At 38.7% G+C, this 144,179-nt stretch overlaps 1 protein-coding gene across 2 annotated transcripts; it reads left to right on the top strand.

Annotated features, from left to right (window-relative positions):
- The first annotated feature begins 74,439 nt into the window (after positions 1–74,439).
- On the top strand, positions 74,440–143,763 carry ARSJ (arylsulfatase family member J). 2 transcript variants are annotated; one of them, XM_058549761.1, is made up of 3 exons: positions 140,228–140,268; positions 141,606–141,614; positions 142,297–143,763. In XM_058549761.1, the coding sequence occupies exons 1-3, from the start codon at positions 140,228–140,230 to the stop codon at positions 143,693–143,695; spliced, it is 1,449 nt and encodes a 482-aa protein (XP_058405744.1). In that variant the 3' UTR covers positions 143,696–143,763. The 2 variants fall into 2 exon arrangements, with proteins under 2 accessions (XP_058405742.1, XP_058405744.1); XM_058549759.1 differs by lacking the exons at positions 140,228–140,268; positions 141,606–141,614 and adding an exon at positions 74,440–74,837.
- The last annotated feature ends 416 nt before the right edge of the window (positions 143,764–144,179 follow it).

Below are 144,179 nucleotides of genomic sequence, written 5' to 3'. Positions count from 1 at the left end.
ATTAACTACTAATGAAATGTGAAAATATATGGAGAGCCCTGGAAACAGAAGAAAAATAAAAACTGGGCAGATTCCCCTAAAGGAATGAAGAAAATACGAAAAGTGCACTCCAGAGGATTATGTGAATAAAATATTACATAGTATAATATGAAACAAGTGGTTTATGGCAAAATTGAATAATATTCGATGGAATTTAGACCACTGCAAAATAGGAAATGCTTTTTTTTACAAAGGATTTTTTTCTCATTCTTTCTTACTTTTTCACTGTTCCTTCATTTATAAAGCAACAAAAAAATCATCACAAGCACTGCCTAGTGATTGAAGATGACCTGGGGAGCTGCTGAGTTCGCTGTGAGCTAGAAAAGAGCCAGGAGAGGGTTACAGGGAGGAGAGCAAGTCAGATGCGTGTAAGTGGTTAAAAGACAACATGGCTATTTGCAGCAAACCACAACTCTCAAAAGTTAAGTATTGAAAAATTAGGCAATCTCTGAGGGACGTTCCCAAACATTTCTCCAAAATGTTTAAGTTTAAAGAAATTATTTAATAAGAAAGTTGTCAGAATCTCCATTGGGTCCAATGAGCTCTTTTTTGATCTCAACTCTAAAATGCTATTTTACGTTTAAAAACTCCCTCTTCTATTATTTCATTGATTATGCTTCTTGTTCTGTATGTTTTACAATAGAATCCTGACAAATGATCACTCTTTTCAGATTTTTAGAAAAAAATTTGAATAGTTACATATCAGTGAAAAAAAACCACAGCTAGTTTAAAATAATTCTTATACACAGATTTCTTTTTCATTAATATTTCTGGAAAACTAAGGGAGTGTACATCGATAAGCAAAGACTGGCTTTTGAGAACAATTTTTTAAAATTTTTCTAACACTTTCCCCTAGATAAAAGCAATACATATTTATTGATTCAATACAGAAAAATGGATCTTGTATTTTCTAGCCGTGTGACACTGTATAACTCATTTAACCCAATTTCTTATCTGTAAACTAGAAGTAATCATATTTATTTTACTTGATTTCATGAGGACTTAGTGTGGGAGCCTGTGTAAAGGGCTCCACACACATTAAAGGTCAATGAGATTTTGTGTCCTTGCCTGTCTACACCAGGAAAGGCACTGTGCATCCCTCCCAAGTACTCTTTGTTGACTATGGAGATTGTGTGAAGAGCTGTTAAATTAGCCATTACAAAAAAGGAAAAAATTCAACACATTCTAAATGAGTGATCTCAGTGCCATTAAAGACATATTCTTATTGAACGTGGTGTTTCAAATATAGGATTAATGGTTCCATGTGACTTTATCGAGTTAAAAGAACATAGAATCTGAGATTTTAGGATGTTACAAACTGGTCATTAACAGTACATTTGAACTACGGCCAATATTAATAACCAGATAATGTTTCAGTAGTTTTCTCAGAATAAATATTTTAAAAGAAATTTAAATTCATTAATTATCTGCTCACATGAGTTTCCTTTTGAAAACTGCCATTTTCCAGGAGGCTTCAGACCAATATAGCGGCATAGGAGACCCCAGCCTCGGTCTCCACACAAAGATCAACACATAGACAGCTATCCAGCGAGAAAACAGCTCTAGGAGAGGTCTGGAGTCCACTTAAACAACTTCAGCAACATAGTGGAACAAAAAACCTGAGACTAACCACAGAGAAAGAGAAGGAAGACAGCTTCCTTTTGCCCCATCACCCAACCCCCAAGCCAGCTGTGCTCAGCGCCGAGAGGGCGCCCCAGCTACCAAGAGGCCTCCCTGGGAGCCGAGGAGCCAGCGAGCAGGGAGAGCAAACAGCTTCCCCAGCCTTTCAGGGCCCCAAGGTCCCGCTTGGATTTCACTCCACCCAGACTAGCCAAGCTGAGCCCTAGAGAGAGGCTAGGAACAAGGAAGAAACACAGGGACTACTTGTAGCAGCCACACAGCAGGAGCCATGGGGGTTCATAGTGAACTGCTCTACAGGTAACTCCAGCAGCCTTCACGCTGAAGAAGGAACTCAGGGCCAGCACAGCTGCTGCAGGCCCCTGCAGATTTCACCAGCTTTCGCCCCACAGGCGTTCAGTTTCACTGACACCAGCCACCTGAGCCCCTCTCTGTTGCCCTCGGCCCCTCCAGAGACCAGGAACCGGCTGCCAACTCAGGCCTCTGCAGCTTTGCAAGTGCAAACACCAGTCTAGAGCCCTGTGGCTGACCCTGCACACGCTCAGGTCTATCCCCTCCGGCTGTGCACTTGCATGCTACCGGCCTGACCCCAGACACAGGCATTCACTGCCATGCCCACACCCAGGGGGAGACCATACAGCCATAGGAGAGCACAGCTGACAGCCAGGGCATCTGCAGCTGCTTGTGGGCCCCTATCAGGCGCTGTTTTCTGTCACTGGCCTTCACCACTGTGCTCGCCTGTAGCTAGGCCCTCCAGCTGTGCATCTGCGTGCAAACAACCCCACCCCCTTCACCAGTCTTCACTGTTGTGCGCCCATGGCAAGACCTACCCAGCTGCCACAGTGGCACACACCAACAGCCAGAATGCCCACGGCTATCAGTGCACCCATAGTTAGCCTTGGCCCTCAGTGCCTGCCCTGGCCCACACCACTATGCGTGTGTCTGCAACCAGTTCCTGCCACTCCACAGGCATCTGCAGCTGATCCCCGCAGCCACCTGTGTGCACACCATCAGCTCTGGCTACCACCACTGCCTGCCCTGGTCCCCAGCCACTGGACCTGGAAATGCCACTAAAGACCTCAACAACCTTGCAACCACTGTGGACCCTGTGTATTGCTCACCAAGGACCACAAAGTTGTTGATGCTGTGGACCCCAACGGCCCGAGTCAAAGAGACATCATGTCCTCCAGACCTGGTGGCCCTGTACTTGGTGCCTTGCACCACTCGACCCAGGGTCTCAGCACATTCCAGCATGCCATTACCCATATAAGTCTTCTCATACCAAAGTCAGTCCATAAAGTCTGGAAAAGAAGACTGCTTCTTATATCTGATAGGGGGTTCAAATCCAGGATATATAAAGAACTCGTTCAACTCAATAGCAAAAAAACAATCTGATTAAAAAATAAGCAGAGGGAGGGCTGGCCCGGTGGCTGGGTGGTTAAGTTCACGCACTCTGCCTTGGTCCCGGGTTTTGCAGGCCAGGATCCTGGGCATGGACCAATGCACCGCTCATTAAGCCGTGCTGTGGCAGCGTTCCATATACAAAATAGCAGAAGATGGGCACAGAAGTTAGCTCAGGGACAATCTTCCTTAGCAAAAAGAGGAAGATTGGCAACAAATGTTAGCTCATGGCCAATCTCCCTCACCAAAAAAAAAAAAAAAAAAAAGGGGGCAGAGGAACTGAATAAACATTTTTCCAAAGAAGACATACAATGGCCAACAGGTACATAAAAAGGTGCTCAACATCACAATCATCAGGGAAATGCAAATCAAAACCACATGACATATCACCTAACATCTGTTAGAATGGCTGTCATCAAAAAGATAAGAGGTTACAAGTGTTCGAGAGGATGTGGAGAAAAGGGAACCTTTGTGCACTGTTGATGAGAACATAAATTGGTGCAGCCACTATGTAAAATAGTATGGAGTTCCTCAAAAAATTAAAAATAGAGCTAACATATGATCCAGAAATTCCATTTCTGGGTGTATAACCAAAGAAATGAAAACAGGATCTTGAAGAAACATCTGCACTCCCATGTCCATTGCAGCATTATTCACAACAGCCAAGATAGGGAAACAACCTATGTGTTCAGCAACGGATGAATGGATAGAACAAACGTGGTACATATACATACAATAGAATATTATTCAGCCATGAGAAAAGAAGGAAATCCTGCCATTTGTGACAACATGGATGGCCCTTAAGGGCATTATGCTAAATGAAATAAGTCAGACAGAGAAAGACAGATACTATATGATCTCACTTATATGTGGAATCTAAAAAAGCCAAACTTAGAGAGTAGAATGGTGATTACCAGATTACCCTCTGGGTAGTGGGGGTAGTGGGGAGATGTTGGTCAAAAGGTAAAAACTTCCAGTTATAAGATGAATAAGTTCTGGGGATCTAATGTACACTTGGTGACATGATGCAGGTGTTAGCTAAGCCTATGGTGGTAATCATTTTGCAATATATAAGTGTATCGAATCAACATATTGTACACCTTAAACTTACACAGTGTTATGTGTCAATTACATTTCCATAAAGGTTGGGGAAAAAAAGCAAAGTTCCATTTTCTGAATTCGTTGTATGTGAGATGGAATAAAGGACACAATGATTTAAGAAACAAAGAAACTACGAAGTGAATTTAAAATCTAATTATTTCTGTTGCTTGCTTTCTTCTTTTCATCTTTTTCCTGTTTTTGACTGGCGACACTGACGTTAATCCCTCCAACTCATAAAAGAAAAAAACCAAATAACATATTAATTTCATCTTACACCAGAGGAATTATCATAATATTGATTACAATCAATGTTTTCATACACACACATGAGCGTTAGGAAGAGGGAAAACCTCAGTTTTACACGCTAGTATATGTCAGTTTTCCCCATCTAAGACAAAGCACCATGTCTAGCACATTCATTCATTCAACACTCAGTAAATTTTATTGGGTACCAACTACGTGCAAGGAACTCTTCTCAGTACTGGACGCACATTTATGAACAAGGCAGAGTCACTGCCCTAGTGGAAATTACATTCTACTGAGGGGACACTGAAAAAAAACACAACAAGTAAATATATAATATGTTAGTGGTGATAAGTGGTAAGAGAAAACTGAAAGAGAGAGAAGACAGAGTGCTTGTGGTGTGAGAGGCAAGGGCGTTCTCTTTGAAAGGTGACATTTGAGCAGGCACCTGAATAAAAGGAGTAAGCTACTTGTATCTGGAAAGTAAGCTATGGATATCTGGAAGCAGAACATTCCAAGGCAAGGGAATAGTAAGTGATCTGAGCACAAACATGTTTGGTGTGTTTACAGAAGGCAAGTGTAGCTAAGCAGTGTGAGGGAGAATGTGTTAGTTTGCTAGACTTGCCATAACCAAGTACCACAGACTGGGTGGCTCAAACAACAGAAATTTATTTTCTCACAATTCTGCAGGCTGTAATTCTGAGATCAGGGTGTCAGCACGGTTAGTTTCTTCCGAGGACCTCTCTCCTTGGCTTGTAGATGGACATCTTCTCACTGTGTCCTCACATAGTCTTTCCTCTGTGTGTGTCTGTGTCCTAATCTCCTCTTCTTATAAGGACACCAGTCATAAGTCATATTGGATTAGTGCCCACCCTAATACCTCGTTAAACTTAATTACCCATATAAAGGCCCTATCTCCAAAAATAGTCACGTTCTGAGGTACTGGGGAGTAGAACTTGAACATGCAATTTTGGGGGAGATAAAATTCAGCCCCATAACAGAGAGGGAGATGATGGGAGAGGAGAAGAGTTGCTTTTGTTTGTTTGTGGCTTTGTTCTATGCGTGTGTGTGTGTGTGTGTGTGTGTGTGTGTTGGTTTTTGTTTTCAAGTGATTACAGTGAGCTCGAGAGACAATGGAAGAAGTGACAGAATGAGTTTGGACAAGTCTTTCATGGAGTTTTGCTGCAAAGTGGATCAGTAAAAGGGGACAGTGACCTAGGAGCACACGACAAAAGGGGAGGGCATTTTTAAGCTGAAAGATTGTATATCATATTTCTATTCTGATGGATAAAAGAGAAGAGATAATTGTGGAGAAAAAGACTTTTTTACACAAAGTGGGTATGGGATCCACGGCATTCATGAAGTGTTGGGACTTAAATAGGAAGATAGGCAAGTGACACCTTCTCTGTTACTTCATTCTTGGGCTTCTCCATCTGTGTAAATGTATCTTTATCTTCTATTCTCTCATGTTTTAAAATGTTTAAAAAAACAAATAATTTTAAAAAATTAAACAAAAAAATACAAAGAAGGAAGGAACACAGGAAGGGACACAGGTTTTTTTTATTGACTTATGAAATAGAATTTTTGTCTTAATAGTTGACCTAGTGATTCTTAGAAAGGGAACTGTCTTTATTTGGAAACTACCTGTAGGAGGAAGCAGAGCTGGGATTCTGAAGACCAGAACCAGCTAGAACCAAGGAGTTAGAGAAAAGGAGCAACCACTGTGAGAAAACAAAAGAAGAAGGTCTTTGCAGAGGAGAAGAGCAGGAACTGGCCACACAAAGGTGGGAAGACTAAGCCATAGAACCTTCAGTGGCAAGGGAGCCAGAGAGCAACTTTTGAAGAACAGAGAACAGGTAATACAAGATTTAAGCTGTCTTTTTACTTCTTCTGGCCAAGATAGATTAACAGGGACCAGATTTACCCTGCTGCCAGAAACAATGAAAGAACTGGACAAAATATAAGAAACAAAGATATTTTAGGCAGTGCAGGACAGCGATTCATGAAAAAGAAGCAGCAAATGAAATCAGCCCTTAAGATTACCCCTGCTATTGACCGCAGAGGCTTCAAGGTGGCAGCCCGGGGAGTGGGAATCCAGGGAGACCTCTAAGACCCCCAAGAGGAAAAGACAGAGTCGAGAGTCCAGAAAGGCCGAGCCAGCATCTGCAAGGCAGAGTACTGGAGAAGAGAGAGCTCCAGCGAGAGAGAGAGAGAGAGCTCCAAAGGATCCTCTGAAGGGCATATGCTCACGAGGAAAGCACCCACAGCCGGGGAAAGAACCATCAAAAAGAACAATCCCTAGAGCTTATACAGGGCCAGGAATGGTTTGTATTCTCACCAGTCAGATTGGAAAAGCCTCATAATTCACAGGGCACCCGGTAAAGCACCTAAATGGTGCAGCAACATTAGCTTTAGACTAGGTTGCTCTTGGTCTCACTTTCAAAAAAAAAGGAAGAAAGAAACCCTGAAAAAGATCAAACTGTTGCCACCTAACTTAACTACATCCCAGATCAAAGCTCAAAACATCCAACAGACAAAATTCTCAGTGTCTGCCATCCAATCAAAAATTACCAGCCATGCAGAGAATCGGGAAAATACAACCCTGAATGAAGAGGAAACAAATCTATTAATAGACACACACTCAAAAACAACAGAGATGATAGATAGGTGATAGTAGATTAGTACCTTAAATGAGTTATTATAACTTTTCCAGATTTCAAGTAAAAAAAGGTAAAACTAGAGCATGTGAACTAAAGACAAGGAAGATATAAAAAAAGATCCAAATCAAATTCGTAGAAACGAGAAAGACGATACCTGAGAGAAAAGTACACTGCATGGGATTAATAGGGGATTAATAGCAGATTAGAAACTGCAGAAGAAATGATTACTAAACTTTAAGGCATAGCGGTAGAAACTGTATTCAAAAATGAAACAGAGAAAACAAGACTGAAAAAACATGAAAAGAGCAGTGAACTGTGGGACAACTTCAAGTGGCCTAATGTCCACGTAATTCAAGTCTCCAAAGGAAGCCAGAGGGTGGAGATAATATGGACCAAAATATACTAAGAAGTTAGCTGAATATTTTTTAAATAAATGAAAGCATAATCCACAGATTTTAAGAAGCCCAATAAATCTCAAGCACAAGATGTAAAGAAAACTATACCAAGGCACATCAAAATCAAATCGCTTAAAAACAGAAATAAAAGAAATCTTAAAAGCAGCCAGGGGGAAAAAAAGACACATCATTTACAGAGGAACAAATAACCAAAGATTTTATGTCAGAACAGAGCAAGGCAGAAACACAGGAGAGCAAAATCTTTAAACTATTGAAAGATCCAAAAAAGTAACAAAAATTCTATACTTGGTAAAACTAATTTCCAAAAAAGGTGAAATAAAGACTTTTCCAGATATACTGAAGCTTAATAGACCTGCACTATAAAATTATATATACTATATAATTTTATTTTATAATAAATAATATTATACAATATATTATTTTATAACTTAATAATTTTACTATTTTATGTTATATTTTATATTTATATAAATTTATATATAAAATATAATATATATATATATATATATAAAATATACATATAAAGTCCTTCAGGCAGAAGGAAGATGATGATAGATGAAAGTCTGGATGCCAGGAATGTAGAGCAGCAGAAATGGTAAAAATATGGGTAAATATAAAAGACTTTTAAACTTATTTTTATTGCCTTTTAAAAAATAATTAAAGTTTTAAAAAATAATAATAACAATGTATTAGGGGTTTATAACCATATGTAGAAGTAAAATATACAGTTTTACAAAAAAGCCAGTTGTGACCTTCTGGTCTCCTGCATAACCTGGTTTACCTTCTGAATCTTTGTTGCACTCTTCTTTCTAATATTTGTCAAAAAATTCAATAAAAAGGAAAAAGTAAGTATTCATACAAAGTCATTTTACACATATTTAACTTTATTGAAAAGCTAGGGGTGAGTGAGTGGGGTTTGAGATATGTGGTCCAACAGGATACTCACAAACAGCAAAAGAGGTTTCATTTCTTTTTCCTTTATAGTTTTATTGAGGTATAATTGACATACAAAAACTGCACATATGTAAAGTATACAGTTTTATGAGTTTTGACACGAGTATATTCCCACAAAACCATCCCCACAATCAAGACAAGGAACACATTCAGAGAATAGATCAGGCTGTGCAGGAGTCCAGAAGGCAGTTGATCTAGAAATGTGCAGAAAACAGAAGGGAGAATTAGGAGTCCTTAACAAATTTTCCCAGATATTAAGGGAAATGTGGCCTCCAATTGACCAACAGATTATTTGAAATAGACTTCAATTTTTTCCTCTGTTTTTCTTTTCAATAAGAAAGAGAATTTTCCTCCAGTTGTCAAATATTGTGAAGGGTCTGAGAGTTTACCCATCTTGTAAGCTAAGTCAGGCTGCTGCAGTGTCAAGGATGCTGGCAGAAGACATAAGCCTTCTGGGTAAGTGACGAAGACTTGACTGCTCAAGGCATTGCCAGCAGCATGAGCATCGGCATATTTCACAGCAGTCGGTAGAGTCCCAATTTCCAGAGGGGGACACGAATGCTGAATAACACCTGCACACACTGTGGGTTGCAATACAAGCAAGAAACTCTGAGCTTAGGGAACTCAAACCGTTTATTATGAGTAGTAAGCAAGCCTGCCTTCTCCTCCAGAGGAGACACTATCTCTGTCTTCCGAGGCTGTTCCTACACAAACATCCTAGTAGACCTAAAACAATGGTCAGTCAGTGCCTCTGCTCACAAGATGTTCAGAACCATGAGACAACCATATCATCCCTCAACAACATCCACCCCTCACTTCTACATTGTCCTGATTTCTGGTGAAATTTTTCACGAGTACACCATTCCACTGGCCAATCGGATTAATCCGACCCACAGGGGCTGGAACCAAATCCATTAATTTGTTCCACACAACATATAATTAGAGCTTCTATTGCAAGGTGAGAACAATCAAGTGCCTTAACCAGGCCTCTGGAGTCCGGAACCCAAACAGCTTAGAAAATTCCATAAATTCATAGAGTCTATCTAGAAAGCGTATGAGTCACTGAGGGCTGCCAAAACAAAATACCACGGACTGGATAGCTTAAACAACAGAAATTTATTTTCTCATAGTTCTGGAGGCTGGAAGTCCAAGAACAAGGTGTCAGCAGGTTTAGTTTCTTCTGAGGCCTCTCTCCTTGGCTGGCACCTTCTCACTGTGTCCTCACATGGCCTTTCCTCTGTGCATGTGCATCCTTGGTGTCTCTCCCTCTTCTTATAAGGACACCACTTGTATTGGATTAGGGCCCCACTCTAATGGCCTCATTTTAACTTAATCATCTCTTTAAATAGCTCATTTTGAAATATAATCGTATTCTGAGGTACTGGGGGTTATGACTTCAACCTATGAATGGTGGGGGTGGACACAATTCAGTCCATAACAGAAACTAAGGTGGCTTTCTCCTTAACTTTCTGTATTGACCTTTCCACTCGTCCCAAGGCATTAATCCAGGTACAGCAGGATATATTAGTGATCATAGACTGTGTTGGCCCACAGGGATGATTCTGCCATCTATAGCAGTTCTGGCCAATGAGGTGAGGCTAACCTGAACGCCTCCCAAAGCTTCAACTAAAGTCAGGGACAAATTTCTTAGCACTTTTTCTTTTCTTTTTCCCCCAGCTTTATTGAGATATAATTGACATATAACATTGTGTAAGTTTAAGATGTACAATTTGTTGATTTGATACTTACATATTGCAAAATGATTACCACTATAGGGTTACTTAACACCTCCATCATGTCGAGTAATTACTATTTCTTTTATTGTGATGAGAACTTTAAAGATTTACTCTCTAGCAACTTTCAAGTGTATAATACATTATTGTTAACTATAATCACCATGTGGTACACTAGAACCCCAGAACCTATTCATATTGTAACTGGAAGTTTGTACCTTTTGACTGACATCTCCCAATTTCCCCCACCACCCAGCCCCTGGCAACAACCACTCTACTCTTTGTTTCTAAAGACAAGAAATAACAAGTGTTAGCAAGGATGTGTAGAAAGAGGAACACTTGTGCACTGTTGGTGGGAATGTAAATTGGTGCAGCCACTATGTAAAACAGTATGGATGTTCCTCAAAAAATTAAAAATAGAACTAACATATGATTCAGCAATCCCACTTCTGAATATATATCCAAAAGAAATGATTTTGAAGAGATATCTGCACTCCCATGTTCTTTGCAGCATTATTCACAATAGCCAAGATATAGAACAATGTGTCTGTCAACAGATGAATGGATAAAGAAAATGTGGTGTGTGTGTGTGTATATATATACACCATAGAATATTATTCATTCATGAGAAAGAAGAAAATCCTGCCATTTGCCACAACATGGATGGACCTTGAAGGCATCATGCTAAGTGAAATGTCAGACAGAGAAAGACATATACTGTATGACCTCACTTATATGTGGAATCTCAGTACTTTTTCTAACTGGATGACTCACATCACAGGGATAACTGCCAACAGGATATGTGTAAAATAATGAGTCAGTCAACCCTCCAGGAAGCTTCCCAGAGAAAGTGACAGAAGCCTCATTTTGGAGAGAACCCCACAGTCATCTGAGGACTACCTGATCTACTGATGGTGTTTCCTTAAACACTGGAAGGTCTCAGATGACAACCTCAAAGGTAAAACTAGCTATGTTTCCAGGAAGGAGGCAAATTCGTACCTAACTTCCACAGAAGAAGTTCAGTCCCAGAGACACATGTGGTGCCTTTGGAAAGAAAATGTCCGTGACTCTTGGACTCCCCCTCCTTGGGGGAGCACAGGTTGATAATGCCTCTAATGTGACCTCATAGCCAGCTGATGGACCTCAGGTTTCCCAGTTCAGTTCACATAACTGAATCCAGTCCTTTTTTTGGAGGAGTTGTGTGAGGACAGTCGGTCCAATCAATCATTTTTCCCCTCACCACCAGCTGGATGGAGTTCATGTGCCCCATAGAATGACTGAGCAAGTGCTATGGGAGCAAGGCTGGAGCAGATATCCCGAGGCAGTGGTAGATGTTTTGCATGGAAAGCCTAGGAACTGGGACCATACCCTGCTATTTCCAATAAGCTTCTTAGTAAGATTAAGGGGAATGGTGATCAGATTGTAGTCAGAGCTGTCTGGCAGAGGATAGCAGACCTACCAGTAAGTTAAACATCATTGCAACCATTTGGGAGAAACACACCAGGTCATTTCTCCCTTGTGAGAAAGGCTCCAGTGCCAATTCTGAAAGAGAAAAGATCATCAGTGCCCTGTCCTCTCCTGGACCATCTGGGGTCTGAGGAATTCCATTTCCAGGTGCCAAGGCTGTTGTTCTACCTCCACTGCCACAAAATCGATGCGTCCCATTCCCGTAGCTATAACTTTACCTTTTTCCAATCATTCACTTATCATGCCTAGACCTGTCACCTACAAGAGTCCCCACGAGGGATAAGAGCATTCCTATAGAACTTACAGTGACCCTGTTACGTCCCCTGTTTTGGCCCTCATGGGCCTCCGGAGAAGAACTCAGCCAGCAGGAATACTCAACCAAGTGTCACTCTTTTTATGACTGAGGACAATGTCAGTCCCACAGGAGAATGCAGATGGCTGACCCAGCATTAAGTGTGAATACACTAGCCCCCTTTTGGCCAAGCTATATCTGGAAATTGTACCAATCAGGCCAACCTGGTGCTGTAATTAAGGGAGAAGGAAGCATCACGTCCAGGAAAGGTCAGGTTGGAATCCCAAATTTTCCAAATTGGTTTCTAGAATCCTCCACCCTTCGTTCTGATCATCACCCAGTGTGTTAGTTTGCTAAGGCTACCATACAAGTGATCACAAACTTGGTGGTTTAAAACAGCAGAAATTTATTTTCCCACAGTTCTGGAGGCTGAAAGCCTAAAGTCAAGATGTCAGCAGGGTCACGCTCCCTCTGAAGGACCTAGGGAAAAATCCCTCCTTGCCTCTTCCAGCTTCTGTGGGCTCCTGGCACTTCTTGGCTTGTGGCAGCATAGCTCCAATCTCTGCCTCCATCTTCACATGGCTGTCTTCCCTGTGTGCGTCTCTGTGTCCAAATCTCCCTCTCCTTTCTCTTATAAAGATACCAGTCACCGAATGTAGGGCTCGTTCTAAATTCAGGATGATTTCATCTCAAGATCCATAATTATATCTGCACAGACCCATTTTTCTAATAAGGTCATATTCTGAGGTTCCAGATAGACATGAATTTTTAGGGGACACAATTCAACCGAGTGTACCCAGGAAGTGTGCAAGAGAAGATAACACCTTTCTAGGGATAGCCACATTCAGTGACCAAACTGCCTTACAGATGTCTGGACCAAGAGGAGGTAAGAGGTAAAATCAGAATACTTTTTAAGCCAATTTTTGAAGAGATCAGTTAAATAATACCACTTTAACTTACCCATTGGTGAGTCAGGCTCAGGCATTTAGGGGAACCTCTGTGAATTGAGGGCCCCATTGATCCAGCGACTTTGCTTCAAGAGTCCGAGTAAGAGTTAGGTTTCTCCTAAAGGGATAGTTGTCACCTTTTAAGACAAAGCTGAGATGCCCCTGGAGCCAGGCCAGCTGTGTTCTTGGCTATTCCGTTTCCATTTGGCAAGAGAGGTGTAGCGGGTCCTTCCCACCTTGCTAGTCAGAGTCTAGTTTACACATCCCAAAGTGAGACATCAGACCAGAGAGTCACAAGGCCTCCGTGGATCAGACATTCAATTTCTATAAGACCACAGGAGCAAGCTAATAACTGCTTTTTGAAAGAGGTTCACCTGGTAGCCATGTCATGAAGGTGACAAATACAAAACCCCGAAGGATGCCTCTGGATGAAGGCTACCTCCCATTGCCAGGGGCAAATTAGCATAATAATCAGTCACAGAAACAGGTAGCTCACAGGGATCACTCAGTCGTGGGGTCCCAAAGGTATTAACATTTCTCTGCATGCAGCTCTTACTGACTGGGGGACTCCTCTCGGGCACTCATGGAACAGGGATCTACAAGCGCATAGCACATTAATCACTACTATACATTCAGATAGGCATCTACAGCAACAGAACACTGAGTTGGCCCAATAGGACAAGTCCCATGAGGTCACATTAGCTTCCTGTCACTACTGTGGAACTGGTCCAGACCCCATCACTTGAATTGGATGCCCCTCCTGACATGGGACAGGATAGGATGGAGACTTGATTGTCTGTCTCCAACCAATCTATAAAAGTTGGAGTCCCTTCCGTTTGTGAAGCTCCCCAGCATACTCAGACAGGTGCATATCGCCTCTGAAACCCTTGAGGGACAGGGAGACCTCGGATCATCTTTCTCCCTAGGTAGCTGAGGTCAGGTAAAGGAGAAGGCCAGGGATCGGGGGATGTGGAGGAAGAAAGTGGCTCCGCACAAACAAGCAAGGCATATTTGTGTTCATTTTCATGCAGGGCAGCGGCTGCTCACAGATCCACCAAAAAGACTTCTAATGTTTTCATTCCCTGTTCTCAAAGCCCTGCATCGGGCAGCCAGGTCACCAGCTATTTCAGGTTTGAGGACTCTTGACTGAGCAGGCACAGCCACTCAGTTCTGGCTGAGGCCGCTGGTGTGTGCCCTGTGGCTGACTTGGCCTTTACTCAAACAGCATCAACTCTTGTCAAGGAGTCCACTTAAACCAGGGCTTTTGCTGCCACATTGTTGTGATGACATCTCTTGAGTTTTCACTGCTTTTAACATAAGGGATAAGGGAAGTTTGTAGGGCAGCAGGTCTGACCTCAAGAATTTATCTAGATTCTTTTGGATCAGGTACTCACTTTCCAGCAGCTTTGTAAGCCCGATTCAAGGAAGTAAGAGCCCAAATGCTACTCAACGCCCCATTTATGATTTCCCATTTCTATCTTATAGGAATCTTACTGAGAACACTAAACCTCCCTTATAACAGCCACAACATACTGCAAAAATATTCTGAGAACTTTTACTCTTGTCTCTGATTGGATCTAAATTTGGCAGGATACACTGTGTCACAACACAGCCCAGCTCTTGCCGTTCTTCCTTGACAAGAATTAAATGCCTGCTCCTTGTCTCCCAGATGAATCAACCAAAGTTATAATGATTTGCCAGGCTTTTGACATCACAAATTTCCCTCTTGTTGCATTCAATGTAGGTGCATGTCTGCTAACTTGTCTGAAAGGGGCAGTATTTGTCAGAGTTCTCCAGAGAAACTGAACCAATAAGTGTGTGTACATATATTTACATATATATCATGTCTCTCTCTCTCTCTCCCCCTTTCTTTCGGGGAGAGATTTATTTTAAGGAATTGGCTCATGGGATTGTGGGGATAGCAAGTCTGAAATCTGCAGAGCAGATCAGCAGGCTAGAAACCCAGGGAAGAGATCATGTTGCAGTCTCGAGTCCAAAGGCATCTGTAGGCAGAATTCCTTCTTCCTTGGGGGACCTTAGTCTTTTCTCTTAAGGCCTTCAACTGATTGGATGAGGCCCATCCATGTTATAGAGGGTAATCTGCTTTACTCAAAGTCTACTGATTTAAATGTTAATCACATCTGAAAAATACCTTTAGGGCTGGCCCCATGGTGTAGCGGTTAAGTGTGCATGCTCCACTGCTGGTGGCCTGAGTTTGGATCCCAGGCATGCACTGATGCACTGTTTGTCAGGCCATGCTGTGGCGGCATCCCATATAAAGCAGAGGAAGATGGGCACAGATGTTAGCCCAGCGCCAGTCTTCCTCAGCAAAAAGAGGAGGATTGGCATGGATCTTAGCTCAGGGCTGATCTTCCTCACCAAAAAAAAAAAAAAAAATACCTTCACAGCAACATCTGGACTGGTAATTGATCAAAAACTGGGTACCATGGCCTAACTAAGTTGACACACAAAACTAACCACCACAGGGGCAGAACCTTCTGCCTATTCATGAAGAATCTTTGAACTGGTTGTTATAATAGGGCAGAACTGAGGCTGTCCACCGGGTGGACGCAGAAGTCTTTCCACCCAGAGCAGAATTAACAACCACAAAGATACAATTTGGTCTGCAATCAACTTCCCCAAGTCTTCCTTATTAACAGCCAATAAAGTAGAGGATCATTTATTGCCCAGTTGACCATACAACTTGGCGAAGACATTTGCTACTGATTCCTATGGATTTCTCTCAAATCTTATTAATTGGCCCACATGGCCCTCATCCTTCTTGTTCCAGAAAGCCACGTCCCTATCAACGTCCCATCTTCATCATCAAAATTGTCAAAAACTCTGAAGGCCATGAGATTTTATTCTACTTGCAAGTTTTTAAGTTAGCTTGCTACAGTTTGAGGAAAAAGGGACTTTATTATTCATGGCACAGTGTCTTAGTCCATTCAGGCTGCTATAACAAAATACCACAGATGGGGAGGCTTATAAACAACAGAAATTTATTTCTTACAGTTCTGGATATTGAGAACTTCAAGATCAAGGCAGATTTAGTGACTGGTGAGGGGTCCCTTCCTGTTTCAAGTCCATCTTCTCGCTGTGTCCTCACATGCTGGAAGGAGCAAGAGAGCTCTCTGAGGTCACTTTATAAGGGCACTTATCCTATTCATGAGGGCTCCACTCTCATGACCTAATCACCTCCCAAAGGCCTTACCTCCAAATACCATCGCACTGAGGATTAGGTTTCAACACATGGATTTTAGGGGGACACAACATTCAGTCTATAGCACACAAGTAGGCAGCATATAAACATATTTGTGCAGCTTCCTTGAGCCCCAGTTCCTACAAGGTAATGAGAGTAGGGGCAGGTGACATCTGCATATGCAGTGGCTTGCGTTGTAGGAGCGAAAACTGTAGTTCAGAGAACCTGAATATTTTATAATGAGCAGTAAACACACCTACCTTTTGCTCAAGAGGGAGACACAATCTCTATCTTCCAAGACTCACAAAACATGCAAAAAGCACAAGAGACCCATAGAGAATTGTCTTCCAGCACTGACAACCAACCTGGACTTTATTTCTTCCCAAAGGTGGACTATTTTTTCATGACTTTTTCTTTTTAAAGTAAATGGATTTGTAAGTCATCTTGGGAAAGAGCACCCATCATGGGCAAAAATGATGGATTTTCTTCCATTGAGTCTACAGTGTGCTAAGGATATGTGCATAGTATAGTGGGTCAAATCGGAAACTGATTTTTTTTATCAGACAATATGAATCAAGAGCAAGTGAGTGGAGCTCAAGCACAGGGGAGGAAAGGAGTGTGTGAGGCAGATTAACAAGCAAACAATAGACAGTAAAACTTCATGAGGGAGTGAAGATCTGGACCCAAATGTGGCAGAAATTATAGAATTTAAGCCACGGCACATAGGTTGGGAAAGGAACTCTAGCAAACAGATGAGGAAAAATAACATGTATTTACCATTAGTCATTTGAAAGAAAGATCGATTATTTCTTTTCTAAAAACGGAGCTTGTTTTCTACAGCTAAATGATGCTTGACCTCTGAACTTGGTTGTAATAAGACGGTTTATGAAATACTTCGGCAGCTCAATCCTGGCTTGAGTTTCATATTGTTATTTTAAAATCTAATACATCTGCTGAACCAATAAATAAGAATGAGATACCAAAATATCCTCTCTTGTTCCACTAAAGTTTCTTTTTTAAACACAGACATTAAACTCACACTTTAATATACACGTTCTTTGTATAATTTACAATACTAAGAAAGAACATGAATTAAAGTTAATTTATATTTTATTAATGTAAAATAGTAATGAAATACAAATGAATATTAATGACACATTGGAAGAGGGTCTATCATTTTGTTTTCGAAGAAGATTGGCCCTGAGCTAACATCTGTTGCCAATCTTCCTCTTTTTCTTTTTTCTCCCCAAATCTCCAGTACATAGTTGTATATCCTAGTTGTAGGTCCTTCTAGTTCTTCTATGTGGGACACCGCCTCAGCATGGCTTGATGAGCAGAGAGTAGGTCCACGCCCAGGATCCAAATGGGTGAACCCTAGGCTGCCAAGGCGGAATGCGAAGACTTAACCACTGCACCACTGGGCTGGCCCCGAGGAGCTATCATTTTTTTGCCTTTGATCCTTCCTTCCACCTTCTAAGGCTGATAGAGTAAATACTATTTCTTTGAGATAATGAAACTGAGATCCAGAGTTGCTAACCAGGTCCAATTTCCCTAATAGTTAATCCAATGTTCCAATCACTATATATATAATAGGATCCTGGAAAATCAGTTGATAATCTCACCAGTTTTTGAGTATAAATTACTAAACATTAATATAGACATCAAATGATTACATCACTAATCACATATGGATACACGATTATTGCATTAGCCCCATGACAGCTGTGTCAAATGTACAAGGACTGTTAAAAATCTGTTTTACATTAGCGCTTTATGGACCATGAAAATGCAAACATAAATATATTTTAAGGCATGAATAGCTCATAGCAACTTCAGCAGCCCACATATAAAACATTTTTTTGTAGTTAAACATTTACTTTTATATTATATAAACTAGTAAACATCTTTGCCTTATGAGGTAGAATTTTCTCAAGAATTTCAGAATGAATGTTTTCTATATATTTTTGAGATTTTATAAAACACGCAAACAGTAACTGTAAATCTGTGATCTGATTTTTTTTTAATTCCATGCTTAAAACATTTACTTTCAATTATTATTTCACTAATCATGTTTCTCAAGACTATTTTGTGTCAACTCTGATTGGGTAAAAATCTAAAGAAATAATTACAAATCTTAAGTTAAGCTGAATTTACTTTAATTTTTTATTTTTTAAAGAGGACAATTGGCAACAGATGTTACCTCAGGGCCAATCCTCCTCTTTTTGCTTGAGGAAGGTTGTCCCTGAGCTAACATCTGTGCCAATCTTCCTCTATTTTTTGTGTGGGACGCTGCCACAGCATGGCTTGATGAACAGTGTGTAGGTCCTCTGTGCCCAGGATCCAACCCTATGAACCCTGGGCCCCTGAAGCAGAGTGTGTGAACTTAACCACTTTGCCACTGGGCCAGCCCCCTGATTAACCCTTATTTTGTAGAGTCAGTACCCTATTGTCTTAGAGAGATCATTATGTCTTCTAAATTCATTACTGATACTGATGCCACCTTAACTTCTTTAGATCGTACTTTTGGACATCCTACTGCCCAGCTCTTAAACTTTGAATGGTCCATAGTCATACACACACACACACACACTTTTTGTTTTTGTTTTGTTTTGTAGTTTTTTTTTTTATAACACCTTGCTCACTCATGTGGTTCATTAAGAATCACTTCAGCAAAGATGGATGACAATGTTTTAGGTCAAAGGATTGTTGCCCTGTGTGACTTATCAGTCTTCATGGTGGGCTCTTGCCTCAGTGTACAGGTTTGCTTAAAGACTTTTAACCGGAAAACTGCTCCTCCCACTCCTTGATATCAGTTTTATTCCAGTGGGACAGTACTTCATAGAATTAGGCACAGCCCCTCCCCAACCCATTATTAATAAAAGAGAAAAAGCAAAAGAAGAAGTAGAAAGTAGACAAGGAGAATGAAAGGGATGCCTGATACATTGTTAATATATCTTAAAGGCATTGAACCAAGGTAATATGAAAATGCCTTCTTAAAAGTTCAAAGCTGATGGAAGACCCCAGGAAGGAAGGCTCCTCCAACGTTTGGTTAAGGAACCTCTCCTGTTTTGCAGGGCTGCAGGGCTGCAAAGATGCAGTTGCATTGACTTTGAAGAAGGCAGTTACTATATTTTCCATGAAGTGCCATTAGAAGATGCTAAAATTGAGTGAGCATTTCTGCAGTACATCATGAATGCAATGGGTCATATCAATTTAGCAGAGCATAGGAAATATCAGCTAAATGAAAGACCAAACGTAACCCAATTTAATTACATAAAAACATCTATGCCATATTTAATCTGTTAACAATTACCTATAAAAATTATTCCAACAAAAAAGTGTCTATTTTTGTGGTAATGTAGCTTTGTTTTGTTTTGTTTCTTTTATGATGTTACCATCTAGCCAATTTTAGCCCAAGGTACTTTTTTATTTCACAGCATACTACCAACTATTATACATAATTGTTCAAAGATTTTTCTTAAAATTAATATGTATATAGTAGATGTTTGGAGGGGCACTGAGCTGGTCATTCATTTTAATAACAAAAGAAACTCTTTGAAATATAGTTTCTCTAGTTCTTCTATGTGGGACACCACCTCAGCATGGCTTGATGAGCAGAGAGTAGGTTGACTCTACTACACTGTCAAATCCTTTTAACCTCTGGTTTCACTGAATTCACATTTATGTTAAATGCATTTCAAACATTTAAAACTCTTTGTTTTGAGATCATAAAATAATCTTCATATTTCCTTGACAAGATATTTAGAATATTTACAACATCTTTAGCATATATTATATACTATTTGTTTATACATATTTATACAAATACACATAGAAGAAGCAGGTTAGTTAGGAACAGACATAGATAATAATGATATACTTTCCAAGTCTATTAGCTCCTCTCTAAGAAGATGACACATTTGGGCCGGCCTGGTGGTGTAGCAGTTAAGTTCATGCATTCCGCTTCAGTGGCCCAGGATTCACTGGTTCAGATCCTGGGCACGGAGCTACTCACCACACATCAAGCCATGCTGAGGCAGCGCCCCATATAGAAGAGCTACAACTCTACAACTATGATATACAACTATGTACTGGGGCTTTTGGGAGAAAAAAGAAAAAAGGAAACCATCAAAAGAAAAAAGAATATGACACATTTTGGAATGCATTAATGTAAAAATACAGTAGTTTTGTTCTGCATATTTTTTTTTTTTTTTTTTTTGCTTAAGGAAGATTGGCCCTGAGCTAACTTCTGTGCCAGTCTTCCTCTATTTTGTATGTGGGTCACCACCACAGCATGGCTGACGAGTGGTGTAGCTCTGCACCCAGGATCTGAAACCACAAACCCTGGCCACCAAGCAGAGCATGCGAACTTAATCTCTACAACACTGGGCTGGCCCCTTGTTCTGCATATTTGAAGAGTTGAGTTTTTAAGTAATCAAGATATTTTTAAATGATATGCAATCTAACATTAGAGTACTTCAGTCTACCGCTTCTCAGTCAACAACATCGAGTTCATCAGTGCTAAAGTGGTGAATGTAGAAATAACAGATGAATATTTGCGACCTGAAAAAATACAAAGGTAGGGGAAGACATATGGAAGTGGCGTACACTGTGATTTTTTTTTAAATGGCACTTTGAGTTTCTTTTTTTTTTTTTAATGCTGTAACACATCAAGTGGTTACTTGGTCACCTGGAAAGAGTTAAGTCAGAGTGAAATCAACGCTCTGTCAAAATCTACAATATACAGTGTTTGTGGATATTCGGATGTATTTATCTCCATCCAATCATCAGTCCCTAGTCCAAGAAAAGCTCAGATTATCAGTTTTTCACAGATGGAACCACCCTTCCTTTTTGGCGTTCTGTACCTGAATGAATAAGCATCCTACATTGGAAATAGAGCAGTAAAATAAACAGAAATAGTGATGTAATTTGCCTTCTGTCCTCAACATCAATACTTATTAGGAAATGGCTCAGTAGCCAAAAGAAATCTTTGTTTAATTTTAATTTGGTCTTGGTATGAGATTGAGTAAGAAAAGTGGGTGTATTTGATCAAAAGAATACAAACCAAGTTTTTAAGTGTGAGGCTGTGTAGCTTGTCAGTTCCCCTAGGTTAGGACAAATGGCAAACTATGTAAACTCACAGAAGAATTGGTTCAGACTAGGCATTAGAATAAATGTCTTGGTTACGAGAGTTGTTGAATAGAAAATTGAGGCACAGAGGAAATCATGGAAATGTCACTATCCTAATGAGATCAGCCAAAGGCACAAATGAGAATTAAGTGAAGTCTATCTGTGCACCATACATGCATTTCCTCTCCATGACCCTTACTTTCCTGTCCCTACAACTTGTGTTTCTCCATGGCTTCCCCATCAGACACCACCCAGCACCGTACAGCTAAATTACACTGACAGAACCCATGTCCCCAATCCATGGGATGCTATTCTCCAATCAAATTTAACACCTTGTGAACCATCCCCTAATCTTACTCTCCAATTAGAGTGGGCGAATCAGAAAAATACGCTAATGAGTGCTGATTGCTTCACATATTTTTTGAACAGTTCAACTATGGAAAGAAAAAAAGACAAACTTCTTTCCTTTGATAAGTGTTCAAGTCTCACTTTAGATACTTTGATTCGCATAAAAATCCTGTCGTCTGATTTAAATTATCCATACTAAACCGCAAAAGACTCAGTTTTGAATGAGATGTTGCTTGTGTGCTGGTTGGACTGCTAAAACAACAAACTCTCTTGGTAGTAAGATATTTTCTACCCACTGAATAAATAGCAGCAAAATTCAGCATTCTTTATGTATGTCCAGGGACTATAACAGGATATAAGATTTGATAAAACACACATGTGTTAAAACAGAAAGAAATTAGGAAAATACTTGGCAAAATTTTAAGTTATTTTGCTTTATTGGGTGATGCTATTAAAAAAATTATGATTTTCATTGTGGAATTAGAAAATGTTCAAAAGGGATCCGATTTTCGTAGTTACAGACAATTTGAAGGCATAAATTAGGCCAAAGAGATTATTTCCCATAAGCATTTTCATAGAAAAAAATAGAGAGAAAAATAATGTTTAAAAAGGCAAGGAGATTTCTATAACAGAAACATAAAACTTTACTTATTATCTCATTTTATCTTCAAAGGAATAAAAGTAAATTGAATAAAAAGTAGAATAAAATATATTGAATAAAAGTAGATTGGTACGCGCATGTCAGAGCTTGAGGCAAGCCCAATTTATTGGAACCTTAGTTCCTGCCCTGGAATAAAAATCTCAGTGAAGATTCCACACAAGCACAGGAGTTGGCTTCCACATGTTTCTAAATTACTAAGAAGTTGCACCACCACCTGACATCTACATAAAGAATTTATGCAAAAACAAAGAGGCAATAATAGAAGTCCAAAATTCTTTTAGTTAGCATTTTTAAAAAATACATGGGAGAGAAATCAAAGTGGATCTCTGATCTTGATCTTAGCTTCTGCCTCTCTCTTCTCTCCCCTCCGTATTTGGATGTGTCTTTTCCTTCAGAATTGGTCACTTCATCAACTCTTCTTTACCCACAATTCTACCGCAAGAGTATCTGGCCCCTAGGACAAAGCAGAACAGTGCTCTAGCCCTGAGTGTCAGCCTGTCTGGGATGTCTAGCTCACAGAGCTGTTGGATTTCAGGATTTGGTTGCACACTGCCCACTCCAGATTGCCTCTCTCTGAGAGCTGGTTTTTCCAACTGTTAATGTTTCCACCTCCTTTTGTAGGTTTAAGCATCTGCGCTTCTCAACCATTTCCCTAAGCTCTGTTACTTCTGATAGAGATTTTTCGCCACAGCTGAAGTTTCAATCTCATGATGGCCTCAAAGTCTGAACAGAATGGTTCTTCCCATGTGTGCCCAAGGATACCAGAGTCTGAGGAGGAAGAGAGAGGATCCAACATCTGTGGTGACCTACTACTTTCCAGGAGCAGACCTAGGCTCTTCATATGGCTTTCACTCAAAGCAACATGGTGAGTTATGATTATTATTCCAACTTTTCAATTTAAGAAATCAGGACTCAAAAAAATAAAATTTGTAGCCAGCCCTTGTGGTCTAGTGGTTAAAGTTCAGTGTGCTCCACTTCGGCAGCCCGGTTTGGTTCCAGGGTGCGGAACCACACCACTCATCTGTCGGAAGCCATGCTGTGGTGGCAGCTCACATAGAAGAGCTAGAAGGACTTACAACTAAGTACACAACTACGTACTGGGGGTTTGGGGAGGAAAAGAAAAGAGAGAGAGAGAGGAAGATTAGCAACAGATGTTAGCTCAGAGCAAACCTTTCCCAAACAAAATAAAAAATAAAAAAAAATAATAAAGTTTGCATACTTTATTCTGCTAAACCATCAATTGCAAGACAGTGGTTCTACTTTTGTTTCTGCCACTGGGTGACTTTGGTCAACTCATTTAACTTCTTTAGTCCTCAACAGCCACATCTGTAAAATACTGTCATCATATTGGGCTGCTATCTTGGACACCTCATAGCTCTCAAATTTTCTGGAACTATGATAGAAAAAAATTATTCTGTTCTCAAGATTGTTAAAGCTTGATGATGAGTAATGATATTTCATTATACTGTTCTCTCCTTTTTTATATAATTAAAATTTGCCATAATAAAAAGATTTTTTAATGCCTTATTATCTAAGGAATAATACACCAGCTGCTCTTCACTAAAACACATAAATTAATTATAATTTGGAAATTATCTTCATCTTCATATTTATTTTTCACATGAAATAGATATGCAAAAACTGCTACTGATGGTAATTGAATTTTTCCATCTGTTCTACATTTTGTAAACCAAAATCCTTACATAATAAAATCAAACAAGAATATTCTTTTTCATTTAAAAACAGCCTCAAATTTTGTCTTCAATGTTGCAGTTTCCCCTGAGGGGATAAGCAAGCATTTAATTCCTGTGGGAGCCCATTCTGGCGTAACTAAACTCTGTGTTTTATTTAAAATTCTGCCAAACCTTGCCCAAATTCCTTTCTTCAAGGGGTGCACTTACTTGACAAGAGTTCTATGTTCCAACAGAAGCTTTCACCCTGGGTATGGTTGAATAGAATTTGAGTCACTGAGAGCTAGAAAATCCACTCTGTAAACCACATCATTTCTGTGAGGGTAAGCAATGCTCACCAAAAATGCTTAAGCAAGTTAACTGAATGACAAACAACATTTTCCTACATTACTAGGCACACAACAATGCAATGTTCTCTTTTGAAAGATCAGCATTATGAACAGTAACAACTATCCCACTTAAATATTATTCATTCAAATACAGAAACCTGGAATGCCTAAAATATAAAGAACTAGCAAAACTCAACCAGATGTTTTACCATGGGTGATTTCATTCTTTTTTTACAGTCCAAAGTCCCTGAACCAACATAGGAGGAAATAAATGTTTTAAGTTTTAAAATGTTTCCTTTAAATTTTCATTTGGTTGTTAAACTCTTAAATTACCATACGTAAATTCAGAAAAGAATGAGTCTTGCCAATCTTAGGACTATCTTTCTTCTGGAACGTCAATTCCCCTACACAGAATTCAATGCGAGGCAAACAACATTTGATTGGTGAGGGGCTTTCTTTGAAATGGAAAAGTAAAGAGGTACTGCTTTATTATGTCTTAAAATATTTGGAATTTCAAATCATTTTATTATTTACAGCTTATTTCTGATTCAGAAATAATTGTACATTAAATTTCCAATATATGATTTTACTATTTCAAAATGTATTAGCTTAAAACCCCGTAAACAGAACAAGAATGACACCTCCATTCCACAGCCACTTGGTCAGCACCAGCTCCCTCCAACACGTAAATGTAAAACACACATCTTTGGACAGAAAAAAAAGTCAGAAGTACTCTATTGTAGAAGCAAGTCAATGGCTTCAAGAGCAGCTGTTGTTGCTGCGAGGAAGGTAAATATTTGATTACGTGACACAGAAAATAATAACAAGCAAATACAGTTCTTTTAAGAAATGGCTGGGATGGGCATAAGGTACTTCCGAGTGGCATCCCCAAATATATTCATCCCACCAAAGGAGGGACAAATAATCTCTAGTCAATACTTAAAAGACAGATAGGGGCAGTTTTTAATGGAGAAGAGTTTCGGAGGAATGGTGTTTACCCACACAATAAGGTCTTAGAAATGAGAGCATTATTTTATTTATTTATTTATTTTTGCATCTTTAGACCTAGATGCTGTAAAAAGTAGCCGTTTTGTAGGAAGGGGTTCAGCTTTAAACAAAGAGTTAGAAAGATGGAAGAGGTGACCCCAACTAACAGGAATTCAAAACTGGGGACAGAAGTTTAACTGAGCGTCCAGTGACATGTAAGAATAGAGGCAGTAAAATGGAGACCAAGATCCACATTTGAAAGAAATTTGTAAGATGCTGTAAACTTTATAATTTTGGTTCATTGCCCTCTCTCAACTAGAAGCAATGTACTTAAATTGTTAAAGGCCTGTGTTTTGGCTATTTTTGTTAATCAATCTCCCCACCCGTCATACTCTCCATCCTTATTTATTCTGCTTGTCCTCCAGGAGGCTGATCTCTATGGCCTCCACCCATAGCTGCCACCTACTCTGGTTTCTGGTTGGTTTGGCCAATGGGAGGCACCAGCACATTTGGGAGGATGGAGAAGGATGAGTTCAGGGCATTTATATATTCTCCCAGGTCCCTCCCTGCTGGACCCTAGGAGTTGAAGGTCACAGCTTCTGTCAGGTGGTCCTCTCTACACAGCTCCTCTCTCTGCTTTCAGTAAGGCTGCCCCTCTTCTCACTCCTTTTCCCTCCACCCTCCTCAATACACAGCAATCCAAAAGTGACACCACATGCCTGGGTGAATTGAAAAAATTAACTCCATGTCTAAAGATTTTTAAAATGCAGGGGAAGTTGATTCGTACCACATGTCCATTTAAATAGCCTGTTTGGTTGGTGTACAAGCTTGATAGGTCTTGGAGTGAGCATGACCAATGACTGAGCATTATTGAAAACTTAATCTGCAGTTCCGGATGAGGAAAAATTACTACAGTCCCCAGCAGCTAGAACACAGCTATCGACTTAACTCATTTTTAAAAAATCTAACAAAGACAATCAGAAGCAGTTAGCTTCACAGAGACAAAAGTGCATCTTTACCACTTTGCCTCAGGCCCTCTGTCATCACATAGCCCTTTATAGTCTTTATATGCCATAGAACATTATGCTTGTTCATTATATTAACTATGTTATACTAAACGCATCTGGTGATGAGGAAAAAAGAACCTGGATGCCTTCGTAAGACCCATGCATGTCAGAGGGTGGAAGCTAAACCTGAGACATTTCAGAGGTCTGCCACATTGGTGAATTTCTAAAAGTCCAGCGTCTAGGAAATGTCAAGATATTGCTTAGAAAGTGAGAGAAGTTTGCTATACTTTCTATCACCTACCACAAAGAAAGAGATACAATGCTTGGTGGGTATTTTGGATTTGGGGGAAAAATATACCAGGTTTGAGTTGTCAGTTCAGAGTGGATTCCAAGAAATGGCTCGCAGCAGGTCCAGATAACTTTCCCTCACAGGGTTGTTTTGAGAATTAAATGTAATAATCTGTGAAAATCACCTAGTATAATACCTGGCACATAGTAACCACTCATTAAATGATTGTTTGTAAGGAAGTCCCCTAAAGAATTGCATTAGGGATGGGGAGAGAGTTGAGGGCAGGGCAGGAAGTCATGGTGGTTCACAAGCGTAGACTTTTCATAACTCAACTTACCCAATGCCCTCAGTTTCCTGTGTTCTAAGCAGGCTTATCTATATGTTGCATTTTTAAAAGTTCTTCCAAATGCCAGATGTTTAGCTTTGAATTCAAAAACATGAGTTAGCACAGCCAAGAAATTAATTACCTGTCACCCTGCATGCAAAAATCAAACTCTTCTAGTACAAATATTTTCATTTACTGTACAAGCTTCCAACCAAATCTCTTTCTCCTACAGTTTTCAACCCAGATGGTTTACTCCACTCCTCTTGTTTTTATGTATTATCTAATGGAGAAATGCTTCAATGAAGTACAGAATACATTTTTGTCAAATTGTTATCACCACTTATTTTATAAAAGGAACTTGATTATGAGAAAAGATTAGACTATTTAAGAATTGTAGTTCACTCTATTGCTAATAGTAAAACAAATACCACTCTTTTTTTATTTTTTGGTGGAGTCAAGTGTCCTGTAAGTGGAGAATCACATCAAGATTGATGCTATCTGCCCCTGTCATCCCCTATGCAGTTCTTTACAGCTTCCCACCAAAGGTACTGTGTGAAGAAACACTATTTTGGAGTCTGTAGATATTACACTTCTGCCAATATTATCATTGGGTATGCTCGTGACCCCGGGAAAGTCATTCACCTCATTTCACCTCTGCAGGGCGTGGGTGGAAGGGACTCATCCATAGCAACTCTTCCCTTCCTAGAACCTGCATCATGTACCAGATGCTTCTCCTGTGTGTACCACAGGAGGTGTGTACCATGCCTACATGCAGGCCACAGAACATTGACTTCATTTATGTTGAGCAAAGAAGATGTGAGACAATTTCAAATATGAGAAGAAATAGATAAATAACACTTCAAATGCACCAAATGACTTACTAAGAATATTCTTTTCATTCTAGCAACAATATTCAGAATGTAACAGATTCCATGTGGAAAGCAAATGACTTAGTCCATTTGGACTGCTATAACAGAAGTACTATAGACTGAATGGTTTATAAACAACAGAAGTTTATTTCTCACAGTTCTGGAGGCTGATGGTCTGAGATCAGGGAGCCAGCATGGTTGAGTTCTAGCGAGGGCCCTCTTCCGGGTTGCAGGCTGTCAATCTCCACTGTATCCTCACACAACTGAAGAGCAGAAGGAGGAAGCAAGCTTTCTCATGACTCTTATAAAGGCACTAATCGCTTTCATGAGGACTCTACCCTCAGGACCTCATCTAATCCTAATTACCTCCCAGAGGCCCCACCCGCTAATATCTTCACAGGAGGAGGGAGGGTAGGGTTTCAACATATGAATTTTGGGAGGACACAAACAGCCCATAACAGCAAATACATTTTCCCAAGAGACCATCTTGAAAATAATTTTAGGACTGCCCGTTAGATGTTTGCATACAACCTGGAGCTCATCTTTTGGCTGGCCAGAGGGCAAACATACACTAGCCTAGAAAAGTAATGGCAATAAAGCAGGAGACCTTTGTAATGTAGTCCAGTAAAAGAAAATATGGGCATTCTCTAAAAACCAATCTTCTAACAATGGTTGTTTTGAATTCACTGCTACTAATGTTCCTACACAGGGTAGGCATCCACCTTTATACAAAATTTGCAGGGTTAGAAATCCCAGAAAACTCCTCTAGCAGTATAAAAGCATCTCTGTTCCACGTATAAAATGTTTTGTCCCTGGTGAGCTGAGCTAATGACACTGTCAATAGCACAGAGGTGGTAAAGAGACACGTGCATGGGCATTACATCCCAAAGGGAGAAAGTGGATACAGTTTTTCCCTTCATTTACTGCTTATCTATGGCCAAGAAAATGTAAATTCACCTGAGAAGAGAACTTGGATTTATTGCTTATCCATGTCCATCTAAAACCCTTAATAGGGGAGTGGCTCAGACATAAGTATTACTATGCAAATGTTCAAGGATGACAAATGATGTTAATGAGTGACTGATAGGATGTGATGCACTCAAGGTCAAAGTACAAAAAAAAAATTTGCTAGTTTTGGGATTTGCGTTTATCTTTAGAGAAGAGGAGGATTTAACAATAGCCTTTCTGTAATAGGATTAGAGTTGGTTCCTTCCTCCTGGTCCCCTCTTTTCACACAAACAAAATTTGAATCCTCAAGGAGACACTTCAGAATTCTCAGCTCTAAGTAAAAAGATAGCTTTCAAAAATTCTTCCCTATGTGATTGTAGGGAATTCTCTGAGGAGTAGAAAGTTCTAGAAATTACCAAGTGAGAATAAAATCAAAGTTCATAGAGTAGCATAAATGAAGGATTTCCCATTAAAGTAAAAAGGAGTTAAAGTATTTTTTTAGCTAATTAAAAAATATTACATAAATTGATTATGCTTTTTAAAAATATAATCATGTACAGCTAACCATGTTTTTTCAGTTTCCCCCTTGAGTGATTTGCATGCATATATATTTTAAAGGGATTTTAATAGAATTAGAAAACACACATTTCTGGCTAAATATAGAGAATTGCCTAACAATTATTGCTGACTAAAATTGGAATAGCTTCTTTTATGAGGTACCCTCATAAGACTCACACTGAGTATACTTAACCAGTGTTCAGAATGGTGCAGTGAGTGGCAGTTTAGGCATAAATAATCTTTAAAGAACATTCCATTCATAGCAGCACTTCATAGTAGGCAAATGTTGGAAACAACCCAAGTGTCCGTCAACTGATGAATAGATAAACAAATGTGGTATAGCCACACAGTGGAATATTATTCAGCCATAAAAAGGAATGAAATATTGACATATGCTACAATGTGGATGAACCTTGAAAACATGTTAAGTGAAAGAAGCCAGACACAAAATTCACATATTGTATGATTCCATTTATATAAAATATTCAGAATAGGTAAATCCATAGCGGCAGAAAGCAAATTGGTGATTCCAGGGTCTAGGTAGAGTAAACAATGGGGACTGACTGATTAATGGGTGTGAGGTTTTCTTTTAGGGTGATGAAAATGTTTTGGAGCTAGACAGAGGTAGTGGTTGCACAACATTGTAATTGTACAAGGTGGCTGAATCGTAAGTGCTAAAATTATTAATTTTATGTTATGTTAATTTCCTCTCAATTTTTTAAAATACAAAAGTTATAATGATTAGGACAGTTTGGTATTACTGGAGCAGACACAAGCAGTTATCCAATTGTAACAGCTAGATCTTAAGTTAGCATGAGGGAAGCCAACTTAGGGGAAGGAAGCAACACTGTAACTATGATCCTGACTCACTAGTCTCTGTCACTACATTCTAGCCTGCATCTAGCCTAGAGGATTAAGCACCCCATGCTTTTGCAAAATACATGATCTGCTAGTTCTATGACTCTTGCTTACATATATCTCCCAGCTGTGATAAGACGATAACTTTGTTCTCTGAGTTCTCAAGGAACGTGATGACCTCCAGAAAGAAAAACTCTCTGCTGGTATCCGTCACAAATGACAGAAGAAAGAGATAATGTGGCTCCTTGAAGTTTATCGCACCAGATGATCAACATCCCTAAACCCCCTCCTTCCCTGCCCATTTCCCCTATATAACTACTTCAAGATTCTGTATGATTTTAAGATGGTTCTTTAGGACACTAGTCTGCCATCTTCCAATTATGCTGGCTAATCGTATAAATTTTCCTTTCTCAACCACCAGCTTGTTTGCAATTGATTGGCACTGGCTTGCAGTGAGCAGAATGAGCCCCTTTGGCTTGATTACACAACAAAACAGAATAGAAAACACAGAAAAATTCATATTCATATATGAAAAAAATCTATATGAAAAATATTTCATTTCTATGATTGCATGATACACTTGCAAATTAAATTTAAATTCCTAATTATATTTGCAACTATTGTTGTCATGTTATGTATAACTAACAGAAGAAATTAAGTAAATTATATATAAAATTACTCTATTGATTCGAAACAGAATAACTCACATCTCCAAGGTTTTGACAAAGTACTAGTGATGTAAGCATGAGATATGTCCAATATATCTTTCAAATGAGAATTACATATTTATATGCATTTCTTAAATGTATTGAGGGTCACAAAGGCGAGTTGATGAGCCAGTTGTCCCTGACAAAGGAGTTATAGCAAATGACTTGAATGAGTTGATAATACAAAAATGAGTCACTTTTTGCTTTCAAAATTGTTATGATTATTTTCAGGATCTTTAACTCTGTTCTAAAATGTGTTTCCATTGCTTTATTGTGGGATGACTCAGATGCTAGCTTGGAAGCAAGAGAAAAACAACTTAGAGAAGCAAACTTACCATTAAAGATCAAAGAGATGCCTGTAATTATTTCATTCGTGCAGGCCATTCCCTTGCCATGTCACCTACTATGCACATATCTCTAATTCTTGCACAGAATTTAAGTGTTTAAATCTATAAACCAGTGGTTCCTAAGACTCTCTCCACCTTTGTCTGCTTCAGAGTAAAGTTTAATTCTTCATTTCTATTCATACAATAAATAATTATTAATTGCTAACTATGACACAGGCATTCTTCTACATGACAGGGATATAGCAATGAAAAAAACAGATGAAAATCCTTGCCCTCATGAGTTTACATTGCAGGGGAATGCATGCTGATCTCATCAATGACCTCTATTCATCAGAATGTTTCCACTGAGAACTCTGCACCCTACCGAGTGGTGGGGCTTCAGCACCAGAGAAAGTTTCTGATACAGTGGAATGGGCTCCTCCTTCAGAGTCCAGCACCTGAGCTGGAGTCCCAGCCCCATAATTATAACTTGTGGGACCTGAGGAGATTGTCTATTCCGTGTGAGTCTCCATTCCTACAACAGGGATTAACAAGACTAAACTCACAAAATAGTCAAAGGGATTAAATTTGATGATACAAATAAAAAAAGAACTTACAAATTTTAAAATTGTGTATATAATTATATATAAATTATATATAAAATTGTATTTATATATATAAAACTTACAGTTCTATATACACACAACTGTTACAGAAATGTTACATTGTCTTTGGGACCATTTTACGTCCCCATGCCTCTCATGGTATCTAGAAAATAGAAGGTATTCATTAAGGTTTGAATGAATGAATGAATAAATAATTCACAAACAACATCAAAAACTATGTGAATTATATCTTCAAAATATCCAGCAGTACCTTTATTCTCTACATAGTTCCACAGTTTCCTACCATTATGTTTTCAAAAAGGGGATTTTTAGCCGTCAGGAATAGTTGCATTTACTTTTAAAGAGAAACAACCACACAATTAAAAAAGTATGTAAAGATGCTACTTACAGAGTACCAAAAAACACCAAATACTTAAAATAAATGTACAAAATATGTGCAACATCTCCACAGAGAAAATTATAAATCTTAATGGAAAGAAATTTTAAAAGAACTACATAAAGGAAAGAAAACACAGTGATTATATCTTAAAGGAGTTAATATTATAAAGAAGTTAATTTTCCCCAAATTGATTTATAAAGTCAATGCAATTGCAATCAAAATCTCAACAGATTTTTTTGTTTTCGGTTTTTGTGGAGCTAGACAAACTGATTCTCAAGCTCATATGGAAATGCAAAGGGTCAAGAACAGCCAAAGCTCAAATAACCAGATTAAAAATTGGGCCAAAGACCTTAACAGACACCTCACCAGAGAAGATACACAGATGGCAAATAAGTATATGAAATCAGAGAAATGCAAATTAAAATAACGAGATACCACTACACACCTATTAGAATGGCCAAAATCCAGAACACTGACACCACCAAATGCTGGGGAGGATGTGGAGCAACAGGAACTCTCATTCGTTGCTGGTGAGAATGCAAAATGGTACTCCACTTTGGAAGACAGTCTGGAGGTTTCTTTCAAAGCTAAACATACTCTTACCATACCATCCAGAGGTCTTTCTCCTCGGTATTTACCCAAAGGAGTCAAAAACTTGTGTCACACAAAAACCTGCACACAGATGTTTATGGCAGCTTTACTTACAATTGCTAAAACTTAGAAGCAACTGAGATGTCCTTCAGTCAGTGAATGGATGAATAAACTCTGGTACATCCAGATAATGCAATATTATTCAGCACTAAAAAGAAATGTGCTATCAAGCCATAAAAAGACATGGAGGAACCACTAATACATATTACTAAGTGAAAGAAGCCAATCTGAGAAGGCTATATACTGTACCAATTATATGACATTCTGGAAAAAGCAAAACTATGGAGACAATAAAAAGATCAGTGGTTGCTAGAGGTGGGAGGGGAGGAAAAGATGTATAGGCAGAGCACAGAGAATTTTTAAGGCAGTGAAAATACTCTGCATGATATTATAATGATGAATATACGTCACTACACATTTGGTTAAACCTATACAATGCACAACACCCAGAATGAAGTCTAAAGTAAAGTATGGACTTTGGATGATTATGATGAGTCACTATAAGTTCATCTTTAGTAAAAAATTTACCACTCTGGTAAGTGATGTTGATAACGGGGGAGCCTATGCATGTGTAGGGGCAGGGGATATATGAGAAATCTTGGTATTTTCTTCTCAATTTCATTGTAAACCTAAAACTGATCTAAAAACATAAAGTCTTAAAAAAAAAGAAAAAAAGAATAGCCAAAGCACTCTTGAAGGAAAAGGAGGTGGGATTTGTTTTTCTGAAATCAAGACATTATAGAGCCACAATAATTAAGGCAGTGTTGTATTGGCACAAGGATAGAAAAATAGACCAACGTAACAGAACAGAGAGACCATAAATAGACCCACGTGATTTATGCCAAAGTGACCCCACAACACAATAGGGAAAGAATGGACTTTTCCATAAATGGTGCTGGTTTAATTGGGTACCCATATGGGAAAAATTGAATCTTGACCTCTACCTCATACCACACACAAAAAGACAATTCCAGATAGAGTGTAGATCTAAATGTGAAAAGGAAAGTAATACAGTTTGATAATACAAGATCATATATTTACAACCTTGAGTTAGGTAAAGATTTATTAAACAAGAAGCAAAAAGTCCTAACAATAAACAAAAAAAATGATAAATTAAACCACTTTAATACGTAGAAATGTGTTCATCAATAGATGGTATTAAGAAAGTGAAAAAACAAGTCACAGAATGAGCAAATATATTTGCTACACATATAACTAAGAAGGGGCTTATAATCAGAATAAATAAAATACACGTTCAGAAATCAATGAGGAAAAACACACAATCCAAAGGAAAAATAGGCAAGAGACTTGTATCCAAATAACCCGCAAATCTGTCAAAGTGTGGAACAGTAATCAGGAAAATTAAAACACATGAAATACTACTGCATACCCATTAGAATGGCTAAAAACAAAAACACTCACATTACCAAAAGATGGCAAGGATGTGGAGCAACTGGAATTCTCATATTCTGTTGGTCAATGTTTAAACTGATACAAAGCATTTGGAAATCTATTAAGCAACATCCTCTAAAACTGAACATATACATTCCCTATAAGATAGCACTTCCATTACTAGGATATTCCCAACAGAAATGCTTGTGCATGTTTCTCAAGAGATATGTAGAAGAATTTTTAGCATTCTTCATAAGAGCCAAAAACTGGAAACAGCCCCAATTTCCATCAACAGTGAAATAGATAGATAAATTGTGATATCTCTGTCCAGTGTAATAAAAACAGCAATGACAAAGAATGAAATACTGCTATTCATAACAACGTGAATAAATCTTAGAAGCATAATGTTGTAAAAAGAAGCCAGGCATAAAAAAATACATATCTTATGATTTCACTTATATGAATTTTAAATCAGACCACACTATAGTGGAGGGGAGAAAGAACAGAAATTGGGATAGCTCTTCTGTAGTGCTGGTAATTTTCTGTTTCTTGATCTGGAAAGTACATAATCAGTGATCTCCACATTCATATTTTATGTACTTTGTGATGAACAGATTATGTCTTAAATAAAAACTTCAAAAATATAATAAATAATATTTTTTGTAGAAAAGTTTGACAACCATAAAACACCATAGGGACAGAGATGAGTTAAGTGCAGGCAGGCATAAAAGGTAGGATTACTAAGCAATTAGATAAAATCTTATCTGCGGAGGAATATATTCCTGGTTTAGCAGAGGGGGAAAAAACCATGTCTGACTAATCTAAGCTATTTGAACTTCAAAAAACCACTGAAAATTTTCCACATCAAAGACTGAACAAAATTTCTGCCAACATAACTAGGGATTGCGGAACATTTGTCATGGGTAAGAAATTGGCTCAGAACAAGGGGGAAAAAATAAAGGGAAAAAACAAATTGTACTCTCTGGATGAGTTAATATAAGAAACTGTGCAATTTGGCATTTTTACAAACAATCTTAATGGGATAAACAACAGACTCTTTATGTTTACTTTCACTAAACTTTGTTTATTGAAGTCTGCCGTCTTCCCTCATCTTTTCCTCAGAAATCTTTCGATATTGCTCTTTTTGTTCATTTACTTATTTGTCCATTTATTTCATAAATATTTACTTGGGATTATTGTATAGGATTAGGGTGTACAGACACTGTGCTGGGCTCTAAAGTCTCAGTGGTAAACCAGTCAGAAGATGCCCGCACTGATTTTGTATTCTGCTAGACATATTCAAGCAAACAAATAAGTGAGCAAGATAATTGCAGATTGTGAAAACTACTATGAAGGAAATTAAAATGGTATGGGATACCATTAAAACGGTGAGAGATAGAGTGTAATTTAATCCGGGGTAGGAGCTATCTCAGAAACAGTACTTAGGAAAGGCCCATCTGAAGAGGGGAAATTTCAGCAAAGATCTTAGGGCTGAAGTGTATTCATGTATTTAATTCAGCAAATGCGTATTGAACACTTACTCTGACAGGAACCACTCTAGGTGCTGGGAAATCAATGAATGAGAAAGACAAAAGATGCAACCTTCACGGCATTGACATTGAAGCCTATAAAAACTCTTTCATTGATGCAACAATGACTGCAAATAATCTGGCTGGGAAAAACCTTGATTAGCTTATGAAACTTTTTAAGAGGCTGGAGTGTCAATAACATCGTGAACTACTGGGAGAGTGGCCTGCAGTGGATTTGAAGAGGTAGGCAGGGAGCAGAGCATGCGTGACTCTATAGGTCATGGAAAGAAGTCTGCTTTGTATTCTTAGCACAATTAGAAGCCATTCGTGGGTTTTAAGCTGAGGTATGGCATGATTAGATTTAATTTAAAATCATACTTGCTGCTTTGTGGGAAATGTTTTGAAGAGAACAACAGTAGAATAAAGAAACAAGTTAGTAAACTATATTCCAGGCAAGAAAGGATAGTGATCTGAACTGAGATAGGAAAGTGGAGATGGAGAGAAGTAGACAGATTTGGAGAAAAAAATGGGGATACAATCAATAGAATTTACTGAGGGATTGGTATCATAGGGAAAAGAAAGAAATAACAAATTACTCTTTTGCTTCCAGAAGAAATAACTGAGTGGATTTTGATGCCATTTGCTAAGGTGGCAAAAAGAGAGAGGAGTTTAAGGAGGAGATTTAAGGTGGAAAATTATGAATTTCTGCTTTTTAATACATTATGTTTGAGAGGTATATGACATTTCCGATTGTGGTATCAGATAAGCAATCTGAAATACAAGTCAAGATTCCAGGGATAAATATAAACATTTGAGAGTCATCAGAATAAATATTGAATTCATATCTATGTCAATTGATGAGATCACCTAGAAAAAGCATGTCGAAACAAACATCTAGGACCTAGAATTAAGGAACCTGGAAATTTAAAGGTCTAGTAGAAGAGTAGCCAGAAGAGGAAACAAAGAAGATATTACCATTAAGTTAAAGAAAATCAGTAGGGTCATGAAGCAGAAGTCAAAGAAGAAAATAAGCAAAAAAAATTATCTACTGTCTTGCATAATGATAAGAAGTTGAGCAAGATGTAGACAGTGGACTGTTAACGCTGACCCAGCTAAGAAGGTTTTCAGAGAAGTGCTGGGCGTGGAGTGGTGGGCACAGACATCCGATCCCAGTGGGTTGAAGTGAAAGTGGAAAGGGAAGAAATGAAACAGCACAATGGTCAACTGAGAGTGAGAGAGAAGGTGAAGTTACAGGTGCTTTATGGAAGAGAAGGTATGGAAGTTTCATTTTGAAAGTGGAAACATGATCTCATTAGAAGAAAATGACAAGGATCAATGAGTAGTATCGAGTGGAAAGTTTGAGATTTTAGATCACGGAGTTATGTGATCTTTCTCTAACAAAGTTTCCCAAGTGGCATTCAGTCACAAAGGCAAATGGCAGCATTTGCAAAGTGATTAAAATGGAAGAAGAGAGGGACAAGGGATTGAAGGATATTTCCAACAAACTAACTATTAATGATGAACAGAGAGGGTAGGCTGAACACACACAAAAATGAACGCTGCAGTTGACTGCTAAAAAGATGTGAGTAGGGATTGGAGTCTTGATGTATTTGAAGTATTGCGGCAGGAATGTTCCAGAAAAATACATAGGGTAAAAGTGGTTGGCCAAGAGAAATGAAAAGAAATGTGAAGATGAGAAGACCAAAGATCCAAAAAGCCACCATTTTGGATGATTTATTTATGTAGATGCTGAAGTCACAAAGAAATACAGAGGATTTAGGAATCTATATTCTTGAATAAAAGGGCTTTAATAAGAAACAAAATACTGGAAACAGTGAAGGTAATTTGTTTTCATATGGAATGTGTGTACATGTCACAGTATGTGACTCAACTACTATTGAGTGGTCAGCAAAACTTTTTCTCAATAAACTACCACCTTCGTGATATTACAATGTTATTAACTGAGAAAAGAATCTGCCAGCCAAAACATGTATAAAAGTGGTAGGCCCCATGTATGATCCTTTAAAAATGATAAACTAAAAATTTAGGAGCTGTCTAAATTATGATAGTTACATTTAAAATTGTTATTATTCATTTACTCACCCAACAAACACTACTACAGTTCTAATATGAACTAAGAACCTAGATCATTTTTTTGTGTGTGTGAGGAAGATCAGCCCTGAGCTAACATCCATGCTAATCCTCCTCTTTTTTTGCTGAGGAAGACTGGCTCTGAGCTAACATCTATTGCCAATCCTCCTCCTTTTTTTTTCCCCAAAGCCCCAGTAGATAGCTGTATGTCATAGCTGCACATCCTTCTAGTTGCTGTAACGCGGCCTCAGCATGGCCGGAGAAGCGGTGCGTCAGTGCGCACCCAGGATCTGAACCTGGGCCGCCAGTAGCGGAGGGCACACACTTAACCGCTAAGCCACGGGGCTGGCCCTAGAAGATCTTAAAATAGTTATTTATACTGATTTATATTTCCAAGTAGCTTATACTAATCCAAAAACAAAAAATTCAAATGTTTCTTCTGCTATTTAACATACAAAAATTATTCTCCCACCCAGATGTATAAGCAACAGTAGCTGATTTTAAAATAATGAATATGCAGGGGTAGAGGAAAAAAATGAATTTAAAGGCTTGTCAAAATTTATTTAAAAAATACACAGCAAAGACAACACAAAATTATCACAATTTTAGTAGTACTAGAATATTCTATGAAAGACATCTGTTCCTTGGTTTAAATGATGTAATTTTGAGATTAAACACGTGTTTTAACAAACATTAAAAAACTAGTAGACCATGGAAAAAAACTAGAAGAACCATGAAGAAACTAACAGTAATCAAAACAAGCAGGTTACAAAGTATGCCTTATTCAGTTAAAGTTCAGATAAACTAGCGCACACACGCTGCAAATTTAAGATGTCCCTAGGCATTAGTAACTTGTATAACTAAACCTTACATAGTCGATTTTTGTTAGGAACTCGAGCATCACCACAGCCTGTATTCAATATGCCTTTGAATGAACCTTCTCAATTCTTGCTCTTTGCTCTTAGGTAAGTGAGCCAAGATATTAGTTAAGTAACCGCCCAAAAAATAGCTTACAAATGGTAATCATACTTGGTCTTTAAAGGAAAAGATTGACACTGAAAGCAACATGTAGGTTGGTACCCAAAACTTTAGATATGTGTGACCTCATTGAAAGAATTCTCATTTTAATTAATTTTCTAACGGTTAATCATTACCTAATCTGTATCTATGTCCTAAGTTAAATGGATATGATAGAAAATAGATCATAGATAGATAGATAAACATACGGTATATGTTACCTCTAATATGTAATTGATAATACACATATACATGCATGTATAATATATAGACACATACAGAAATCTTAACCAATAGAAATCTTAATGTCATTCTTAGAGCATCATAATACTATTGCTTATTTATTTAGTGGTTCCCCCAATTTTTGACTTAGACTAAATTCGCATTTTGAATTGTGATTCAGACTTCTTCCTGCTTGCTAAGAAAGAAAGAATAAACATCTCCATACACACCAGAATAGAGAAATTTATATTAAAATGTGAGGAAGTAAAACTGACTATACTTATACTTGAAGAGTGAGCAAAAGGTGGTAAATCTTCCAAGTTGGGCCAACATGAATGATGCCTTGCAAAAACACAGTAAACAGATATATACTATGGAATGGATTTTCATTTCCATTCACTCCTCACTCAAAATATCGCAATACTTGAAAGAAAAGAAAAATCTGAACCACCACTGTGTATTTGTTTCCATAATGAGAATGGTGAATAAAACTTTAATAAAATATGCAGATTTTATTTGATAATTAAGTAGATTCCATCCAGAAGTAAGTAACATAACAAAGACAAACTGTGAAGAACTCTGTGAGTTACTGACAGAGATGGTTTCCCTTTGTTCTTGCAATAAAATATCGATACGAGAAATTGCCTAAGCTACAGGTGGTCTCCTGGGGAGTTAAAGGCAAAGGTGGGAGAGTGCTCCTTCAGCATCCTCCTCCATCCTCTAAATTCATTCAGCAACTCTCCCAAGAAATAGTACTAATTATAAAAACTATTAGTGAGTTCTCAATCCATGTTAGTTATTGTATTAGTATGCTAGGGTTGCCATAACAAAATACCAGATTAGGTGTTTTAAGCAACAGAAATGTATTTCTCACAGTTCTGGAGGCTGGAAGTCCAAGATCAAGGTGTTCGCAGGTGTGGTTTCTTCTGAGGCCTCTCTCCTTGGTTTGCAGGTGGCCATCTTCTCTCGGTGTCCTCACATGGCCTTTCCTCTGTGCTGGAGCATGCTTGGGGTCTCTCCACTGTGTCCAAATTTCTTTTTTATAAGGACACCAGTCAGACAGAATTAGGGCCTACCCTAATGGCCTCATTTTAACTTAATCCTCTCTTTAAAGGCCCCATCTCCAAATACAGTCATGTTCTAAGGTACTGGGGATTAGGGCTTCAAAATACAAATTTTGAGGGGCACACAATTCAGCCCATAACAGTTATTATTAGTCTTATTATCATGATTATTTTATTAGTCTAAGAACATTATTTTACTTAATCTTCATAGCTACACTGAAAGATAGGTATTTTCATCTCCATTTAACAAAGGGTTCTAAGACCTTGATTAAGGCTTCTTAAACAAGAAAGTGGAGAAACTAGAATGCCTTCTCTGAAATTGTTTCTTCTGGACATTAAGTATCAAGAAAAGTTCCAATGTGGACTTACATTCCCAGTCATCACTCTTGTCAGTCTACTGCTAGAAAATTCCAACTTGCAGCCAGAGGGAATGCTCCCTTTAGCCAGGCAGAGCACCCACACACAAATAAACAACCATAAATTATTGGTCTAGCAGAATTCCACAATTCTTGGTTTCAAATTCTTTCCCTTCTGCTCAGAAGAATTCAAAGTTCCGATCCTGGGTAGTCGGGGAGCATTGTTCTTCATCACAGGACCTTTTGCATCAGGGTTTGGGCTTGAATGTTTGGGAAGGAAAAGCCACCATGTTGAAAATGGCCAAAAGAGTATCAAGTACATGAGACTGAAAAACTCACGCTTGCTTGGAAGGGAAGTGTGGTTTCCACGGCCGCAGCTTAGGGAAGGAGAGCAGCAGCTACAGATTGTTTTAACTGTGGTTTTTTTTTTTTTTAACATGAGCCAGATATTCAAATATACCACAAGCTATTCAACTAAGCTCAACAAACACACTTTGGGACCCTACTCTGTGGCCTCTATCTTTAGGAATGTCTTTATTTTACTTAGACTAAGCTCTTCTCAGGAGTTCCAGCACTGTCTCAAGTCCATGGGGACCTCTCTACAGGCCTCTATGTCAAGTTATTCTATCAAACCACACAGATGTCTTTTTTCTTGCTTCTCTTTGCACTCTTTATTTCATTCCTTTCTCTCTTCTCTAAGGAATTAAAAAAAAAAACTTTCTTGCACATGCTCAGGCAGAAATCAAATGAGTTATTTTGTTCCTATTTAGAAGCACTTAGATGTAACCAAAAGCTGCTAAAGAAATATATGGAAAGCTGTGACTAAAATGGTGTATTTCATCCTCTATATATTTGTGTTTCTTTGTCAGGAATAAAAACACCGTGTAAGAATCTCTAATGAGGGGCCAGCCAGGTGGCGCAGCGTTTAAGTGTGCGCCCTCTACTGCCCTGGCCCGGAGATCACAGGTTCGGATCCCTGGCGTGCACTGATGCACTGCTTGTCAAACTATGCTGTGGCGGTGTCCCATATAAAGTAGAGGAAGATGGGCATGGGTGTTAGCTCAAGGCCAATCTTCCTCAGCAAAAAAGAAGAGGATTGGCATCAGATGATAGGTCAGGGCTGATCTTCCTCACCAAAAAAAAAAAAAAAAAGAGGAAGATTGGCAACAGACGCTAGCTCAGGGCCAATCTTTCTCACCAAAAAAAAAAAAAAAGAATCTCTAATGACATAAGCTGGTTAGATATGTTTGATTGTTTTGTCGCATGATGCTTTTGCAAATTCAAGAACTGTTAAAATTTTATTGTTCTCTTGCTCCTAAATTCCATATAATAGAATAAGATTTTGAATTAATGCCTCTTACTGGTATATCTAGATGATATCTATGGTATATTTTCTATATTTTTCCAAATGGATGACATCTCAGCAGATAATATTATTTCTTTTCAAAACAACATAACAACAACAACAACTAATTACAGAAAAACAAATTCCATTTCAAAATTAAAATCAGTTCCACTATGTAATAACAATTTAGGACATTTATGCCCATTTTACCCATTCTATACTTTCACCATTTTATAAACCATATCTTTTTACTTGACTATAAAAAGAGGGCAATGTTGTAACCCAAGGGGACTTTCCGAATCTGCCCTGCACCATGTAATGGGTGTCCCTGTGGTCTCTTCCCGTGAACTCTTGTTTTCCCACCTCTGCCCAAGTGACAACTCTAAGGCAGTTCTCAGGCTCAGGCGTGGCACGATGCCTTTCAACATGATTGATTTTAAACAGCATATTTGCTGGTTGAAAAGGAAAAGTAGATGAGATTAGATCTGGCATATAAAATTTATATATATGTTGGGGTTTATTATGTTTATAAGTTTCCTTCATACTGGAAAATACTTCGCAAAGGAACCAGTTAATTTGTAACAAAATTTTATTAGCAACTCTGTGAAATGGAAGCCATTCTTTTGCTACTTATATATTGAGTTTAAAGCTGACCTTAACCTCAATAATATATGCAAAGATGTCAACTTTGACGAGGTTATTTTTAATACAAAAACCCATATGCCAACCTTTTAAATTTTTTCAGTTTGTCAGAACATAAGAAGTCAGCAGTAAGTTCTTAAATATTGCACAATCAATCTATTGGTAACATGTTTTCATGATTTCTGCCAGCTGGCACCAACAAAGGAACTTTACTCGCAAAAACTTTCTACATCTATGCCAATCTTCCTCTATTTTTTTTGTATGTGGGACGCCACCACGGTGTGGCTTGATGAGTGGTGCGTAGGTCCGCGCCTGGGATCTGAACCTGTGAACCCCGGGCAGCCAAAGTGGAGCATGTGAACCTAACCACTATGCCACTGGGCTGGCCCCTTTCACAACAGCTTTTATGTAAAAGTTTAGCAAACTAATTAAAAAAAAAAAAGGAGGTGGCTCGAATTTGAAGGAATTAATCTATAAACTCTAAGTAGAAGTCACCACACTGATGCTGAGGATAAAATGAGGCCTAAAAAGGGAAGCCGTGCCTTCAGGAAGTTTAGAAGATACTTTAGGGAAGAAGCCGCATAAATGTAAAATATACCAACCCAAAAAAACTAATCACTAAATTCTATTATTTTGAGAAGTGGGATATTTGATGGATCAACAAACATTCTCTTGTTCTCTTTTATAATGCATGTTAAGACATATTTTTTCTAAGAGGTTTTCCTACACATGTAAAATAATCCTCACTCCTAGACCAATTGTTTTTCCATAAATCTTTAAAAGCACTGCATTTGGGCTTGCCAGAGTTTCAAGACTTTTTTAAAAAAATTATTGGCTCAAAAATGTGAAAAGAAAATTATAAATTGAAATTATTATTAACTGACAATAAAATTTTTGCAAACTAGTACATTATATCAACCATTCAACTGCATTGAAACTCAGTTTATTTAATTACGTGTAAATGTTTAATGTGAGATGTGGGAGCATCTTAAGATATTTGATATAACAGAAAGTCGACCTTCAAAAGTTCCTAGATTCTCCGAAGGCTCTTAAATGGTCATGCCCCAACCAAAGTATTCAAATGATGTTGCCATGTTGCCAAACATTTTGAGTAAACAACATTCAAACAAGAAATTAATCTTTAGTTCTGTCTAGTACTTATACAATTAAATAGCAGGATTAAAACCACATGAACAATTTCATGAACCTCAGAGGAAATAGAATGTCTTTACTGAAATAAAATAGAAAGAAAGAATACACAAATGTTATTTTTTAATTTATAATAATGCTAATGGTCTGGACTAGGTAGTGAAATTTCAGCAAATGCAACACCCAAATCAATGTAGCAGTAATATCCTAATTGTTCTATTTTCAATCGTTACCTCCACCTCCAATGCACCAGTCACTCTATTGGTTGACTGGTTTTCTCTCTCTGAAATGACAGCCTCCTTCTTACCTCCAGGTCTCAGTTCATGTTTTCCTCACAGGGAAAGTCTTTGCCTTTCCCTCTTAGATCACCAAAGCCACCCAATTTTTCTATCTTTGCATTGAGAGAAAAACATCTATGCTAATTAATAAAAATGTAGTGTCATATTATTGTCATGAAAGACACATGTTTCTTCAATTTCTTTTCAAATCTGAGAAGAATTTCAACTGCCTTGGTCTTTGGATCAGTTTCTTCAGATCCACAGCATGGAAAGCAAACGAGGAAAACCAAACCATCACCTCAGACACCGTGGTCTGGAACTGCCGATGCTCACCCAGAATCCATAATTATGTGCTCCGCATTGCCGGCCCCCATCCCCTAAATCTAGGAGCGCTGCTCAACCGTAATGTAGTGCTGGGCTATGTGCCACCCTCTCATGGTGCTGGTCCACTTTCCTGGGTTCTCAACTCTGCTGTCCGGGCTCTCTGCATTGCTTCTTGATCTAGGGTTCAGGGACTTTCTCCTTGTGTTCTGGATTGGTTCCCTCTCCAGTGTGACACTTCAACACTATTTGACAACCTGGCCTTCACTCTCTCCATGGTCTGACCTCACTGCGTATTCATGCCTACCCCATTACTCAGAATTGCTCATCCACTTCCTCATGCACCATTTTCCTTTTTTATTATATTATTTCCCTCAGCTTCTGAAATCTTCTCTAGTCCTACTTGACAAATCTTGTTTTCCTGGTCGAAGTTCTTCATCTTGAATTACAACATTTATCATCAATTTTAAAATAGTGGTTATCCTCTAACAATTTTTTGACAAGTGTTTTACGTACTATTTCCTCTAATCTTGCAGCCCTCTACAAAGCAGGTGTCATTTCCCCCTATTTAATGATGAGAAAAGCGGGACTTGGCAAACTCAGACCCCGGTTTCTCTGACTTCAAGTCTACTCTCTGGCCATCACGACGGTAGCTCCTATACTAGAGAGCTTTGAAAAATAGCATTCTCAGGACGTACCCCAGAACTTCTGGTGCCAGCACTTGCAGAGGCCGCCCCAAGGGGTTCCAACAATGAGCCAGAGCTGGGAGCCAATCTACTGCTCGTGTTGCCACTACCCTATTGCAGCCTCTTTTGTGGGGCACTCCACCCTTGAATCGAAACCAGGATCATTTTTAACTGGCAGCGTGTTCTTACAGATTCACGAGGAGTAATTTTGCTCAGGGAAGTTCCATGTACTACTCTGCTTACATCAAGAGTATGTTACACATTCTAGATTATATGCTACCCACATTCTCCCTCCTCTGTCTTTTTACCCAGACCTCAAATTTGAATAGCAGTTAGTTAACACCAGAGGTCTTAGAATGGGAATTTTTCTCTGTAGTTCTAGCAGTACTACATAAGAACCAAAATTATAACCATGAGGTCATAATCATATGGACATCTCAAAGTTTCCATTATGTGTTGGAAAGAAATAGTAATAATAGTGTGACAGCATGCTCTTCTATAGTTATTGCAACAAAAAAGAGGTATATGTAATTGTATTGCTCATATAAACAGATCAAACTTTAACCTAAGTATTCTAAAATAAATCTTTCTACTAGAAAATAACCATGAATACTTTTCATAATTTGAGGATATATTTTACTGTATCATATGTTCCAACTAAAAACGTGTCTTGACATGAGTACAGCCATGTTTGGCCGTTCCATTAACCTACAGCCACCAGCACAAAAAGAAATATAAAAGCTGCTTTCTGCGTTGTGGAAACTGGCCCTTCTCCCACGGAGATAGTTGCAATGTGTAATAATTTCAAGGCCCTTTGGGCGCCGCAGCCTGGAGCAGACTGGCCATCTGTGCCAGGCTGGGACGATAACCAGGGTAAACAATGCACGTACACAACTGCCAGGCTGGGACGATAGCCAGGAGGCTCAGTACACGTATGCCACTGATAACCATCTGTGCCTGGGAACACTGGATGCTTGCTCTGAAAAAAACTCTGTAACTGCTTACTCTGAAAATTATTGATGCTATAAAAAACTGCCGGAGACTGAGGCCCGGTGAGAGTTCCACCTGCGGAAGGGACGCCTTGCCCAGGACGTGTGATTCCCGTCCAGCCCTGTCCATTAAAAGGACTCTTCTGGCAGTGGGGCGTGGATATTGTGAGTAATTGATTTGTTGTAAAGTAATTGATTTGTTATAAATAATTGATTTGATGTGTTCTCTTTTCAGTCAACCTGATGTTCCTCTTTCTGGTTGATTTGTGTCATTTCCCTTCAGTCGATGTGGATGTTTTCCCTTTCCAGTCAAGCTGATGTTTTTCCCTCTTAATATTTGACCTATTCAGATCTGTTTGCCTTTACCATCCTTTATATAATAAAATATACCTTCAGTCCATTTGTTTGAAGTGAAAAGTTTCTTTTACGTCTCCAATCAAACCCCCAAACCTCTCATAACAAAACAAAAGGCAAAAAATCATTAATTCTTTCTTCTGAGACCTTCTGGGTGCTTTGCAGCTTGAAGTCAAGAATTAATTTTTAAGAATGCAAATTGAGGTACATAGGATAGTTGCAATTATTTTTGCTACTTGTACCCTTTACATCAAATGTATCAGTAAAACACTCAGAGGATTTAGAGGAGTAGTGAGTAAATCTTCAGACTGATGGATTAAAAAAATAAGAACAAAGCAGCTTGAAAGTTATTTCACCAAACATGGTAGTGACTATAATTTTTTCCACATTTTTACAAGAGATGGAAATGCGGTATGGAGATATTCAGTAATTCTCTGAATCAATTAAGGATTTACTGGAAGATACAGGGAGAAAACCTAGGATGTATGACTAAAGATTGTTCACTGGACACAGCAGTGCCTCACGACGTTGACGCTACTGTGTTTGCAATGTTTTTCCATTGTTGCAGAATCCTCTTAGAAGTCAGCACTATCAATGGTGTTTTTCCTATAAGTTAATAAAATAATTTAAAAACTGATGTTTAAAGTTCAAAGTAAAGAAGACCAAAGGAGGTATGTTGCTTCTGTCTGGTTATTTTATCTGTGGTAGAGTGAAAAGTAAATGGATCTGGGCCTTGGTTGGTCAAGACTTCACATAAAAGGTCTGAGTTGAACACAGTTGATTTTGGAATAAGTCCAAAGAAGGAAGAGGGGTCTACTTCTGAGATGGCAACCCAAGAAGGCACTATGCCAGGAAAGAGTTTAAAAAGCCAGGAAGGAAATGAATCAGAATGGTTGTGAATGGAGGGAGTCAAACACATCACTAAATCAGGAGGACTGGGCAGACAGAAAACCAGAAAAATGTACGCAGCTTTGGAAAATGCCCATTACAAATGAGACTGAGGCCAAATGAGCTGATGTTTTCCTGGTTTATTCATTCACCCCGTTGTTCCTTTTATCTGTAACATGCTGGGCCAGGTTAATTTCTATAAAGCAGGACTCTCTTTATGTTGTTCCTTTAATAGAGAAACCACGGTGTCAAAATTCTGACCTGTTGTCTGGTATTGTGGCTTTCGTGAACTCCAAAAAATAGGCTATGAGGGAGATCTCAAGATTTAATATAAATGGCATCTTTTTACAAAGATGGAAATTTGGCATATAAGCTAGTGTTGAATTTCTGACAATTATTCATTCACATCTCCAACTCATGTATTTTTACTCTTGACAAAGCAGGATGGTGCTAAGTGCTAGAGACTCTGAACATATTACCAAATGGCCGCAGCCTTGGGATTTAGTAACGTGAATTTAAAAGGAACAAGAATTTCTCTAGTTCTCCACTCATAATCACATTGCTCAGAACAAGCTATTAGATATAAATCTCAGAGATAAAAGAAAGACCAATTAATCTGTTTATGCCTCGGAGAGCTAAGCAAAATGAGAATTTTTCTAATTTATTTTGTTTTGACCAATCTCCATGGGTTTTATGCCTTGTCAAAAGATCGCCTTCTTTGTATAACAACTTGATAGATGGTTTTATAAATCTTACATTTATAATTTGACATTTGGACAAGGCATTTCTAAGAGGTATTTCAGGATTCTTACCAATTATTTCATGGATCATAAAATTAGTATTTAGTGACTTGCTTAAGGTTTCTCTGCAAATCAGTAGTTAGAATCAAATCCTCACCTTACTGAATACTATTTTCCTATACCGTAAAAATTTTCCAGTTATAAAAAGTACACTCACTATTTTATCTGTTGTGTTTTCTCTACTGCAGGCTGCGGTATCGATGGTGCTGGGGGAATGGGGACAGAGGATGTCCAAGCTCTGCTTCACAAAGCCTTAGGAAAGGGGTCCATAGGTGGAAAAACATTCCATTGAGATACCAATGAAACCCAAACCAAATTAAGTCCTGGCATTAGGAGGTTTGTTATTGTTTCTTTTTATTTAACAGGTAGTCGTTGATAAAGTAATACTTCTAAATCTTTGAAAGCCAAAAATGTGTTTGCTTCTCCTCTAGCGAAAAGGTGGGGAGATCTGAAAAGTGAGTTTCTCTCTCCGTATTTGTGGATGTTTGAGGTGTGTTTCATTTTTTACTTCATAACTTTTCCTTTATAGTTTCATTTCACTGCTTTTTATAATACTAAGTGATATAAAGTGCTTAGGATATATATATATTTAAAATCCTCACAATAACCCTATGAGACAATGAATCATTATCCTTATTTTATGGGTTAAGAAACTGAAGCCCCAAAAACGCAAATAACTTGCCATGAACCTTATTGCCTTATATTTCAGCAATATATGAAACTCACTCATATACATTGTTCAAATATCACAGGTAAACTATTTCTTGAAAGGTTTTCAGGTAATATAAAATAACAGCAATGGAAAATTCTCTCCCAATTACTGATTTTTTTTTTGAGTTAAAATATAATTCCTGATTTAATATATTCTGCTTGCTTGAGGTTGAACAACCAGATACAACATGCATATGACTTTAGGATCAAATCTAAGCTAGGCGTTTTCATTAGAAATTAACAGATTCAAATTTAAGTCATTATCTGAGAATTTTTCACCTTATTTGCAGAGATTTTTGTATGAAGTAAAAAAGATACAGGTGTCCATCTTTTTCTTTCCTCTTTTCTCTCTAGACATTGATTTTTCCTTTTTCCAAATGTAAGTATTTTTTAAATTAAATTCATTGACTTATCTTCTGTATCGAATCCAAAAAGTATTGAGTTGGTACCTGTGAAAACTTGTGTAACAGCAACTTCTTGTTGTTAGAGTGATCACTCTTAACAACTATTACACAATCAGATATGGTCTAGGCAAGTCTTTCCTTTGTCAGTTTTAAAATAACACAGTCCTACTCAGGATGTTAGTAAGAGCGCACACCTCCACCCAGGTGTGGGGGGTAGAACATGATTATTTCCTGGGAGAGAGCTTAGAGCCTATTCTTTCCAGGTGCTTCAGTATTTTTTTGGCAGTCTTTTCTATTTGCTTTTTCCACAGGTAACAGCAGAATTCCAAGCATCTCACTCATAATTTTCAAGGTAGATCTTCTCATCGTTTGCAAAAAAATATTGTGATTTTAAAAAGCTACTTCCAAAAGTTTTAGAATATTTCCCCAGAGCCCAGTGTGAATCACAGGAAATCATTTTGTAGCCAAAGGCTCACTAATAATCTAGGTTAGTAGGTCATTGAAATTCTTTCCACTTTAAGCCAATCTTTTCCGGGGGGAAAAATGCCATAACCAAATGTAAGACAGAATCAGTTTTTCTATAGTTTTTACTGACTAGCGAGAGAAAAGTGACAAGTCTGTGAATTACATTTTCAAGCTTAAAAAGAATCACCTGCTTTGCCCATCTCTCTCTGGGATGCTAGCTATGGTAGTGTGACAGATGCTCTTTTCTGCCTGAGTCCTCCTAACTTACTCTCATCGCTGGACCAGGGTACGACATAGACGAACATATAGTCTCTGCTTTGATTTTATCATGATAATGGTGAAAACTCCTTAATTTTTCCCCTGTTGCTTCTATGTCCTGTATTTTTTGGCTCTGAGACTTGTGTGCACTTGGTTTTTCTGCTCACACAATTCCATTATGATCAACTGATCCTATCTGTTCATTTCAATTATTATTCATCTTCCATTTAAAAAATTTTCTGTGAAGTAAAAATTCTTATGCTCCTTTCATTTTCAATTAAAAGATAGAATTATTTATTGAACACCAAAGGAAAGTCAGCAAAATGTGGTAGAAATCACACTGGACCAGAGAGTAAGGGACCTGAGTCTAAAACGCAATTCATTCATTCAGACATTGTCACAATAATTGTTTCTAGATCTCAAATTCTGTGCCCTATACTGAAATAATAGGTGCAGAAAACATTCATTGTCCCTACTCCCATGACACAATCTGGTGAGGAAGGCAAGAGGTAATCAGATAATCACACAAATAAAATGTAATTACAATACCTGATAAACACATTAGGATGTAGGAGAACTTGACTGCCCCAGGAGGTTAAAGAAGGCTTCCTGGGGGAAGGGATATCTGACCTAGATGTGAAATGCACGGTGGGCAGAGAGAAGACTGGTCCAGACAGAGCAAAGGGTTTAAGGGAAGGCCCCAAGGCAGCAGAGTACTTTATTTATTTATTCATTTTTTGTGAGGAAGATCGGCCCAGAGCTAACATCTGCCAATCCTCCTCTTTATTTGCTGAGGAAGACTGGCCCTGAGCTAACATCCATACCCATGCTCCTCCACTTTATATGAGACACCGCCACAGCATGGCTTGCCAAGCAGTGCGTCAGTGCGCCTGGGATCCGAACCGGCGGACCCCGGACTGCTACTGCGGAGCACGCGCACTTAACTGCTCGCGCCACGGGGCTGGCCGGGGCAAGACAGTACTTTAAATAAGGAACTCTAGGCCTGTAAGTAAGGAAAGAGAGGTTCCACATGTGACAGGAGAAGCCAGATCTTGCTGGATCTAGCAGGACTTATTAGCAATTTTGGTCTCAATGTTGATAGCAACTGTGAAAAAATTGAATTGATTTGCATTTTAAAAAGAATGACTGTGGCTAATATGTAGGGAATGGATTAGAAAGATGTAAGAGCAGAATTAGGGAAGTGACCAATACAGGAATCCAGAATGTAGATTGTGGTCATTTGGACGAGAGAGGTGTTTGGTAGGAAGAGAGGAAAGTAAACAGATTCAAAATATCCTTAATTTGAGAGTAAAATCAACAGGATTTCATGATAGGCTGTACATAATGGATGAGAGTGTCAGCAGGGACTGTGGGTGTGGGGCCTGCATGTTACTACTGACTGAAATGGAATGTGTTTGCAAGGGAAGATCACGAGTTTGGTTTTAGACTGTGTTTGGGATATCTTTGCACCACAGCTTTCACACACTGAGGCTTGTAGGGGCTGTCTACAAAATGAGAGAGTAAATCATCTCTAAGATTCCCTTTTAGCTATATACTTTAATTTTATTCTGTGACCTTTACATCTTATCTATCGGAAAAGGTGGGAAATTGAATGTCCTTGTTCCAATAAGTTGTCTGATTATAATCATAAAATTTTAGAATTGGGAAAGAAGCAACTTTACCCTAATCTTGACTAAGTGTATTTTCAAAGAGTATTTTGGAGGAAAAGATCTTTGGGGTTCAAACTGTCAACTATAGTTTATGGTTTTGTGCTCTAAACTGAATACAGCATTACGTTCCCTATCCAGTTTCTTCGCCAGTGGTTCTCAAACATTTTAACAGGTCTCTTTTCCATTGGGGTGGGGAGGGGACAGTGATAACAAAGAACTGGTAAAAACAAAATGCTGCTAAAAATAGAAAGGCAGTAAATACACAAAAATAAAAGGTCAATAAAAGTAAATTTTAAGGTCAAGTCTACAAATGTATTAAATAGTGCATACATTTCAGCAAGTGTAAATCACGATTAGCTCAAAGCAACCATTTGCGCGATAACATAGAGTCCTTCCTGAAAATGACAGTAATTCCACCTATTACCTGGGCATGTCAGAATCAGGAATTCAGCAACATGGGAGACAGGCTCTAAGATGCCCCCAATGATCCCCACCTCCTGGCATTCACACGCTTGAATGAAAGCTGGTCCTTCTGGACTACATTCCATACTTCACTCCATACCTAACTAAAAGCCAAGAGTCCATCAGAAAAATCTTACTCACTTATAGCATACGCATAGCAGATCATTCACTTTTTAGTTGTTCTCTGAAAGATTCAGCTATCAGTAGGAAGCAGTGCAAACTTCAGCTACAACCCAAGACATGTAATTTCCTACCCAATAAACATTATACACCCTAAATATACCTGCATGTTTTCTTATGAGAGTATCATTCACCTGCGCATGAACTGCATCTCCCCACCTGAACTTTGAAAAATCTTGGGAGGAGAGAACTAACATGTTAACAGTAATCACAAATTGAAGTTCCTGTGATACGCTGATGGTTTCATACAATCTGCACAACAACTTTATAAGGGACATTAGCCCATTCATAAAGAACCTGGGACACTTGGACAAGTTAAGCACATTATTCAAGGTCTTCTCTAGCAATTGATAGAGCGGGGCCAGTATGTCTATCTATCTGACTCTGAACTGCCCTATTCCCACCTCAAAGATATGCTTGAAGAAGCAACACCCAACTTCCCAAGGAGTCTACATTCAGGTCCTTTTAGATGTCACCAGCTGTCATAAATCCTTGTTTCCTCACAGGATCTGTAGCAGATTTCCTTGCATCTTTCAGGGTTGGGAATGTTTCTTGTCGTTTTGGAGTTCTCCAAAAAGTTTAGATTGTCTTTTCAAAGGATGAATCCCTCCAAAGGATGTCTTTCCAGTGGTACAGAATGACTTTTCTTTGTATCGTCTGTCAATTTCTTCTCTCTCTGTCTCTCTCCCTCCCCCCTATTGTCAGATGTGTATTCCTTTCATATTACTGAAGTCTTCACATTCTGTTCTCCTATTACTGAAGTCTTCACATTCTGTTCTCCTTTGGTTTCACTTCCTCCATCAACCCCAGCAACTCTTCCATCTCTAGACCTGTAGAGTGTCTGGAGAAGTGCTCCTTCAGCCTTTCCCTCTCTCAAGCATGCTGTATGGTCTGCTTATGATGCTGGTGTTCACCTTTGGCAGGAAGAAGAACTCACCCTCCAACCTTCCAGCTTCCATCCTCTTAGCTAGGGGTAGCATTCCTAAAGTAATGCTTTGTCTTTTAGGGCACAGCTCTTAACAACTTGCTTGGCTAACTGTGCAAGAGGAAGTAGATACATTGTCTTCTACCTAAGTTGATTTGAGCAGCACTTCATTTTGAGTTTCCACAGGGGGATGGAGGGTAGGGATGGGCTCCATACTCCTAAAGAGGAAAAAAACCTCTGCTCAGTCAGCTAAATTGCACATTAATTCTTCAATCCACTCTTTCTGGAAAGGTAACACAGACGTCTCAGGTGAGAGAGCCCTCAAGCAAGGAAATTAGCCTGTGAGCCAATGGGCCATTACTTTCTGCTGCCATGTTGTCAGTTGTGAAAGAAGACTTGGCTAAATAGTCAAAACTCTGTTACCCTCTACTCTAATGTTTGGCGTAATACACTTCTCAAATATTTGTTGAATGGAAATGGAAGAGTAAATAATGAATATGAGAATTAAGTTATCTCAGTGTGCCTACGAAAGGCAACAGCAATTTTTTCAGCCAGACATTAAATGGAATTTACCAGCATCAAGAGCTTCCCAATCAACTTCTTAGTTCCCATGGCAGTCGGGGGGAGTTTACTGAGGCACTTATAGAAGCTAAGAAGTAAGATCAAACATCCTAGGACTTTCATATTCACTGAAGATAATTAGACACAATGTAGGAAGGACATTTATTATGTGCAACGTAAATTTCATGGCCCTCCTCTCTTTGGCTAATATTTATTAAGTACTTGTTATGGAACATCACTGTGCTAAGCTCTGGGCCTAGAACAGTGAAGAAAATCTGACATAGTCCCTACTCCAGTGGGGAGGTTGACATCAACCAAATACTCACACTATCTTTATAAAGTGAAATGGACACTCTGGACAAAAGGAATATGGGTTAGATGAAGACAGGACTGCTGCGTGATCAGATCCGTGATTTTTTTTTTTAAACATAATTACTGAATATAGAAAGTCAATTGGAGGAAAGCCAAGTAATTCCTCGGTAGTAAAATATTCTGATGTCACTTTGCAAGGGAACTGACTTTTTATATTAGGTTAATAAAAATATACATAGATGAAACTTCATTTTCTTCTATGTATGTTTGTATACCAAACCACTTTGAAAAAGTCTATGTGCTACGTGGGAAAACATGTAAGCTGGGCAATGTTCGGGCAAAGTTACTCCATGTTCATGGTACTTATGACGTTTTGTGTATTCTTTTCATGCATGTTTTAAGTGGAGTAAGGTCTGAGTGGGTGGCAGGTAAGTACACTTTACTAATATTTGCTCTAATCATTTGCTTTATAAAGCTTCAGAATATGGTTACTGGTGGGACTAGATTCACCTAGTTGTTTGTTATTTCTGAATAAAAAGATTAGGTCAACAACATGGATCCTTAAAAGAAATCACAATACAAAATATACCTTGGCATAATAGATTTTTCTAGTTATTTCCAGAAAATAACATTGACTTAATAAACTCAGCTAACATGACACAGAAACTTTAGAATAGTATGGGAAAATGATACCTTTTTATTTAAAGTGATTTAAATAAAATATATTTCAAAATGTGTAATGAGACAACTTTCCCATTTGCATCTTTCCACCTTTGTATAATATATATTTGTATATGCATTATCTCTAAAAAGTCCATTATTCTTCCATTATTCCTCTACAATCTTTTCCTGTTTAACCTCAAATTATTTGAAACACCACTATTTGCTTACCACGCCCTATACAGTCTAAAATTCAGGAGGTTTTTTAACATTATAAAGTATTTACTTCCTTCTCTTGCATTTTGACCTTTCCTACTTCACAAGGTATGAACTAGAAATTCTCTCATTACAAATGTCATCAAAGTTTATAGCAGTTGGGAGAGAATGCTTAACCAAAATCAGAATTATTTTCTACCACTCAATTTATGAATTCAAAAAGCTCCCATCACACTAGCTGTACACATATAACTACTGGTATTTTATGTTGAATTCAAATACATGTAAATTAATTGGATTGTTCCACAAAGAGATACTATATGATTAAATGTATATTTGCATGCAAATCATTTTTTGCTAAAACTATTAATATATCATCATAAAGGAAGTATAGATTCCTTAAATTAATTCGTACCAAAAGAAATTTATGCAAGTTACAAAACTAGTTTCCATGTGATATTAAACTAAAAGAAAGAAAATAAATTCATTTATTTCCAAAAGTTTTTAAGGTGGATATTTTTTATAAACTACCGTCAGAATTTATGGCTCCAAATTCTCAATATACTAATAGAAACATCTACAGATAATCTGGGTTTTTTTATTAACTATGGCAAGTAAACACAAGATAGCCACGAGGGAAAACTTGTCCTATAAAATCTTATTTTCATGAGCCAACTTCGATATCAAAAGAAAATTATATCAATCACAGTAATATTTAAAGCAATGAAGTAACTTTCTCAAGGGATTATTTTACTATGAAAATCTGACAAATAACATTTTAAAAATGAAATGAAGTTTTAAACACGAAAATGACATTAAAAAAAAAAAAATTTTATCGGGCGGCCCGGTGGGGCAAGCGGTTAAGTGCGTGCACTCCGCTGCGGAGGCCTGGAGTTCGCGGGTTCGGATCCTGGGAGCGCACTGATGTACTGCTTGGCAAGACGTGCTGGGGTGGCATCCCATATAAAGTGGTGGAAGATGGGCATGGACATTAGCCCAGGGCCAGGCTTCCTCAGCAAAAAAAGAGGAGGATTGGCAGATATTAGCTCAGGGCTGATCGCCTCACCAAAAAAAAAAAAAAAAATCTTATCAGCAAAACTAATGTTCCCCATTCTGGACAAGAAAAATTGAAAGACATCTGCATTTGTTTTAGTGTTGCCAAAAGATGGTATTATTGCTTCAGTTGACCCAGTCATTTAAAATCAAATGCTTCCTAAGAGGCTGGGGTGGGGGGCTAAGCAGGGAAGAGAAGGAGGGGTGCTCCTCGAGACTTCCGTCATAATATAAGAACACATTCATTGCCAATTCCACTTATTTTCACTTATTTTCCGAAAATTAAATTCCTTCTGAATAACTGAGTGCAAGAATTAACCTCATTAATAACATTCTTATAGAATGCTATATTTTAAAATTTTTTCTAAATTAAAATCTTTTGGCATTTAAGTTATAAACAAGAAGGAAGACACCTACTTTAACAAATAAAGTAAGGCCTGCACCTGATTGATGAGGCCCCAAAGCAGCTGGCTTTGAAAACCAGTGGGGCTCGCATCCAGAGACGCCGAGGGCTGTCGGAACTGAGACGGGGCTCTTACAGGGCTGGCGCAGACGCCCGCGGCTCAGGGCCCAGCCTCAAGCCGCAGCGTGAAGAGGCCACGCTATGTGTGAGGAGAGTCATTTGCTCATCTCCACCAGAGGGGCGGGGGGCTGGTAGGACACTTTCCGGGAAGGAGGCACTGCGGCGCGGTTGTCACGCTCTCCCTCCACCTGGCCAGAGCCGCCAGGCCCCGTTCATTTTCCTCCTTCCATCCTCGGGCTCGCCCTCTGCCACTCTGCACCACGCCAGTATCTCCCAGAGGGGAGCTTCCACACACGTCTGGTGCCCTGGTTTTTGGTTTTGCACGTTTTGCAGCCCTGGTGAGCTGCAGCCCAGGAGACACCCCCTGATCGCCTGTCCCTGGAGGCCAGAGGGCTTGTGTTCCTGCATCCCAGGAGACTGTGATAATCAGAGAGACAGTTGTTGGCTGGCTATCACCCCCAAGGCCCTGCACAGACAGCAGACTGAATCACACCCCCAGTCTTTCTGAGAAAGAGGCCCATTTGCTTGCCCGGGAGCTTTGGCTTGAGGAGCAGGCTTCTGGGCTGGCGCTCTTCTAGGGACCTACAGAGATGCTGTCAGGGAATGGAGGACGGAGGTGCTGCCAGCTAACGGAGGATGGCGGCCGCATTCCTTGCCCACCTGCCTTGCTCCAGCTTGCTGGCATCGCCCAGGAAAGAGCTTACACCCTTGTCTTGTGCTCTGACTTTTGTGGCTGCTGCCAGGGCACACCTCTGCATCCTCTGGCCCTGGAGTCCAGGGGGGCTTACACTCATGGGTCCCACAGGACTGCAACCAATGGAGAAAGAGTTCTTAAACAGCTACCACACTCAGGGCACGGCAACAGACCCAGGAGCTCAGACTGTCTGTGAAAGAGGCCCGTAAGCTTATCATCATAGCTGCGGTCTGAGGGGCAGGCTTCTGATTAAACACACATCTAAGGGCTGACTGTAATCTTTCCAGAGACCTGGGAAGGCAAGCGCTAGTTTCACACTCTCCTTCCACGGCACTCCAGAGCACCAGACGGGAACTCTTACACGTGTCTGGTGCCCCGGTTTTTGCGGCCACCACCCAGGGGACATCCATGGATCACCTAGCTCTGGTGGCCCAGGGGGGCTGGCATTCCTGGGCCCCAGGGGACTGTAACCATCGAAGAGACAGTTCTTGCTAGGCTAGGCTACCACTTCCAAGGCACTGCATAGACAGCAGACTGAAACAACCCCCCTCACCACCACCACTGTCTTACTCTTAAAGAGGCTTATTTACTTGTCCTGGAGCTTCAGCCGGAGGGGCAGGCTTCAGGTTTGCCATACATCTACCCAGGTGCTCTCAGGAAACATGGGCCGGGGGCCACCATCTTTGCACTCTCCCTCTGCCTCGCCCAACTTGCTGGTATCTCTGAGAAAGGAGGTTATACACTCATCTGGAGCCCCAATTCTTGCAACTGTCACCCAGGGGACACCCCCGGATCACCTGGTCTGGAGGCCAGCAGAGTTTCCCATTACAGTCCCACAGGATGTATACATTTGCATACTTTAAAAGCTGCTGCCTGAGGGTCTGGCTTCCAATCAGCCTGAAACTAGGTGCTGACTGAGATCCCTCCCTTTGGGACACTGACGGGTCTTGGCACACCATCAACAACTTGGAGCTATTAAAAATAAACTAGGCTGCTTGGACAATCAAAAAGGTTCCAGAGACAACCAAGAGCTAGGGCAGAGTTGAATGACAAGGTTCATCACCTACACAAGGCCGCTCCTTCAAGACTGGGAGAGGTGGAATATATAGAAACAAATACAGAGAGTCAAGCAAAATGAGAAAACAAAGGAATATGTTGCAAACGAAAGAACAATATAAAACCTCAGAAAAACACCTTAAGGAAATGGAGATAAGTACTTTATCTGATAAAGAGTTCAAAGTAATGGTCATAAAGATGCTCACTGAATTCGGGCGAAGAATGGATGAACATAGAACTTCCACAAAGAGACAGAAAACATAAGAAAGTACCAAACAGAAGTCACAGAGCTGAAGAATACAATAACTCAACTGAAGAAGACACTAGAGGAGTTCAATGGCTTACTAGATGAAACAGAAGAAAGGGTGGCGCAGGCAGCTCAGGTGAGAGTGTTCGGAGAAAGGCTGGGTGCCCTGGGAGTCAGGCCCTCTTCCAGAACCAGGAGCAGAGAGGGCAGAAATGGGAAGGGGGAGAAAAAGAGAGAAAGGAGGGGCAAGAAACTAGCACATTTTGTGCACCTGCTGTAAAATGCAGATAGCGATAGTACCTCGGAGAGAAATTATGAAAGTTAGAGAACTTGACTCTTATTGGAAAAATCCTAGCAAAATTCCTGAAATAAGAAAGTGCTAAAAAAAAATTGTGGTTTTACAGAGGTGTCTTGGGAGCCAGAGTAACCAGGATCAAATTTCTGTTCCAATATATTAGCTGCATAACTAATTACTTAACTTCCCTCTATTTCAGTTTCCTTAATTATAAAATGGAGGTAAAGATACTACCCACTCACAGGGCTGATGCAAGAATTAAATGTGTTAATACATGCACAGCACAAAGACAGTGCTGGCACCACTCAGCCGTTCAATGAATGTTAGTTATAGTGAGCATATCACATCCTGCCAGCTACTATGCATGATGTTCTCATAGCATCGTCTCATTCTCTATGGCCAATTAATGTTCTCTGGGGCAAAAATAACGGCTACTTGGTAATTGGTACTCTCTTGAAGCAAAATATCCCGAGGATGGTGTTATGTTTGTGACCCAAAAAAATCTGACATCAAATAATTTTTTAAAAGTGCATAGCACTGAACAGTGTGCTATTATTAATCTTGAAATATCCTAATGAAAAAACCTCCATTGAATTCACTTCTTTTCCGCAAATATTTACTGATGTGTGCCAGAAATATGTTAAAATTCTGTATGCATAACATTGAAGGAATTTCTTTCAAAAAGGCCTTTTTATTATATGACAAAAGTTAAATTCACAAAAACTTTCTACCACATATATTATGTTCATAAATTTTATTCCCAGGAGATTTTTCCCTCTTCTTTTGCATCTCCTTTTGAAGAAGCCATCAACTCTCCATTCTCTCCTCACTTTGATCCCTGGAAGCAGTCCTTGTGGGTGTTTCCTTTCTCACTTTAGGATGCTTCTCCTTTAGGAAGAGCCTCTGTTGATCCTGGCCCTGTGTTGTCAGGCCTTGTATCATGGCCTGGGTACAGGCAGAGCCAAATTAACCACAAGAGGAGCACTGTTGCTATATAACAAACCACGCAGACTAGCTCAAAACAACAGCCACTTTGTTTGCTCATGGTTCTGCGGGTAAGCTGGGCAATTCTTCTGGTCCGGGCCAGCTTGACCATCTCTGTGGTCAGCTGGTAACTCAGCAGGGGCTGAGTCTAGGATGGTCTCACTCACAGCTAGTTAGTTCCAGGGGCCTGATCCCTGGAACAAGGGACAACTCGCCTCTGCTTCATACAGTTTCCCATCCTCCAGTAGGCTAGCCTTGGTTTCTACCCACAGGAATCTCAAGGTTCTGAAAAGCAGAAAGAGAAAAGGCAAGTCTTCAAGTACAAGCACTTCTGAAGCCTCTGCTTACATCAGGTTTGCTTGTATCCCGTTTGCCAAAGCAAGTCATGTTGTCAAGACCAGATTCAAGGAGGAGAAAAATAGATGCCTCCTCTTGATGAGAGGAACCTTGCAAAGGGGCAGCGTGCAGATATGGGAAGAATTTATGACCAGTTTGTACAAGAGGGAAAGCATTAAAAAAAGGCAAGACAAGACATTATAAACATCCGGGGGAAAATGAAAGTTTTGATATTTGACATTTCAAAAAAGCATTAAAGTGGTTATAATGGAAAAATCAGTACTAAGTTGGATTTCCTTACACTTATAATGATATAGGATCTTGATATTTCAAATTTAATTTTTTAAAGTTAAAAATTATATGTGGAGCAAAGATGGGCATCAACTTCTTTTCATTACTTACTGTCTTAGTCCATTTGGGCTGCTATGACAAAATGACACAGACTGGGTAGCTTACAAGCAACTTAAATTTATTTCTCACAGTTCTGGAGGGTGCGAGTCCAAGATCAAAGCACCAGCATAGTTGTGTTCTGGTGACAACCCTCTTCCTGCTTCTTATCTGGTGCCTTTTTGCTGTGTCCTCACGTGGTGGAAGGGGCTAGGGATCTCTCTGGAGCCTCTTTTATAAGGCACTAATCCCATTTATGAGGACTCTACCCTCATGACTTCAGCTCCTCCCAAAGGCCCCACCTCCTAATACCACCACCTTTAGGGATTAGGATTTCAACATATGCGTTTTGGAGAGAGACAAACTTTCAGACCATAGCACTTAGAAACCCTAGGGGTCTTCTTTCAGTCCCCCTATTTCTCCTCTCTCTTAGTATCCATGCTTGATACAGTTTTAGAAGAAGCAGTTTCAGAGGTAAACCCAAAACTTAACAGCTCATGCTAGTTTTATGAGGTCAGTGATACTAACATGGGTTCAGGATACATTCTCAGCGTTGCAGGTTCAGAAACTCTAGCTCTATTATATTATTTCATCCAAGTGTAAACAGATAAGTAGTTAATGTGTGAGCAATTTACACTATCTGACACTATAAGAAAGTGATCCAAAAATCAGAATGCCAATTTATTATTTTGAAATGAACATATCTTTTCAGTAGCCAGACAGGTTGCATTTGCTAGTGAATGTAACTGCTCTCTGTTTTCCTCTTAATGTGAATACAACTAATTAAGTTCAAGCAGTAAGAAGCAAATCAAGGCAAATAGATATAATGATTCCTAGAAGACTTTTCATCCAGGCATAGATAGAAGCTGAGAGTATCAAGGCTCCAATATGAAGTGAAAACCTACGTCTGTCATGTTTTCTCTATTAAATTTAGCTGTATCCTTCTGGCATAAGATCACATATAGGTGACAATTACACCACAGCCTATTTTACACTGATTGCATTTTAGCCTTCCTTTACTCCATCCAAGAGCTCTGGGAGAGAACCTTCAAAATCCTTAAAAAGATAACTAAACAGTAAGGAAGACCCAGCTGAGATGGAATAGCATGAAATTAAGCAATACTTAGCAGCATGGAAGCCAAAGTAAAGAAAATAAATAGAACTATTTACCTAAAGTTGGGGTGTCATTGCTCCCACACTGGGTTAAGACTCTCATAGAACTAGAGACATCACCTTCATAACGCTCATCACGATTGTACTAATCACTCATTATCACTTCTCCCAGTAAACTGCCACCTCTGTGAAGGCATGGACCGTGCTTGTGTTATGCCCTGCTGTGTCCGTCCAGTGACTGGCTAATAGTGGACCCTCAGTAGGCGATAGTTGAGTGAATGTCAAGGCAGGAGGAAGGAAAGAACAAAAGGTAAAGATACAGCATATCTTTGAAATTGGTTGAGAGGATGTGAGCTGAGTGAAGGAATAAATGGTAGAGGAGCCTGCCTGCACAAGTCCATGGAGGAAATGATCGTCCACTGAGAGAGTGACAACAAATAAAGATATATTTGGTAGGAATGAAAGTAGAAGAGGGGCATGAGCAAACATTTCCCATTTTGAAGGATTAAGAGGCCCAAAGTGCAACTGAGCCTAAAGTGGAGGTAAATAGGAGATTGAGCAATTAAAGAGGTGGATCAATCAAAAAGCCAAAGGAATACTGTAGACCTGGGCAAGACGGGCACCTGCCCAGGGTCCCACATGTAAAAGGGCTGCTCTCTGGCTCTCCTCCTCTCCTTCACAGAGGGCAGGGAGCCCACCCAGAGTCCACACAGCCCCTTTTAGATCACATCTGGAATATCTGGGACCCCAAAATTCCATGCAAAGATCCCTTCTGCAGGTCTGTCCTTCTGAGGGTGGACCACACAGCTATAGGATGCTCCCTGGAACAAGGGGAGAGCAAGATAGAGCCGTTTTAGAGGGATGTGGACAGTTTGGTCTTGTGGTCTAGCGTGGTATCTAGATACACGCTTGTATCTAAGGGCCTTGTGGTGCAGTAGCAGAGACAGAAAGAGAAAGGAGTGAGCATGGGCTGGGGACCAAACCCCCAACAAATGACATGGAACTCTGACAAGTTCAGGAATTCTAATCTTGAATCAAGCTTCCAGATCATTTTGAAGGTAAATTTACCTTCCAGCTCTCAAATTATATCTTTGTTTCCTGTGTATGTTCCTTTGCTCTCCCTATAATAAAAGAGAATACAGGATTTCTAGGGGAGGAACAAATGGACACCAGTTAAATTGATGAAGTCAGAGATTTCAAATCGAAGCCAACTAGAGGAATTCATTGTAGGTAGGAGAATAGAGACTATTTTATCTAACAGTTTATTAGCTTGACTTGTAACTATTAAGTGTTTAAATATATGACACATAGGCCTCCATTTTTAATCTTGACAGCAACCCTGCAATGTTAGGGGCAGGCCTAGCCAGGACGTTTGCCTCATACTGACAGCTGTGATTCTGAAATGGTCTTTCACTACAGGTTGATCTTGGCTGGTTGTAGACTTCGTAGTACCCATAACTCTTATTTTCATGTGGAAAGTTAACAGTCTATTCCACAAACGCTGGCTTAGGTCTAGAGTTCCACCCACTCTTTTCAGATGGGCACTGAGTCATTCATTTGCTCAGGAGTCCCCTGAGGCAAGGGTTTTCTGAAGTCAGAGAAATGAAGAAAATGGAGGAGAGAGGAAGAACCTACAGATGTATGGTGCTTGATAGTTCCAAAACACTTTCATGAATACTTTCTCAATGTGGCTCTTAGAACCACCCTGTAAAAGTAGATAAGGAAGGTATTAGTTTCCTTCTCGACGGTTGAGAAATCTGAAACTCAAAGAGCTTGCACCACGTTGGAGAGCAGAACTAGAACTTGAACCTAGTCTTCAAATATCGTTTTATTTTTCAAGTAAGGAAAGAAGTGACATATTTACAAAACTTGAGGGTTGTTTTTTAAACAAGATATATAAACCTACAATTAATATATGTATGTAATTTTACCATGAGAAGATGGTGTAGTACTCTTTGAAAAGACATAAATTCCTCTAGTTGGCTTCTGTTTGAAATCTCTCTGACTTCATCAATTTAGCTGGTGTCCAACTGGTTTATGCCCTAGAAATCCTGCACTTTCTTTTATTAAGGAGAGAGAAAAGGAGTATAAAAGGGAAACAAAGGATATAATTTTAGGACTATATTTCACCTAACTCTTAATTTTTACTTGAGGTCACTGATGCTCAGAAAAGCTAAGTGAATTGCCCTAAATCACAAACAGATAGAAGAGCGAGCTTGACTGTGAAACCGCATCTGATTCAGAACTCTGAGGCTTCCTTTCTCTCTATGTCCTGTGAAATGTCTTCAGTCTCTCCAGTTAATTTTATTCTTTCTTCTTTAATTTCTTGTCACTCTCTATTCTTTTTAACATGGTCTCTGCCCAGTTATTCAAACTTTCTAGTTTGAAACTATATATAATATATACATATATATGTCTTATATAGTTAAAATATATATTTTATATATGGTTGTAGTTCCGGTGTGCAAAATATTTCACATTCTTATTTTCACTATGCATTACATTATATGCATATTTTATGTTCTTTATTTATGCTTATCACTCCTAGTGGTCATAGCATTGCATCAAGTTGATGACTGAAAATTTATTTAACCCATTTATTTATTATTAACATTAAGTCTATTTCAATGTTTTCTATTATGGATCATGCTCCTGTGACCATTTTTATTAATATACTGCTTTTATTCTACTGAATTATTTTCTTAGGATAAATGTCAAATGATGGTATAACTGAGCTAATATGTAGAGATATATGTATGGATTGTGATACGATATTGTGATATGTATTGCCATGTTGTTTTTTTAAAAGGGATATATCAAACCAATGCTCTCATCAGAGTTCCATTTCCACTCCAGTATTACGTGTCATATACCCTTGTTTTTACTAACTTAATCGGTACAAAAACGTACGATAGTTTGCTTTACTTTCTATTCCTTTCATTAAAAATAAGATAAATATTTTTACTTTTTTTTTGATCCATTTCTATTTGCCTTAATTGTTTGTCCAAATGCTTTACATATTTTTTATTGGGGGTCAAGATTATTTTCTTAAAAATTTGAATGATCTTAATATGAAATACATGTGAACTCTTTATCTAGCTATATTGCTAGAAATATTTTTCCAGTTTACTTTTCTTTTTGGGTTTAGTTTGTAATTAATTTTCATACAATTAAAATTTTATATCTAACCGTTACATTGAACCAGCACAGCCAGTGGATTCACCCAACTTTGTTTTTATTTCTCAGTGTCCCTTTAAATTCTGTGGGCCTAACTTCTCTTGCCCCCCAGATTTCTGAAGTCACTCCTAAATAACAGATAATCTTGTGGTCACTGTGCATCACAAAACCTGAAATCAGTTCAGAACTAGGATGCCCAATAATATGTAATTATGAAAACTCCGAACTTCATTTAAAGCAAATCTTTTGTCCCTTCCCCAGATTAGTACTATTTCAGCCTGGAAGCCTGGTGTATTTCTCTAGTTCCCTGTTTCCTGCCTAGTATTTCTACTGCTCCTTCCCTAGCTGATTAGCCTCACTTCTACTCCTCCAGGATCAGTGTGCAGCCTTTGAGAATCTCTTATCTGCAGTTCCCTTGACATGGGAACAGGCAGCTCTAGGCATAACCTGGAGCGTCAGCCCCTCAGACTGGACAGCTACCTCTTGATTCTCTTCATGAAAGTCTGGTTGAGCCTGCAGCAGGCCTTCCTGAACATCGGACCAGGTCTGCCTTCCTTCACATGTGGTCCACATCTGGCTCCCAGAAGACACTCCAGCATCCTGTTCCCTGACAAACATAGGGAGAGCTGGCCAGTCCCTCGAGGCCCCTCTCTACCTCTGGTTCCTCAGCAGCCAGTCCTGGGGCTTTCTCAGCAGCGGCCAGACACCTGAACCCCTGAATCTCAGGAGGTCAGCACCGCCCACCTCAGGCCCATGGAGGCAGGTTTAGATGTTCTCAGGACACAAGAGTAACTTTATAAAAATGTCTCTTCACACCTAGTCTCCAGTCTCCACACAGTCTGACCCTTTTATTACCTCTGCATGGGTAAGAATGTTAAGAGTTGTTGAACTGGTTTTTGATAATCTGCTTTGAAAATTGGCATCTTGTTCTGGCACACCTCTTTGGAAAATCACAGCTCGGAATCTTGGTGCCTCAGTTAAAATTTCTGATTTAATAGTTTGTTAAAAGTATTTCATAATCAATCATTTGCCATTGAAATTTCTATATCATTTAAAAACCAAAAATAAATAGTTTTCTCACAAATCTGATATATAGTCAATTAAATTTTCTGTTGAGCTTTCTTTAATTTTTTTTTTCATTTAGCTCTCTAATTTCAGCTAGATATGTTTTTCTTTCCTATAAGATTTGGATTAATTGTCTTTTTTTGGTGTGGTTATATAAGTATCCGACTATAGGTTCATCAGTCTGAATACTTACTTTTTTTTGATTTGGAAAAGTTTATTTTTATATATTGTTTTTCTATAGCATCAGATCAATTTTTGGCCTCTCCTTTCTTTCATTAATCAGCATTTAATTATTGCTGTATTGTAATATGTTCTACTATGTGGCAAGGGTGGGGCCTTCACGTTACTCTTCTTTTAAAGATTACCATATGTTGAGTTCTGAATTATCATTGGATTGAGGTTTTGGTTGGAATGATATTAAACTATAAATTAATTTAGGAATAATTATAATAGGAATAGCAAATTCAAACAAACATTAATAGTACTTATAATGGACCAAGCACTCTTTTACGTGCTTTCAAATATTAACTCATTTAATTTTCAAAAGAACCGTGGTCAATTTACTTATTGGCCCCATTTCTTCACTTCTTCCTGCATCAACAGCTTTGTTATGGCTGCATCCTGGGAAGAGTGTATTTCCCACTCCTTGACTCTGGGCTTGGTCATAAGATTTGCATTGGCCACTGGGATGTAAGCAGATAAACTGAGTCTTGATATGTGCTTGCTTGGTTGGGCTTGCCCTCTTGAGCTTCAGCCATTGCCATGAGAAGAACATGTGTTTAGCCCACTAACCCCAGGAGGAGATGGGAAACACTTGGAGCAGAGCTGGCTCAGCAGATGCTCAGATATGTAAGAATAAATTATTGTTGCTTTAAGCCATTGAGTTTTGGGTGGTTTATTAAGCAGCATTATTTGGCAATAGCTAAAGTAACATGTACACTGTGAAGTAGGTACTATTATTGTCCCTATTTTACAGATGAGAAAAATGAGACAAAGAGAGATTAAGTAACTTATTAGCTAGCAAGTTGGCAATATGACTCCAGAGTGCATGCTTTTCATCATCTCTACAATACTGAGTCCTTGGTTTAGAAAAAAGTTTGTTCAAAACCATTTATTCAAATATTTTCTTCTCCCAATATAAAAATATATTTTTCTTTATAAAGACTTTACACATCTCATCTAGTTTATTCTAACATTCATATGATTCAATGATTATCCGATTTCTTAAGTAGATTTTGGGCTTAAATGCTGTTTTCTTTTCAAACCCACTTTGGTCATCAATACTTCAATATTGTAGAGCTCCATCGTTGTCAATGTCAGTAAACTCAGAGAGGGAAAAAGCTTTAGTAAGCTATTTGCAGTGACCTCATTCCAGTGAAGTAACACCTACTATGTTCCTTATCTCACCATCCTCTTCACTCTCGACTCTGCTGACCTCTCCCACTTCCTGGTGTGCTGGTTCTCTGGTCCTTGGCTATTTGATATCCTGTTCTGTTATGATGGCCTTCTCTTGCTTCCCACCCCTTTGTTCAACCACTTGGTGTAACTTAACCTTGGTTTCCTCACACGTAAAATGGTAATAATAGCACCTACCTGCATAGGTTGTGAAGAGCACTGAGATAGCTCACGGAAAACACTTAGCATAGTGCTGGCACCGTGGCATTATTGAGTAACGTTCAATAAATGTTGCCATGTTTGCAGTTATATTTCGCTCCCTACTTCATAGTCTCCTTGTGGACCACATTTCATCTTCCCTACCCTTAAATATATCTGTCCTGGTCCCCTTTCTCACTCCTCATTCTTCACCTTTCCCTGGGAAATTTTACCCACACTATCTAGACGTGGATGAAATTTTCTGTCCTGCCCTGTTCCCTGAAGTCCAGACCCACATATTCCCCTATATGCTGCGCTCCTCCTTTGGGATGCTGCAGAGACCTTAAGTTCAACAACGCCAAAGTAACTTTTTCCATCTACTCCTCAAAGCTGCTAGTCCTTTCATGACTCCTACCACTATAAATGGCACCACCATGCAGGCAATTTCCCCAAACCAGAAACTAGGTATAGTCATTTATTCCTCCCTCACTCTTATTCTCCAATCATCAACTTCTATTGATTTTGCTACGTAATATCTTATAAAGTCATATGATTTTTATTCTTATGATTCATATGATTCTTATATTTTTTAATCCATATGATTCTTATAAATTTATATAGTCCCTAATTGTGAATATGCTACTTCCTGGATGCCAGATCAGGCCCTTACCCTTATTTTATTTTATTTTATATTTTATTTATTTTTTTATTTATTTTGAGGAGGACGAGCCCTGACCTAACATCCAATGTCAACCCTCCCCTTTTATTCTTGAGGAAGATTGGCCCTGGGCTAACATCCGTGTCCATTTTCCTCTACTTTATACGGGACGCTGCCACAGCATGGCTTAACAAGCAGTGCATCGGTGCGCAACTGGGATCCGAACCTGCGAACCTCAGGCAGCCACAGCGGAGAGCGTGCACTTAACCGCTGCACCACCAGGCCGGCCCTGCACTTACTCTTACTGAGTAGCCTTGACTCTGGATTTCACATCTGTGTAGCACCATTGAGACCAGACATCAGAACACTTCAATCTCAGGAGATCAGCATCTTACACCTTTGGCCCATGCCACAGGGAGCATACCAGGAATCTTGCCCAAAGACCTTACTGTGGAGGACCAGGATTCAGAACTTAGTTTTCCTCCTGGCGTTTCCTTTGAGGGTATCTGAATCCAGCAATGCCTGCACAGACTGTTGCCCCTGGCATTCACCCACTTCAGCTTTATGCCTCTCTCTTCCTTTCTTGATCCTGGTGGCTTGGCCTTATCCCAACTTTAATTCTTCCTGCTATCTTACAGAAACTAGCAGCTCAGCCCTCAGATGTCTGACTCTAGACTTATCCACTTATTTTTCAGCTGTGTTTCCCATATTATATCTGATAGATGGTAGCAACCTCATCCATTAAGCAATCCCATTAAAACTTTTTGATGCTTTAGATTTTAAATCAGTGGTTTTTAAAACTCTATACACACCAGCATCACCTGGAGAGATTTTCATAATATAGATACTCTCACACTCTGGATATTTTGATTTAGGTCTTGGGTGGAGCTGGGAATTTCCTTTTTAAAAAAAAAAATCCCTAAAGTAGTCAATGAGCAGCCAGGCTTAGGAACTGATATTCTAAACAGAAAACAGAAATTTATTTACAATTTAAGCAATAAGAACAGATTTTAAAATTGTGGAAATTGCCAGATTTTCCCTTTGTAAAAATTTTGTTTGAAAGTGTGCTTTCACATGAAGATGTTTATTGAATGAAAGAAAGATCTCTTCTTTGACAGTTCAGGTTTTCTAGTTTCTAATGTCAATAGCCTTGTTACTTTTGGTTACTTTTAAACGCAGTTGAAACTTTAGTGTCTCTCACATTACTCACCTTTTCTTTATAAATTATTACAGCTTGTTTTAACAGAGACTTCCCAAAAAAGGGAAGTGATCTTTACTTAGCAATTACTAAACCAGCTCCTTTACCATCCTACTTGGTCTGATTCAGAGAGCTCTAGTTTCTTGTGACAATTTAATGGCCCAAAGCAGCCTTAGTCCCATAGTCTAATAAGAGTTAATAATGATTAATAAGGAGTTTATTATATGGGATTCATGTCAAGGTGACTATATTAGGACAAATTTCTGTTTTAGACTATTTGTGCATGAATTTAAACTTAGTGACATTCCTTCCTTTTTAAGTAATTAATGTACTTTTATAAACCCAAACAAGCAGCAATCGAGTTTTCAATCTTTTTAATAGTCTGTAAATCCCAAGATTGACCGTTTTCACAACTGTTTTAAACCTACGTTTAAAAATTAGCTGTATCTTTTAAGCATCTAAGTACACGTTTAGTTGAAAATAAATACCTACAGAAGAAAGGAGAATAGGAAGAAAGGAGGCATGCTGTCTTACTAGGCAAAAAAGTTTGTTTAGGTGAATGCAATTTTAAGCTGGGGCAATTCTGTCCATGCATCCGGGGGGCTGCAGGGAATATCTTTATGGTAAAGATTAACATGGATGTTTCAAAGAAATATTGTGCAACTATCCATTTTACTGCTCGCCTATGATTTTCTTAGCTTCTCTATTTAGCCTATCTATTCTGACAGGTTCCTCATAGCCACTCTTCATTCCACCCTCCACCTGTGGCCGTCTGCAACCCTTGGTCTGTCCCCTGAAGAGCTCCAGGCCACACTACGGTGCCTTATTCTGATGTCCCTTCTCTGGTAGTGACTATTCTGCCAATTACCCTACTCTCTCTTTTCTTTTTCCATTATCCAATCAAAGAAGGTCCTATCGTGGGTCCCTGATTCCTTTGTTACTTATTTTCCTCTTAGCTGATTAATTACTTCTTTCTAAACTTTTAACAAATGCCTCTTTCCCATCAGATGACATACTCACAGCATCGTTCTTTAACCTAAGGAATATATTGCTGTAGAAATTTTACACATTGTGGCAGCTGTGTGATTCTCGTCTTTACTCGCTCAAACCTCTCCCTGAAAATGTCCTGGGATAGCTTTTCCTTTATTTTTCATCATGTCTTGCTCTAACCAAAAAACTTCGATCGACTCAGTTCTCTCGGGGTAGAATTACAAGAATTACAGAATTACAGTTCTTCAAATTTTGATGAACTGAAGCAACTCATTTCTAGCCTCTATATCTAAAAAACCATCCTGGAAATGATTTTAATAAGATTTACTACAGTATTTTATCATATGATGTCCTGCTCAAAGGACCTCATGGCTCCTAATGTCCCCATAGGCAAATTCATACCCTCCATATCTTTTTTAAGCCTTTCAATACCTGGTATCCCTGAACTTGCTCACATGATTTCCCACACTCTCCCAGCCCAAACGTGTCTCAGCCAGCTGGGCTTCTCTTTTCTTTTACCTGAAATGCCCTTCCTTTAACTTCTTCTCTTCCTCCCCAAACTTTCACCATCCTTTAAGGCATAGCTTCCTTCCCACCTCCTAAGACTCACCTCAATAATCAGTCCACATTAATTTCATCCCTAAGTAATTCTTTTTTTCTCATTTTTTAAGCCGAGTCAAACAGTACCTTTAATTTTTATATAATCATTCCATCACTAGAGAAGTATGTTTGTAACGTGACTACATCCAAGCCAAAATAAAGCTAAAATGTGACTCCGTAAGGAAAGCTGATGCCTAAACACCAAAATGCTGGCTCAGGTAAGTCAGGAAAGAACTACTAAACTATAGATGGTCTTTAACTTGGATTTCATGAGGATGCTAAAACTTGCTTAGAGTGCATGAAGCTCAATCCTATGAGAAGTGAGTTTATGTACATATCATACCAGTATATGTACAACAAAGCATGGGGCATTCAGCAGCCTCTGATTTCACTCTCTAGATCTTCCTTACAGATATGGGAATAACTCTTACCTATTTCCCACTGTGGGTAGGGCACCCAGCTGGTGGATTTCCCCCTTTGAGTCACAGTTCATTCAGCCTACCATGGCAAGACCATTCTTGTTTCTTGGTTCTTATGACTAATTGTAAATAGTTCTTGGTCTTCCTTAGAGTTAGGCCTGTTTACTCCAGAAATGGCTTTTTAAGGGCTGGAGTTCTGCCCTTCTATCCTGTGTGTGGGGAGTCTGCACACCTGTGTGGGGATTAGAATTCTAACCCCCCTAACCACACCCAGTCTACATCAGGATTCTTTGTTTTGAAATTTCTTTGAATTTTGTTGCCTTTCTTCAGAACACTTGTCTAAATACTCATTCAGAATACTAGAGAATAGTAGGTGACTACTGGAGTTTGGGGGTGATCAGCTGTTCAGTACATTTCTTCCCCCCGACACTGTAAGTTCCACTGCAGCAGAGGCTGCACCTGGTTCAGTTCACCACCACGTGCCCAGCCCCGAGCACTGGCCCAGCTCCTCAAATATTTGTTGAATGGACAAATGCCTCATAAGGTGGTGGAGAAGGAAAGGAGATAAAATATATAAAGTATAAGTATATAGTCATAAAGTACAAGTATATAAAGTACTATATAAATACTATAAAGCATATACATGTGTGTATGTATATATGTGTGCGTATGTTTCGGTATATGGGGTACAATGGTTAACACATGGAAAGTATTCTGTAAACATTAAATTACTATATTTTTTTATTCTTGCTTGAAATCTGAACTGAAAATGGCCGTCTTTCTTGGACAGCAACATGGACACTTCTTATACTACATCATTGACTATCCCAGACTCAGAGTACCTGGACCCATCTGAATGTCTGTTTGCATCTTCTCTGCTCAAGCACCTTGTTAGGCCCACGAGGCCCGGAGCCTTACTTCACAGTGCTTTTCAATCTCCCAATACTGACTTCACACATTATGTATTTGGCGGCTTAACTCACAGAATTGTCAAGATCACATTTCCAAAGAGGTCTTCTAAAATCTACTCTCTCTCCACCGACTAACTAGAATGGCCTCAGGGAAGAGAACAGGCTAGTAGAAGGCTACACATGTTAGCAAAATTAACTGTATGGAGCACATTGCAAGTTTCAAAGTAGCTCAGTTTCCATTTTACAAATGTTTTGCTTAGCTAGAAACTCCACAGGTATTCCAGCAACAGGAAGGAATTAAAAGTAAATGACTAAATGAAATTTAGATTTATGCTTACGCAATTGGGAGAATCTGACATTTTATCTGCCAGCCCATAGTAGGTGTTCAACAACTAACTGTTCACATAGATATAAAGATTAGATTGGTGGTCACCAGAGGAGAAATCAGGAGGGGAGAGGGCAAAGGAGTAATAGGGCATGTGTACGGTGAGGGATGGTACTCTCTGGGTGGTGAACATGATGTAGTCTACACAGCAATCGAAATACAATGATGTACACCTGAAATTTGTATAATATTATAAACCAACGTTACTTCAATAAAAAAATACTTTAAAAACCTACGATTCTAGTAAAAGCAGGCGTATCTTCACCATCAGGACAAGCTTTCACAATGCTTTTACTCCACATAGTTAAAAAAAAAAGTGAAGAAGTTCCTGGAATTACTGGATGGGAAACGGTGGTTTCTTTCCTGCAAGAGCGCACACTGGCCTCGTGGTTCTTGAGGGTGAAATGTGTCTCCTCTTCCTCCCCACGTTCTTGGCTGGAGACACCCTGTGGGTAAGTTTGGGGAGAGGTAAGAGGAGGGAGAAATTTCAATCTCTTCTCTTAGGGAGAAGCTAATAAAGAAGTCAGGGCAGAAAGGCCAACAACAGGGAAAGGAAATTCAACTTAAAAGCTTGTAGTCGCGACTGTTAAAAAAAAAAAAAAAAGGAGGCGGAGATAGAAGGAGTAGGAAAAATCGGGGGCGGGGGGGGGGAGGCAAGGGGAAAAGGGACCGGTAAAGGAAAACCAGAAGAGGAAGGAAGAAAGAGTTTGCCACGCAGTTTGTCGTTTCTCCTGTCCTTCTCCCCTTCTCCTCTCACTCTCTCCAGAGCTAGAAAAAGTTTGCAAGCGCAGCATTCGGGATGGACGAGCGGGCTCTTCAGCTACAGACCCACGAAGAGAAGCGCCCGCTTCATCCGTCCGCATTCGTGCGGCCTCGGGTTTCCCCCTGTCCGCACGATGGAGGGCGGCCGACGAGACCCAAGGAAGCGGTAGCCCTGGCGGATCCCCCCCGGATCCCGCAGGGCTCGAGCAGCGCGCAGCTCGCTCTCTCTCCCGCAAAGCCTCCCCTCCCTCCTCCGTCCTCCTCCTGGAAAGGAAAAAGGAAAGATCGGACCTCTAAACCGACCTCACCCCTCCCCCTCTTCCTGGGGGAGCTAACGCAGAAAGTGCAGTTCTGTGATTCACTGGAGAGAAAAGAGGGAGGAGGCAGCAAAGAACTCTGAGTGCCAAAACTAAATAAGTTAGCTGACAAAACGCACGCAGCTTCCAGCGCCTCCGCCGGGTGCACCAACTCCGCGGAGACCAAGTGGGCTTGCCGTGGAGTGGCCACCGGGTTAGGGACCCCGCTGCGGCCCCCACGCGCTCCAGCGGCCCGGAGAAGGAATCGCTGCCCAGAGTTCCTGCAGAGAAGCAGTGGTTGCCGTGGAGGGAGATCAGGAAACGGCTTTTTTCTCACTTCGCCGCCTGGTGAGTGTCGGGGAGATTGGCGAACTCGCGGAAAGGACTGGGAGAAAGAGAGAGCCTTGGAAAAGTGGAGCAAGTGATCGGGGAGCCCGTCCACTCCGGGCAGCTCCTCATCCGCCCGGGTAAGAGCGAGGCGCCGCGGCTCAACTTTTCAGTGCTCTCCAGGTGAGGGGACCGCTGGACGGACTGACGACCCACCGCCATCTGTGCGCGCGCGCTCGGGAGAGTCCCGCTGCCCAGTTGAGAGCGCTCTGGCCACGAAAAGTCCCTACCCACGGTGATTCTCAATTCCTTACTTAAATTTTTTTCTCCTAAGAACTTTTGAGTGGAGGCATTAACTTTATTTGTGGAAGCTGCTCTGGGGAGCGAGGAGGAGGAGGAGAAAGTGAAATTTGATGGAGAAGAGAGACTCCTTGTTCACCCGACGCCCCATCCGTTAAGCCATCACTTCTAGAAGATTCAAGTTGGTGGACGTGGTGACAGCCGAGAGGAGCGCAGGACTTCTCTCCAGGTGGAGACCCTCCACCGCCTGTTGGGTCCACCCCTCCCGCGTGCATGTGTGCGCCGGTGGCGGCGCGGGGCGCGTGGTTCTGCGCCTGGAGTCTCGGCTGGGACCCGAGTGAATGGCCCCCAGGGGCTGCACGGGGCGTCCGCCTCCGCCTCCTCCGCAGGCCTGGGTCTGGCCCGGAAAGATGCTAGCCATGGGGGCGCTGGCAGGCTTCTGGGTCCTGGGCCTCCTCACCTATGGTTACCTGTCCTGGGGCCAGGGCTTGAAGGAGGAGGAGGAAGGGACCTTTGGAGCTCAAGCTGGAGAGAGGCCGGAGCCCAGCCCAAGTGCCACCTCCCAGCCCCATCTCATTTTCATTTTAGCCGATGATCAGGGATTTAGAGATGTGGGTTACCATGGATCGGAGATAAAGACTCCTACTCTTGACAAGCTTGCTGCGGAAGGCGTTAAACTGGAGAACTACTATGTCCAGCCTATTTGCACACCGTCCAGGAGTCAGTTTATTACTGGAAAGTAAGTGTTACTGCTTCAAATATTTATTCCTTGGAGAAATCTTAAGCATTAATTAAGATCCAGCTCCTAATTTAAGGGAGTAACAGAAAATATGGGGAACGAACGAATGAATGAATGAATGAAATGTGGTATTGAGTTATGGTGAGTATTAAAATGGATGTCCTCTTAATGATCTTGAAAGTCTCATCCCTAGTCTAGTCTTGCTTTGCTTACTCCTAGAGCCTCTGCTGTGAAGTGCCTTCCGAGTTTTTAAATGAGATCAGGACTTGTAAACTCTCGCCTACCAACCACAGATCCCCAGATCTCCTTTTCCAAGTCTGTTTTGGCTTTGGAGCATGCTCAGATTATGTTTCAGGTGTCACAATAGAATTCACAGTCACCGTCACCCCTGAGAAAGACAGACCAAAAGTTTTCTGCAACTCTTGGTTTGTTCTTAAATCTAGAAGTAAATAATCAAAGCCACGGGTCATCACAGAGAGAGGAGAGGCCAAGGAAACAGCTATAAGGCAGTGTAAAATCTGACCAGTGTACACGTGACTCTGGGCCTTGATAGGTAATTTTCTTTTACTGGGTTACTATCAAAAGCCATATGTAATTGCCAAGCCAGTTGTCAAAATGCAAGGAAATTCAGTGGTAAATGCTCAACAGGAGTCAGACTTGGTCTGAAGTTTTCTGCTGCTCCTCATGTCTGAGAATTTTCTATATTAACTCTAAGAAAAATCAGTAAAGTAAAGAGTTTTTAATATTATCATCGCTTCGCTAAATAGCTAAATCTTCTACCTGAAGTGTTCGCTCAGTTTCATATTTTTACTCTATCCTGTCAGAACGTAGTTTACTATAACTGGTTTGGGTGCCCAAATTCAGCCTGTGGAACAGAGGTCCACTAGGAGATCGGGGGTCCCACTCCCACTGGACAGAGGTGGAGAAGAAGCCCCCCGTGGTCTCGGTGTCTCCTGGTCTCAGTCTCAGGGAACCCTCGCTTCAGTGCAGTTGCTCTTGGAATTGAATCCTCTAAGAGGAGCCAGTATCCACTGGAAAAATAAAGACTATTTTGCCGGAATCTCTGTCTTGCAGAGACTTTTGCTTACAGCATGATTTCCACTACTTAGCAAACTGCTAGAATTTAGCATCACTGCCAGAAAAGAAAAAAACATCCCATCCTTTCCTCTTTTGAGAGAGAGAAAAAAGTCTCACTGTAGTTCAGAGTCATTGTAAAGGTTAATTGTGGCAGCAGAAAGTCAAGGGCATTTGATATTTATAAAGGAACAGATTGTTGGCTGGAAAATAACAAGTCCATCTGGTGGCCTGGAGGTCAAGTTCTTCATGTCTAATCCCAACCATTCTTATATTTGGCTTGTGAAATAAATGTGTCTTTAAGGCTCTGAACCTCCTCCACTAATTTATAGAATACAGATTTACTCAGATAGCCAACAGTAGTTGAAAAATATGCAACTGAATGATATGAATTTATCTTTCACAATGGAGCATATGTTTAAGGCTTTTCACCAAACAAGACCATTTAGTTCCTAAACATTATCTTGCACTGATAAAGTATCTAGGTTTTATCTTTTAATCTTTATGTTTACTTAATGGCATGAAACAGAAACAAAGCTGGAAATAATTCCTGATTTTTCTCTGTTGTCAAAGGCTGATTCTCCTGTTCTTTCAATGCAATCAAATGTCTCATGAGATTTCTTCTTCTATTACAATTTTCTGTTCAATGCAACAAGTTGTATAACTGTTTTATAGACAAAAAGTTCAAATAGCTACTGTGATTTGATTTAAATTTCTATTTGAATTAAACAGTTGAAGACATTTTCACTTGCAGTTCTCCTTTTAGACAAATTGCCGGAACTTTCCTTTAAATGAACACAGATGTAAGAAAGAAAGTGGTTATGAAAGCCTAGTTCTGGGCCTAATATTAATAACGCAGAGCCCAGAAAATACGGTCATTTGTCCTCTCCACGAGCACATGTCTATGCTTTCTGGATCCTCTAAAGTTAAAAAAAAAAAAAAGGACTGAATTATTTTAAGGGGGGAGAAAAGGCTATGTGAAATATGAGAGGATTGAAATATCTTCACATTTATAAAGAAAGAGTTTAAATAATTGAGGCTGAAACCACTTTTGATACTATTAACAAAACAACCCTCCCTTTATATTTTGCTGGAGTCAAAACGTAAAAATCTTTTCCCTTGTACTGCACAAACATATAACAAATTCCAGATTCCTTTAATAATTGACGTCATACCCATCTGGCAATATTGAACATCAGTCAGCCTGTCAACAAGCATCCATTGTGTGCAATGAGGAACAAATAAGAAGTAACCCCTAACCTCTGGACAGTGGTTCTCAAATTTGAGTGTGCAAAAAGAATCACCCAAAATGCTGGTTAAAATGCAGATTTCCAGGCCCAACCAGCAATTCCACTTTGGTAGGTCTGGGGTTGAGCCCAGAAATCAATACTGATTTAACAAGTATGCCAGGCTTTTCTGATGTTAGCACTATTAGTATAAATTAAGAGAGGATTAAATGTTAGCATCCACTGAGCAGTTACTGTATTCCAGGATAATGCATTTTTATATCTTTTAATCTTGACAACAACTCTGAGATAATTGCTATTGTCATCCCCGTTTTATATAGATGTGGCCAGATTCCAAGAGAACTAGTGATGCAGAGGTTCTGTACACTGAATTTTGAGAAACAGTGCCATAGGTGTCAAAGTTGGCCTGGTGTTATGAAGGTTTTGAGAAAGTGGCAGCCAGCATTTGATTTATCTCAGAGTAATTTTATCACCTTTTTTTTTTTTTTTCAGTTTTGTAAATAAAGACATGGAGAAATGACACCATTTCTTCTTTAAAGAGAATATAGTGAAGGCTTCGGAAAGAATTATAAATTTCGCAAAATTTAGACATGCGTTTGATGCAGACTTGAGAGTAGGAAAGATTGGCAATCTGAACTGAATTCTATTTTTCACAGTAATTTTGTGTTTTTACTATTTTGTCTTTCATTTTTCCCACTTGAAATACTATGATGATCATTTTCTTTTTTTTTTTTTTTTGTGAGGGAGATCAGCCCTGAGCTAACATCCGTGCTAATCCTCTTCTTTTTGCTGAGGAAGACCAGCTCTGAGCTAACATCTATTGCCAATCCTCCTCCTTTGTTTTTTCTTCCCCAAAGCCCCAGTAGATAGTTGTATGTCATAGTTGCACATCCTTCTAGTTGCTGTATGTGGGACGCAGCCTCAGCATGGCCAGAGAAGCGGTGCGTAGGTGCGCGCCCAGGATCCGAACCCCGGGCCGCCAGTAGTGGAGCGCACGCACTTAACCGCTAAGCCACTGGGCCGGCCCTATGATGATCATTTTTAAAAACAAATGCAAAGGTAACTCAAATCATGTGCATTCGTTATAGGATATTTCATAAATTCATTTTGTTTTAAAACAACCCTTGCCTCTCACCAAGGGTAATCATTCTCCCATCTTCTAACATCTTAGATTAATTTTTGCCTGTTTCTGAACTTTATATAAATGGAATTATAGAGAAGGTATTTTTTCATGTCTGGCTTCTTTCTCTTAATATTATGTTTGTAAAATTTATCCATGTTGTTGCCTGTAGATATAATTTCTTTATTCTCTTTACTTAATAGTGTTCTTTTGTATAAATATACTACAATTCATTCATCCATTCTGCTGTTGTCAGACATTGAGTTGTTTCCAGTATTGGGCAATCATGAATAGCGCTGCCATAAACATACTTGTCTATGTTTTTTGGTGAACATATGTACACATTTCTCTGGGATATCTGTCAAGAAGTGGGGTTGCTGGGTTATAGGGATGTGTATGTTCAATTTTTGTAGATGCTGCCCAACAGTTTCCCAAAGTGGTTCCACCGGTTTACACTCTCAGCAGTATGCACTCTTGCCAATGTATGGAAAGCTCTGTTTGCTTCACTTCTTTGCCAACATTTGGCATGGTCTTTTTCATTTTAGTAATTCTGCTTGTTATGCACTGGTATACCATTATGGTTTAAATTTGCATTTCCCTGGTGACTGATGAAATTGAGCCTCTTTTCGTGTTTTGTGGGCTATTTGGATATCCTCTTTTAAGAAGTATCTATTCAAGTCTTTTGCCTGTTTTCCAATTAGAAGATTGCCTTTCCTTATTGATTTGTGGTAGTTATTTATATATTCTATTCCTCTGTCAATTATTTTCGTTGCAAATATCTTCTCTCACTCTGTGGCTTACTTTTTCACTTTCTTAATAGTGTTTTTTGATGAACAGAAGGTTTTAATCTTGTTGTAGTCTTATTTATAATCTTTTTCTTTTTATGCCCTATTTAAAATATCTTTGACTAATCAAGATCATGTCAACGGTCTTTTTTTTCCTAAAAGTTTTATTGTTTTATTTTTATATTTAGATCCACAATTCATCTGAAATTAATTTATATTATGGTAGTAAGTCAGGGTTCAAAATTTTTTTCCATGTGTACATCCATTTGACCCACAGTATTTATTAAAAAGACCATACTTTCTCCACTTCACTGCAATGTCACCTTTGTCATAAATCAGATAAATGTACAAGTTTGAGTCTGTTTCTGGACTCTGTTCTGTTCCATTAGTGTCTCTGTCTGTTCTTGTGCCAATACTACATTCTCTTAACTCTTAGAGCTTTATAATAAATATTAATATTTGGAATGTAAGTCCTTATACTTGTTCTTCTTCAAAATTGCCTTAGCTATTCTTTACCAGTTCATTCATTTTAATAGGAAAGAGGGAGAGTATGGATGTACAGATGCAAATAGGTTGAAAAATTTGGTTTCGGGGAATATGAGGTAGTTCTCTTCTGAATTATCCTACTTTCTACATGAAACAACAAATGAGGTCATTAGCTGCAAGTGAGGATCTGGAGACAGATAGGAAATATTCTTCTAGGAGAGTGAGAAAGTGAATTAAGTAGGAAAACGCTATAAAAATACTGGACAGCAATGAGAGCCCACTTGAGATTCGTGGTCATAAATTTAAACAGAGACCAGTCATCATTTGTTTGTTTTTCTCGAGCCATGTTCAGGTGCTTGTGTGCAGAAGAAGCGCCATTGAAGAGGTGGATTTAACTCGATTTTGGGCTTTTCCAAATGAATAGAGTGGGATCATGGACTCTCAACTTGGCAAGGAAAAGGGAAAGACTATAAGGGGTTTATGTTCTCTTCAAAAAAGTGCCGGGGTCAATGGATTGACTGGCTGGGGTTGAAGTGAGGACGCTACAGTAAACCTGTAAATTAGAAAAGATAGATGATGGTAGTTGGAGAAGTGTATGCTTGGGATCAAAATTTTGTAAGTAGTGCAGTTTTGGGAAATGATAGGGGAATGGGTGCTAAGGTGAGATGGAGGGAACATCTTTGGAAGTGAAGAAGGCAAGGTATTAGAATGGCAGGATATTGGATGGGTCACTTCAGTGGATATTGAAATCATTAAGAACAATGAGGGGACGAGTAGTAAAGAGGACAGTGAACCAGGTGCTAGAATCATCTGTGACTAAGGAGTTGGGGGAAGAACCTAGACTCCAACAGGAAAGATGGTGAGTCTGTAGTCTGTTGCCTTGCCTTTCAAAAGTTGAGCTTTTAATAGGAGACAGGAGCCAAAATTGTCTAGAAGTGCCAGTGAGGAACTGGAAGGATACTCATGCCTCTTCAGACTCTGTGATAATTGGAGTGTGGGTAAAAGACCAGCCCCAAGTTAAAGGCAGGAATAGCCAGCAGTTAGCTAGAGCAAGAAGATGGAGGGAATGTCCAGGAAAGAGATGATGTCATAGAGGTTTTGCTAATGACAGACTTTCAGTACCAGAAGCTTCCTTGGAAAGAGTTAGGGAGTTAGGGGAGAAGGATTGAATCAGAGTAGAGGCTGTACAGAGATATGTAGAGATTAGAATTTGAGGGAAAGCAGATACATTGGAAAGTTTGGAATTATGGTGAAGACTCAAATAAATAGGGCTGAAAGGCCTGGTGGAATTTTTTCCAGATGATCTCTTAGGAAATGGTAAGTGTGCAGTCTTGATTATAGCCTCTTTCTGGAGATTGATTGAGCTGGGCCTACTGACTGTCCATCACCAATTACTGCAGCCACACTGTATAGTCAGGTGCACAGTCAGGAGCTTGGGGGCTGGTTTTCTCCAGGAAGATAGGATCTGTGGACTTCAGTGGGCAGTAGAGGCAGGGGAATGTGTGTCCCAGGAGTTTACAAAGTATTGCTTTTAGATATGAAACTATCAATTAACAATTATCTTAGTGTTGAATACCCTGAAAACGTCATTAAATTCTTTCAACCACTCTCATAGGAGAAAGATTCAAGGAAGCTAAGGGGAGCAGGGTTTGATTATTCCATTCCATAGCCGTGTGGGTACACACACACACATCTCCCCTCTGCTGAAATTGTAAACATCAAGGGTCATGTCTGCTCCCTCTTCCATCCACCTCTTTTATCCAAGGCCTAGTCTTAAGTAGTGTTATAGAACACTAGAGTGTTCTTAGTACACCAGAGAGTATTCAATAAATATCAGTTAAAGAGTTCACTTGTTACGTTCATAAATATTTAGTTGACACAAAAACATTTAGAAAAAATTTAAATGTTTATGGTCAGAAGTTTAGAAGAAATAGGAGTTTTTTCCAAGCTTTGCTTTGGCTTTGGAAAATGAATATAACAACACATGGAGAGGGTGGCTTTAACACCTCACATATCCATTTCAAAAAGAATGGCTCAGCAGGGCCGGCCCGGTGGCGCAAGCGGTTAAGTGCGCGCGCTCCGCTGCGGCGGCCCGGGGTTCGCTGGTTCGGATCCCGGGCGCGCACCGACGCACTGCTTGGTAAGCCATGCTGTGGCGGCGTCCCATATAAAGTGGAGGAAGATGGGCACAGATGTTGGCCCAGGGCCGTCTTCCTCAGCAAAAAAAGAGGAGGATTGGCGGATGTTAGCTCAGGGCTGATCTCCTCACAAAAAAAAAAAAAAAAAAAAAGAATGGCTCAGCAGACAAGACTGCTTTACCAACAGCTGCCTCCTTCTATTTGACAGATGGACTTTTCTGACAGCAGAATCATGGTCAAGTAAGCTATTGGCACACGCTTATGATCAAAGTCCCTAATTTTAAATGAGTTTTTTTAAAAAGACACCTTTAGAAGTGAATCCCTACTCAGGTAATTCTGTTGGGTTTCCTGAATAGCTGTTCTGAAAGGTGGAAATTTATCCAGGTGTAGAGGGCTGAAAACATTTTGTTTCATCCAAATGACCTCTGCCAGCAATCAAAGATGGAAGGACCAAAAGACTTGGAGCCCCTGCTTCTAATATGAGCTCAGGATGAAAGCATCTTTTATTTCAAAGTTTGGTTTCATTCGGATTTTTTCCTATAGAATATTCCAGAAGTAATTTCGATGTCATCTTTTTCTGCATTTAACTTTGATATAATTAGAGTTTGTGGTAATGTTCTTTTATCATTCTAGATGTTAAATATTCCCAGTAGTGTTACCTCGTTGAGACCTTCATTTCCCTGTGTGGGCTATTGCAAAAAAGACTTTTTGCCTCTAATCTTTTACTCCCTCTCTCTTCTAACTCACCCAGCACATTTGCTTTAATCTACCATGACTCCCATTACATCACCACACTCAGCAAACACCCTCCTGGGTTCCCTGCTGACAACCACAGAATGGGAAAAGAAATTAATTCTTACTGAGGGCCTCTTTGTGCCAGTCGCTTTCCAAACATCCTCTCATTTGATTCTCATGTCCACTCTGAAGGTGAAATATTTTTATTATTTTGAAAAATATTTATGAAATATTTAACAAATATCCTAATTTATGGATGATATATGAAAGCTTTAGAGCAATTATATACGTTTATCATGGTACACAGCTTCTAAGCAGCGGAGCCTATATTTGAACCTACACTTGTGTGGCTTCAGCAAAACCCTTGCTGTTTTTATCACCCCCTTCTGCCTGCTCCAAAAATTGTAAGCACCTTATCCAGTCTTCAAAAAGTTTTTAGCTTTCTCTTCCTCTCTCTATCTTCAAACTCTTGCTAGAGAGAAAAGAATGATTCGCTGTTTCTAGAGCACATCTCATACTTGACTTTCTCCCTTTTTTTGCACATACTGTTTCCACTCCTTGGAATTCACACCCTGTCTCCCTTTGCCCAAATGCCAACCACTCATTAAGATTCAGCTAAAATACCGCCTTCCCTATACAGCTTTCCATGATTCCTCAGCCAGAATATTTATCCCAATGATGACCTTACATAATTCTTTCTATTACTATCTTATTAGGCATGATTTTCCACCGTGTACGCAGCTATTACTGAACCCTTTACTGCTCATGCTGGTCCCCTGAGCAGCGCAACTGACTTATTATCTCCATAAATCTCACAGCACTCAATCCAGTGCTTTGTACTAATAGGCACTAAATAGATGTGTGAAGAATGAATGAATGAATAGATGAACAAACGATTATTTGTTTCCCTCTGGCAGGCAATGTGATAGAGCAGAAATAGCATAGAATTTATTGTGAGGAAATCTGAATTACAGTGCTGATTCAACAAATTCCTGACGGTAACTTTGAATAATGTTTTCATCTGTAGACTAGGAATAAGGAAATTTTTTCTCTTACCAATCTCAAATGTTATTCCACTAATCGGTTGAGGTAACATAGGTGAAAATAGTTTGAAAACTTTTAAGGATTATATAATTTTTAAGTAAAAATTCTTTTAAATTTAGACCTACCTCTCCATAATTTTTAATCGTATACAAACTTGAAAAGAACCGACTATTTGTTCTTTTTAAAAGCTTTCTGTGAATGTAGTCGTATCTCTTTTCCAATTTCAATCTGTTAATACAAAGTGTTAAAATTAAGCCCCATATGTTTTAATTTTAAAATATTTTAGCCACCAAGATTTTTCACATGATATTTTTAGTTCTGAGATGTCCAGGAAGATGATTAAGGGTATATTATTTTTTAAGTTTCTGCACTGGGAGATTGTGTGTGTTGTTGGTTGTCTTGCTTGGCAGAATCTGATGAAACCCTGCTAAGCCTATGACAAGTGAATGCAGATGTATATTTAAACAGTGACACGAAGAGTACAACACTAAATGAGAAGAATTTAAAATAGGGTAATGGGAAGGCCAGTGATTAATTACTTCAAATTCCTTCAATCCACAGTAATTTTAAAACATTGCATTGAATATCGTTAATATATCTCATTCAGCTTTGAATGCCAGCTCACCCCAGGGAATACTACTCAATAGGTATGCAATAAATAATTTGGAATTAAGACATTGTTTTAGGCTTCATGGGGACTGGAAGCTCTATGATCACTATTTCAATAACCTTCTAAATGATTCTACTGCCTACAGCATCTGAATCTACACTCCACACCAGGACCTGGGTGAAATCTCTGCAGCACAGTCAAAATCATGCCACTCCCCTGCTTAACATCTTTGCGAAGCTGCCATCACCTGTAGACTAAAGCCCAATTCCTAAGCATATAAGGACCTTCAAAATCTGGCCTCTGATAAATTCTGGTGGTCTCCGAACGCTTTCCCATTTATAACCTCTTAGGATTATCACTGCCAGGGTACTTGTACCTTCTCACAAGGGCTATGCCTCCTCGACCGCCTGTTTCCTTCTAAGCAGGATTCCTTTTGCTAGAACGTTCTTCATTCTTCTCTGGGAAAATGCCATTGTATCCTTCCAGACCCTCTATCACCCTCATCACCTCTCTAATCCTTCTCTGATCATTTATACACTTTTATAAACAGGCTTTATACACATTTTCTTGGGTATAATAAGATGTAGGGGCCAACATAGAGTGTAGGGGCCAACATAGAGTGATAGAGTTCTTAGAATTTAAAGGCATATTGCACATCACTTTTTCCAACCCTTTCATTTTATAACAATGAGTGGAGCTCTTCTCTCCACTGACCAAACAGAATCAATAATAACATGTGTCTGTTGTATCACCAACACCAGTCTACCTTATGCCTGGGCCTGGTGGGAGACAAACCAGAAGATAATCACTTTTTTCCCTTGCTAAGGAGATACATACATTGATATGCTTTTCTCAAGACTTGGTTGTTCTCAGGCTTGGTGGAGAGGGTAAGGGAACCAGACCTGGATGAGAAAGAGGCCAAGGAAACTGACAGGACCCTGTGAGAGTACTGGATTGTTCCATGCACAGTGACCAAACAGCCTTGATAAGCATGGTTTGGCAGCATTCAGTGTCCCAGAAGGTCCAACCAGCAGATGGACACAGAAGCAGGAACCTGAGTAGTAACCAATACTTGATTAAATTATTTCATGGCCACAAATCCAAAATAGGTACTCAAAAATGCCCAGCGATCCTTTTACCTTCCTCTAGTATGGGTCCCATTCTTCAGAGCTACTGTTTCAAAATTTCTCGTCTCAGATTGCCAATGTCCTCTCATCAGCTCATTACCTGACTTCAAAATTCCATTGAGGGGAAAGAAGCAGTAATGAACTCTCTCTTTCATATTGCCAACATAAAATTTACCAACCCGCGGGCATCGATAGCCATGTTCTCTGTCCTCCTGTCTCCGGTGGGCACCTGGCCAAGACCCACGCCTCTCAGAGCTACTTCTTCCCTCCTCAAGGACTTGATTCCTACGATCTTACCCTTTCTCTCCTTCATATTTATTTTTCTATCTCTATGAAATCATTTCCATAAGCATGTAAATGAATTTAAGTTCCTTCTAGCTAAAAACAAGCAAAAACTTACTTGACCCAATTTCTCTGCTCTCCTACCTAGTAAAAATTCATGAGTCATCTATAATTGCTAACTCCATTCCAATTATTAATTTATACTATATTAATCTATACTATAACTATTAATCTATACTATAATTTTGATAGTATAATCTTATACTTTAATATTAATTATATTAATGTTTTCTATGATAATGTATAGTATATTAATATATACTATAAATTATCTATAATTTTAAGATTTTTAATAAATCTGTAATTTATTAAAAATTTATAAAAAGATTGTGCCATACTCTTGAATCTGAAGAACTCAGGAAATTTTAAATTGTTTTATCAGACTTTAAAAAGTTATCTTTGAGAATGAACATCATGAGGTTAAAAACTGTGTTATATCCTTTGAACACATCAGGGCCTTGCACAAGATAAGGCCATAATAAATGGATGTGAACTGAGAGATTCAGACTCATCAAATTAAAATTTAGTTTAGAAATTTTTTAACTCACTTGAAAATATAAACTCAAATACTTGAAATCAGATATTTACTTTGATCCTAGTTTGGTTGTCTTCGCAATGCTATAAAATCTAGTGTAATCATACATTTTTCTAGCTAAAGGATTTAGTTGAAGATAAAATCTTGGTAGTAGAGATGTAACATTTATTTGGCACTTAACAAGTGTTAAGGAATATATTATATGTATGTATATATATGTATATATATAATTCTCTAATATATATTCTCTAATATATCTATCTATATACGTATCTCTCTCTCTCTCTCTCTCTCTCTCTCTATATATATATATATATATATATATATATTCTCTAAGCCTCATAACTCAGGAATAATTATCACTATCCACATTTTACATGAAAAGAAATCAAGCTCACAGAAGTAAAGTATCTTGGCAAAGACTTATAATAAGTAATGAGGCTAGAATTCCAACCCCAACACCATGATTTTTCCATGACATTACTCGGATGGTTGACAGGATGGATTTGGTATAACTGCACAGCTTATCTTTAGAGTAGAAATAAAATGAATCTCTTATTCACATAACACAACAACAGGCTAAATAGATATAGTTATTCTAAAAGCCAGAAACTCGTTTCCAACTGGCTTTCCCATACAATTTGGGGAAATTGGAATACGTTCTTGTTCTTCATTTGTTTTATATATAAATTAAGGATGACATTATTAATTTACCTTTCAGAATTTGTAAGCATACTTAAATTATTAATCAAATTATTAATCACCTGGAGAATTTGTTAAAACATTCATTCCTCTGGGACCTTCCAGAGAAATTTTGTTTCAGAAGGTCTAGGATGGGGCCTGAGATTTCACATTACTAACAAGCTGCCTGGTGATGATGAAGTTGCTGGTCTGGGAACCACCCTGAGTAACACCACGAGACAGTTTTGGTCTTTAATGCTCCATGACTATTTATTACCATCTTTACTTCTCTTTTTTCACCATTTATTTAACATCTACTGTATGCATATGACTATTTAATTTGAGTACTATCCAAGTAGCAAGCATAGTTGACTTGTGTTTTTCCTCCTACTCTACAAGTGAAAGCTTGTTTCAGGTCACATAGATCGGACTCTTGAAAGAGACGTCTTCTTGATTAACATGTTTCTGCTCTCCCATAAAATGAATGTTAAAAAGATTCTTATTTTGAGCAAAGTAATTAGTTCAAGAGCAAAAAGCAACAGAATTTCTGAGAACTAAATCCTGAAATCAGAGGTTCTAGGAGATAAAGACATTTTAGCAAATTGTTCTTTTAGAACCTTGCTACCACAATGCCAACTTGAAAAAAATGGATGTTTATTTCGGGATCTTGTTTAAATCAATAAACTATGAATTTGATCTAATTTGCATCAGTTTCAGGATGAGTACATGTATATCCTAATTTTCTAAAGTGTTATAGCTAGCCTGAATTCACTGTCATCGTTTACCTTTAAAAGAAAATTGGGTCATTTGGATCAATAGTCTGAGATTTGCTAAAATAATTCAGTGATTTTTTTCTAACAATAGAACTCTTCTGATCTCTTTTCTTTTCTGATGTGGCTCTGAATGATCCCAGATGTCAAAATAACAAAATAAAAACCATAACTAATTTAAAATAGAGTTTTTTTGAGACAAATGTTAATATTATGTCATTTAATCCTCACCACAAATCTATGAGGTAGGTGAGTGTTATTATTTCTCAGTTTAATAAAGGAGATTCCAAGGTTAAATGCACATCCTTAGAAGTTCCACAGGCGAGAAAACTATGCATTGACTAATTTGTCAAAGCCATGTGTAAGCCTTCATAAAGCTTCCCATTACCAGTTAGTGAGGTAATGACCCTTGATTTAATTGGGCTTCTTATTTTTATTTCCCTGAAACTCATTCATTATTCACTCATTCATTCATTCATTCATTCAGTACTGAGCACCTATTCTTTGCCAGATACTGTTCTAGACACTGGGAAACATATTAGTCAACACAACCTGCAAAAATCTCTGTTCTCTTGACATTTATATTCTAGTGCAAGGAGAAACAAATAAGTAAAATATATAGTATGCTAGAGGGCGATATGCTCTGTGAAGGAAAATATCGCGGGAGAGGAGACAGGAGTGGCAGGGTTAGGAGAGAAAATATTATGGAGATCAGGGAAGGCCTCATTAAGAAAGGAGATGCAGGAGGGAGCCTTGTGTGTTGCTGCTGCAGGCGTGCAGGACAGTAAATGCATAGACCCGTGATAGGAGCACCCCCAGCGTGTTCAGGTACTGTTGAGAGGCCAGTCCAGCTAGGCTACATCAGAGAGAGGGCCTGGAACATAAGAGGAGGCGGGATCAAGGTGGTTAAGAGAGCCAGATCCTGGAGGGCAGTGCAGGGCAAGGCAGGACGCTGACTTCCACTCTGAGTGAAATGGGAGCCATTGGAAGGCTTGGAGCAGAGAGGTGATGGGACCTCACTTAGGTTTTAACAGAGTCGCTTCGGCAGCTGTGGTGAGGGTAGATCCTAGAGGTAAGGTTTGCAGCAGGAAGACCTAGCAAAGAGACCATCCCACTAACCTGCGTGAGAGATGATGGGTGTGGAGAGGGTGACAGAGAGCGGTGGTTTCTGAGTGTGTTCCGCAAGTAGAGCAGATGAGAGTTTTGGATGGACTACAAATGGGTTGGGAAGAAAAGGAGTCAAGGACAACCTCAAGGTCATTCATTCTGCTATTAGCAAAAAAAAAAAAAAATGTGCTCGCTCAAGCAGGTGAGTTACTACTGATCAGAAGTTACAGGACCCTCTTCAGCAAGTACATTTTACACTTCAAAGCCCACCAATGAACGATAGCCTTTGTTTCTCTCTTCTCCTTTGCCTGACTCCCTGAGGTTTTATAGTTTGAGGCATTGCATTAATACTATATATATTTTTTTCATTTACCTTATGGTTCAGGGAAAAGAGTATAGTAGGTGGGTAGGGAAATCTACATTTGCGTTCTGGCTCAGCCACTTACTAACATTGCAAAAGAAAGACAAAGCAGCACAGGCAACTGTGGAGGAGGAGGCTGTGTCAGGGCAAGGACAGGGCTTGTCTGGCCCCAAGGCTGTCCCAGGACAGCATTAACTGGGTGAGTTCTCCATTCCCGTCACTTTACCGCCTCAGCTTGCAGGCGAGCCCTGCACGTTAATAGCACATCCAGAGTTGCTCAGCTGGTTGGTGAAAGAAGGAAACCAACGAGAAGAGCCAATGTATGAACTCAACATTCCTCTCTATTTCCATCACACTGAAAATGCCGCTCCTCAGACAGAGTGAATATCAAGTGTACACACACCAACGCACACATGCACACATTTCTCCCTTTCTCTTGGATTAATGTCGAGGCCAGAGAGTCTGGGCGGTGCTTGGTGGCTGGCTCTGCACCTGTGTTTTTAGAGTTATGATTTTTAAGGATATACTTCTGGTAAGATTTTTTTTTTAATTTGAGCTACACTCATTTTGTTTCTCAGTTTAAAATGGCTAAAAATAGAACATCTGCTTTCATTTCTAGAAAACAGTCTTTTTTTAAAAAACTTTTCCACATTGCTGATCTCTTCTTTTTGTTCTCCAAATCAGTAAAGCCCTCTCTAGACGGTCTATGAACCACCCTGAGTAAGTTGTAGTACTGCTGGCTTCTGCTGTTGTTTCTGGCCCAAGGAGCTAACAGCTGTGCAGACGCTGAGAAAAGCTTTGTTTCAATGCATTCACCTCAGTGCCCGCCCTGCTATGGAGCTCAAAGGTCTACCCTCCCTGTGAGGTAACAGTGATCCCAAACCGTCCCTCTCTTGGATTTTAAGGACAAGCACTATAAAAAGTCTCTTACTGATGCCAAAGAAATGTTTCAATTATTTATTTCTTAAAGAATACTGAATCTCAAGAATCTTGCACAATTGCAAGTCCCTCCTCTAAATCCCTTAATTTTACAACTTTGTGTGCAACTTTGGTCAAGCCGTGCTATCCTGTCGTGTGAGCGTTACCTCACGTCCCGAGTGCTGGAGGGCTTCCCCTGGTCTCGGGAGCAGGGATCCAGTGTCACCTCCCCCGCTGTCTCCGCAGGAACCACAGTTACCTCTTTCTCCATCACTTATTTTTGACCTCGAGGAGCTGGCCAGTTCCCGCGTTTGTCTGCCATGGGTAAATTGATTTATTTCCTTGTTGGACGTGAAACTTGTTCTATGATTTATAAACTCTTTTTCACTCTGGAGCTTTTTATTCAAATGAATTCTTGATGGAAAAGCCGAGTGTATAAAACAGATGGAGGTGCTGCTGGAGCCTCACCTTCCTTCCCAGGCAGGGGCAGGCCCCTCTGCCCCGTCGCCAGGGCTCCTGGTCGTTGTTTGAGATACTCAGGCCTATTTAATCTACTCTGGGAGCGACTGTCCAACGGATCAGAGAAGATAAGTTACTAATGCTTATCTTCTACAAATGAGTACCTTGTTGATGATGCGGTCATTCTCAAGAATATAGAATATAGACATCAAGCTACAAAATGTAAAAATAATGACACAGCAGCAGCAACCACAAAAAGCCACCAATCTCTTAAACATGTCCTTTATAAGAAAATGCTTTGATTACAACATTATTTTTAATTGTAATGTTTATCTTGATGCTTTTAAAGAGTTAATTATAGCTTTTAAAGATGAGGCAGTTCAGTAATAATATTGAGGTACTGTAATGCCACAGTGGAAGGGGCATGAAAGACTTTAACATCCAAACAAGGGTGCAGGGAGGTTCGTGGAAAATAACAATGAAACAACAATGTCTGTACAGTGGAGAAGACTTTTCAGGTAATACCAAACGTTCAAGTTTTTCTCTTGTCATCAAATACCATTTCAATTGTCCAGTGGAGGGATAAGAGTACAAGGAAACTATTATTCAATGGCTAAGTTGCAGGTAGGCATGCTGCAGCCCAGTTATTGGGAGCTAACAAAATTTGTTCTCCTTCTATGGATATTCCTATAAAATGCCTACTATCACTGTACCGCCTCATTATTATTTCTCTAACTCTACAGCAGGGAATTAGTAGGAAGCTGTTCGATGAGATGAGAAGCTGAAAAGACATAATAACAGTAAAAATGGAAAAGAGAACAAAAATTCAAGAGAGTGATGGAATGGATATTGCTTAATGCCCAAATGAACGTAGCTTGAAATGAAGAGAGGAGAAACTAGAAGGGTTTCAGAAAAGTTCTGTTTGGGTGACTGGTAGGTCATAGTAACATTAACCAAAATGCAAGGTGGGGAATATTCTGACTTTAAACTGTGCCATTTGGCTTCATATTTGCATTCCATTTTTCAAGAACCAAATACCACTTAATAATATGCAGCCATGTAAACACATTCTGGTGAAAGTTAATCCCCTGTTGACTGTAGTTGCCAAATGACCTAAAAAAATTGTGCTAAAAAATATAAAGTGAAACATAGAGAGTGTCTGTAAAATTTTTAAGTGCTGCACGTGATCATTGTACCTATATAAATAAAAAGATAGCAAACTGAGAGTCTTCTAATAAATGTTGAAATTCAGAAAAGATAAGACATAAAAACAAATGAAGTGCTGTCTCTTGCTTACTTTGGGCTCTCAGAAAAGCTAAAAATTCTGTCTCCCTTGAGACTGTGAAATTGCTCACAGGTTCACCTCTGTCTCTACCTTCTAACAGCTAAGTGTCTTGGAGAGCTTTATTACTCTGACTCATGTTTGGTCAGAATGATTCAATATTAGGGAATTGATTCACTGGGTCAGAACTAGTCCATGCATTTGAAACACTCAACAGATTTTTTAAAGGAAATGTCTTGCATATTTAGAGGTAAAGCTGGGACAGGACACTGAACTGAGGGTAAACAGAAATTATTTCCCCCACAGTGTGCTGTTGGCGTTTGAGGTTTATGTTCTGGGTGAGCCATTCAGAAAAATGTCTACAGCAATCTGAGGCAGATTACTTAGTTTAACATTTGCCTGAAAAAAAAAATGTTCTTTTCAGACAGTTCTAGGTATTATTAAAATTTTTATAGTGCTTTTAAGTCGCTATTTTAAGAAGAAAGACATTATTTTTGTCCCCCCACTTCCAAAACACAAATGGCTTTGGAAGAGGTTATTAGAAGGGCTGGTGGAGTAGAAATGGAGAGAGTGGGTGTAACCTGTGTGAGGGGTCTGGCCTTGAAACAAAGGCAAGAGAGAAATATTGTGGTAATTTAACAAGGAGCAGGTTCAAAGAAAGGGTATTTTCAAAATAGAGAAACACATGCTTGAAGATGTGGGTGAGGGCATGACAGAAAATATAGTGGAAATTAGTGCAAAGTAAATGAGTAAACAAACAGGAGAGGTAAATTTGAACCAGAATCGCCCTCGTCTCAGCCTATTTGAAATCTTATTTATCCTTGAAGATCCAGATCAATGTCATCATTCTCCAAATCCTCTATGCTCTAAACTCCGTTATATATACATTTGTATAGATGTAACAGCTAAAGACAAAATATTCGGGTTAATATCCATAGAGAAAAAAATAGCAAGTCTATGATGTAGGGAGGGGCCTGATATTTATCAAGGCTAATGGTTTAAAGACCTTCTTTAGTTATCAGAGGTGCGTGGTTTGGAGAACATAGTACAAACAGAAAAATAATTAATGGATTCCTTGATTTCTCTACATATAGGGAAACATTAGACCTCGTTCTGTCTTTAGTCGTAACACCGATAACACTGTTCATGCTACTGGTTATGCACATATTGTTTTACTTAACGCTAATTTTGCTTCTATAACTCTCTCCCCAGTTAGACTGGATTTTCATAGCACGATGTTTTATGCACAGGAACATTCAATAAGGTGGCTGCTTTTTCATCTCCTTTTTTACCAGGCCGCCTCACTCAGTTCCAGTTGCATCAGGGGAACTGCTGTTCTGCTTTCCTTTCCGTGGTAGTTTGGAGGGAGAGTGAGAGGAAATCGAGACGCCAGGCAGTGGCAACAGCTGGAAGGCATCTCTAATTAGATTCCAGGCAGGCTTGGGCTGCATTTATAACTTTCCATATGCTGGCTTACAGTTCCTTTTAAAAAGCTTCCCAAAACAACAGGCAAATTTAAGATGATTTGCTGCACTTGTATCTGTCACTCAGTATGAAGTTGTTTTTCTTGAGCACCTTAGCATGGAACATAGAACGGTCATCACTGAGTCCCAACGTAGAGGATATTTTCAAGAGAGAATGTCTTAGAAGGTCTGTATGCTTGACTGATTTGCTATTGATTCATAAAAATTTTAAGACTGCCATTACATCATAAAGTTAAAAGATGTATTTAAGCCTTGTAAATGAAATTCTGACTTTTAAGTTTTTTCTCACATATGCAATTTGGAGTCTTTTTTGCAAGTTAATGTTACTTTTTTTTTTAAAGAAACATAAAAGAAGCAAACCATTGTGTTCAATATACAAACAAATCAGTGGCCATGAACTATGAAAACATATGTTGTGCATTTGTGCTTATGGTTTTGTGCTGAACAAGACAGAGAGAGAGAGCTCGAAGTTGCTGGTCCTATGTTCTGTCCTAGAAAGACTGATTAAAAATTTTCCTTCTCAATGGAACTAAAAATCACATTTGTTGTAGAAGAACTTTAAAGACCCATTGCCATTTTCAAACACATGGTTAGTCTACTTAATTTTACATTTTATTTTCCAATAAAATCTATTGCTTATTAGCTTTGCAGTCATGAAGGATTTACTTTTGTATTCACTTTTCTCAGGAGAGCTCTCTGAAATTAACCTTTTAAAAGAAGATGTTTAAAGATGCTAATAAAGATATGTAAATAAAATGGTGGTAATACCTTTTGGAGAGCTGAGTGAAAAAGAACTGTCACCATCCTAAGACATCAGACATCACATCGAAGTCTTTATTGCTACATAACTTACTCTGTAATGAAACCTCCTCAAGGCTCTCCCCCCAAACCTAGCCTTGCCAAAAACATTTCATAATCACGAGCTGTCCATGGTTATTAAAAAACATTAATTATTCTAAAGTAAAATGCATTCTCTAATTTATGACAAGATACATAATTATGTAGGTTCATCTTGCCCTTACAATTGCAACAACCTATGAAATGGTACACTGCCACCATTCTCTTCCTTCCACCATTTTTCTGCGTGCAGCCACTGGAATTGTTTTTCTAAAGTGTGTATCAGATGGTGCTCTTGACAATGTGGAGCCCGCTTCTTGGCACACAAGACCCCTCACAAACCAGCCACTCGCTGTCCTTCCAGGCTCCTTTCTCACCGTTCCTCCAAGTACACTGTAAGCTGCTTGTGCTGATCATGTCACCATTCATGACCTTCTCTGTTTCTCTTACTTGTAGGCCTTTTCACAGGATATTCCTTTTTTTTTTTTTTTGAGGAAGATTGGCCCTAAGCTAACATCTGTTGCCAATATTCCTCTTTTTCTTTTTTTCTTCCCAAAGCCCCAGTACATAGTTGTATATCCTAGTGTATTGTAGGTCCTTCTAGTTCTTCTGTGTGGAACGCCACCTCAGCATGGCTTGATGAGTGGTGAGTATGTCCACGCCCAGGATCCGAACCGGAGAATCCCAGGCCACGGAAGTGGAACGAATCCCAGGCCGCGGAAGTGGAACGCGCAAACTTAACTGCTATGCCACCGGGCTGGCCCCAGGATATTCCTTTTGAAATGCCTTTTACCCCTTTCTTATCCTGTGTATATGTGATTTATCCTACAAATCTCAAATCAAGTTTTACTTCCTTTGCTTATTCCTGCAGATGAGTTTCTCTTTTTTTATTCACATTTTACTTACACTACCAGTACTATGGCTCTCATCGTCATATTGTCCATTGTGCTTTGAGCTCCTCAAAGGCGTAGGCCTTGTCTTATAAATTTAAATTTGCCCTGCACCTGGCATTGCATGGCATATAGTAAGCAGTCAATAAATATTAAGTGAATGTGTGTCCCGCTGATTTCTAGTATATTTGTAATATTTCTAAATATTTTTTATTTTCATATCTTAGACCCCTTTCTCCTATTCTTCTGTTAAATGCCCAATAATTAATTCTTTATGTTCTAAGGGAACAATATATTAACTATACTCTGTATGATGGGGAGGCTCCTTTATTATTATGAATTAATTTGGATCCTAATTTTTTTTATTCTGTGTATGTTTTCATAGGGTAGGTTTTACCTCACTTTCTTTCAACATTGCTATCCTCCCCAATATTATTCTCATATTTTTAGAAGAAGAAATTAAATACAATATTTTAAATGTTTTTTTTCCAGCTTAGGCATATAGCTCAATGAATACTCAACTCCAGTGCTGGTTTGAAAAATTGCTATGTTTCAATACAAGTCTGTTTTGTTAACTTGTCCCGTCTACTATTCAACCAGTCTTGTTTAAGAGATGAGGTTCGGGGCCAGCCCGGTGGCACAAGCGGTTAAGTGTGCAGGCTCCGCTGTGGCGGCCCAGGGTTAGCCGGTTCGGATCCCGGGCGCGCACCGTCGCACCACTTGTCAGGCCATGCAGTGGCAGCGTCCCATATAAAGTAGAGGAAGATGGGCATGGATGTTAGCCCAGGGCCAGTCTTCCTCAGCAAAAAGAGCAGGATTGGCAGATGTTAGCTCAGGGCCGATCTTCCTCACAAAATAAAAAAAAATAAAATGTTCATTAAAAAAAAAAAAAGAGATGAGGTTCAATGAATCCTTGGCTATAGTTTAAATTGTGTCTTGTTCCCGCTAATTAGAGAGAAGACTAAGTCAAGTCAGCTGGAAATGTAAAGACAAAGAGAAGATAAAGGGAAAGAGAGAAATTATCATCAGACTGTACGCCAAATAGCTACCATTTGGGAATAGTTGGCAAAGAAGCATATATATATGCTGCGCATTTTCCAGATATTTTATATGCATGTGGGTTTTATCATTAATAAATAATAATAAATTAATATATACTGTGGAAAAACTGTTATCTTATATCTCTACCATAAATTTCAAATTAAATCTTTTAAAGTTATAAAATTGCTTTGTCCTTACTGAATAAAACCTATTAATTTTACTAATTATAAATGAAAAGATTTTTTTATTTGCCATATTTCCTTAATATATTAATTTTCTGATTAAAATCAGGATGCAATAAGCAGAGGTTGAATTATGTACTTTGCCTTCTCATAGTTAAGATGATGTATTATTATCTTGGAACAATTAGAGGATGAGCTTTATTTCCTTCTGTAGCAGTTTGACCATAGTCCATTTGCCTGTATTAAGTTGGAGTTACATGGTAGCTAAACAATCTCCAAAAAGTAATTTTTGTGAAAAGAAAAAATCTAAAGAAGAAAATTCCAAGGTCTTTTCTGATTTAAAAAAGTCGTAGTTATTTTCAACCACATAGCAGGAAAGTTCCTCTTCATAATCAATTTTAAATTCTAGTTAGACTTCTTCTGTCCTTCCTCATACTCAGTGGGATTAGGATACTTACCACAACTTATCATTTTCATAATTTATAAATACTTTAATTCACCCTTAGCCTTTATTTCCTTGAGCTTTTATTTTTGTGGAGTGTTTTCTGTTTCATCATGATTAGATTACACATGTAATGAGAGCTCGATGTGAAGGAAATGTTAGCAAAGCACTTTAGTTGTCATAAACTATGGTTTATTTACATGGTTTATTTACATATATTTATATTATAGTTTAAACTAAGTGCATTTTTGTAATGCATAAAGAACATTTTGTGACAGTAGCTAACCTCCTGCCTTAAAAAATAAACGCGATAGTATAGAATAGATAGAATAGAATAATCCAATCAACATTGTAGTCTTCCTAATAGAAGTGAATTTACATGAAATTTTTTCACATAAATAAAAACCAGATGAATGAGAATAAACAGGTTGCATGTATATCTACTAGGTGATATATCATTTAAGTTCCTAATGTTGGGGCTTTTTTTTCTTTTTTTTTTTTTTTTTGAGAAAGATTGGCCCTGAGCTAACATCTGTTGCCAATCTTCCTCCTTTTTCCCTTTTTTTCCTCCCCAAAGCCCCAGTAGATAGTTGTATGTTGTAGTTGTACATCCTTCTAGTTGCTCTATGTGGGATGCCGCCTCAGCATGGCTTGATGAGCGGTGTATAGGTCCACGCGAGGATCCAAACTGGCTAACCCCGGGCTGCCGAAGCAGAGCACGAGAACATAACCGCTACGCCACCGGGCCGTGGGCTTTTTTAACCTATAAAAATGGCACTTTTGTGTCTAACACTAACATTAATAAAAAGATGATACAGTGTCAAGAAGTGGTAAATACTGTGAAGAAAAATAAAGCAATGTAAGGAAAAAGAGAATGAGAGGAATTGCCCTATTTCTATAGGGCACTCACGGAGGTGCCTATGAAGAGGAAACATTTGTAACCTGAATGAAATGAAGAACAAACTAAGCCACAATTGGTCCAGGCTGAGGGAGCAACAGTGGCAGAGGGCTTGGGATTGGAGCCAGGTTGGCACGTTTGAGAAATGGTCACTGGGCTGGTGTGGAGCAAATGAATGAGCAGAAATGGTCAGTGGGCTGGTGTGGAGCGAAGGAATGAGCAGATGTGGTCAGTGGGCTGGTGTGGAGTGCATGAATGAGCAGAAATGGTGCATGAATGAGCAGAAATGGTCACTGGGCTAGTGTGGAGCGAATGAATGAGCAGAAGTAGTCAGTGGGCTGGTGTGGAGTGAATGAGCACAGAGTGATAGGAAATGGGAACAGAGACAAAGTCAGGGGCCAGACCATCTATGTCTCACAGCCCATGGTAAGGACTTTGAAACTTAACCCAAGGGTGGTAGGACACCACTGAAAAGTTTTGAGCAGAGATGTGACATGATCTAATTTATATTTCAAAATCATTTTTCTAGCTTTCACTACCTCAGTCGGACTGTATGAGGGAGAGGACTACAATCTCTCAGAATAAAGGAGAGTGTGTCTCCCAGGATAGAGGAGAATTTGCTTTCTCTGCTCATAGCCTTGCATATTGGGCTAGGTCAAGGGGAGCTGGTCCACAGAGGCAGATGTTGACCTGCAAACAAGCTTCTGCTGCCAACTGTGGGCTCACACACCTGCACAAATGTAGTCTGATGCCCCATTTCCAAGGCAGGCTTCCCCACTCCTGCCCCAAAGCCAGCCCAAGTGTTCAGAGCAGGGAACACCAGCACACCTCATTGAGGGCTCCAGGAGCCTCCATGGCTTATTCATCGACACGGCCAGCTGGCAAGTGTGGGGCCTTGTCCCTGATCCCAGCCCATTAGTGGAAGAGTTTGGGGGAGTTAGGGCAATATGGTAAACAGGCAGCTCATAGGCCATGTACAGGCCCTTCATTGAGGTACTTGTCCACTACCATCAGAGGAACAATGAGGAACAATGAGGCCTCTGGACAAAATCAAAATCTATAAAAAAGAGACTTGTTAATTGTATTCTTTGTTTCTGTTAAAATTGCAAAATTGTCATTTGCAATGCTTAAAAAATAGCACTCTTATTTTAGCTACTTAGAATTTTGTAAACTATTCCCTATTCAATGAATATTTTCATGTTTCACCCCAAGCAAGAGTGAACATACTTGCTTTAAAATTTGAGCAATTGCCTTCAACTTTTCTTAAATTTTTCCACTGTAGAAATATTTCAGGCCTTTTTATAAGAAGTATGAGCTCAAACATGCTTAACATGAAAACATGTTAACTACCCTAGAGATTACATTGTCTAAGTAAAGACATGGTTATCTGTTTTTTCCTCATCTAAATGAATATATATCCTTTCTTTTTAGTTCAGAAACACTGATAATTGAGACAGCACTTTAAGCAAAGGTAATCAAAATCAGTGTGCTTTAAAATTGATTTTCCTAACACCTTTCTTTTAAATCAGTGCTCCTCATTTCTGAGGGATTACATCAGGCATGGCTGGCCCATTTGGGTAGAATGCATGTCAGTAACCACGAGGACCCCTGGGTGGGGCTCTAGGTTTTCTCTATGGCTACAGTCTCTAAACTGCAAGTTTCAATATATAGAAAAAAAGTATTTCTGATCAAATAAAATAAAGTGGAACCAAATAAAAGTGTTTAAATAGATTTCAATAACATTTCCAAATTTTCAGTTTAAAAGGCCCAGTTTCCATACTACAAATAGCTCAGAAATATTATCTTCATAAAATATTAGCCATAGCCACTATTGCTGGAAGATACTAAAAGGCAACATTTTCTAAAAATTACGTTAAAAGTATAATCACAACATTATTGTTCCTACAGTGTAGAATTTGTTAAAACATTTTGAAGAGAGGCAGCATAACATTGTAGAAATAACACTAGATTTGGAATCAAAAACCTCTTTTTGGAATTGGAAGTTATAGTTTAAAACGGTGTCTTTTGCAATGTAGTCTTAACTAATTCGTTTTACCTCCCTAAGCCTCAGTTTCCTAATCTATAAATGAGGATTATGACAGTTATAAAGGTTAAACGAAGCAGTGTGTAGACCGGGAAGCACTCTGCAGATGTTAGTCATTATTATTTTCATGGTATTTGTTGAGCTGTACCCGTGTGAATCTGGTGCTTGGAAATACCAACAGACCACATCCTAGTAGTTTCTCTTATAATAAAAACTCTGGCACAGCCCCTGCAGGATGGCTGGAATCTGAGCTTCCGAGTATTTCCGTTGACTTTTTCCCCAAATTTCCTGTTTAATTATATAACCATTTAGATTACCATGATTCCTTGTACATTTAGGACCTAAAAGAAGTTGGCTGATTGGTTGAGTTATTGTGTAAACAATAACCAGTGTGCCCCCTTATTTTGATAGATTTTAACAAGAATTTGGGGGAGGGGAGGTACGTGTGGTACATCTACCATAACTGCTCAAGAACTTTCGCACACTAGCTGTATTCGATGCTGTTGGGTCTGGCAGAACTCTGAGAAGTGGCTTCATTGTGCTCCTGACAGTGAGTGTCTGTCTTTCAGCTCCTGTTCTACCCTCCCATTATCTCCTGCCTGTATTAAAAGTACCTTGATCTCCCTTTCCTCAGATTTCTCCAATAATTAACTTCATCCATCTGGTATATACTCAGAAACAGATGCTGTGTGCTCACATATGCTAAAGAAAACAGTCAAGAAATTGGGAGGGGGGGATAAAAAAGAACATAGCTGTTTGTAGAGGGAGAGAAGGGGACCAAAATAACACAAGACAGGTAAGTGCACAGAGAATAGCAAAGAGGAAGCATGACCGTGTTAGGACAAATTGGAAATCATTTCTAAGAGCTTCCAGACATCTGGGTCCTGGGGTACAGGTGTTGAATGTCCATGGACGTTTTAGAAACAGCACAAATATAAAAGGCATGGCTCTATTTTCAGCAAGTGGGCCGTTGGTGGATTGCTGCCCAGTGTGAGCTGGCTTCATCTGTCTCTCTGCTATGAGAGAAATTCCCACCTATTGGTAACACCCATACATCAAAAATGCCCATAATAACCGTGGAAATCTTTGTCATTGGGAGAGTGTGTGCATTGAGAGTTAAAGGAGATGGGTGAGGACTTCTAAAGTACAATCTATGTTTAACTTTAAATGAAATAAAGGAAGATAGTTTAGTTCTCTGAAACACAGAGCTTCCTAGGTTTTTGGTTTGAGGCAGAATTTGAAATCAACATTTCATTTATTTCCTTTTACAAATGTTTAAAATCTGTATCCTCATAAGGGAAGAAAACATAAGCAAATAATATTAATTATGGGTTTATAGTCCATAAACCTGAAAGTTTGTTGCATTTCATACTCCCTGCAGATTATATTTTTTAAGAACAAAGCTACCATGGAAACATTATATATTAATTTCAAGGAAAAATCTATATTAATTGCAAGGAATATTTTTTTGTACGCCAGGAAGGAAGGAGACAAAGAGGAGGGAGATGATTGTTAATAGATTTCCATACACTCAGATAGGTACTAGATATATTCAGATACCTCATGAGATGTATCGGTGACTCTAGGAAATCAGAGAACGTCCCTTCTGAAAGCCTAAAATAGATTTTGGTGGTAATACACTATTTAAATTACTTCTTTGCTGAGAAAGTCAATAGAAACCCAGGACAGTAAAGCTATAAAGACCCACACTCATTTCCTTAGTCCTGTAGATTGTTCTAGAATGCTTCCAATATATTTAGAAATATTGCCTTTTTGAATCTCACATTTCTTGAGACAATTTTTTCAAACTTATGTCATGCATCTGTGGCATCAGAGACCTTACCATCGCGTCTGCTATCTTGTGAATCTTTTTTTCCCCCAGAACACTTTATCTTCATTTCCAAGTTATTTAACATTCAGCACTTTCTTTTTTTTTAATTATTTTTATTTATTTATTTATTCCCCCAGAGCCCCAGTAGATAGTTGTATGTCATAGCTGCACATCCTTCTAGTTGCTGTATGTGGGACACGGCCTCAGCATGGTGGGAGAAGCAGTGCATCGGTGCGCGCCCGGGATCTGAACCCCGGGCCGCCAGTAGCGGAGCGTGCGCACTTAATGGCTAAACCACGGGGCCGGCCCAACATTCAGCACTTTCAAAATTCTTTTTTATGCTACCCCTGATCATTTTTTTTTTTTGTTTTACAGATACTAAAATTGAAAATCTTTGTTTACCTCTTTAAACATTTCCTCCCTTAATTAACTAGTATGCATTTTCTCTAGGTTGATCAGGTGCCACATTTATGTGGCCAATATTTGGGGCCAAAAGGTGCAGGGCCTATTTGAAATTCAAATTATTACTGAGAATTTTCAGTGTACTAAGTTTGTATTAAATTCATAGAACTAAAAAACAAAAGCAATATATTATGTTTACATTTGCCTCAAGACTTTAAAGAAAATAGAATGTATTAATAGAATGTATTTTGTTTACATTCTCCTTCAAAAGCAAAATGAACTTCCAATTGTGAAGGGTTGATGAAATATGATTACTAGCAAATAGAAGCCCAAGATAAATGACAAGATGTGAGAAGGCCAGGTCTTGGAAGCAGGTTGTCACAAGCGTTGCCATGTTCTCTTCCCAGAGTTGTAATTATCGAATCAGGATACTCTACAGTCTTTCAATAGAAAGAGTACTTGCTTTGGAGCTCAAGAGACCCCTGTCTAGACCTCAGTTCCGCCACTTAAATTTCTTAAACCCCAGTTTCCTTTTTATGAAATAAGGATGCCATTACTCTCCAAGTGTTTTTTCCAAGAATGGAAGGTGTTGGTTTATTACTAGATATATAGTAGACACTCAGTAAATTGTAGTTATTGTTGCTGAATCCATGCTCTTTTCATCTTAGCTTTGAATACAGATTTCAACAAGACTCCAAGACTCCTGGTGTCAAGACTATTTCCGACATTGATATCAAACTTCCTAAAAATGTCATTGCTGTGTCCTCCAACTGAGTGCTGAGTGGCAGATCCACCTGGATCCTGTCCCAGTTCTTATGTGAACTTTATCTAAACTGGAATTTTTGGATAAGCCTAAGTGATTTCCCTCTCCTACAGCGGGCTGGCCTTGTCTAGCCTGTAGGTCTCTTGGTCCGTCTAACCAGCTGTCACTCAGCCCATACCTATTTCTCAGCCCTCTATTGCCCTCTAGTGACTGCTTTAAGCACTACCTCTTCCAGGGGTTTATCCTTATATTGAAGCGCCTGGTTCCCTGGGTTGAGACTGTAAGAACAGTTAGCTGAATTGAGAATCCACAGAGGTTTAAATTACACGCCATATTTAGAACATTAATACATGTGTGAAAAAAACTGAAAAGCAGCCAATGAAGACTTCTGAAAAGCAAAAATGTCACAATATTGAGGATGTGCAGTATCTGAATGTCAAAATGAGAAAAGTCCAGATTATAGAAATAAGACCAATTAATTGATTATGGTACCCTGATAGAAGATTCTATATGACTAGGCAATTGATGAGTAAGTTAGTAAAGGATTCGAATCTACCCTAGGTTCATTGAGAAGCAATCATGCCCAAAACATATTCTTTAATTTTCTTTTGGCATGCCAACATCAGGGAAGCTATAGGTGTACTATATCTCAGTTTCAACAAAGCCTATAGAAAAGACAATCCTTTTAAATAAAAAAACAATAGATTGAATTGTAAGTAAAAAGTTGAATAAGCCATTCAAAGTGACCTGAGTAATAAATCAAAGTGAACGCGAGGGCAGGTCTCCAGTCACATTTTATAAGACTTGCTCTGAGTTAGTTCTGTCCCCTCAAAATCTTTAACACGTGATACAGACAAAGACATATATTAACCAAAATTAACAGGGGAGGAATAGGTAACATATTGGATGACAAAATCAAGTGTCTTCTAGGTCTTTAAATGCAGGAAGAATGAGAGAAAATGTCAAGAAATGGGAAAATCTCTGTGTAGATTCACAAGTCAAACTGTTCTTCCAAAAGATGCAGGAAACCTGGCTTAAGAAAAGGATACATGAAAAAAAAGAAATAACCAGGGTTTTAGCTGCCTGCAGACTCACCACATGCCAACTGTGTGATGAGCTGCCAGATAAGCTGATGTGAGTCCTCATAAAGTGTAGACGTCAGAGCGAGGAAGGTCAGAGTCTCACAGAACTCGGCAGTGTTCAGACCACATCTGGAGCGTTGTTTAATTCCAAGTGCCAGATTTCTAAGAGGGACACCGACAAACTTAAGTGCGGGCCAAGGAGGAGATCTGGCAACCGCAGAGCACGAGGATTGGCTGAAATCGCGGAGACAGCTCAGAAACATGGTGACTGTCTTCACTATTTGAAGAACTGTAATGTACGAGAGATGCTACATGTATTAAGATTCCAGACAAGGAGAGCCTGAATCCATCCAAGGAAGAACCTTCTATTAGCAAACTCTTCAGAAATAAAACGAGCCGTCTGGTGAGAAATTGAACTTCCCACCACTGGAAGCATTCTAGAACAAGCCGTGGGACTAAGAAACAAGTCTGGCTCCTTACAGCTGTCCTGTTTGGGGTTTCTAATGCTTTTTTCATAAATCTTTAGGTCTTTATGATTCTGGTTCCTTTCCCTCTTTCACATTTGTTTTTCCAAACATAGAAACCTTCATTTATTTTCTTTTACTCCCCGGTCCCTCGTCCCAAACTTGCCCAAAGTTGGACAAGGAAGTGCCATAAACAGAATGACAGGATATCATGGCCAAACCAGTGTGCCAGTGCTGCAACTGCATGCAGATTTCTTTAGGAATAGGATGCTGTCTCAGAACAGACTCCGGAGAAAATAATTCCCATTCCTGTGCCTAGTTATGGTAGAATCAGAAAAGCACAGCCTCTTAATGTGCAAGCCTTGATCAGCAGTGGCTATAAAAATAAAGAGAACACAGTCGCTTAAGCCTCAGCCTAAGGAGCTGATGCGCGATATTTTGATATTCCTGTTATGGAACCAAACAGAATTTATATAATTCCAGAATTTGCAGGCCTTTCGAAGCAAAATCAATTCTCTCTTTTTCTCTCATTCTCTCCTTCCCTTCCTCCCTCTTTTTCTCTCTCTTTCAAGATTTATCTCACAGCTGTTGCTGTAATGTTTCTCAGCAGAATGATTCAGGGGCCCGTTCCTGTGTTTCCCTTGAGCTGTTTCCTTATTACCAGACCAGACCAACTGCCAGGTCCAAGCTCATCTGGCTGGTGCCTCTACATCTGCAGTGCTAGGAATAGCTTTCCCTCCACCAGCTGGCAGTCAGGCAACCCTGAGAGTGCAGGGAGGCAGGTTTGGGGGAAGCAGGAAAGGGATGGAGAGGGTGAGAGCAGAAATGGCCTTTCTTCTCCGTGATGGATTTCCTCCGGGCAGCGCTAGGCGGCTGAAATGGCTTCAAAGGGAGGGAAATGGAGACACTATTCTCTCAGAAGCAGATTTCTCCTTTCAGCCGGCCCAAGATTCCTAGTCCTGTGTAATCGCTTTTCAGTATATTTTATAGAAATTCTTTTTATTTCCTGAGAAACCGTGTAGTTTGTATCTGTGTAGCGTGCGTTTCTGTGGACCCCTAAGTCTTGGCATTTGCAATATCTGACTCCATTCCCAGACTAAAGTAGAGAAAACCTAGGAAAGAAAACCCCCCTACTTCTTTTTTTTTTTTTTCCTTTAAAAAGCCTTAAAAATCAAGTGGAGGAGAGGCCACGAGCCATGATGATAATGAGGGACTGCTGCTTCGCAGGAGTGTTGGGGGGCATGAGGAGCTAATACGATACATACAGAGTAGTTGCTCTGCAAATTTCAAAAGTGCATTATTACTGATGACACCATCAGCTTCATTCTTCACGCCTTCATTTCTTCATTTTTAAAATGATGCTAATATATCTAACCCATGAGGTAATCATGAGGAATAAATAGGAAGAAGGAGGTAAGCCCTTAGCATGGGGACTGGCGTGGAGTAAATCCTCAGGAACACTTGGCTCTTCACATCACTCTCTGTTTCTAAGTTGGACGTTGAAGGGGCCATCGGTAAATACCTGTGGAATGAAGGTGGGCCCGTTGGATACCCGTCTTCGTTCAGTGCGTGCAGACCTTGGACTTTGTTCAGAAGTGGCAGGTTCTGGTGTGCACTTCTTCAACTTTAGTCCCTCTGCCTTGTTTTTCCTCCTTTGATGAAAGGCAAGCATAAAGGCAAGAGATGGTCTCTGGTATGCACTGTGTCTTCAGTTCTAGCCAGAAAAAAGTGCCGTCAATGAGGTAGCACATTTCCTACAGGTGGACTTTAAGAAACTCTTTGAGCATCTGTTGCAGTGAAGAGATACAGAGAATTCTAGGAGCGAAGCCAAATATCATCCAAGAAGCGTGGAAGAGGATGTGGAACAGCTGCATGCAACTCATCCACAGATGTGCACAGGACTGCACTCTCCTGTTTGTGCCCCTGCAGTAATATAAGTGTCATGTTTCCCAGTATATACTTTGGAATTTGGTTCTAAAATATAATTGCCTAGACCCAGATAGATAAAATCAGTGAAGCACAATAAAATTCAAGGCTATAAGGATAACATTAACAATATGCTTGGAAAAAATCCTAGACTACAGCATGCTTGCAAGTATTATCAGGGCATAATAAAGTATAATTGTTTGGTTTTAAAATAAATAAAACTGCTGAGATATTATAAAATATGACATTTCATATAGCTTTAGGGTTCCAGGGAATGCTCAAATCTTTGTTAATTATAAAGAAGTTCCTGAAGAAAAGAATAACAATTTTAAAGTTTTTCCTGGTTCAAATTTCTTGGTGATTATAAAACATCTGTGTTTACTGATCTAGAGTTATGAAAGAATATAAATTTCCACAAGTAGTTCCGTACTCAGGCTCATATAGATAAGATATTGAACAAAGCCATAAATAACTCACAGCATATTGCTTCTGTAGGGGAGGCAGCGTCCTCCTCTACCAGCTTTGGGTCTCAGGCTGGGCCTCGGAATTAAATTGACATAAGACAGATTAACAGGAGAAAAGCATAGAAATGTTGTTGAATTTTTACATGTACATGAGAGCCTTCACAAGAGAATGAAAACTGGAAGAAGTGACCAGAGCAGGAAGCTTTCATACCTCTTAGACAAAAAAACAATACATTTGTGGAGAATTGACAAGACAGAGGGCTTTGGGCTGGGGAGTACATGGTGAAGTATCAACGTTTGTTCTTACAGCCTTCTCCGCCCTAAATTCCCCTTCTTTGGTGGTAAGGATGTCTCTCTTCCTCCTGGTACGCAGAGGGCACCTTTCACACTGGCGGGGGGGCGGGAGGGTTGTCTCCTGCTTTCAGGGGAGGAGTGGGAGATCCCAGTGCCCTTCCTGCATAGGCTGGTTTCTCAAACTCCTTCAGCGTAAGATACTCGATACACTAAGGGGCCGTATTTTGGAGTAGCATGTCCTGAACCCCACCACTTCATAATATAAAAAACCAAATACTATATTTTAATATATTTTCATTAGATAAAAAGTTTAAAGATTTACTTTCCAAATGCTATAACTAAAGAAAATACTCTACATCCGGATAAATTTGGTGATATGTTTTAGTATATGACACTTATCCAAAGAAAGTGCAAGTTTTCTCGAGTCAAATGATCAAAAAGAAAAAGCAAAATTTATTAACATAACTTGTAAAATACCATCCCTATAATTTCTTTATTTAATTGTTAAGGCAGTTTATTCTCTACCAAATAAACAAAAAGCCGTTTTTCACTCTTAAATCACAAAGTACTTAACATCGCAATTTGAACACTTTGAATATATACATCAATGTTGTATAAAATATGTTATTAACAAAAAAAAATCGAATGTTTTCCACCTAGTTCATGGAATTGATGAGAGGTGAATTCATCAATTTTTTTAGTGAGTCCTCAAATACTGGATACCCCTCTATTTTGCTGATGTTTTACCCCTAATGCATAAAGATTTGATTAAATTAACTTTTAAATTACATAAATAACTTTTAACTTTTAGTACAATATCCTTAAGGTTTGTATAACGAAAACAAGTAAATATGTTTAGGAAAAGAAAAGAAGAACCTAGAAACCACTGTATAGGAAAAGGAAACATCTATATTTCACATCACCAAAATAATGTTAATACTGCATTTGTTTCCTCATGGCTACCCACTGAGCCCAATTGTAATAATGTGCATGAAAATAAATTGTATAATTTATGCAAATACAGAATAGAGATGCTTTATTATTGCTACTATTAAGGTCAAGGAGAAATGTTAATTTATTAAATTAAAATAGAACTTGGAGAGTTTGGCATATTAAATATATAAATCATATTTACTGACACGTTTGTGTGCATATGCTCGTGTGCACGCATGTGTGTGTGTGTGTGTGCTGTGTATGTATAATACCACCTTTCTTGATTTCTTTTTAATTCTAAAATGTTCAATGGAGACCATGTGCAAAATTTGGGATGCTGATCCACTGTAAAACGTGACCTGTTTAAATTATCTCAGTATCTCAACATTCTTTTCTTTCAGGTACAATTTTCTATGCTCTTAAAAATGCCACTTCATATGGAAAGGAGTCTTCTCTGTGTGAAACTTCTACCTGTGCCTGCATTGTTGTATCTATGCATAGTGATGTGCAAGTCATTAAAAGATGGTGATTACATTTAGGATTTCTTTTCACTTTAATTTTAGAGAGCAAGCACAGTCTCTATTGTTTCCAGTTCTAGGAAAGCATAAAGGAGGCAGATAAGAAAGCAGTGAAAAAGGCATTTAGAGGAGTTGAAGGAATAAATTTTAGTTCCTTTCTCCCGACAGGGGAAAATAGTTAGAAGTGACTTACGCCTCCTTTATTTTAAGCTAGTCATCCCAATAACCACAAGGCAGATGATTTTTATACTAAGGGGACAAAGTGATTCCTAAGCGGGAAAATTTTAAAGAGTCAAAGGAAAGCACTTGGTGAGAAATTGCTTTCCTAAATTACTCTGCCTGCAGCTATGAACAGATGATATTTTTAAGCCCCCAGGATGCTCTGCCAACAACCAAGATTGTTGGTTCAAATCAGAAAAGAAACTGTATGGAAATTACTTGGGAGAATTATTTTTCTTTTCATTAGGAAGAGAGTAAGAAGAAATTAAAGGACAGGCAAAATGAAAGTATACAGGGTACTTCTAAACAACAGTTGTTGTATCTCTTTATATAAATGTCAGATACGTAAAGGTAAACTGCATTAAGGATTTTAATATGAAAATAGAGCAATGGGATTTATGATGGCAATTAAATTAGTTTTCCTTTTTTTTTTTTTTTGTGAGGAAGATCAGCCCTGAGCTAACATCCATGCTAATCCTCCTCTTTTTGCTGAGGAAGACCAGCTCTGAGCTAACATCTATTGCCAATCCTCCTCCTTTTTTTCCCCCCAAAGCTCCAGTGGATAGTTGTATGTCATAGTTGCACATCCTTCTAGTTGCTGTATGTGGGACGCGGCCTCAGCATGGCCGGAGAAGTGGTGCGTCGGTGCGCGCCGGGGATCCGAACCCAGGCCGCCAGTAGCGGAGCATGCGCACTTAACCGCTAAGCCTCGGGGCCAGCCCAAATTAGTTTTCTCATAGTTGTTCATGATGCTTTTTTTGAAAGAATGACCAAAAAAAATTTCTCCTGGAATTTGAGTGTCTTAGGAACAATACCATATATACTCAATCACAATAATAATATTACCCATGTCTCTATTGGTTAATTATAATCCTAACTATTTAAACTTTACATATTTCTGACCTCTCCTGTTTCATTGCGAGTAATGGGCATTTTAAGGGAGACCACTATAGAACCAATCACAGCAAATAAGTTTCTGTTTGGACTTCAAAAATGTCCCTTGATTTTTAATGCACTATTGTTACTCTTGTTATCGTGTTAAAAGATAAACAGGGATGTTAAAATTTTTAAGAGTATATTTGAGCAAAAATTGATTTGAATTGGGCAGCATCCCATCTAGCAGATACAAAGGAACTCTGAGGAGCTGTACAAAATGAAAGACTTTCACAGGCAGAGGAGAGCAGGAACAAGGAAGTAGTTCTACTAGGCAAATGGCAGGTTGTTATTGCAAAGTTACTCTTCTTTAGGGGATAACATGGGTCTCTCAGGCAGATTACCTGATTAGTGCTGATCAGATGACTCCTGGTTGACTGGTTTAAGATTCCATTTTTGGGAGAGCCGAAGCTGTAATTAAGTTGTGTCTTGGTTTGGTGACATGGAGCTTGGCGTAAGAGACTCCATTTTGGGCCTGTTGTCTTGTTTTTGACATAGGTAATTTCAAAAGATAAAAATATTACTGTCATTCAAGTATAAAATAAACATGTCAAAGATTGTATTAAACTCGTTAATTAAGGAGAGAACCATTAAGATGTAAATATTAGTTCAAATAGGAACTTGAAGGGTGATATATATGCAATCATGAACACTGAAATGAATTTGTTAATAAGTGCAAAACTGGTTAATATCCATAGGGCAATAAAATACAATGTTTGGAGTCATCTTTTCTATAGGGCAGAAACTGGTTGTATCTCTCCTGGACAAAATTCATTTGCATTGCTATGGACAAGAATCATTTGTATCACCCTCAATTTTATACCCTACAGAGTTGTATTATAGCCTAGACAATAGTTAGACTCACACCCCTATAGAATTGATAAACCAGAGGATCTGATAGAAGACTCTGTCTCCCAACATGCTCCTGAATGAACACTCAGAAATCTGTTTTGCCCATTTCCAGGTCTTGGACAATATTTCCTTGATAATGTATAGAATTTCACTGGACATGTTGGTCTTAACTATTTTTCTTTTAGGTAATAGATCCTTTCTGGTGACTAGATGACTCTAAAATTATGAGACCGTTTTTCTTGAAGAAATCTAAGAGATTGATATAGTAGTCTTAAACTTTTAAGATAGAGCCATTAATTTCTTTATACATTCCTCTCCTAGTTTTACCATCGTCCACACAGTTGCTTAATCCCAAATCCTAGAAATCATCTTGGCTCCTGTTTATCCATCTGCTCCATCCCAAATACACAGAGCCACACAGATTTATACATGTACAGACTCACATACACACCCCCTCTGTCTAGCCCTGTCAGATCTACAAGCAAATCACCTCATCAGTATCACTTCTCTGAGTCTCCTGGTTCCAAGCCACAGACCAAGCCGCAAACATCACTTGCCTGGACTAGTGCAGCAGCATTCATGTTGTTTCCTCTTTTGCCACCAAAATTACATTCTCCACAAGTCAGCCAGAGAGATTTTGAAAACCTTAGATCAGACCATATCATTCCTCTGCTTAACACTTTCCAATGGCTTTTCCATTTCAGTTAGAATAAAATCCAAATTCCACGATATGGCCTATGAGGCCCAGCGTATCCTGGCCCCTGCCTGGCTCCCTGGCCTTGTTTCCTGCCATCTTCCCTAATTCACCGTGCCCCAGCCGCACTGCCCTTCTCTCTGTTCATGGGCCTGTCGGTCTGATTCCCAGCTCAGGGCCCTAACGTTTACTGTTCCTTCCACTTGACTGGCTTCATCTCACCATTCAGCTATCAGCTCAAAAGCTACACCCTCAAAGAAACCTTCCCTTTAAAGCTTCATTACCTTGTTTTAGTTTTTTCCGTAGCAGTTATTACTATGTGAATTTTCTTAGGTGCCAATTGGTTTAATTTTTTATCATCTGACTCCTCTGTGCAAAGTGAGGAGCCCTAGCTCATGTATACTCTAGTGCCTGGCCCAAAGTAGTGTTTCATTAATATATGTTAAAAGAAAACACAGGTAAACCCCAGTAAAATATGTTTGAGAAATTTAAAGAGGAATTTCTGCTCAGCTTAGGAATCCATTCTGCTACGTGTAATGTGATGGAACATACATGACCATCACGGAATGGTGCTCGGGACAGTAATAGATCTAGTCATCCATGTCACAGTAGAGCATAAACGTGGCAGAGATTCCTGCATAGGGCTTCGGTAGATACTTTAGGACTAGGAGGCACAAGTCAAGTCCTCAGATGTGAGCTAAGGTGTGAAGCCCAGATTCAGAATCATAGGAGACCCAGGAGAAGAACAAGAGCAGGAAGGGTTGGAATTGGAGCCGGTGGTACATGCCGACTCCGCTCTGTCAACTTTTAAAAAGTGTCTGAGCAGCTCTGAGGGCCCAGCAATGAACTTGGGTGAAAAGGATGTTAGTGACCATCAAATAAGCCCCGACACTGCTTGGGTTTGAGGATATATTTTGGGATCCACCAAAGAGATTCAAAGTCTCCCTTTGTGAATGAATATCTTGTGATTCTTAGAAAGATGTTTTCCACTCCTAGTTGTTATGTACTGTCTAGGTAAATTTCTGACTTATTAGGCAAGATATTTTCTTCACATATATCTATTAGCTGCACCAAAGAGTTAATTATTCTAGGCTATGATGGAACATATGTCTTGGGTCCCATTTAAATAAACGTGATAAATTTTATTCATATTTTTATGACTTTTCTATTTTAAGAAAAAGCTCTGAAATTCTAACAGCACTGTCCATTGTGTATATGCCAACTTAAAATGAAGATCTGGAAAGATCACTTATATCCATTGCTTGTCAAAATCTAAGAACATTCGCTAGTCGTTGTTGATTGTGTTCTACTTTGTGCTTGAGGGAGAGAGGAAAGCTCCATAGCAGAGGCGGCATTTGAAATGGGCCTTTAAATATGCAAGTGGTTCCAGAACAAAGATTCATGTTGAATAAAGTCAAAGGAATGATGTTGTGTGGGGTTTATTTGGAACAGTGAGGAAATGGGCTCTTGTAACTTGGGTCTCTGAAAAAGTGCAGCCATAATTTCAAGGGCCTCATATTCTGAGATGTCTAGACTTGTGTACTTTCTCGGTAACTGTTTTTTTAGCAGCAGAATTCAATCAATGGGCTTTATTTATAAAGTATTGATCCGGAAACTGCTTGATAAATTAATTTGAGCTAAAAGACATGGGAAGTGAGAAGGAGTGGAAACATGAATTCAGCACCTATTACCGTAGTTTGACCAGGTTTTCAAGTCCTCCGTGATCTGATCTTTGTTTGCCTTCATTGCTCACTACTCATCCCTTATGTTCCAGTTAAATTTGACTTGTTGTGCTCTTCAAATTCAACACATTTACCTAACAAGATTCCTTATAACCGGTATCCAGTCTTCTTCCTTCAGTGTCTCAAGAGTTTAATCCTATTTCAGGGAAGTCAGGTCCTTGACACTTTCTCTAACCTGCTCCCATCATTATCCCTACAACTCCACTTTCTGGAAACATGACATCTTATCATTATCTGACCTCTCTAGACCTCTAATTTCTAATCTGTAATAATAATAGAATCCACCTCAGAATTGTGCTAAAGTAAATAATGAATGAAAAGGTTTTGAGCATTCTTGTTTTGAATTGGTGCAGTTTTAACTTGGCAAGATTAATTTAGCATTTTGTCTTCCTTACAGTAATTTGTATATATGAATTATTGCTTCATTTAGATTATAGTTTAATGGAAAGTGGAAATTGTGTATTTTTGTTTCCACCAGAGGGTTTAGTGTGGTGCCTTACACATTAGGCATTTAATTCATATTTTTACTTTGAATTAAGTGACACTTTCTAATTTTTAATAGCACATCTGTCTTGAATTATGATTATTTGGGGGCTTCTTGGCAACACACCAATACCAGATATTCTGTTTTGTTGCAAGTCATTGGAGGACATATAGGCCATGCCTTCCCATCTTTTAAACTCCTAGTAGGCTTTCTTCCATATAGTAGGAACCAAACAAATATTTGCTGAACCAAAACATGAACACAAAGGAAGTAACTCCAATATCCTTTAAAATTCTCTGAGATGCCAAAGAACTACACTTTGGCTTACTTGTTTATGTAATTGAGAAGGATTTGTTTTGTTTTACAACTTTCAAAGTTCCTAGGAACTCTGATTAGTGCATCTTATTTTCAGAATGTGAAGTGTGTTCTTATGTTGCTGTGTATATCACAGTTACTTCTGGAAAGAAGTCACCTATTCCTTCTATAAATATTTATGAGCCCCTAAAATGTTCCTGGCCCTGTGAGTAGCACAGAAGTTCAGAAGTAGAACCAAATGGAAAGATCTGTTTGCTCTCTGTTGGTAAACCCTCAAAGGCTCCTCAGCTGGAAGGCGTTCTCTTTTTCCCTGTGACCTGGAGATTGACTTCAGGGAGGGCACTGTAGAAACTGGAAGAGAACAAGGAAATCAATTATGTAAAGGACCCATAAGAACCTTACTCCAAGAGTAATCTGCTTTAAACATAAATACCCAACTTCAGGCATGCGTGTCACCTGTCAAAATATTTGAATTTAATGTGAAAATATTTTTTTTTAATTTATAATCCATTTTGAATTTACTCTTTAATGTAACTCTTTCTTAGAGCCAATTCTAGGCCAATTTTTAAAGTGGGTGCAATCCATCTTTGGTTACTCCACCTCTTTCGCTGAGTCCTCTATCTTTATCCGCATTTTCTAGGCATTCAGGGTTTTCCTGTTGCTTTAATCCAGCAAGACCCAGTTCTCGCTAAGGTGTTGGTGTCCTTTAGAAGCAGTAATGTTCTTGTGTTCACAGACTTCAATGCAATATAACTAAAAGCGGGGATGTGAACATATGAACAGCAGATATTAAAGACACATTAATATTTCATTTGAAATAACCAAATACTTAATGCATTCTTAGAGGTGTTTATTTATTTATTTATTTATTTGCTGCATTATTATTCTGCTTTTATGAACTGTAAAATAAAAATGGTTTGGTTTTGGAGCTATAATAAAATATCTTCATCTCTAGGATTAATGACAGTGCCCTTCTAATTATTTTTATATTAAAGAAAGCCTACAGTGAATCTGATTCTGATTCTAAAAGAATGTGTGCTGGTTTTTCTTTTTAATTTTAATAACTGATTTTGTGGTTAGATTATTACAGTGTGGTATAAAAAAGAGAAACCAAATTATTTTTTAAAAATTAGCCCATGACTTCTAATTCTAGCTATTAAAAATTTGTCTGCTTTATGTAGTAACATTCTCTAATCTTTATGTTTAATGAAAATAATATTTTTCTGTGTTTATGGGTTATAATGGGGAAGATCATATTATTGTCTTCATTTTATGAACAGGGGTTAAAGACACTATAATTTTATATATTCTTTGTCTGATTTTTAGTGTATAAATCTCCTATAGCATCCTGCCCAAGGCCACATAAACTGAATATTCAACAAGTATCGGTTGTTAGTGATGAGCGCATTTTTCAAGGCAACTTTCCTCAAGTGTAATCGTTAATGTTATTCCCTTCTCCACTCTGCCATGCCTCTACACTAAAGCACTCATGCTGTACTATTTCAGTCATACTGTGCATCGGGCACTGTGCAATGCACCGACAATACAGTGATGAAGGTGTCAGAAAAGGCTCTCGCCTGCGTGGAATTTACATTCTAGTTCTAGTAGGCAGTGAATGGGGGACAAGTACTAACCAGTGAGTAAGATAATTTCAGATTATGTTAAACAGGAAATAAACAGGTTGATTTGATAGAGAATATTATTTAACATTCAACCTTCACTCATGCACATATTATCCAATTTATTTGTTAAGTAGCTATTATGCACACCCGAAATTATGAACTCAAGCGCCTGTGTGAAGTGTGTGAAGCAGCTACCTAATGGAAGTAATAGATGTGTTTCTCAAATGTTCTTCAATTTTTTTTCATTGGCCAAACCAGATTCCCCTTTGCAATACATCTGGCCCATTGCTGTCTACCTCTACATGCAAATATCCTATTTTTTATGGCAGCAGATCCATCTTCTTTCTTTTGAATGCCAATCTGATCCATGGACATACAAGTACACAAAATTAAATCATTTATTCATTTTCCCCATTCACTCAATAACCTTTAAACTGACACCTTTATTTCAGTGTGCTTATATGAAGTAGAAAGCCAGGACTCAGACTCTACCCTCCAGTAAATTATAAACCATGTGACATAGGAACCCTTCCCTCATCTTCCTGTCTACTCAGCTAAAATTAGTTTCCTGCTCTTTAGAACACCCAGAGAATTTTCCATCTTGCGTATATTTGTATATATGTCTTGTCCTCTTTACTTAGGTCTTTATTTCTTATACATCTTGGCATTCTTCATGACATCAAAAGTTGTGCCTAGGGCTGGCCCCGTGGCGTAGTGGTTAAGTTCACATGCTTTGCTGGATCCCAGGCACAGACCTACACACCGCTTATCAAGCCATGTTGTGTCAGGCGTCCCACATATAAAGTAGAGGAAGGTGGGCACGGATGTTAGCCTATGGCCAATCTTCCTCAGCAAAAAGAGGAAGATTAGCAACAGATATTAGCTCAGGGCTAATCTTCCTCACCAAAAGAAAAAGTTGTGCCTTACCCACAGAAGTTGCTCAGTACATGCTAATTACATGAATCAGGAAAGGTCAGACTAAGTCAGAGCTGTTACCCATATAATCACAATGTTTTTTGTAGGTTAGGGCATCATATTTTGCGTTTATTTACATTGTAAATTATGGTGAGGATATAACAGCACCTTCCTAATGATTTGCTTTTATTTGACATTTAATTCCCTCAGTTTGTATCCTTAATTAATTACTTAAGCTTAGAAAGAATGTTTAAAATACATTGTAAGTTTTCAGAGAGACTTTCAGAAGGAAAGTAATATAAAATCTAGACACCATTAATTGCTATTTTAGGGAAATTTGAGAATCATGGTCTACACTTAGGATAAATGGGAAAGTAGAGGAATCGTTGAGCAAGTAGTCGAAATAAGGACATAGAGGATACCTGCATCAGGTTTGCGCTGGAAAACTGGCTTTCTTTGCTCTTACTGTCTTGGACCAATTTATATTCCAGTACAGTGGAAGACAAACTCCAACGTTCGAATACACAATTTTAAATTGTTTGTTGTTTTGAATCATCTATGTCTTTCAAGGAGGGAGGTAAATAGTTTGGTTTGGGTCTTGTTAAGTATGAGGCACATACTAGACATTAAAGTGGAGTTGTCAGGGAAGCAATTAGATACAAGAAACTGGGGTTTGGAAGAGAGGTTGTATCTGAAGATATACATGAAAGACATTAAAAGCCATGAGACTGTAGGGGATCCAAAGATGAACCCCAAGCACTCCAGAGTTAAGAGGTCTAGTGGATGAGGGGAAGTCAAAAGGATACCAGAAAGAAGCACCAGTGAAGTAGGAGGAAAACCAAGAGAGAATGTTCTAGAAGCCAAGTGAAGAATGTGTGTAAAGGAGAATCAAATGATCAAGTTTGTCAAAAGCTACTCAAGGATCAAGTGAGAGGAAGACTGAATATTGACCATTGGTTTAACAACATGGAGGTCAATGGTGATCTTTTAATGGACTGGTAGGAAGAAAAACCTATTAGAATATGTTCAAGAGAGAATGGGAGAAAATTAGGTGGAGACAAGTCTAAGCAAATATTTCAAAGAGTTTTGATATAAAAGTGAAGTGAAAAAATGGGGCAGTACCTGGAAAGGGAAGTAGGATCAGGAGGAGGCATTTTAAGAAAGAATGAATAACAGCAAGCGCATCTGTAAGCTGAAGGGAATGGTTCAACAGAGGGGAAAATCTGCTGATGCTGAAGACAGAGTGGCAGAATTGTTGGAAAGATGTTCTTGAGTAGGCAAGAGAGGGTGAGATCTAGTGTGCAAGAAGAGGGATTGGCCTTAGCCATGAACACAGGAAGGAAGGCAGAGTGTGTGAGCACTGAGGCAAGGAGGTAGTAGATTGGGGTGGATACCTTGTGGAAGTTAGAATAGAACCTGAGTGATTCTGACTGAAATAAGAAGCAACTTTACAAACTGAGAGTGAAGATGAGGGAGGAGCTGTTAGAGATCTGAAGAGAAGAGTGTGGTATTTATCTAGGAAAATGAGAGAGGTGATGAACAAGGAAAATAAAGTAGGATTGGTGGCCAGCACTAAGGGCCCACTTTAGATTAGTGAGAGTGACTTTCAAGTGAGATCAGCACACATCATTTTAGGTTTTTCTCTGGGAATGGCTTAGGCAGAGAGTTGAATTTAGGCAGAATTAGGGTTTTACCAAAAGAGTGTGATAAAGGTGGAGGGAAGGAAAGCGAATTGCACACATGTGCAAGGAGGTAATTACAATGAAGGCACATGGAATTTAAACTAGGCAATCGGTATAGGGATAATGAAAAGTAGTAGAATCAATGGATTACTAATCTCAGTGGGCACAGGTTGTTTTTGTTTTTTTAATTAGGATACTAGAAGGAATGAGCAGAAAAAAAATCCAAGTCAGTGATTAGGGCATGGAGTACTTGAAATTGTGATTGGAGTGGGGTTTCCATAAATGGTAATGATAAGATCTTCTAGGGCAGGATCCCAAGAGTTGGTAGCTTGGGAAACAAGATCATGGGAGGAGAGGATGTCAAGGAACCAAGAGTCCAAGGCATTGGAGAATCATTCATGTGTTCACTGAAGTAGAACTGAAGAGTGTTTTACAGTAAACCAAGAGCCAAAATCTTCAAAAACTGAAGGAAAAGAATGATATGCTGGGGGGCTGGAAAAACTAGATGCAGTAGATTCTATAATCTGATACATGGGATTCAAAGTTCCAGTTTATAGAGAGGAGAAAGAGAGAATTATTTGGAAGGGGTAATGAAATGCAAATAGGGCATCTACCCCACTTCCAGGCCCAGTGGTGTGAAAGGTGTGGAAGAGAGAAGAGCCACCACTGGACAGGGCTACAGGGGAAGGAGTGTCTTTAGAAGAGAGACAGTTTTCAATGGCAACAAGAAGATGAGGGTCACTTCCAGAAGAGATTGAAGATAGAAGGAACTCTGCTTAGGACTGCTCCAGAGGACAGTGTGTTGGGGAGAGTCAGAGGTGGCAGCAGAAAGAGGAATATACAGAGCCTTAGGGGAATTCCAGACTGAGACGAGAGGAGACCCACGTTTCATCTGGTGTGTGACTTAAATAGGAGTAAAAGACAGATGGGATTGGAGCTGAGCCAGAGAGTGGTGGGACCTGTCAGTGTTGTGGGGAGACGGAGGGAGCCTCTTGCCAATGGCCTGCAGAGCTGAGAATATACTATTAGAGAACAAGTGTGTTTAACAAATGAGATAGTAGTTTTGATGTTCATGAGTGGAAAGGTAGAGTGTGAATAAGAATCGAGTTCTAACTTTTGCTAGAAAATTCTGCTTTGGATCATTTACAAATTGATGATATTCTGTAGAAATTTAGCCTAAGCTGATTCATAGCTTATAAAAGAAAAAGCTTGTTTGGGGAATGATTTACGAGTTTTGTCAGATCTAGGCTGATATGGTGGTTCCAGGAATTCATACATGTTTTGTCATTGACTTCTTGGGAAAATCTGGAGTTTCACATAATATGAATTATAGATAACTTCCTTTTCCCAATTTTTCCCTCCAGTTCCCCAAAGTCTAAGCGTCACTAATAATATTTAGCTTTAGCATGGTTATGGCAGGGACTTAGTACTCTAGGCGAACCAATTTTCTGGTCCATGTATCAGCTTTAATTATTTAAAAATACATTTACACTCTTAAATCCCCTGCTTAAGAATGAAGATTAGATAATTGCCAGCTGTCTAAGTAATAGCAAATTGTTTAAGTCTCTGAATTACGTATTTTCTTTTTCTCTCATTTCTTGCATCCTTTCCTTTTCTTCTGACTTTCTGATGCAATCTCCTCGTTGCCACTTTTGAGGCTATGATGGTAGTTCCTGTCTTGGTTTGTTGGTTCCTTATTAATTCTCATCATTCTTTCCTGATTGAAATTAATAATTTTAGTGCCCCTGTGTTTACATTTCAGTTTGTTTTGATCAAGCTATTAAATTGCATTTTAATTTCTCCTAGATCAAGATATTTCCTTCTTTTCAATTCAATTCTAATTTTTATTTGTTTATTTGTGTTTACAATTATTACTTTTTTTCTTGCAAATATTCTGAGCTCCTTGACATGAGTTCTTGCTTGCATGTAAAGCTTCCTCAGAGGAGAAACATATTTAACCTCTCGCCATTCGAAAATAATCTAAAAATTATTTTTAATCATGACTAGGGAAAAATAGTTTCTTGGCTACATTTGCTTTAAACAAATTTGAGTAACATAATAAAATGAGGAATGGAGGGGAGAGCACATCTATTCTGTCTTTACGGTGGCTGTCCTCTCTTCTAAGCAGGTGGAAGCAATGGCCACTCCTTTCATAGCTCAGTTGGGCTCCTTCATCTCTATCCCTGTTTGCTTTAGTTTTCTCATTAATTCCTTTCCCCTCTTCTTTTCACTTACTCTTGGATTGTGGTAGGTCCAAGAGGAGATTAAAGTTGTTAATGAAGAGGAAAAATTCATTCCTGTTATTTTTATTCCTGCTCAAATGTTGAATTTGGGCCAAAGCAAAGGAAGCTAAGCCAGTGACAGTCTTTATTTTTATGCATATTTATTTATACTTCTATTGGCTATAGTTAGTAGACTCAGAAACATATGTGGACTATATTGAAAAATCACATTAAAAAGCAGTACTTAATTGTTGATACTTAACTGAGTGATATTTAAGTTTTAGGTTTCCATGATTCAGAGTGTGGTATTTGAGTTTTCAGCCACTGCATTGAAAATGGATCTGTTTCTTAGAAATAGATTCTTAGTAGCCAGCGTCATAAGATAAGGACATATACCTGGTTACTTATTTATTAACCTAAAATACAAATTGCCATATGGTATAGAATGCTACTGTGTTGGCATAACCACTGCATTCATTCTCTGCTTAAATGGAGGCCAAATTATAAGCAAAAACTGGTTAGTGAGCCTAGAACTGGTGGACATGCTTATGATTCTAATGCTTTATGGTTTTCAAAATTTGTTTTCCTGATTGTAAACAACTTTGAATTAAAAAATTAGCAGGTGCCCCCAATGTATGCATATATATTTATTTAATCATGTATTACATATACAAATAATATTTAATATGCATTATAAAAAATAATACCCCCAAAAATAAATTTTATAAGAATGATAAAATGTATAGTATACGTATATATAGTGTTTCTGATCTTTTCTTCCTGCCTTGTACCTGCCCTGAGGTGAACACATCTGGTTTAGAGACCACTAACCAAGTACTTGCATCTTTGCTGTAGAGATAAACTTGTCACGGGAGCTGGAGAGATAGAAGAGTCCAATAACTGAGGCACCCAAATGACAGAGCAGTTTCAGAGACACAAAAATAAAGACTGCCTCTCTGACTTCTTTTTCTGGGTGACTTACAGGTCATTGGTGCTCGTTCTGAGTCACACATTCCTTTTCATAAAGGTGCTAACATCATTGGTAATTAACAGTGGATGTTTCCACCAAATTTAACTTTTATATATACCAAAATTCTTCCCTAAAGTGGTTAATTGTCTAGTTTAATTTTCACAAGGTACATCTTTTTCTTCCACTGAGTTTGTGAGGATGCTGCTCTTATACACCCCTTCACAGCAGCCCACATGGTTGTATTGTGTGTAGTGAAGCTAGTCCTCATTCTGTGGAACTTCCTCTGATTGACCACATATGGTCAAAAGTGAGGCGTATGATGTTGGCTTCTAGTGTTCCGACCTTCCATTTCAGTACTTCCCTCCCTCATAACTGGGCTCCATTACCCCATTGCACAGTGCCCTCCTGGTATACCTCATTGCCTAGTCCTGCTCTTTGTGGACAGCATCAGGGCTCTATACCTGTCTCTCCCACATTCAATTTTTGGAAACTTTATGGTTCCCCATTCCTTAGTAGATGAACTCTCTCCTTGCTGTAACTTGAAAGCTAGAACATCTTGAAAACTATAGAGTTCTATTGGCAAAGTCACATCAGCAGACACTCCAGTTAGCTAGTTTTTTCTGTCCTTTTATTATACAAAACCCTTCCCCACATCCTGAAGCCTGTTCTTGCCTGCCATATTGAACTACTTAAAATTCCACCATTGTGCCTGTTCACGTCATTTGGCCTCTGCGTGAAAGGTTCTTTCCCACCTTCTTCAGCTTTCTGTTCTACATTCAAGTCTTAGCTTAAATATTTCCCCAGGGGATATTTTCTTGAACTTTCTTGAACTGAGCTATTTGAATCCCCATGTCACACTGTCATCACCCCTATTTAAGCACTTAACACACTGAATTGAAATTACCTGGACATTTACCTTATCTTTTATTATTTGGCGATAAACTCCTTGAGATAAGCTACTATGTCTTGTTCACTACTATTTAAGCAGCACATTGTTGGGGAAAAAAAGAAAGGAAGGAGAGAGGGAAGGAGGAAGTTAATTACAAAATTAAAGAAAACTAAAGAGTTCTGGGTCTTTTCTTCCATTCCTAAACAGACTAGTAAGTATTTGCTGGAAATCCTTTATACTATGAAGGATAGGGACATAAATTTGAAGTTTTATAGTTATGACATAAAATAAAACAAATTATCTTTGTTCCAAGACATTCATCTCAATGTTTCTGCCTAATTTACTTCCTATGATGCTTTTAGAATTTTACATTACTTTGATATACAAATTTCAAACATATGCATTGCTCTGGGACTATATTTCATATTTTATTGACTACAAGACGCCATTAATAGTGGAAAACCCAATATATTAAATAAAACGGTATTAAATATGTAAGTTAATTATAAAGTACTTCACAATTTTGGAATTGTTAAGTTATTAAAAATGTGCATTTTAGAATTAGGGACTATGGTAACATTACTAACAGTAATATCTAATAATATATGATAATATATTTCTAAGACACTTTTAAAGGCATCTTTCTTTATTCTAAGTAATAGTTTGTATCAGTCAGGGTTCTCCAGAGAAACAGAACCAACAAGATGTGTGTGTGTATATAAATAGAGAGAGAGAGAGAGAGAGAGATTTATTTTAAGGAATTGGCTCACATGATTGTGGAGGTTGGCAAGTCCAAAATCTGCAGGGTAGGCTAGCAGGCTGGAGACCCTAGGGAAGAGTTGATGCTGCAGTTCATGTCCAAAGGCAGTGTACTCAAGGAATTCCCTTTTCTTCAGAGGTCAGTCTTTTTCTATTACAGCCTTCAACTGATTGGAATATGCCCACCCACATTATGGAAGGTAATCTGCTTCATTCAGTCTGCTGATTTAAATGTTAATCTAATCTAGAAAATATTTTCATAGAAACATCTAGAATGTTTGACCAAATATCTAGGTAACATGGCTTAGCCTAGTTGACATATAAAATGAATCATCACATAGTTCACTCAACATTTTTGTATGCAGTATGACAAATTCATGTTGTCCCATGAAGTATACTGGAAAGGAATTTGACTAGTACTAAAGCCAATTGCTTTAATATAATCAAACAAAACTGACATGTTTAATAAATCATCAGATAGAGCATTCTAAATTATTGTTACATTGTTTCAGGGTATCCTAAAACTCTTTGATGCTATCAAATTATTATCAAATACTATTTTCTTGTTTTCTATTATATGTGAGTAAAAGTATGAAGACTGCTCTAAATATTATCATTTTCTCCATAGTGAAAGTATAACAATGATTAATAGAAGTTAAATCTACCATTACTTCCATCAAATACCTACAGAACATATCTAGTATATTTGAGAAAATAATGGATAATGATAGAGCTGATGGGATGACATTGTGTTACCCATGCCATAATTAATCATGGACCAATAGCTAATCATGAAATAATAATTAGAACCTTTGTTAATAATCTCCTGTTTACATTTCAAATATGAAAAGGAAGTGTTAAATTACATCTCTTCATTGACTGCAAACTCTTAGTAATCGAAACTATTCAAAATTGAATAACAATATTTGGTTTGGTCTGGTTTTTAATTTTACGCCAAGGATTTCAGCTTAGTACTCTCCTAACATAACATCTTTGACTAAAGCAGGAGGTTTCACGTAAGCAGAGGGCAGCTCCTGCAAAGAGAAGTCAACACGGAGACATTTCCTGTGTTCTTCCCCACATACTTTCCTCACAAACTATAATGTTGATATTGCTCTCGTTCACGTTTGGATGAGGAAGATGGATCACAAGGTAAAAACCGCCTGCCCTGTTTATGCTGTACAAGCGTGATGGTTGTCACTTGGTTTATTCTGAGAACTATTTGAGAATTCAGTGATATTTGCCCATCTCTTTGGACTCCTTGTCCGCCTGAAGTTTTCACGAAGGCACCCCATTCCTGGTTGCTATCCACCAGGCTCTGTGTGTGCGGCTGTTGTGAGAGATGAAATTTTCTGTTGCATTTGGATTAGAAACTACTTTAGTAGCTTGTAAAATAGAAAGCTAGACTCGAAGTGACTGTAGCTTTCTAACTAAGAGCAGCTATGCCATGGGGTGAGGTTAGTTAACGGGAGGCTATGAGATTATTCCCAGGATGATGGGGTGACAAGCACTAAGCCGGTGGTTTCGTTCATAGCCTAGATGAGCAAGCCTGTTCAATCAGCTTTGTGGTTAACCTAGCCTCTTGGTTAAAAGTTACCTTTTTGGTAGATTAAATAAATTTTGTAGTTTCAGGTGAATAACTCTGAGAACCTCTTGCCCCTTCTCAGTGAACATTAAACAGAGGAACTGCCATTCAAGATAAGAAGAGTGTGTATAACCCAAAAGAATCTTACCTAAGTCCTTTGCACATACCTCCCACCTCCCAGTCTCCTAATAAATAGCCTGGTTCTTTGTACCTCACCTTTCGTTACTGGAATGAGTAATACTCAGCACAGTTTCTGGAAGTTGCAGAGCACTTGTATCAACAAGATTCTTTTCTCTCAAGGCTTGCCATCAAATATTGTGGTTTCTTTTCATTTTAACCAAAGCTGACTCAAAATTTAAAGCTTATAATTTTTCTTTCTACACTCTGGTTTCCCAGTGGTCTCAGTTATAGAAATTTAAAAATGTGTGTCTGTATATCTATTTCAGAGAATTTTACACAATATTCTGCTCTCTCTGTTTGATGAATCTAATTCATCTCCATACATTGTCTACACAGTCCAGCCACCCCATTTCATGGAGGAAGCTCAGCTTTAATGCTCCAGTACACCTCATTGGTGCCACTGCTTTTTATCTAATACCTTCTCAAGCTTTGTCAGTAGCCCAGATTAAATTGTGCAAGAATGTGAATGTGACATTTGTGGTTATCCTGGACCTTTGGCTATTTAAAAATTTTTAAACTTCATTCTTGTTCTAAAAGGTGATAATATACATTAAATACCTACAGATTGACTTTCTCATGTAGGCATTCAAAACAGGCAATGGTCATAACTTGTGTTCCCTCATGGATTTCATTTGATCTGGACTTTGATGCTAAGTATGTGCCACTCTTGAGTCAGCCTCCAAAGGGACATACAGGCCCCTGGATTCTGTATGATTTCTCTCTCTAAACAAAGTTTTCATTTTAGAAGAATTCAGTCCATCTTTCAGCTTTTAATTGCTGATAAAAGTTGTGATTCACAGAACATTGGAAAGTCCCTGGAGACTCCCTAATTCCAGACTCCTTATTTTATATAAGAAGTTTTACAGTTTGTTGGAGGGTTTTCCTGATGTTGGCTACTGTGTTTCTTTGAGCCTGTCACCAGTTGTTATTCTGACCTATTTCTGCAAATGTATGAATAGTCCACAGTGTATAGGAATGTTGCAAAGTGATCCTGGATAATTTTTATGTTTGCTGCTTTGTTTTATAAATGTATACTTTGTCTGCTCACCTTTACCTAATAGTTACTGAACATGTTTCTGAGAATATTTTGATATTTGAACATTTGTGCAAACATCAACATTCTGTGGAAGTCTTTTCATCCACACTGAAACTGCCCTGTTATAAGAGCTAGAGAATAATGCTGATCCTTGGCAGAATGGTGGTGTTAATTTTTCTAAATCTCAGAAACCAGCTGCGGGCTTTATACAAAGGAATATCAAGCTACTTTCTCGCATTAAAATTCAAAGGGGTATAGAGCACTATATTCAAAACATAGGAGGAGGTGCTTCCTTTCTGAAGAACAGCATGTTTCTAGTTCCTACTAGAAATCTTTAATAAAACTTTACCATACTCACTTTACAGAGCATGATTCCTGTTAGGTACAAAACTATTTCAACACCCAGATTATTTTATGGGAGGGAGATGCAGGATTCTGTCTCGCTCCTATCTACTTAATATCGATAACTAAACTTGTATAATGCTTCATTCTTTATAAAGGGCCTTATACATTTTATCTTACTTAACTTTCACAACAACCCAAAGAGAAAGGCAAGTGTTATGATTATGACTGTATTAAATGAAAGCCAGATGTCATTTGGGGCAGAGATTTAGTTAACTACAATCCACAGCCCACCTCCATAGTCAGGGCCGCCAAGGCCATTCCCATCATTCCTTTGCCAGTCTGCATCTGCTTTCCTACATCAGCCCAGCTTCCAGCTTCCTCCCCTAGTCACGCTGAGCTATGAACCTCCTGCCTCTCCTTTCTCCACAAGATTCTGAGCTATGAACTTCCGCCCTCTCCTTTCTCCACAGGATTCTGAGCTATGAACTTCTGCCCTCTCCTTTCTCCACAAGATTCTTGAGCTATAAACTTCTGCCTCTCCCTTCTCCACAAGATTCTTCAAGATTTCACAAGATTCTCCTCAAGATGCTTTTCTGAGGCACTAGTAACTTTTCTAAAAATGTGGGGTTAGGTTGCATAGCAACAGTTTTCTGCCATCTCTGTGGCTCTCCACCTCACAAACTCCCCCTTCCCAAAGCCCACCAGCATCATACATGTCCCTCCACCACCTACAGATGGGGAAGTTGGCTTCAGGAAGGGTAAGTGGTGGATCCAGATGATGGAGCATGACCTGAATGCTGAGTGTGCTGACGACAGATCCAGGGTTCCAGTCGCTACTTTAGCAATATCAGCAGTACCGTTTGTTTAGCACGTTATAGTTTATGTAGACATCTCACGTACATTAACTTATTCTAATCTCTTTAATAACCCTGAGAGGTAACCCTGAGAGGTAAGTATTATTGTTCCCTTTTGCAGAAGCAGGTGTGGGTTCACAGAGAATTGACTTATCTAAGGCGATGCCTGTTTCTTATCACTCGACTTCACCCTTTCCCTTGAGATTTCATTTGCATAAAATTGATCTTGTGGGAAGTCCAGGAGTCTCCCAGGGATTTCTGTTAGTTACTTGAGGTTCACAGTCTCATGGTCACCTCTTCCTACAGCTGAGCCCTTGATCTCAGCTGAATCTCATCTTCTGGTCTAAGACAACATATCTCTGGGCTTCAGTGCAACCCGGATATGAAAAATAGTCGTTTTTTATTTATTTATTTTTGACTTTTTGTAAAAAACAAAGCCAACTACTCCAGAAGTTGAAGGAAGCAATATAAAATATTTTCACCGCTGATATGAATTTTGCCGGAATTGGCATACTATTTTGACTTTAAAAATAATTTTTTTCATCTTGTTACAGAGTTAGTATTGGAATGGTTACTCCTAATCTCATGTTCTTTTTACTACAAAACACTGTTTCATAAAATTATTTCTTACTTAGGTTTGGTAATAATTGATATTCAGAAAATTTTAACCATAGAATAATTTGGAAAATATTAAGACATCAGTGGTTCTCAAACATTTTGGTCTCAGGACCCTTTTGCACTCTTAAAAATCACTGAAGACCCCAATAAGCTTTTGCTCATGTGAGTTAAAACTATTTTTTTTATCATAATTGACATTAAAACTCAGAATTTTAAAAAGTGTATTTATTTATTAATTCATTTAAAAATAATAACCAATTAGATGTTAACATAAATATTTTTATGAATACAACTATATTCTCCAAACAAACAAAAAAAATAGTAAGAGTAGCATTATTTTATTTTATTTTTTTGGTGAGGAAGATTAGTCCCGAGCTAACATCCATTGCCAATCCTCCTCTTTTTGCTGAGGAGGGTTGGGTCTGGAGTAACATCAGTGCCCATCTTCCTCTACTTTATATGTGGGACACCTGCCACAGCATGGCTTGATAAGTGGTGCATAGCTCCATGCCTGGGATCCGAACCTTCGAACTCCAGGCCGCCAAAGCAGAGTGTGCAAACTTAACCAGTACACCACCGGGCTGGCCCAACGTTATTTTTTATTTTGCTAATCTCTTTAACAGCTAGCTTAATAGAAGATAATTGGATTCTCATTGTCATATTAGTTGCTGTTGAAGTACATGAAGAAAATTCAGCTTCATAGTTGGAAAAGGGAGATGTATTTGAGTCTTGTTTTTGGATACATGTGGATATTCTTCTTTGATACCACACCAAAATTTGACAAGTGGTTGTTTCTTAGAGATTCTTACTTATTACTGTTGGGGGAGACCAGATAACAACCAAAGGTTGGAAAATGTGTTGAGTCTGCCAAAACTCTAATCACCCCATTGAACTCTGTAATTTTTTCTGTTGTGTTTCTGTTTGCTTAGACACTGTTCTAAGCACTTTGCATATGTTAGCTCATTTAAGCCTCACAATAACTTGATGAAAAAGATGCCATTATTAACCTCATTTTATGGAAATGAGGAAACTGAGGCATCGAGATTCTCTGAAATGAATTTGCCGTTTTAGTCCTCAACTCCATTGTTTTACAGGATAGTAAATTCAAAGTAAAATAAAGCTAATGACAAGGACAGGTAACAAAATTGCAAAGTTATTGATAAGCATATGACATATTGAACACTCTAATAACATATTGGTAAATTACAAAGGGAGATAACATCTCCTCCTTTAGTAGGCCAAAATCACTCATTATTCCCTTACTGTGCCTCCAATTATATTGTCATGAATGATCTATTTTTGTTAACTTGTTTCTAATATAACTTTTTCTGAATGTGACATCTAAGAATTACATTAATATAGCTTTTGAATATAATTTTTAACTAATTGTTGCATTTTTGCATGCACTTTCCCTTATTTTACTATAAAAATATCATTAAATTAATTTTGAGAATCTGCATTTTGGATCCTAGTGGAAGGACAGTTAAAACAACAGTTACTAGAGCTCTTCAGGATTGCATGAGAGTGACAGTTTTGGATGTTATAACACAAATTTTTAGAGGAGTTGGCAGGCAAAGCACAGCTTACTGGGACACATGATTCCTCTTGGTACAGGAAAGGGGGCAGTGGGCACTAGGAGAAGCAGCACCACAAAGAACAATTTTTGCTGCAGTAAATCTTGATGGTACTTCCAGGGAGCTTTCCAAGATACAGCTGTCAGCTGAGAAACCTATGCTCAATAATAGGTATGCTTTCCCAGGGTCCTACATGCAGTATTCGTGTGATATTCTGGAAACCTATCTGGTATGGTATGAGTAAAGAATAAGGAAAAAATGGGTGGAATATCTTCCCTCTGGTAGATGAAATAAACATTGATTAATAATATTAAGACACTCCAAAGACAATTTGGGGGAGCAAGTTTATCTCCACTTCTGAACTACATCAAGATGTGTATACTAAATTAATACTGGCAAGGATGACTCACACAACTAATAGATCAGTTGGTTTTTGTTTGTAAGTCATTACAACTCAGCATACCATAAATATTCCTATAGATTCAACACTATCCTTCTTTTTACAAACTATCTACATTCAGAATATTTATTTTGTAAAACTAAAGCTAAGTAATTGGTAAGTGACGTGGGTCTCCCTAAAAAGCAATGTATATATCTCTTTGCATTCCTCTCAGACATTTAAAGGGACTGACATGGGAGTCGAGTAAAAGGGGAAATAAAGCAACGTCGCAGGCTGACCTTTGGTTGACAATTGGAAATTCCCATCTGACTGCCAGGAAGAAAGAATGGGCAGGAGACTGGTTCACTAGTCCAAGCCATGGTATTGCCTCGGTTTGGTTTTGGTTTCCTCCACGTGCACACAACAGCGCAGTGCGAGGAGGAGGACGTGGAGTTGATGAGATGAAGGACAAGAAGGGCACAAGCAGAGACGAGATGTAGTAATAATTAGTTATAACTAGCATTTGTATAAAACTTTACAATTTACAATGTTTTATAGATTTTATTTCATATAATCCTAATCAAAAAAAATCCTGTGGGGTTGTCGTGTTGCTATTACTAATACCTTTTAAAAATGAAGAGACTGAGGTTCAGGTAAGTGGCTTGCTCAAGACTATGCAGCCAGTAAGGAGCAGGATTCAGATCCAGGCATCTTGACTCCTAATATTGTAGGCTTTTCTCAATACCACCACGTGGGCTGGATTGTTTCCATAGTCCATGCTAGAAAACTTGCTGTGATGTCAAGCCATTGAGCAGAATGTCCAGAGATAAAGTAAGGCTTCCACTAACTCCTCCACCAACCTGATTTCTAACAGATATGAAGGACACATTTTCCCACATGCCACCCAGGAAATGGGTGGTTGCCCTCCAAAGAGATGTTGGGCTGTGGATCCAACCCTGACCACCAGGGGCAAAGCTTTTGCAGAAAATACAGTAGTCCCCCCTTCTCCACAGTTTCAGTTACCTGAAGCCGACCACAGTCCAGAAATATTAAATGGAAAAATTCCAGAAATAAATAATTCATAAGTTTTGAATTGCCCTGTTCTGAGTATCGTGATGAAATCTCCCACGATCCTGCTCCATCCGCCCAGGACGCGAGTCATCCCTTTGGCCAGCGGATCCACGCAGTATCTAATACCCGCCCGTTAGTCACTTAGTAGCGTCTAGGTTATCAAATCAGCTGTCACGGTATCACAGTCTTGTGTTCAAGTCACCCTTACTTTACTTAATAGTGGCCCCCAAGCCCAAGAGTAGTGATGCCGGCAATTCAGATATGCCGAAGAGAAGCCATAAAGCGCTTCCTTTAAGTGAAGAGGTGAAAGTTCTCAACTTAATAAGAAAAGAAAAATAATTTTATGCTGTGGTTGCTAAGATCCACAGTAATTTTTATTACAGTATTTTGTTACAGTTCTATTTTATTATTAGTTATTGTTGTTAATCTCTTACTGTGCCTAATTTATGAACTTTATCACAGGTAAAAATGTATAGGAAAAAATATACTATATCTAGGGTTCGGTACTATCCATGATTTCAAGCATCCTCTGGGGGTCTTGGAACATTTCCCCTGCAGATTAGGGGGGACTACTGTACGAGTGGCCAGAATGCATGTGAAACAAACACCGTGGGCCTTCTGGTTAGTGCCCTCTCCAGGCCATAAGCAGTGAGCCTTCTGCTGAGGAAAATCATCTGCCTGTGTAATGATTACTTTTCACCTCACTAGTAATTTTTGGATAACTTTTCTGGAAAAAAATTCTCTCTATTATCATAGGGAGAGTGCTGACCAGCTGCTTTCATATTCAGTGATGAGACAAAAGGGGAAACGACTTCACCTGCATCCAGAGGGATCCAGGGGAACTGTGATAGAGACGTTCTGGTGGCGAGCCAGACTGGCAGCAATTTCCTTCCCTGGGGTGTGGCAAGGCCACAGGTTTTATCTATTAGGGATCTTCAGGGCCTATTTATTTTTCCTTTTATTTTCAGTTCTAAAAATTATTATTATCATTGTGAAATACTTCAAATATACTAAAATTTCTTAAAAATAACACAACAAATACTCTGGATATTTTTCTACATAAGGGAGAAAGTTGAATGAAAAGAATTATTTTATAAAATTAAGGCAGCTATAACATGGTATTGTCAATGTGGTAGATGAAAGATGATCTATAATAATTATTACAGCAAGGGATTCATTTTAATTTGCTAAATTTCTTTCATGTAAAGCTACTTATAAAGTTCAACACTTCAGAATATAAAATATCAATTCCACATCCTCATCTGCCAGCACTAATTGCTTATTAATACTGGCATTTTAATAATAAATCCTAAGCTATTCAAAATAGTTCAATATCTGTATTCAGGATAGGCTCAATAGTCATCACTGTTAGAATTTAGAAAAGACACCAATAGAAGGTCAAAGTCACAGATAGGTTAGAAGTCCATGAATTTATCTTTTAGGAAAAAAATTATTTAATAAATGTCAGTTGTTGCCTGTGTTCTATTTCTAATGATGCCTGCATGAAAATGTGTGGCTCTAGCCTTGAGAATTTGGACATACCAATTAATGCAGTTTTTACTCAATAATTCTCTTCATCTTACTTGAAATTGCTTTATAACATGGAATTATAAACTTCCTTTAAAAATAATGCTAATTAACTGAAAGTGTAGTAAACCCAGCTGTCTTGAGGAATAAGCAAGTATATTCTCTTCTAAACTTTCCCTAAACATAAAAATTATTCTCTACTTTTTTCTTTGACAGGCTGTTTTTTTTTTTAAACATAGAAAACTTTTTTTTTTTTTGAGAAAGATTGGCCCTGACATCTGTTGCAATCTTCCTCCTTTTTTTCCTTTTTTCTCCCCAAAGCCCCAGTAGGTAGTTGCATGTCATAGTTGTACATCCTTCTAGTTGCTCTATGTGGGACGCCGCCTCAGCGTGGCTTGATGAGTGGTGCATAGTCTGCACCCAGGATCTGACCCCCAGGCTGCCAAAGCAGAGCGCGCGAACTTAACGGCCATGCCACCGGTCCAGCCTCTATTCTCTATTGATGCTTAGTATAACACGACGTGTCCCATAGAGTTATTTGCCCTAAGTTCTCACTATCCCTTCTGTTCCCCCACAGTACAGTGCCTGGGACGTTGTAGGTTCTTAATGAATGTAGTTTTTATTAAATGGAATTTGTGAATTTTCTTGGAGACTGACATCATTTTCTCTGCTATGCCATCTTGAGTTCCAGTTTGTTTCCACTTGGCTTGCAGCTAAGACACTGATGCGTTCCACCTGAGTCTGACATGAAACTCTTTCGCTATATGTGGCTATCATCAGGTGCAAAGACAGTTATTTGAAAGATAATCTCTAATCATGGCTAAGAGGAAGTAATTCTGATCAAGAATGCAAGAGTGTTACCACTTTGTTGTTGGGCTAATTCCTAGAGAAGCCATCTGGTGAACATAAATGTCAAGCTCTTCATAATTTTTCTTTCTTCAAAGTAAGAACTACAAAGAAAATGTTGGACTTCTTAAAAATGGCAGTGCTATTTCTAGGGGAATAACTAAATTATGGACTGATGCTTATAGAGCAAAGTGAGAGATGATATTTTCAAAATAATTGAAAGGACTTTTTTTCTGAAGGAATCTATATCTTACATGGAGAATTCTAATAATGTCAATGGGATATAGGTTAAGGATATTTTCCTTAAGACATTTTGTCTTTAGGGCAAAGTTGGTAACATGAAGTGTGGTTTAATATTTAAGCTACTCTCTGGTCTATACCTCTAAGTACATCTTCTGTTTAGAACAGAGAAGATAATTGCTCATTTAAAAGAACTGATATAATAATATTCTGTGGTAGCAGTGAGACTAGCAAGAAAAATAGAAATTTTATTTTGACAGTATGGGGTACACTTTGCTTTATGGAATATGTGTGTCCTTGAAATAGTCTCTGTAAATTAAATAATTTAAAATGCACCTCTGGAGATCCCTCTTAAATTTTACTCCATAAATAGTTTTACAGATAAGGAATCCATTAATCGTATAAGTGAATGTTCACTTAGATAGATGTTTGGTCGTTTTTAATTTATGTATTAGACTTTATTTTTTTTACATAATGGAGTGTAGAAAGTATGGGTCTTCAAAAAGAATAATTCTAAAAGAGAAAGAGAACATAAAAAAAAGGGGGGGTCTGGAAAAGACCCTGTAGTTGGGGACTAAACCTACTTTTTGATGGAAACTACCAAGAATTCACACATACTACAGAGGAGATTAAAAAGAAAGTTTTAAGAAAGAAACCACTTAACATGTGATTTACAGCCATGTTTCTAATGAGACCAGGAAAACTGTAATCATGTAGCAAAAGCTTTGATGTTGTAAATGTTAACATATTGTGCATGAGCAAGGCAATGGCAAGGACAAACAGCAGGCTCTGACCACCAGGAAAGAGCATTCAAAGGCAGGATTAAAAAAATTACTTGACAAGTTGTCCTTTTGCTTGTTTAGTGAAAGGGGGCATTTTCTCTCGCTTTTAGGGGGTAGTTACAGAATCCATTTAGCTCATTCCATCCCCTTTCTTCTGGTCTAAAGGTGGACTTCTGAGTAGATGTCCCCACTAGGAAGAACATTCCTTGTTGAGATGAATGAGTGTTTCCATTCATTTAGCATTTAGATTTCTTTTTCCATTTTAAATTAATTAATTCCCTTGGTAAAATTAGTTCCATATTAGTAAATTAGTCTGAGTAGAATAAGCCAGTTATTTTGAAACCCAGTCATCTGAATTTCATTTATTTGTAAATTTATAAAACAGAAAGTGAAAGCTTCCTCTTCTCCCACAATTGTTGTCTTCCTAGAAATAACCATATCTAACAGTTTGGTGTATATCTTTACAGTTTTTTCTTTCTCTTTCCCTCTCAGTGAATACACACACACTCTAGTTCATTCATCCATTCAAAAATATTTGTTGATGTCCTATTATGAGCCAAGTGTTGTTTTAGGTGATGTGGATCCAGCAGTGAATAGTCCCTGCCTTCATTGAACTTACACATTTTTTACTATAAAAATGTAATAATACAATCGATACTCTGCCATAGCCAGATGTGTTGCACTCAACAATACATGGTAAGCACTTCTCCACATCAGCACTCAGAGCCCCCCAGATTCATTTTTTTCTTCTTCCATCTACACGTCTTGAAATAGTCTATGCTCACCATCTAGACGTTTTCTCTTTCCATGTATGTCTCAACTCACTAAAATCTGGACTTCTTCCCCCACCATTCTACTAAAGTATAGTTTATCAGGTCACACGTGCTTATTGCCAAGTCCAGTTGGTGCTCTTCAACTATCACTTTCTTTAGTTTCTCTACAGTATGTGATGCAGTCGACTCTGTAGAACTCCCCTGCACTACCCTAGTTCTCACAGTCCCTCAGACTGTCACTGGTGCTCCTTGCTTTTCTTCTAAATGATGGGATTTCCTGGGCTCCATCTTTGGCCTTCAGTCTCCATTCTGTCTTTAGATAGTGTCTATGCTCCCATGACTTCACCTCCCACCTGTATGCTAATGAGTCTCAAATCTTTATGTGATTTCATCCTACACATCTCCAGATGGATATCATACAGGTGCTTCCAACTAAATGCAGAGTAGTACTCATCATCTGCCCATTCATTCCTGTTCTTCTTCCTGCATTTCTTAACTTAGAGCAAGAAACTTCCTTTCACCCCGCCACCCAGACCAGACTGTTTGGACTCATTTTTAACATTCCCCTCTCCCATGCTCCCACATATAGTCCGTAACCCTGTCAAATGTCCCTCTTTGTAATCCTAATCTTCTCCTCTCATCTGCACTGTCTACTCATCTCAGTTTTGACCATCAACGTTTATCTCTCACTTAGATTAGGGCAAACACCCACCTGTGTCTTGTTCCACTCCAGTCCAGCCTTCATATTACAACCAGAGTGATTTTTCTAATACTAAACTTTTATTATGTTATTCTCTTTTCCAAAGTATTTCCGTGGCTTCCTATGAGCTCTACATCAAGTACAAAAACTTTAGTACAGCTGTATGCTGTAACACAGCTCTCTGTGATTTGGCACCTTCTCGTCTCTGTAGTCTCATCTCCCGTCAGGATGTGTCTGAATTTCTGCTCTCATATTCTGAACAGTGGATCCACGGAAAGCCAGACTCTCTCTCCCCTTTTGCCTTTGAACCTTCTGCTCCTCTACTGAAACACTCGCTTTGCCTTCCCTGCAGCTCTTCACCTGGGTGGCTCCTCCTCCCTCAAGAATCATCTCAGATTCATGTTCCCTCATGACTGTGCTTTTGTCCGTGTTGTTCCAGGTGGTTGAAATATCTGCCTTTTTCCCACATTCACCTAGATGCTCCTACAAATGCATTCAGATCTTACATAGCCCCCTCTGAGAGTGTTTCCTGACCCGCTAAGGGCATTCATAGAATGCTGTGGTTGTCTTTGTTGAGGCTTTTACTCCCATCACCATAATCCTCTAATTGTTGTTTGTCTCTCATGCTACACTGAGTTCCTTGAGAGCAAGACCCATCTTGCTCAACTTGGTGACCCCTAAAGCTGGCAGTGTCTGGCTCATGGTAGGTGAATGAGTGTTCAATAAGTAATTCATTCTAAACCATGCCTAGTTTTTCATGGTAAAAACTGAAACATCTTGAAAACATGAGATGAAAAACTAAGCATAGGCTTTTTATGACACCCCTCCCCCACTTCCAGCTGCCACCAGAAGATATAATTAACTGAAAGATGAAATTAAGACCTATAAATAGAGTTACAGTCTTTGAGACAAAAGAATCTTTTGGAAGGAAGTGAAAAGGAACACCTTTCAGAATATGGAAAATTAGTTATATTTTTCCAAGTTATAAATATCTGACATTTGATGCATAAACTATAGTCTCTTGTACCTGTTTCCTTCCCTTCAAAATATCAACTCCCACTACCCTGTTGGCTGGTTTGGTGCTCTCTAGCCTTCTGGACTTCAGAGTCTGCATGCAATTATTAGGACTCATATTCTATCCTGTAAGTATTTTGTACTTATAAGGATACATTAAATATGATATTTGGATTAAAACAATAATATTGTATTAGACATTCTTAGACAACGGAGAATTCAAAAACAACTGCTACTACACTCCCCCAGTGATATAAATTAATATTTTAAAAGGTTACAAAACTCTTCATATATTCTAAATGCCATGCTGAAAGGCCCACATAGCTTTTTTCTTTTAAGTTGGCAGGAAAGTAAGAATGATGGTATTGATTTTAACAGGTTTGGCATCAACTCTAGATTTACTATTGTTCATATGGAATTTTCTTCACTTAGTAGCCAGATGGTGACAAAAAAAATCCACTAAATTTCAAAATTAGTTTATTTTTTTAGCCAACATGGTTATAGCATGCAGAATATATTATGTCAAAAACCTATTTTTAAGCTTACTTTATATTATTCAAAGAAAGAAATATATATTGATGCATTGTGGAAACTTCTTTATCAAATACCTGTACATAACATTATAAACTTGGTTTTGTAAAGCTGCTCAGAGGTTGTATGAAGTTCTTTATGGTAACATTAAACCATAGTCCTTGACCCATGGATTCTTATAGTTAGAAGGAACCTTAGAAGACATATTTTCCAATTAGAGTACTTCTTTTCCAATTCAGGTAGATCTTTTACAGAATCCTTGGCAGATGATCATCCAGCCTATTTTGTTGGTTTTTGTTTCTTTTCTTTTTTAGAATTTTGTGGTTTTTGCATTGAGTTGACATTTGCCTCCTTGTAATGTTATCCATTAGTCCTAATTGTATACTTTGGAATAAAACAGAGATCAGCTGCTCCTGATCCTGTTTGGATCAGGGAATACTCCCCTCATTGGAGAATGCTCCCCTCATTGATTTATTTAGTCCTATCATTCTAAATCCAAAGTATACATTTGATCCATCCACTTACTTCCATTTTTACTGCCACTAGATGGTAGTCCAAGCCACCATCATCTTTGACCTAGACTACTGTAATAGCCTTCTAAACAATCTCTGTGTTTCAATTCTCATCTCTCTACAATCTCCTTTCTATACCAGTGGTCTCCAAATTGTGGTCCATACACCCTTGAGCAACACAGGATGATTCATTAGGATGCAAGAAGAAATACAGCAATTCTATTTATATTTATTTTTATCTCATTTTTTTAATTTTTATTTTGTGTACATTTTATAATGTTTATAAATTAGTACAATAGTGCATGTGTGTAATTTATAAACAAATAAATGTACATATATTGGGGGAACATGCTTAAATATTGAAAACTCTATTCCAGATATGTTCTGATTAGCACAGAATAGGATTATTGCTTCTCAGAATTTGCACACTGCCTTTATAATAATGTAAGATCTTATTAGCATTTTAGCTCTCATTTTCTCTTTTGTTTTTTATTAAATTCGTAATCTGATATATCCAACTTCCCAGAGCCATTTACACAGTCTTAAATACCTAACATGTAAACAATTGATTTTTTTAATTAACATGTAAAGCCTTCCATTTATCCCAAGTAGGTTTTCTTACACATTTTTAAAATTTTTTGAAACAATCTCATACTTATAGAAAAAATTCAAGTACAACACAAATAACATTTTTTCCCAAACCATTTGAGAGTTGATTGCCAACCTGATGCCCCATCACCTCCAATACTTTAGTGTATATTTCCTACAAACAAGGATATTCTCCTACATTAGCCACAAAACAACTGTCAAAATCAGGAAATTAACATCGTTATTCCCATGTAATCCTCAGATTCCATTTAAATTTTGCCAGTTCTCCAAGTATGTCCTTTACCGTCACCATTCCAGTTCAGAATCACGTGTTGCCCTTTACTTGTCATGCCTCTTTAGTCTCTTTCAAGCTTGAAGAATCTCTCATTCCTTCTTTAATTTACGTAACCTTGACACTTTTGAAGATTCCAGGCCAGTTATTTTCTAGAATGCCTCTCAATTTGGGTTTGCCTGATGTTTACTCAGGATTAGATTCAGATCATGCATGGCAGCCTGGAATACCACAGAAACAACGCTGCGTTCTTCTCATTGCATCCTATCTGGTGGCACACGATATTGACTTGTCTCAATTACGGATGATGTTAACTTTGATCGTTTGATTAATATAGTGTTTATCAGGTGCCTCTACTGTACAGTACTCTTTCCCCTATATAATTAATAAGTATTTTGTGGGGAGGTACTTTGAGACTATGTCAATATCCCATTCCATACCAAACTTTTACTTACATATCTATTTATGTTAGTATGGATTCGAGGTGTCCTATCTCATTCAGTGAGTATAATTTGTTACTCTCACTCTTTATTTTGATGCTCACATGGCCCCAGATTTGGCCAGTGAGAGCCCCTTTATTCAGGCTTCTGCATCTTTTTGACATATTCCCTTCAATCTTTGAGCCCTTCCTTAACTTTCCATCTATATTTCATCATCTTTGTTTCAACAACATTTCAGGTCACTTAGATTACTTTGAATCTTGATTATGACCCTTATAACTTAACTATTCCTCCTAAATAGTAAGCATTTCTTCTATTTGTTTATTCACATCATGGATAATAATGATCAAGGAACTGAGGCCAAAGAAAGGGCTCTGCCGTGCTGCTCCAGAAATTACCTTCCGGATCAGAGGTCCTCAACCAATTAATCAGGATTTTGTAGTATATTTTGAAGAATTATCTGATTGGTCTTCAAGCTAGATGCTGCCACCAAGTCAAACTCACTGTCAAACCAAAGACTCTACGAAGCTCTTCCCTAGACTCCAACCATCTCCTTCTTGAAATAAAAGAATTTGTCAGCATTTGGTGCTGTTCTCCATGACTGACAGTGCTGTCTCCATCCCCACTTGATCCCAAGGTTGAGAGAACTCATACCTTCAAGTTTCCCCCATCGCTAGTAGGATCTTTACTTTACACTTAGTAATATCAAAGCTTTGGGGAGAGGAAGGGAAAACAAAACAAAACAAAAACTTAGTTTCTGGCACACTTTATACACTCAGTAATATTTCTTGACTGAGCAAATGAATAACTGAAGATTAATGCAAATGAATTAACCCAAATTTTAAATGGGTCTAGCTGTTCGATTAGCTGTCACTGTACTACGGAAAAGTCTCCAAAGCCAAAAATCTGGATTCTAGCGTGGAACCTCAAGACTTACAGCTGTAAAACTTGGGAAAGCTACTAAATTACTCTGAGTTTCAGTGTCTTTTGTTGTTGTCGTTGTTGCTGTTGTTAGGTGGAACTAATAAATGGAATACCCTTGCCTGCTCCACAGAATTTTGGAAGCCAGAGAAGATCATGTAAATGAAATTTTTCTATATGCTATTAACTGATATTAAAGTGTAAGATTATTAATCTTATCATGAATCTATCGTGTTATCTTACAGTTGATTTTCCATTATTTTATAAGAAAAGAATCATGGGCAGATTTTTCAAATGCCCATCATTTTCCCAAGTTATTTACCTAATATTGATCCTTTTTAAAAAACAGAATGAAGCTAACTTCATTTTCTTGGCAGAACTTGGCAGAATTTTTCTTTTTGACTCTATCTAATTTGTTCTTTTTGAAATGCTCACAAATCTTCTACTTAAAAAATTATCCTCAAATTTTTCTGGGATCAGCATAAGCCTCAGCATTTGGTTTACAAATCCTTCCTATCTTTAATTAGAAAGTTAGAGCAGATTCACTTCTCAGGACTGATGGCATCTTTGCTCTGCTTCTTGATTTTTTGAGAAGTACTGATATTAACTCTTAAAGAGAACAGAGAGAGCATCAGGTTTAGCCCTTTTTGTTCAGGAATCAATTTCACAGCCTGGTGGGACAGGTTGGGGGAGTTGGGGACATTTCTATGTCTCTATCCTCCCATGTATAAAATGGACATAAAGAATCCTATGTCTCAGTGCTGTAATGAGGACTGAATGCAATAATGCACATGAAAGAAGGCCTATAAATTATAAAACTTTATATAAATGCTAGTAACATATGGTTCAGAACCCTGGGATGATAATAGTACAAGCTATCATTTGTTGAATGTACTCTCTTTACCAGACTCTGTGCTCTCTTTTGATGCTACAGCAACACAATATGTATTATTATCCCTATTTTACAGATGAGGAAACTGAGGATCAGAGAGGTTAAGTACTGCCCTAAGTCACACAGCTAATAAGCAGTGGAGAAAATTCCAACCCAGGTCTGTCTGACCCCAAAACCTATTCGCTTAACCCATGCTCCAAATTCTACTCCAAGCTCCCTCCTGTTTGGCCCAAGAAGCTTGAGCTCATTTAATCAGAAGCTGCCCTGAAAATCTCTCTTCTGTATGAGCTGCTGCCAAACCTTTATGTTGTTGGTTCTAAATTTTCCAATATGAAAACCATTCTACTCTCTGGACAAGACAGAAACCACAGAGTAGATTAATAGCTCTGAACTCTCTTACCTATCTGCTCACACTACACCATCTTCTGAAAGCAGCAGAGCTCTCCTTTTGTACTCTTTTGTGTGCACGTTTCCTATATTTCACACTTTTCAAAAGCCTCAGTTCCTTTGCCTTTAGCTCTAGAGGAGAAAATGCCCAATTTAATTAGAAAGACTTGATTTGGTTAGTCATTCAGTGAATTGAATAGGTACTCCAACCAAGTACATTTTCTGCATAAGATAATTATTTAGTTAATACAGCATGCCCATGAATCCTTCTCTAAATTCTTATCCATATAGATTTCTTTTTCAAAAATTTCCTCAATGTTTACATGGATACATGTTACCAATTTCTCATGTACTTGTACAAAATTAGTGGTTTTGGATCCTAAACTGGATCAAAAATTATCAAGGGCAGTAACAACATCTGAATTTGGCGCTAAATCATGCTTATGAAATGCTTATTTCTTTGGGAGTTTATTACACTTTAAATTACCACGACTGTGATCATTGTGAACCTTTGACAGCTAAATGATCAGCAGAGTAGACAGGGCCCATATGAATGCTGCTTTGCATTAGTGACCTGATGTACCTAAAAACCAGCAACTTGTTGCTGCGATTGACACTTGAAAAGAACTCACAGTTGCATTATACTATCATTTGAACATTTAAAAATAAATTGAACTATTCACCCAAGGCACCTATAACACATTGGCCTGTCAGGTTAAATCAACTTGAAAAATTGTTGTTTTTGATCTCAATATTACTCTTTGTAATTTCATTCCAAGAGTATTTTCACATTTACCCTAACACTCTGCAACTTTCATTTTCTCAGATTTCTATATTTTCTATTGAAAAATCTTTTTGAACTTATAAAATGACTATAGAATCAATTGCTTTTAAACTGTCATGAACTAATAGGCACATCTTGACCCAACTGAAAATTCATGTACTTATGTGATAATCACCATTCTCTGGAAAAAAGCCTTTGGGAAAAGAACAATGCTAGAAATTAACATTTACTCAATTTTAATGTATAGAAAGGGTTACCATGTTTTCTTAGACTATATTGTAAGTGAATATAAGTTTTTTAAAAAGGAGACACTGTGGGAAACATATGAAAGGATTCATTTCCTACTATTTTGGGGAAAATGTAATCCTTCCTTAGCAGCAGCTAAAACATTTACTCTAAAATGGTTTTTCAACCATAATGTATTGTTAGTCAGAAACATTCTCTTTCTCTTTACAGAGATCTAACAGGTTGGGGACTAATTTTAAAATATTTTTGACAATCAAACAGATTTTTGTATAATTTTTGCATGTATTTTTAGTACTTCAGAATTAGCTTGACATAAATGATCTCAGGAAATGATTTAAGAGCTAATGTGAGCTCCCCCGACTAAAAACAATACTAATAATGACACTCTCAAATTTATATCCTTTTTCTTATGTCAGTTTTCTATGTCACATAATTAATTAAAAGATTAACGTTTATTCAAATTAATTCTGTTACAGGAACTTTAAAAACACTTTGAGATAAAAGGTGAAATCTTAGTTTCAAAAGTACTGATTTAGAGTCAAATGTATTTCAAATGTTAAGCATGAAGTTAATCAGGGTAAGACTTGAGTCAATAGTAGAAATGCTGAATTGGTTCTATTTTATTTGGGGTAAAGTTTCTCTTCGTAGAAACGTTATTTAAGAATCATTGTTTTATGTGGAATTTCTCTTTTATCCTGCACTGACAACGTCTTTACTCTTTCATCAAGGTATCAGATACACACCGGACTTCAGCATTCTATCATAAGACCTACCCAACCCAACTGCTTACCTCTGGACAATGAGACCCTACCTCAGAAGCTGAAGGAGGTTGGATATTCAACCCATATGGTTGGAAAATGGCACTTGGGTTTTTATAGAAAAGAATGCATGCCCACCAAGAGAGGATTTGATACCTTTTTTGGTTCCCTCTTGGGAAGTGGTGATTACTATACCCACTACAAATGTGACAGTCCTGGGATGTGTGGCTATGATTTGTATGAAAATGAAAACGCTGCCTGGGACTACGACAATGGCATATACTCCACACAGATGTACACTCAGAGAGTGCAGCAAATTTTAGCTTCCCATGACCCCAGAAAGCCTATATTTTTGTATATTGCCTACCAAGCTGTTCACTCACCACTGCAAGCCCCTAGCAGGTATTTTGAACACTACAGATCCATCATCAACATAAACAGGCGGAGGTATGCTGCCATGCTTTCCTGCTTAGATGAAGCAATCAACAATGTGACCCTGGCTCTAAAGACATATGGTTTCTATAACAACAGCATTATCATATACTCTTCAGATAATGGCGGCCAACCCACAGCAGGAGGAAGTAACTGGCCTCTCAGAGGCAGCAAAGGAACGTATTGGGAAGGGGGGATCCGGGCTGTTGGCTTTGTGCACAGCCCACTTCTGAAAAACAAGGGAACGGTGTGCAAAGAGCTTGTGCACATCACTGACTGGTACCCCACTCTGATTTCACTGGCTGAGGGACAGATTGATGAGGACATTCAACTGGATGGCTATGACATCTGGGAGACCATAAGTGAAGGCCTTCGTTCACCCCGGGTGGATATTTTGCACAACATTGACCCCATTTATACCAAGGCAAAAAATGGCTCGTTGGCCGCAGGCTATGGGATCTGGAACACCGCGATCCAGTCAGCCATCAGGGTGCAGCACTGGAAACTGCTCACGGGAAACCCTGGGTACAGCGACTGGGTTCCCCCGCAGTCTTTCAGCAACCTGGGGCCGAACCGGTGGCACAACGAACGGATCACCTTGTCCACTGGCAAAAGTATCTGGCTTTTCAACATCACAGCGGACCCGTATGAGAGAGTGGACCTCTCTACCCGGTACCCTGGAATCGTGAAGAAGCTCCTCCGGAGGCTCTCACAGTTCAACAAAACCGCGGTGCCTGTCAGGTACCCCCCCAAAGACCCCAGAAGCAATCCTCGGTTCAATGGAGGAGTCTGGGGACCCTGGTATAAAGAGGAAAACAAGAAAAAGAAGCCGGGCAAAAAGAAGACTGAGAAAAAGCAGAAGAAAAGTAAGACAAAGAAGAAAAAGCAGAAAGCAGGCTCCTTTCCAAGTTGCTCTTCAGGTGTTGCTCGAGGATAAGTGCAAATTTTTGACTGGGTAAACTTAAATCCACTCTTTCTCCTGTTTTCTAGGCAAACCAGCAAAGTTGGCTCAATAGCATCACTGCCATAAGCATCAGACTTTTCATGTTGGGCCACCCCAGAGACTTCTCCACCTGGTCGCCATGTGAAACAACTGGTCTGCTTGGTGCCAAAGGTGCTACTCTTGCGAGCCACGCTTAGAGGAGAACGGAGATGTTTATTTCTCCTGCTCCTTTATAAAAGGTGGTCGCTAATGAGGCACTGTTGTGCCTCAGTCAATTGACCAAACACTGTGCTTTAAATCATTACAGGAGACAATTTCCTGCAATCGATGAACATGCTAATTTGATGGAAGCTACAGGGTAGCATGATTAAAAACTACCTTTGATAAAGTATGGTCAAAGTTTGCCTCACCTCAAAGGACTTGAAAACTATATTTTCTTAGTGGATTTTTGTGTCTCTATCATATGACACTTGGGTTT

This window comes from Diceros bicornis, chromosome 11, assembly GCF_020826845.1.
Source record: "Diceros bicornis minor isolate mBicDic1 chromosome 11, mDicBic1.mat.cur, whole genome shotgun sequence".
NCBI classification, from domain to species: domain Eukaryota; kingdom Metazoa; phylum Chordata; class Mammalia; order Perissodactyla; family Rhinocerotidae; genus Diceros; species Diceros bicornis.
The sequence above is the reverse complement of the archived record's forward strand: the minus strand, read 5'-3'. Positions and strand labels throughout refer to the sequence as shown.

Coding starts and splice junctions, on each gene's coding strand:
- ARSJ (XM_058549759.1), top strand. CDS start 74,440: ATGGCCCCCAGGGGCTGCACGGGGCGTCCGCCTCCGCCTCCTCCGCAG. Junction 74,838..142,296: donor AGTCAGTTTATTACTGGAAA/GTAAGTGTTACT, acceptor TCTTTCATCAAG/GTATCAGATACACACCGGAC.